At 42.4% G+C, this 144179-nt stretch overlaps 3 protein-coding genes across 12 annotated transcripts in view; 1 reads left to right on the plus strand and 2 right to left on the minus strand.

Moving 5' to 3' along the window:
• Window positions 1–11711: 11711 nt before the first annotated feature.
• Window positions 11712–81563, minus strand: LOC145361191 (putative aminopeptidase W07G4.4). Of its 3 annotated transcripts, XM_080216826.1 has the most exons (18): window positions 81470–81563; window positions 79364–79537; window positions 57664–57705; window positions 53385–53481; window positions 50248–50313; window positions 45781–45863; window positions 45219–45327; window positions 41851–41975; window positions 41374–41473; window positions 39817–39892; window positions 37767–37852; window positions 33316–33420; window positions 30592–30667; window positions 30043–30161; window positions 24873–24965; window positions 21289–21346; window positions 15463–15644; window positions 11712–12335 (listed from the first exon to the last, which is right to left on the minus strand). In XM_080216826.1, the coding sequence occupies exons 2-18, from the start codon at window positions 79483–79485 to the stop codon at window positions 12201–12203; spliced, it is 1674 nt and encodes a 557-aa protein (XP_080072952.1). In that variant the 5' UTR covers window positions 79486–79537; window positions 81470–81563; the 3' UTR covers window positions 11712–12200. The 3 variants fall into 3 exon arrangements, with proteins under 3 accessions (XP_080072952.1, XP_080072951.1, XP_080072953.1); XM_080216825.1 differs by lacking the exon at window positions 81470–81563 and having other exon boundaries at window positions 79364–79539; XM_080216827.1 differs by lacking the exons at window positions 79364–79537; window positions 81470–81563 and adding an exon at window positions 64568–64638.
• fahd2a (fumarylacetoacetate hydrolase domain containing 2A) lies at window positions 64720–104355 on the plus strand. Of its 6 annotated transcripts, none has more exons than XM_080216829.1 (9): window positions 64721–64821; window positions 77048–77344; window positions 81730–81946; window positions 82453–82512; window positions 87434–87533; window positions 90631–90739; window positions 101318–101405; window positions 102837–102917; window positions 103711–104355. In XM_080216829.1, the coding sequence occupies exons 2-8, from the start codon at window positions 77055–77057 to the stop codon at window positions 102897–102899; spliced, it is 927 nt and encodes a 308-aa protein (XP_080072955.1). In that variant the 5' UTR covers window positions 64721–64821; window positions 77048–77054; the 3' UTR covers window positions 102900–102917; window positions 103711–104355. The 6 variants fall into 6 exon arrangements, with proteins under 6 accessions (XP_080072958.1, XP_080072955.1, XP_080072954.1 ...); XM_080216828.1 differs by having other exon boundaries at window positions 87434–87596; window positions 103711–104352; XM_080216830.1 differs by having other exon boundaries at window positions 64757–64821; window positions 77061–77344; window positions 87434–87596; window positions 103711–104351.
• Window positions 104356–120821: 16466 nt separating this feature from the next.
• Window positions 120822–144179, minus strand: part of gpat2 (glycerol-3-phosphate acyltransferase 2, mitochondrial) — a 47504-nt gene continuing 24146 nt past the window's right edge. For 2 of the 3 annotated variants that reach the window (XM_080217131.1, XM_080217132.1), the window contains 10 exons: window positions 134433–134551; window positions 133493–133563; window positions 133028–133289; window positions 132327–132475; window positions 130285–130362; window positions 127801–127932; window positions 127090–127210; window positions 125836–125895; window positions 122945–123000; window positions 120822–121401 (listed from right to left, as the gene is read on the minus strand). In XM_080217131.1, the coding sequence (XP_080073257.1) occupies window positions 121288–121401; window positions 122945–123000; window positions 125836–125895; window positions 127090–127210; window positions 127801–127932; window positions 130285–130362; window positions 132327–132475; window positions 133028–133289; window positions 133493–133563; window positions 134433–134551 (1162 nt within the window). In that variant the 3' untranslated portion in view covers window positions 120822–121287. Of the gene's footprint in view, window positions 121402–122944; window positions 123001–125835; window positions 125896–127089; window positions 127211–127336; window positions 127395–127800; window positions 127933–130284; window positions 130363–132326; window positions 132476–133027; window positions 133290–133492; window positions 133564–134432; window positions 134552–144179 lie in introns of those variants that run through there. The other variant, XR_013889828.1, reaches the window with a different exon arrangement.

The following is a 144179-nucleotide window of genomic DNA, read 5'->3' on the forward strand; positions in this document are numbered from 1 at the left end:
GAGATAACAAAAACACCAATGTCAGACAGCTCAGCCTTCAACATCATTATTCCGATGGGACTCATTTCCAAAAACTTCACGGCCTGGGGCTCAGCTCCTCCCTCTGCAACTGGATCCGAGATTTCCTAACCTGCAGTCACTAAGGATACGCAACAATACCTTCTCCATGATTATCCTCAACACCAGTGCCTCACAAGGCTGTGTCCTCAGCCCCTGACCTTTGACTTGGTGGCCAAATTCTCCTCCAACTCAATTTTCAAGTTTGTTGGTGACACCAGTGCTGTGGGCTGGATGTCAAACAATGACGAGGCAGAGTACAGGAAAAAGGTACAGAATCTGGTGTGACAACAGTAATCTCTCTCTCAATGTCAACAATATGAAGGAGATAGTCATTAGGAAGTGGGGTGGACGGCATGCCTCTGTCCACTCAATGGGAACCAAGTTAAAATGGTTGACAGCTTCAAGTTTTTCGGTGTCCAGATCACCCAACAACTTGTCCTGGTCCCTTCATGCGGACACTATGATTAGGAAAGACCACCAACACCTCTCAGGAGGCTAAGCAAGTTTGGCATGTCCATGACAACTCTCAACAATTCTGCAGATGCACCACAGAAGCATTCTTTCTGGTTGCATCATCGCTTGGTATGGCCCCTGCTCTGCCCAAGACCACAAGAAATTACAAAAGGTTGTGGACGAAGCCCAGTCCATCACTCAAACCAGCCTCCCATCCACTGATACTGTCTACACTTCCCACTGCCTCAGAAAAGCAGCCAGCGTAATTAAAGAACCCACACACACCTGACATTCTCCCTTCCGCCATCTTCCATTGGGAAAAAGACACAAAAGTCTGAGGTCCCATATGAACTGACTCAAGAACAGCCATCGGATGTTGAATGGACTGACCTTGCATGAAGTTGATCTTTGTCTATACCCCAGCCATGACTGTTAACATTCCATTCTGCACTTGCTCCTTTACTTCTCCATTAACAGTATGCTTTGTCACTATTATAGAATATTGAGAGAGGCAAGGGAGGAAATTGCTGGAGCCTTGAAAGAAGTCCTTGTATCCTCACTGGCTACAGGGGAGGTCCCAGAGGATTGAAGAGGAGCCAGTGTTGTTCCTTTATTTATGAAGAGTAGCAAGGATAATCCAGGTAATTACCAGCCAGCGAACCTTACATCAGTGGTTGGGAAATTATTGGACAGGATTCTTCGAGACAGGATTTACTCCCACTTGGAAATATGGACTTACTAGCGAGAGACAACATGGTTTGTGAAGAGGAGGCCGTGTCTCACTAACTTGATCGAGTTTTTCAAGGAAGTGACAAAGATAACTGAGAAGGGTAGGGCAGTGGATGTTGTCTGCATTGACATCAGTAAGGTGTTTGACAAGGTTTCTCTCTGCAGACTGGTACAGAAGGCGAAGTTGCACGGGATCAGATGTGACCTGGCAAGATGGATACAGGGCTGGCTCGGTCATAGAAGACAGAGGGTTGCAGAGGAAGGGTACATGTCTGAACGGAGGGCTGTAACAAGTGACATTCCTCAGGGATCCGTGTTGGGACGTTTGCTGTTTGTAATTTTATAAATGGCTTGGAGGAAAATGTGACTGGCTTGATTACTAAGTTTGAAGATGACACAAAGATTCGTGGATCAGAGCATACAGCTAGAAGAAGACTTGAACGGAGGGATGGAATTTAATCCGGACAAATGTGAAGTAATGCATTTTGGAAGGTCTAATAAAGATAGGCAATATACAGTAAATGGCAGAACCCTTCACAATATTGACAGGCAGAGGGATATGGCTGTACAGGTACACCAGTCATAAAGTGGCAACGCAGGTGGAGAAGTTAGTTAAGAAGGCATATGGCATGCTTGCCTTCACCAGCCAGGGCACTGAGCTTAAAAACTGACAAGTCACGTTGCAGCTTTGTAGATCCTTAGTTAGGCTGCACTTGGAAAATGGTGGTCAATTTTGGTACCCACACTACCAGAAGGATGTGGAGGCTTTGGAGAAGGTACAAAAAAAAATTTACCAGGATATTGCCTGGTATGGAGGGCATTAGCTATGAGAGGTTACAGAAACTTGATTTGTTCTCACTGCAACGATGGAAGTTGAGGGGTGACCTAATAGAAGTGTACGAGGTTATGAGGGGCATGGATAGAATGGATAGTCAGAAGCTTTTACCCCGGAGTCAAATACTCGGGGGGCATCAGTGCGAGTGGCAAAATTTAAATAAAGTGTTCGAGGCTAAGTTTTTTTTTTACAGAGAGGGTGGTGGGTGCCTGGAACCTGCTGCCAGAGGAGGTAGTGAAATCTGATACGGTAGTGATTTTTAAGGGGTGTCGGGACAAACATCAATTGGATGGAAATTGAGGGATGTGGTCCTCAAAAGGGTGGGGATGTTTAGTTCAGTCCAGTCGGACAGTATGGTTGGTGCAGGCTTGGCGGGCCAAAGGGCCTGTTCCTGTGCTGTACTTTTCTTTCTTCTTTGTCTGTATAGTGCACAGGAAACAAGACTTTGCATTGTAATAATATGAGACAATAATAAATCAAATCAACGAGTTACTTAATATTGGATATGTGTCAGAGTTTCAGATAACAGTTTTACGTGAAATTAGGTGCGTCTCGTCGTCAGCATATCCAAGTGTCATACTGTATTCTTGTCCTTCCTGTCATGTGCTTTTCGTTCAAGTTAATAAATATTCTTTATTCATTGTTCACGAAGCAATGGACCTCCTCCTGCTGGATTGTACATCATTCCTCACCTTATGCCAAACAGAGCCATATATAAAAACAAGAACCAGTGTTGCAAGTTACCCTTCTCAATCTTGGGGCACTCACATACAACATTAGTGGGGTTCGTAACAACAGGCTATTTAAAACCATAGAACACTAACTGCAGCACAGAAACAGGCCTTTTGGCCCTTCATGGCTGTCCCGAACCATTTTTCTGCCTCGTCCCACTGACTTGCACCTGGACCATACCCCTCCACACCCCTCTCATCCATCTACCTGTCCAAGTTTTTCTTAATGTTAAAAGTGAGCCTGCATTTACCACTTCATCTGGCAACCCATGAACAAAAGGCCTTAAGTGTAGCCAGTGTGTTAGTATCTGATTAGTTCAGCGTTTTGGTGTTCCCTGTCTGATCCATCATGACAAAGGGTGCAATTTTGAGAATAAGATCCGTCAGCAGTGTGGAAGCTGTAGGACTCTGACAAGAACCACACCGCTCCCCAGCATCTAGTGCAGAATACATCATGCGAACAATTGAATCATAATCTGTATGGCCGCTTATGCATTTTACCTCGAGAGGTGGCTTGAGTATTTTCCGCTGCTAGTCTATACTTACAATAATACCCACATTCTTCTACAGGTTACTTTTCACACAAGGTCCTTGGAAGAGATTCTTCCCATGGATCATCTGAGTCTCACCACATATTCAAAGACGACCAAGTTGATGAGTGGATTGCTAAGTGTCACGAGAAGCTAAATTTGGTATTTAATATGGAATCCAAGATGACAAAGAAAGCAGCACTGTGAAGAAAAACAGTACACCATCACAAGGCTGACATAGTGGACCTTGCAAATCATAGCTGGAGTACTCCTCAGGCATTATACTATCAGGGGTTGGAGCAAAATCCCAGAATATCATCAAGCTGCTTGATACTCAGGTTACACTTCAGTTGTGGAATGTGGAGTTAGAGAGCTGTCTCAGGAAGTAGTTCAGAGGGGAGTGGCTAACATTAAACCTTAAGTGTTGGCAGGCAAAGCAGAGCAAGGGGAAACAGGAATAGCAATGGGGAATCCAAATGATCTGTGTGTTGCCTACAGAGGTGGTATATTCACTGAGAAGATGGACATGACTGGAAGATGTAGAGATGGCTGACAGTGAGGCTGTAGGTGAAGCAACAAATGCCACCGATCACAATTGCAGAAAACATGACCAACCTCGACCGAGAGAGCTGATCCCATTCCATGCCTGGATCCCACTGAAAGTGCCAGGATAAATGACAGTCTGAAGAAGTTGTTTCAACCGAATGCCAGGGATCATTCAACCTTTACTATTTGCTTTGATCAGTACTGCATCAAAAAAAAACTTGATTCAAACATGCAAACACACTTCAATATGAACTACGATCATTCAACTGTTGGCAAACGATCATCGTATGATACATATAGTTGTTGCATAGTACCTCAAGCAGTTGACATATGGCAGCGCTGTGGACAGTAGGTAGCTTTGGACAGGGCCAGATGCCCGAAGGCAAGAAAGCAGTCAGATCAAATCCAGGACTTGAGTAGGTTTTGGCATCACTTCGGAGTCTGAGAATGCAGATGGGCCAGGAACCGAGCAACAGAACACACCTGAATGTAACTGATGAGTACTGGACTGAGGAACAGAGGCACTGACTGAGGCAGAGATCTGGAGCATCAATGGTGAATATTCACTGTAAATAGTTTTTCTTGGAATAATGCTTTCCCTTGACATTACAATTTTGTTGCTGGTGTACAATGGCCATGTGCTTCAACCACACTTTACAGCTCTGCAGTATCCCATAGCCCAAGGCACAAATATGTACAAAAAAAAAGTGTTAGTGGCACTACACTGCATTCCTTACTCAAGGGCTGAGGCTGTTGGGTTTAAAGAAGTTGAAGAGATATGATGGGGTGAGGGCGAATTGGATGCAAATTTTAAATTGGGGTCACTGGAGGACTGTGCTAAACAATATCAATAATGGTTAGTTTTAAGGAAGTATTCATTGGTCCAAGTTACACATTAGCAGAATCTTTAAATGATTAATTTAACAGTGTCAAGAAGTGGGACATGGACTTGGAATTTTATTAAAATATGAATGACAGGAGCAGGTTGAAAAGTTGGCAGAGTCTGCAGCTTCATGTGAGTGAGGTCGACCAGGGCTACTGTCAAAGGCACAATGAAAGCAGAATAGCTCACAGGGATTACAACAAAGCAAGGATTTTTCAACCATTCGTGACATTTGGGAGCTGCTTGGCAAGCTCAGAATTTATTGCCCACTCAGTGGAGCGTACACACGAAGTGTTGATAGGGAATGAATTCCTGGATGTTGACGCAGTGACAATGAAGGAACAATTACATATTTTCCAAGTCAAGATGATATGCACGTTACAATGAGTTCACTGGAGAGGGCTCTGGGGCAGTTGCTGGGGTGGAGGTGTGAAAACCTCTTTAATATAATTAAAAGTCATAAATTTCAAGTTGTACTGAAATGACTCAGTTACCATCCTTCTCTGCTAATTCATTGAGGGGATGTGACTGTGACGAGCAACTTTCACATTTGTTGCTCATTCCTAATTTTCCTCAACTGAATGGCTTGAGACACATTTCGGAGGAGAATTAGCAGTCAACATTTTGGTTTCATGCACGCATACGCGCAATTTTTCTAGGGTGTGAGAGTACCACTACACCATTTCCTGGTGAGGGAAAGGGTTCAGAGACTAAACTGAACATGGCAAGTACAAATTAATTTAAACCATAAATTAAGTTGAAACACTTGCTATATTAGTGACAACACTGCACAAAGTACTTATTGACCATAAAGCATTTCATGACTAGCCCATTCTGAAAAGTGCAATCTAAAATTAAAATCCTTTCTCCAGCACCTTGTTTGAGATAAAATTAAACCAACCATTAAATGGCAGAGTCACACGTCCAACTGGATTTGTGTCAATTAGCATAACACTCAGGTTAAAATGCTACATAATCTGCAGAGGAATGGTGGCTAGCACTGCTGTTTCAAAGAGCCAGGGTCTTGGGTTCGATTCCTGGCTTGGGTCACTGCCTCTGCTGAGTCTGCAACTTCTCCGTGTCTGCGTGGGTTTCGTCCGGGTGCTCCGGTTTCGTCCCACAGTCCGAAAGATGTGCTGGTTAAGTGCATAAGCTACGCTAAATCGGTGCATCTGAACAGGTGCCAAAATGCAGCTATAGAGAATTTTCACAGCAAATTCATTGGTGTTAATATAAGCCTGTGACATGAATAATCAATATTTAAAGAAAATAATGTAATTTGAATCTACATCTTTGAAAACTGATTACATCTGTTTTGCAATGGTGAAGTTCCATGAGGAACATCTATGTGTTTCATAAACCTTTTCAGCATATCGAGACTCATACTATTTTTCAGTATTCACTGGGCGCCACAGTGGCATATTGTGTGGCCTCAGTGCCAGGGAGCCAGGTTCAATTCCAGTCTTGGATGACTGTTTGCATGGATTTCCACTGGTTCAGTGTGTGGAATTATGGGGATAGAGCAAGGGGAATAGGTGGATAATATTTTGGAGAGTTGGTATGGACTCTAATGGTCTCAATGTCCTGTTTCTGCACAATACAGATTCTATTCCACATTATGTCAGCCTGACTCAAGCTGTCCTGTTGGGTGCATGACCAAAAAAATGCCGTCAGGTTTCATGTATAAATTCTCAGAATTTAGGCCAATTTTCATCAAGTATAATTCGGCTTGCACTGGTTAAAAAATCACCCAAATCTCTTGCAAGTTTACTGGAAAATTGAGTACAAAGCTAGTTGCATTATTATCCACCGATGCTCCGAAAGGGTAACTGCAACACTCGGGGAAGAAAGTGGATATAAATCAATTTAAAAGCAACAACAGATGAAGAGTAATTTCATATGGCTGGGCAATATAAAGAGAAACATCAATTCAGAAGTCTTCTACAGATATTGAAAGGAACTGCAACGAAAGCTGGGAACAGCAATATGCCCTCAAGAATGTATGTCCACAAGAGATACAACACAAAATGTGCCTGTTGTACCATATTAACAATTTGCTGGGCTGGATAATTCTTTTCTAGAGACAGAAGTGAGATTCGTTCAGCTGACCAATTGACTTGTGCACTTTGCTTCCTCCAAACAGCCAATTGGCCAAATTTGGTCATGTTGGTGTTAATGCTCCACACGAGTCTATTCTCACCTTTCTTCAACACCAACTTCATCAGTAACATCTTGTTAAAGGAGCGACTTTGAGAAAGCTGCAATTCTTATACAATCACCATTTTTATGGGATGTGATTAAAATACAAAATCAGACAATAATATTAAGCATGCAGCAAGCTGAACCCATAGTCATCAAAAAGGAAAATCATTGCCACTAATTCAAAAATTCCTTCCATTGGTTCCATTAGATTGTAATGGAACCAGAGATAAAGATAGCACCGAACCCATTCCACATTGGCAATGAAGACAGCCATGACCTCTTTCTGTATCTCACAGCACTGTTCAATATCATTTTCAACTTTTTTTTCTGAGCTTGATTATCTTGTACGGGAACCAGAGAGGCATTGTGAGATGATCAACAAAACGTATCAGCATTGAAGGGGTGAGAGATTTCGTAACAAGTCAGGGTGAAGGGAATGTGTCCTTTTAGCCTAAGCCAAATCTGCAATTAAACAGGAGACTGTGGCTCCAGCCCCCTCTTTGAATGCCTTTAACGACAATAAGGCTGCAAGAGATGTTGGTTTGTAAGGCTGACTCAGCTGGTCCATATTGCCATCCTAAAACACCACACTGGAATTTGCTGGAAAGGGGCACATCCAGGCAGCAGATCCAAAATAACCTGTTACAATCCCTTGACATGTGGGAGATGCAGCTGTCTTTGCAAGAGGTGGCACCATTTGGCAACCACCTGTCTCTTAGCCCAAATCCTGAGAAACAGATTCTCATGTAGATCTACCATTATTTTCAGAATCTGATAGCTGCCATTAGGCCAATCATACTGCCAAAATAGCACACAAACAAATTCAGGACCTAGAGTACCACCAATGGCGAGACATACCTCTTCCCATTTCTCAGCATAGCAGCACTTGCCAGGCATCAATTATTTCTTCTTGTGAACACTGCAGCACGTTGGACATAAAGAAAGCTGCTGATCTACATTCAGACTGGACCTCCAAGCTGTAGAGTCACTACCAGCAACATCGTGCTGTGAGAAGGCAACTGCAATTCAGAACTATTTGGTACCACAAGAAGGTACTTCTTGTGTCACTGAGAAGCAAGCTGACATGCAATACTCTTAAGGAGCAGAGTAGCTTCGCCTGAAGTGCTTGTAAGTAAAGTGAAAATGCATGAAGTAACGAATGTGAAACCAGAAGACAGAGTAAAGGAGACAGATGGGACATCACTGCTGCAACATTGGTTGCCCATTTCCAATTGCTCTCCAGGTATGGGTGATAAGCTGCCTTCGTGAGCCACTGTAGTCCAGGTACTGTACATACCAATACTTCTCGGACTGGAGTGCCAGGATCTTGACCCACGACAATGAAGGAATAGTCATATTTCAAACCAGGATGGTACGTTACTTGGAGATACTGCAGATGATGTCGTTCCAATATATCTGTTATCCTTGTAGCTGCTAGAGGCTGTGGATTTACAAGGTGGCCTCCAAGGAGCCTAAGTTAGTGCAGTGCATCTTGGCTCATGGTACGTCCTGTTGGCACAGTGTATCAGTCAAATGAGTTCATATTTAGGTTGGTGCAAAGTGTCATTAAGTAGGTTGCTTGGTCCTGGATGATGTTCAACTTCTTCAACGTTGCTGAAGCTGTGCTCATCCAGACATGCGAAGAGTGTTCCATCACACTGCTGCCTTCAAGATAGTGGACAGGTTTTGGGGAGTCAGGAGGCACGTTAATCTCTGCAGGTCTCTGAATTCTTCTTAGAAGGCACAATATTCCAATGGCTGTTCCAGTTTACTTTCTGGTCAATGATAACCCAAGGATATCAGCAATAGCCATGTCAATGAAATGTCAAGAAGAGTTAGTTGCATTCTCTTATTGAAGATCATCATTACCGCACAAATGTTAGTTGCCCACTTGTCAGCCAAGCCTGAACATTGTCCAGGTCACAGAGCATGGACTGTTTCAGTACATGTTGACTGGTGAACAGTGCTAAACAGTGGACATCTGAGTGACTATCCCCACTTTAGACCATATGATTAAAGGAGCACCATTGACGAAGCACCTAAAAGGTGATTTGGTAGTGATCTCCTTGGGCTAAGTTGATCGGCCTTCAGCAATCACAACCATCTTCCTTTCTGTCAGGTCAACTGCCCCAATTATCATTTGATGTCAATTCTGACAGCAAGCCCTCTTGCCTCATTGTCACATGAAGTCTTGAAGTCAAGAGATGTCATTCCCAGCTTACCTTTTGATTTCAGCTCTTTCGTCCATGCTTGATTACGAGGCTGAAATGACATCAAGAGTCCAGGGGCCCTAGTGCAACATGCAAGAATACTTGCCCAAGTCGAATTTCAGTCTCAAGTGCAGCCATTTACAAGAGATCCTCTGTACAATAGTACTCCTACTGCTTCACCTAATGCATTTCTGGCTGGTATGGTGCAATATTTCCATAACTGTGCAGAAAAGCCTTGTTATAACAGTCAAGTTATGCTGGAGCTGAATTGTCCACGTTGGAACCAACAGTGTTCAGGAAATCCTAATAAAATGCAGAAATTACCAGCTTATTAAAAAGCCAATTTCTTATGGTGTTCTGCTCAAAAGGGAGTTCCTCTTTGATCCTTTGTCCTTAAATATTCCTGAAGTTTCTTGTCCATTGCCTGGTTTGGAGAACTAACTTTCTTTTAGGTCTCCGTGAACTTGTTTTCATGTGCCCTTCTCCATTGTGAAAATCAGAAGAAAAGGAGTCAATCAGCTCTGATGGACAGAAGGCAAGCTATCCAAGTTGGTGGCCCGAGCTACAGCTCTTTGTAGAAAGACACTACAGTTCACTGGCTTGGTGAAACATATGCCCTTTATGTACTACTCCACACTTGTGACCTGCACAGGGTATATTTAGGTTTGTGGGAGAGGGGTGCAATCAATAGTGGGCGTAAGATTAAACTTGTAACTTATTACAGGTTTTATCCTCATCTCTTCTGATGGTTTGGGTTTGCACTTAACTATGCAAGAATTTCCAACCCCTCAGGCTCGAAACCAGATTGCACGCACGTCGTTAAATCAGACAGATATCTTGGTTTTACATTTTAAAGGCATGATGTTGATCATTAAAAAAAATCCTATCCAAAACCGAGAGAGCTAGGACTTGCTATGATCTACATAATTTTGTTATCCAAAAGGGAAATTGAGTTGATCACCAAGTGAAGGACTGTTCAAACAGCATGTCTTTGTGCTCGACAGTATTAAGCAAATACAGTGATTAATGCTAAGCTTCTGGCTGAGACAATCAAAATCAGCACTGCTTTAGAAAGCAGTGCGCACTCAATGGATAACATTACGACACATCAGCTCAGAAGGTTGCAGCAGAAGTTCTGACATACTTTACCTGTTCCCCCCACCAGAATGTTTTTGGAAAAGCTTCAAAGTGCAAGATATACATTACAATTGTGATCTGGCTTGGGACATTTTGCGACATTAAAAGCAGTACATCAATGCAAGGACCTGGCAGATGGAGTATAATGTTAGCAAGTGAGAGGTTATCCACTTTGGCAGAAATATTAGTAGGAGGGATTATTATTTAAAAGGTGAAAAGCTGCAGCATGCTACGGTGCAGAGGGACCTGGGGTCCTTGTGCACGAGTTGCAAAAACCCAGTCTGCAGGTGATCAAGAAGGCAAATGGAATGTTCGCCTTTATAGTGAGGGGGATAGAATATACAAGTAGGGAGATCTTGCTGCAACTGTACAGGGTACTGGTGAGGCCCCACAGCTGGAGTACTGTGTGCAGTTTTGGTCGCCGCACTTGTGGAAGGATATATTGGCCTTGGAGGGAGTGTAGAGGAGGTTTACTAGGCTGATACTGGAGATGAGGGGGTTGGACTCTGAAGAGAGACTAAATAGGCTGGGTCTGTACTCGTTGGAGTTTAGAAGGATGAGGGGGGATCTTATTGAGATGTATAAGATAATGAAGGGGATGGATAGGGTAGAGGTAGAGAGATTCTTCCCACTGACAAAGGATAGCAGGACTAGAGGGCACAGCCTCAAAATAAGGGGGGGGGGGGTGCAGTTTAGAAGGAACTTCTTCACTCAAAGGCTGGTGAATCTCTGGAATTGTCTGCCTGTTGAAGTGGTGGAAGCTACCTCGCTAAATATATCTCAGTCATGGGGAGATAGGTTTTTGATAGACAAGGGAATTAAGGGTTATGGGGAGAAAGCGGGAAAGTGGAACTGATCCACTTCAGATTAGCCATGATCTTACTGAATGGCAGGGCAGGCTCAAGGGGCTAGATGGCCTACTCCTGCTCCTATTTCTTATGTTGTTGTGATTGAAAACCTAAAATTTGACCAGAGCCCAGAAAGATTAGGTTCGGTAGGTGCTGTTGCAGTCACCATTTCAATAGCTGCCTTAATTAATAATAGTTCAAATAAGTAATACTCAATAACTCAAGTGCTGCACTGTGAAATTCTGTACGAGATTTCAGGCAAATGACAGAAAATCACTACACCGAGGCCTCATATATATGTTTCAGTCATGGGTTGTACATGCCTCAGTCAGAAATCTCTGACTTGAGCAATATCTGCTGTGAACTGTCCAGTACTTAAGCATATTGTTCTGTCACACCCAAATAACAGTTAGGAAAACATTGCTTGCTAAGTTTGTATCAAATACATATTAAAATGATAATAAGTAAATCATAATACAATCATATACGACTACAGCTACAACCAGCTTTTGCAAGTAAATGTCAACCTCAGTTGCCAAGTGAACAGTGGTTTCATCGATATTTATTGGCCTTAACTTTTAAACAAAATCTTCCCTAATAATGGCATATTTGTCTCATTTATTACAATTCAACTTGCTGAAAGCATTTTATCACCTATTTCCTGCACCTGATAGTTTGACTGCCCTTTTCAACAGTTTTTCACCAACAAAGCTCAACTTAATTTGGAAACTTAACAGTTGTTCATGTATTTACGTTTTACAAATTAAACACTCAAAAAATTTAATTTTAGAAGATAGTTAACACATTCATTAGCCTACCTGAGAAAGTTTGGAATGCTGATTAACCCTCCTGTAACCAGTTTTATCAATGCTGCACTGACTGACCTACGCCAAATTTATTAACTTCATATTTCCTTCAGAATCAAGGTGAAGATGAACAGTTCACTGCATTACATCTCCTATAACATTGCCTTGTCTGAGTGTTGATTACAGCCTTCCCAAGTGCTCATTCAGACGATTTTGTCTAATTCAGCTATTCAAATGCGATTTAGAATATACTTTGCTGCCAGGGCAACCACTGGTGATCCAGTTGGTATCCCAGGAAACGGGCCAGAAGATCCAGCTATGTCAATATGAGAATAACGAAGAGGTTTTTCAGAATCTATTCCGTGCTGAAAGAGAGAAGATTTGATTTAGTGAAAATGGTTTCTGTGCAGATGCAGAAAAAGTTTTAAGTTTGCTCTATTTGAATGAAATTACATATAAAACTTTCCATCCCACACTCAATCAACCCTTTGAAATGAAGCAATCCAGTATCCTTGATGCGCTTGTTTAGAAATCCACTACTGGGCTCTTTTTACTAGTTCATAGCTCAAGCCTACCTTCGTCAGTTGATAAATGCATTGGGATTTCTCAAGCTAGATGAAAAGAATTGTGCACAATAATCGCCACCACGATCAGATTCTTGCTCTGGCTATTGTGCACAAACAGGACTAAGGTCACCACTTGCAGACCACAAGTGCCCAGCTTGCCTCAAATTATCTAACATTACGCCATTCTGAAAATCTGAGCAACAGATTCTAGAATTGCAACAGTGCAGAAGGAAGCCATCCGGCCCATTCAGTCTGCACGGACCACAATCCCACCCAGCACCTACCCCCATAGCCCCCCATGTGCTAGTCCCGCTGACACAAAGTGGCAATTTAGCATGGTCAATCAACCTGACCCGCACATCTTTGGACTGTGGGAGAAAACTGGAGCACCCGGAGGAAACCCACACAGACAGTGACCCAAGCCGGGTATTGAATCCAGTTCCCTGGTGCTGTGAAGCAGCAGTGCTAACCATGGTGTCACCATGCCAAAATATCATTTCACACTGCCAGTATCCAGTCACAACACAAATGTTGTTTTCCATGAACACAAAGCTACCTTCAAGTTAAAATCTTCTGTGTACACGCAAATAATTAAAATGGCATACAAATTCACAAATTTCAGTGCCCATGCGATGACAGGCATACAGATAATCATAGAAAATAGAAAAACTACAGCACAAACAGGCTCTTTGGCCCTCAAGTTGCGCCGACCTTATCTTTACCTACTAGGCTTACCTATAACCCTCAATTCTATTAAGTCTCATGTACTCATCCACAAGTCTCTTAAAAGAACCTAACAAATTTGCCTCCACCACCACCGACGGCAGCTGATTCCACTCACCCACCACCCTCAGTGAAAAACTTACATAGAACATAACAGCGCAGTACAGGCCCTTCGGCCCTCGATGTTGCGCTGACCAGTGATGTAAGTAATAACATAAGTAATGACCCTCCAACTTAAACTATTCCAATATTATCCATATGTCTATATAATGACCATTTGAATGCCCTTAAAGTTGGCGAGTCCACTACTGCTGCAGGCAGGGCATTCCACGCCCTTACTACCTCTGAGTAAAGAACCTACCTCTGACATCCGTCCTATATCTCTCATGACTCAATTTAAAGCTACGTCCCCTCCTGTGAGCCATCACCATCCGAGGAAAGGGACTCTCACTGTCCATCCTATCTAATCCCCTGATCATATTTTATGCCTCAATTAAGTCACCTCTTAACCTTCTTCTCTCTAATGAAAATAACCTCAAGTCCCTCAGCCTTTCCTCATAAGACCTTCCCACCAAACCAGGCAACATCCTGGTAAACGTCCTCTGCATCCTTTCCAATGCTTCCACATCTTTCCTATAATGCGGCAATCAGAACAGGACGCAATACTCCAAGTGCGGCCGCACCAGAGTTTTGTACAGCTGCAACATGATCTTATGGCTCCGAAACTCAGACCCTCTACCAATAAAAGCCAACACACCTTCCGCCCTCTTAACAACCTTAACAACCAGGGTGCCAACTTTCAGGGAGCTATGCAAATGGACATCGAGGTCCCTCTGCTCATCCACACTATCAAGAGTCTTTCCATTAGCCCAATACTCTGTAATCCTGTTACTCCATTCCAAGTGGATCACCTCACACTTTTCCGCATTAGACTCCATTTGCCACCTCTCAGCCCAGCTCTGCAGCTTATCAATGTCCCTCTGCAAACTGCAACGTACATCCGCACTGTCCACAACTCCTCTGACTTTAGTGTCATCTGCAAATTTACTAACCCATCCTTCTACACTCTCATCTAGGTCATTTATAAAAATGACAAACAGCAGTGGCCCCAAAACAGATCCCTGCGGTACACCACTATTAACTGAGCTCCAGGTTGAACATTTCACATCAATCACCACCCTCTGTCTTCTTTCAGCTCGCCAATTCCTGATCCAAACCGCTAAATCACCCTCAATCCCATGCATCCGTATTTTCTGCAGTAGCTTACCATGGGGAGCCTTATCCAACGCTTCACTGAAATCCATATACACCACATCAACTGCTTTACCCTCATCCACCTTTTTGGTCACCTCCCCAAATTACTACCTCTGACATCTTCTCTGTACCTACTCCCCAGCACCTTAAACCTGTGTCCTCTTGTGGCAGCCATTTCAGCCCTGGCGAAAAGCCTCAGAGTCCACCTCTCATCATCTTATACACCTCGATCAGGTCCCCTCTCATCCTTCGTCTCTCTAAGGAGAAAAGATCAAGCTCTCTCAACCTATCCCCATAAGGCATGCCATCCAATCCAGGTAACATCCTTGTTAATAATGATTAATGACAGGTAGATTCTATAAAACAGAACATCTCTTTGGCTGTTTGTAACAGGAAAAGTACTGACTGCATTCAAAGCTTGCAAAACTCAAAATAAAAGTAACGTGAAATGGGATTCCACAATTAACCAATATTTGCTGAACCAATGAGTGAATGACAAAGCACACTAACAACAAACTTAAAATCGTTGTTGGCCTCTCAATGTGGCTCTCTTGCACCATCTGGAAGATTCAAACACAGGGCCCCCATCTCCACAGGCAAAAACAACATATCCAGCCATTGTGCCATCTTTGAAGGAACAAAGGCTTGTGGGTACAAGCTACCTGGTATATTAAGGAAAAAGCCACCGAATTGATGAATTTTTGCCAAGTTAGCTCAGTAATGAGATTACTAAATCTTTCATCCAACTAAACAGTGTCATACAAAAACAGAAAATGCTGGAAAATCTCAGCAGGTCTGACAGCATCTGTGGGGAGAGAATACAGCCCATGTTGAATCTCAATGACCCTTCACTTTGAATTTAAGAGCTCTTATCTGGTCACTTCTATTCAGCCTAAAATTTGAATGCTATTTAACATTATTAGAATCTTCATATAGCAAGGGATGTTACCTTATCTAGGCCGGAAGCCATGATGAGGAAAGCTGCAGGTGACTGATGTCCACGGGGTGTGGCACTGGATGGCTGGTTGTTGCACTGAAGAATCTCTTCATACTCTGACTTCCCTTTGTGAAAGTCATAGTCCTCACGCCGAATGGTGGAGATTTCAAAAGGATCAGCCACTTTGTGACCAGCTAACAGGAAAAATACAACATTAAATGGAGAAAAAAACTTTAGATAAACATGTTGAATCAATAATAAGTAAACCCTCCTCAGAATGAAATCATGCCCCAGCAACTCATCTGATCTAAAACCAGATGCAAACCAAGCCCTTCCTTCAGGGAATGAAAACACAACCAGGTGATAGGACACAAAGCCATGGCCTCACTTCAAATTTGTGGTCTCTCAATTCTAGCACATCCTTAACAATACCGTATTGAGGTACACATAAAAAGACGAACTAGAATTTGCCAACTATTTTTCCTTTATAGAACATAGAACACTACAGCACAAACAGGCCCTTCGGCCCACGAGTTGCGCCGATCACATCAACACCTACCAACCTACAGACCTATCTATAACCCTCAATCTCATTAAACCCCATATACTCATCCAGAAGTCTTTTAAAAGACCCCAGCGAGTTCGCCTCCACCACCACTGACGGCAGCCGATTCCATTCACTCACCACCCTCTGAGTGAAAAACTTACCCCTAACATCACTTCTGAACTTCCCTCCCTGCACCTTAAATCTGTGTCCTCTCGTAGCAACCATTTCAACCCGGGGAAATAGCCTCTGAGAGTCCACCCTATCTATTCCTCTCAACATTTTGTAAACTTCTATCAGGTCGCCTCTCAACCTTCGTCTCTCCAGGGAAAAGAGTCCCAGCTCCCTCAACCTAACTTCATAAGGCATGCCTCCCAGTCCAGGCAACATCCTTGTAAATCTCCTCTGTACCCTCTCAATAGCTTCTACATCTTTCCTATAGTGAGGCGACCAGAACTGCGCACAATACTCTAAATGAGGCCTGACAAGGGTCTTATAAAGTTGCAGCATTACCTCCCGACTCCTAAACTCAATCCCTCGATTTATGAAGGCCAGTACACCATACGCCTTCTTGACCACCTCCTCCACCTGCGAGGCCGATTTAAGAGTCCTGTGGACCCGGACCCCAAGATCCTTCTGCTCTTCAACACTACTCAGACTTCTGCCCTTGATAGTGTACTCGTTCATCCCGTTGGTTCTGCCAAAATGGACGACTACACATTTATCCGCGTTGAAGTCCATCTGCCACTTCTCCGCCCAGTCCTGCATCCTATCTATGTCCTGCTGCAACTTTTGCCATCCTTCCAGACCATCCACAACACCACCGACCTTAGTGTCATCAGCGAACTTACTTACCCATCCCTCCACTTCCTCATCCAGGTCATTTATGAAAATGACAAACAACAAGGGTCCCAGAACAGATCCTTGAGGCACTCCGCTGGTGACTGACCTCCATTCAGAAAAAGCCCCATCCACAACCACTCTCTGCCTTCTGCAGGCAAGCCAGTTCTGGATCCACAAGGCCAAAGGCCCTTGGATCCCATGCCCTCTCACCTTCTCAAGAAGTCTTGCATGGGGGACCTTACCAAACGCCTTGCTGAAGTCCATGTACACTACGTCCACGGCACTTCCTTCGTCAATGTGTTCAGTCACATTATCGAAGAACTCAATTAGGCTTGTAAGGCACGACCTGCCCTTGACAAATCCATGCTGACTATTCCTGATCACGTCAAACCTCTCCAAATGTTCATAAATCTTGTCCCTCAGAAGCCTCTCCATCAGCTTACCAACCACAGAGGTCAGACTCACCGGTCGGTAATTACCCGGGCTATCTCTGTTCCCTTTCTTGAAAATAGGAACTACATCCGCAATCCTCCAATCCTCTGGAACCTCTCCCGTCTCCATTGACGACGCAAAGATCATCGCCAGGGGCTCTGCAATCTCTTCCCTCGCCTCCCACAGTATCCTGGGGTACATCCCATCTGGTCCAGGCAACTTATCTACCTTGATAGAATTCAAAAGTTCCAACACATCCTCCTCCTTAATATTCACGTACTCAATCTTTTCCATCTGCTGCAAATCCATAACAAAATCTCCCAGATCGGCTTCCACTGTGAATACTGAGGCGAAGTACTCGTTAAGCACCTCTGCCATTTCTTCTGGTTCCACACAAACCTTTCCCCCCTCACCTTTTATAGGTCCTATCCCTTCTCTTCTTATCCTTTTACCTTTCACATATTTATAGAAGGCCTTGGGATTCTCCTTAATCTTACCCGCCAAGGTCTTCTCATGACCCCTTCTGGCTCTCCTAATTTCCCTTTTAAGTTCCTTCCTACAGTCCTTATACTCCTCAAGATCTTGAACCTCTCCTAATTCCCTGAACCTCTTGTACACCTTCCTTTTCCTCCTGACTAGGTTCAACACAGCCTTCGTGCACCACGGTTCCCGCGACCTACCAAAACCCCCTTGTCTCATCGGAACGTTGTCATTCAGAGCTCCAGCCACACATTCCTTGAATATGTGCCACCTTCCTTCCGTACTTTTCCCTAAGAACGCCTCCTTCCAGTTTATTTGTCCAAGTAACTTCCTGACTTCTTCGTATCTCCCCTTACCCCAGACAAACAGCTTCCTAGCCTGCCTGATCCTATCTCGTTCCAACGCAATTGTGAAGGAGATAGAATTATGGTCACCATTTCCAAGATGCTCTCCTACCGAAAGATCCATCACCTGCCCTGGTTCATTCGCCAGTACCAGGTCAATTACAGCCTCTCCCCTCGTAGGCTTATCCACATACTGTGTCAGGAAACCTTCCTGAACACACCTAACAAACTCCTCCCCATCCAAACCCCTTACCCTAGGGATATTTCAGTCGATGTTTGGGAAATTGAAGCCTCCCATCACGACAACTCTGTTATTAAAACATCTCTCCAGAATCTGTTTCCCTATTTGCACTTCAACTTCCCTGTCACTATTGGGCGGCCTATAGAATACACCCAGCAAAGTTTTCGACCCTTTGCTGTTTGTAACTTCCACCCACAGAGATATCAAGGTAGACAGTCCCTCCACAACATCCTCTTTCTCTGCAGCCATGACACTGTCCCTGATCAACAGTGCCACTCCACCACCCCTTCTGCCACCCTCCCTGTCCTTCCTGAAGCACCTGAAGCCTGGCACCTGAAGTACCCAGTCCTGTCCCTGAGACATCCAAGTCTCCGTAATGGCCACCACATCACAATCCCAAACAGCAATCCACGCCCTAAGCTCATCTACCTTATTCACTACACTCCTTGCATTAAAATATATACACTTCAGCCCCTCAGTCTGGGCATTTCCCATCTCCACCGCCTGTCTAACCTCCCTCCCATACTGCCTGCAGTCCTCCCCTACCTGGGAGCGAACCTCCTCCATCCCAGTTTCCCCATCACAGTTCCCTCCCCCCATCCTTTCTAGTTTAAAGTCCCCCCGGTAGCCTTAGCCAGTCTTCCCGCCAAGACATTAGTCCCCCTGGTATTTAAGTGCCACCCGTCCTTACTATACAGGTCCCACCTACCCCTAAAGAGGTCCCAGTGATCTCGGAACCGAAATCCCTGCCCTCTACACCAGTCCCTCAGCCACGCATTCACCCTCCACCTCATTTCATTTCTTCCCTCATTCTCCCGTGGCACAGGCAGCAATCCTGAGATTACTACCTTCGCTTTTCTCTTCCTCAGCTGCCTACCCAGTTCCCTATAGTCCCTTTTCACGAGTGCCACCCTCTTCTTACCTACGTCAGTAGTACCTATATGTACTACAACCTCTGGTTCCTCACCCTCCCCTTTCAGGATGTCTGGGACCCGCCCAGAGACATCCCGGATCCCAGCCCCAGGGAGACAAACCACCATCCGCGACTCCCTTCTACGTCCACAAAAACGCCTGTCCGCGCCCCTCACTGTGGAGTCCCCTATTAACACTACCTTTCTGCTTCCCTTTTTGATTTTTTGGTTCACTGGCTCAGCTCCAGAGACCTGGCCACCGCTTCCTCCCTCAGATGAGCTATCCCCCCCAGTAGTACTCAGGCCGGAGTACTTATTTTGAAGGGGGACATCCACCGGAGTGCTCTCCATCACCCGTGTTTTCCCCTTCCTAATAGTTACCCAAGTGCCCTCATCCCGTTGCCCTGGTGTGACTACCTGCTGGTAGCTCCTATCTATAACCTCCTCACTCTCCCGAACGAGCCGAAGGTCCTCGAGCTGCATTTGCAGCTCCTTAACCTGGTTTCGTAGGGCCTGCAGCTCCACACACCGAGCACAGGTGTGGATGTCTGGCAGGCCAGGACATATCAGGAGTATCCAAAGCTTTCTGCCCTCGCTTCACACAATGAACTCTCATCTGAGTACTTCCTGCTCTCCTTGCCAGGCATTATGAATCTACTTCGTACTATGTACATTTATATACGATATCTGGCTGGTTGGTTCAATCAGCATATGATTTCGGTTGGCTCAAGCCTCCTCCCATCTCTCATCCTAACTCTCTATTCCCATGGTTGACTTCTGCTATCTTGTTTTGAGATGTTGAGGGATTAACATCCCATGAATCTCTGGTCTTGGCCATTTGGAAAAAAGATGTGCAAGCTGAGCTCCTGCAAAAGTGTAAATGCAGCTGGTTGCTTCAAGGTAAAGCGAAGTAAATTCTTAGCTCGAAAACTGTGATTAACTGCATCTTGCTGTTTGGAACAATTTCTGCTGGTCTCAGCACATATTACCTATTGTGAACTGTCACCCTGGCCTTGCAAATAACAACTCTTCAAGTAAACCGGTTTAGATGGGACTCGGTTGATACTGTCCTTGTTTTAAGAGGATAACATTGGCTTTTTGGGCAAGGCAGCGTCCCAAGATATATGGGAACAGTTGCAATCTCACATTCGAGCAATGGTGGATGTGGAGTTTCAATGGCAACCAAAATGGGTTTCCGACATATTTGTGGTTTTACTCACATACTGTCTTTGTACTTACTCTTGCTGTTGCTAAGCATGTGATCTCGGTGAAGTTATACTGCGTGTATGTGACCAATAGCTGTAAAAAGAGTATAAAGGGAGGGACTGCCCCCTGTTCAGAGAGTATCACTGGGTGAAGCTCAGCACACTATGCTGAGTTCGTAAAGCGATCATCCAGCAGCTTATACTTGCTTGAAAATAAAGGACTGGGTTTTCTTGTACAGATCACCCTTTTGCTCTTGCATCAAGTATAAAAGAGTCTCTGAAAAATGAACCTGACAGCTTCCCCTGAAATGCATTAATGCAATTCTTTCAACCATGCACTGTGGGAGCCATTTGCACTCTCAATACTCTGTGGTTGAAAACATTTCTTCCAAATTCACACTGGACGCCTAAAGAAGGTTCCCAAACACCTAAACACCAAACCCAACACAGTGAAACAAATATCCTGGTTCACGTTTCCAAGGATCTTTCTGGTCTCACTGTTTTCTGGCTCTGCACTTTTGCAGTCCAAACTACCAGGATTGATCATTATGCCTCAACCCAAGTCCCTCTTGAACGACTGGGCTACTTTTGGGTCATCTTGGTCCACATGCTACTTGGTAAGCAAAGATCACAAGTTTGTCATATGTCTTTCATGCATCAGATTACCTCGAGCATTTATGAACCATGAGCAAAGCACACAAACCTGCTTAAAAACATCATGATCATGAAGGACCAAGCAGGAAGTTTTAGACATTCAATAGCGTACTTGCTCAAAACTTCAATCATAATGCCCAATGTGCCCACACCTCAGAGATATGGAGGACCAAATTACTCTTACCTGCTTGAAGTTCTTGAGCCGTTTTCGCCCACTGAGCAGGACCATTATCCATAATGATCTATACCAAAAGATAAACAATGCTCGTTCAAGCTATGTCAAAATGTGAAAGCCATGAATTTTCACACCAAAATCTGAGACAAGGCTATGAACCATACATCTTCCAGTTTAGCCAAACAGCAAAATTGACAGTTACCTCTCAACTTTCAGACTGCAGTGGAACATATAAACTTGAAGATCATTTTTATTTCGAAGAAGGTTGAGGTTTTGAAGTGGTTCACTTTAAGTCTGAGGCAAAGCCTATGTTTGGTTACGATGATACAGATGGAAATACTGGACTTTAAAAGGACCAGAGTTGTATATATTTGAGCAAATGGACACAATACACCAAAGGAGGCTGATCAATGTCCCATTAGCTGCTGACACGAATGGCTGCAGAGGGTCTCTATGGAACAATGGGACACCTTCCTATGCATCGAGACAATTCAAAATAATTGTAAAAACACCAAGTCTGATTACCTTCTCTGAAGAAGACAGACGTAACAACCACCTCATCTCAAAGTCCCCGGCTGTAATGACCTAAGCCAGATGAGTACATACCAGCCCCATCTTGGAATATGCAATTTGGAGGTTAAAAGCAAGGCCACCTTGCTCCAAGTAGCAAGTGTGAGGTTATCCACTTTGGCAGAAATAATAGTAGGAGGGATTATTTAAAAGGCAAAAAGCTGCAGTGCGCTATGGTGCAGAGGGACCTGGGGGTCCTTGTGTACAAGTCGCAAAAACCCAGTCTGCAGGTGCAGCAGTTGATCAAGAAGGTGAATGGAATGTTGGCCTTTATAGCGAGGGGCTTAGAATATAAAAGCAGGGAGGTCTTGCTGCAACTGTACAGGGTACTGCTGAGGCCGCAGCTGGAGTACTGTGTGCCGTTTTGGTCGCCACACTTGCGGAAGGATATATTGGCCTTGGAAGGAGTGCAGAGGAGGTTCACTAGGCTGATACCGGAGATGAGGGGGTTGGCCTATGAAGAGAGGCTGAATAGACTGGGTCTGTACTCATTACAGTTTAGAAGGCTAAGGGGGGATCTTTTTGAGACATATAAGATAGTGAAGGGGATGGACAGGGTTGAGGGAGAGAGATTCTTCCTGCTCAAAGGGCAGCAGGACTAGAGGGCACAGCCTCAAGATGGGGGAGGGGGGGGGACAGCAGGTTAGATTGGAGTTGAGGAGGAACTTCTTCACTCAAAAGGTGGTGAATCTCTGGAATTCTCTGCCCGTTGAAGTGGTGGAGGCTACCTCGCTAAATATATTTAAGTCACGGGTAGACAGGTTTCTGACAGACAGGGGAATTAAGGGTTATGGGAAGAAAGCGGGAAAGTGGAACTGATCCACTTCAGATCAGTCATGATCTTATTGAATGGCGGGGCAGGCTCGAAGGGCTAGATGACCTACTCCAGCTCCTATTTCTTATGTTCAAGTGCATTCTTCTGTGATTCTGCCTCTCTCTCTCTGTTTATTTGTGTGTGCACGCTGAGAAACCCAAGTGAAAGTCATACACACTGAAAGTACAGCGGTCAGGACAAGTCCTGCAAAGGACTGCAGCTAGAAAAAGAACTGAAGTCTCCCCAGTCGGACACCTGAAACAAAGAATCAGCCATTCGCCAACAAAACCAAAATCCATTCTTGACCGCACAACAGATTATCTGCCCCTTGCAACTCAAGTACTTGGTGTAACTTTTTATCTATTTATAATCTATATGAATGTAGATGCATGTGTTTTCCCATTTCTCCTTCCCCATTTTTAATCAAGTTCCTCTATCTTAACTGCAGGAAGCCTGATTGAATTGGCTCCTTCTTAAACTATTAAGTCAGGGAAAGATATCCAGTGGGAAGTTGCTTCCAGCAGAGGGAAGGTTGAATAAGGACATGGAGCCAGTCATCCCTCTTCACCAGATTTGTGACAATTAGCGATAGCCCACTCGGATGGTGACAAGCAAGGGGTCTTGACCAGATCAGTAGCTTTTGTGTAACCCCACCTAGGAGCTGGTCATAACAATTTTATACAGACCCTTCCATTACATCACAAAATGCTTCACAGTCCAAGAAGTGTAAATATTGCTGTATTGTGAAGACCCCATAAACAGAAATTGTATGAGTGACCGGCTCATCTTGTTCTGTGTCATTAGTCAAGGCAAAAAGTTGGTTTTTGAAATGGGTTTTTGAAATGGCGGGTACTGTCAGAAATTTCAGACAATACAAGACTTACAAAGCCAGTGCCTCAGTTTAACAACATAACCTTTATTTTGACCAGCGGTCGCTTGGAGAAATCATCTAAGGGTCACGGCAGCTCCCCAGATGAAGCAGCTAGACCTCTTCAATGAATTTTGACATATACAATTCAAAACTGATCGGTTATAGATTTTATCAATTACTCCCATGTTTCATTAGCTTTAAATCAATCTTGAATACACATAAAGCAACAATAATACCTGTCATATACTTTAGCCAATCACATCTTACCCTCTGGCACAATGACATTTCATTTGTCCTTCAAATCTAGGTGCTTCCTCTGCTTTTGGATAACTCAGCCTCCTCTGTTGCCTCATAACCTCAAAGCTAGTCACAAAGTTGAAAGTGAATGTTCCCCTCAGCTCCCCTACAGATCACTGCCCAACCAAATTAACACACAATTCTATGTCTGGGCACACATCCATCTTATCTAGATAGTGAATAAACCCTGTTCATGAAGTTTGATTAAGTGTTGTCAATGTTCACATCGTTGGAAACTCTGCTGGTAAAAACTTGCCTATTTCCAGGATTGCAGCATTCCCTTAGATTACAGCTTGGTACTAATGCCTTTTACCATGATGTTTTGCAGCAATCTGCTTTTGACTAAAGTGAACAATGATTCTTAAAAATACATGAATACATTCAAAATATCAGCATGGGTTTTTAAATCATAATCACTTGTTTAAATCTCTTAATGCATTTCATAATGAACGTAAATTGCTTTCTTGTCATAAGTTTCTTTTAAAGTCATTTGATTCAATGCTAGTAGCTCTGTCAGTGTCTATGTCTAATAGTTTAAAATTTTTTCCAACCCAAGAGGATTTCTTCCCCTTACACTGAGAATTGGCATGACTTTGCTGCCCCTTTCATGGAATCTTTAACTTGCATCACAGCCTTAGTTTTAGAGCTCATCAGAAAAGCAAGAGGTCAGACAGTACAACATTCCGCACTGAAGTAACAGATGAGATTATATGCTTCATTGTCAGGACAGGTATGTTTGCCAGGGTTCTTCCTACCATACCAACCAAGTCAAGGAAAAGAAAATTGTTAAACTCTACACAATCAAAAGGTAAATTAGTTGGCAGCAACAATATTTCTGATCATTGGGACCTCATTTGAGCTTTCACAACCAAACAATAGCTGCAGCACAGTTTACGGACATGCTGTATACCAAACAAAGAAAGAACACTATCCTGGCTTAACGTATCTCCTCCTGGAAAATGAAAAATACTGAAAGCTTTATTGGCTCATCTGTTCTAGTATCACGCCATTTGAGGCCATTGTACATTGCATTGAACTCACTGAGTAGTTGGAGCCAACAGCGCGAATTGCATGGCCAGTCAGTGTAGCAATAGTGAACAGTTCAAAGCGGTCAGCATCATACTCTTCAACAGCCTGCAAAAAGAATGAACATTATGTTCAAAATATTACTCGTCAATGCTTACACTTGTTATTCTCTTTTCATTTTTAGAAAAATGTTTTCATGAAAGGTCAGCATTGATGACAAGGGCAGCATTTGTTGTCAATTCCTAATTGCCCTTGAACAAATGGCATGCGAAAGCATTTCAGAGGGCAGTCAAGAGTCATTCACATTACTCTGGATCCAGGTTTTGCACGTAGGCCAGAATTGCACAGCGCAGAAGTGAACCACAAACAGTTTTATAACAAACAAACAACAACACTATTACAGAGGCTAACTTTTAAATCTAGATTTTATTAATTTAGTTTCAATTTCACCAGCTGCAATGGTGGGATCTGGTCATCCACAGCTCTCAATGACAAAAACTATTCATCCATTGCTGACAGACTATCACCTGCAGGTGGATGGATGGATGGATGTGCATCCAGAATTTAATAATTTCTGTACAATGCTAACTGTAAGCCAAGTTACCCAATAACCAATTTTGCTGTAGCTGCTGGTTCAGTAAAGTTTATGAAACAAATTTTAACTTCTGTTGAAACTTGGTCTGGGGATATGGGCAAGAATATACCCTGTTTTGGTCCCAAAGAGTTAAATCTGTGGAAAGACACAGTCATGTCTGATATGCAAACAGTACAATTTCACACAACTGAATATTTTTCATTTTCACCATCTTGCCAAGATCCTCTGCAAAGCTGTCGAATGAAGCAATTTCGATATTTATTATTCACAAGATTATAATGGGGTCCAAAGGATTAAATTATGACAAGATAGTATAAACTTGCACTTTACAGTCATACAGCACAGAACAAGCCTTTCAGCCCACTGAGTCTGCACCAATGATAACTACCACCAAAGTCGCATTCATCCCACATCATTGAATAATATTTCAAATGCTCATCTAGATATGTTTTAAACATTATCAAGTTTCTCCTTAAGTTTCCCAGGCAGCACATTCCAAACTGTCACTACCCTCAGTGAAAAAACTCTAATTCACTCTGATCTTCCTGTCCTTCACCCTAAAACTATGTCCCCTCATCCAAGGAGAACAAGTGATTTTTATTCTCCCTATCTGTACACTCAAACATGTCCCCCTCCAGCCTTCTCTGCTCTGAAGAAAACAGAATCCTATCCAGTCTCTCCTGATAGCTCCAATGCTCCATCCCAGGCAACATCCTGGTCAATCTCCTCTGTACCCTGAGTGCAATTACACCCTTCCTTCAGTGAAGTGACCATAAGCTCGCTCAATTCTTCTGGAGGAAAGAAAAATAAGGGATTAATTGATCAAGGAGTTCAAAGAATTCAGTAATGTAGATTCTTAGACCTAATTCCTTTGGTGAGAGACATCACATCTCAGAGAACATCTTCCAATTTGAGCAAAAAAAAAATCAAAAGGGAGCATTGACTACCACTGCCAATCTCCAGGGGGGTCATAGAAATTTGAAACTGGCTTCTTTCAGGCTGTGGATGCAGATATTTGGAGTTTTCCAAATTGAGAATGAATAGATTTTTGTCAGGCAAATGAACTGATGGATAGAGAAAAAAAGTTAAAACAATTTTCAAGCAGGTACAGTACACACCTTTGAATGCTACATTAAGATGGTTAGTAGGCATATGGAATCCTTGGCTTTATAAACCGGGACATGAACCGGAAAAGTGAAAAGTTATACTTTAACCTTGAACAGACACTGGTCAAGACTCAATTACGTATTTTGGTCAATTCTATACACAAGACTTTTTGCCTTCAAAAGAGTGCAGAGGTGATAAAGGGTGGCCAGTGCTCGAGATAAAATCAGTTATATTCTAATAAAACTGAGTTTGTTCTCCTTAACACAGAGGTGCTGAAATAAAGATTTGCTAGTTGTTCAAAATTATCTAAAATTTTGAAACAGCAAACTCTGTCTCCTGGCAGAGAGGTTAGTAACAGAAGACACGTCTAGTAGCACTTTCTGTACCAGGGACATGAACTGAGCAAATTGGAGCCGCATACTTTTTTCTTGTGATTCATGCACTTGGACCCTCAGATCCTTCTGCATCTCAGCTCTGCAATCACACTTCATATACTTCATATACTTCTTTTTATTCTTCCTGCCAAAATTGACAATTCCCAAATTATGTTCCATTTGCCATACCTTTGCCCTCTCACCTAAGCTGTTCAAGTTCCTTAGAAGTCTTGTGCCCTCTTTACAACTTAATTTCCTTTAAATTCAGCAGCCATGCCGCTGGTGCTTTCATCCATATCATTGGAAAAGATCGTTAGAAGTTGAGGCTCCAACACTGATTGCTGCGGCTTAGAACTCTCCAGTTTCCTGTCACCAAGGCTGTCTTCAATTCATGCCAATATGTTACCCACTACACCATGAGCTTTTAGTTTCTGCAATGAGCTTTCATTTTCTGCAATAATCTTTACAATTGCCACAGTGGTGACATTAATACCTTGTGAAAAATTAAGTACAGTACATCTACTGGACCCCTTTTTATCATTATCACCTCTTCAAATAACTCTGATAAATTAGTAAAACACCATTTCCCTTTCACAAAACCAGTGACTCTGCCTGATAACACAGAATTTATCCAAGTGGCCCAAGGTGTCTTCAAAACGCTTCTGACATTTTCCGTTTGACAGATGTTAAGTTGACTGACCTGTTGTTCCTCCATTTAAACAGTGGCAGCATGGTGGCACAGTGGTTCACACTGCTGCCTCACAGCACCAGGATCCCAGGTTTGATTCCCAGTTGGGTCACTGGAGTTTGCACATTCTCCCAGTGTCTGCATGGGTTTCCTCTGGGTGTTCCAGTTTCCTCCCACAGTTTGGAAGATGTGCAGGTTACAAGCATTGGCCATGCTACATTCTCCCAGACAGGCACCAGAATATGGCAGCTAGGGGGTTTTTCGCAGTAACTTCATTGCAATGTTAACGTAAACCTACTTAATAAAGAAAAAGCACTTTGTCCCCCTTGTCTCTCCCCTCACTTGGAATACAGGGTTGTATCCTTGAGTTTCCAATTGAATGGGGCCTTAACCAAATCTGGTTAATTTTGATAAATTAAGTCCAACACATCAATCAATTTATGAGCCACTTGTATTTTAAGACCTTAAGATGAAGCCCATCAGGACCCAAGGACTGAACTGTCCACAGCTCCAGCCATTTGTTCAATCCCATCTCCCTGGTGATTGAATTACTCCCTCCTATTTCTGATTTTCAGCCATTTCCGGGATGTTATTTTTATCTTCTTTAATGAACACGTGTTCAATTCATCTGCCATCTCCTTATTTTCTGTTATTAGTTCCCCAGTCTTCTTTTTAGGACCAACGCTCACTTAACTCATTTTTTTTTTTGAAGATCTATCTGGTTTTATACGTGCAAACTTTTACTCCTTATTAATCCATTTCTTTGTTTTGATCGAAATATTCTGACCTGTTACCTAGCCTTGCATAGTACGTTTCTGCTTTAAGTTTGATATCATCTGTAGTGTATTTTCTTGTTATCAAGATGGTGGGTGTTCCCCTTGGAAATTTTCTTTCCTTGGAATGTATCTATTGTTTGTATTCTGAAATATCTCTTTAAATATCTGCCACCACATCATAGATCATAGAATCCCTACAGTACAGAAAGAGGCCATTTGGCCCATCAAGTCTGCACTGACCACAATCCCACCCAGGCCCTAACCTGACAAATTTACCCACTAATCCCTCTAGCCTATGCATCTCAGGACACTAAGGGCAATTTTAGCATGGCCAACCAATCTAACCTGCACATCTTTGGATTGTGGGAGGAAACCCGAGCACCTGGAGGAAACCCATGCAGACTCAAAGAGAATGTGCAAACCCCACGTACAGTGACCCAAGCCGGGAATCGAACCCAGGTCCCTGATGCTGTGAAGCAGCAGTGCTAGCCACTGTGCTACCGTGTCGTCCAATCTCTGTTGGCCTATCCAACAGCTAAATTGCTAGTTACTTGAGTTCGCGCTGCTTGCATGCACTTGTTTCATAACTGTCCTCATGTAACTTTAATATAATTGCAGGATCCAATCTTCCCTCAAAATCAAGGTAAAATTCAATCATATGATCACTTGCATAATTTGATAAATTTCATAAATTGCCAGGAGACAGTTTCTACACTAAAGAACTGCAATGTTTTATACTGATCCATGTTGTCAATTGCAATCCTGAGCTTTGACTGCATTTTGACAACAGGACACTGATGTACTGCGCTGCCAAGTCAAGAAACTAAATGAGACGTTGAAAGAACCACAGTAACTTGTACATAATTAAACAAATACTTAGCTGTGATTTATGGCTGTAACTGTTTTTAAATTAAAACAAGTCTTGTATTTTTGGTCATGAAATAACTGATGGGAATATGTGGCATATATCCTTCAGGTGAACAAATGCTAATGCGGTCTTGATTGTGAAAATGGACAACACCTTAAAAAAACTGGTTCAGGTTTAACATCAACATGTTAGCAGTATGGTGGCACAGTGATGGTTACATCACCAGGGACCAGGTTCAGTTCGAGCTTTGAGTCACCATGTGTGGAGTTTGCATGTTCTAATCCATGTCTGCATGGGTTTCCTCTGGGTGCTCTGGTTTCTTCTCATAGTCCAAAGATGTGCAGGTTAGGTTGATTGGCCATGCTGAATTATTCCTTAGCGTAAGGGGGATTAGCAGAGCAAAGATGTGGCATTTCGAGGATAAGGCCTGAATGATACTGTTGTTGGTGCAGGCTCAATGGGCTGAATGCCCTCTTTCTGCACTATAAGGATTCTATGATTTATGAAGGTAACCAGCTTACAGAAAATGCTTCCACAATACTGATCTTGTCAGTAGATTTACATAAAATGTTTAGTACATTTGTCTGCATGGGTTTCCTCTGGGTGCTCCCGTTTCCTCCTCCAAAAGATGTGCTGGTTAGGTGCATTGATCCAAACACGCGGCGGAGTGTGGCGGCGAGGGGAATTTCGGTCACTTCATTGCAATGTTAATATAAGTCTTACTTGTGACTAATCAATAAATAAACTATAAATAAATACCAACAAGACAACACACACCTTTTCCTTCATGGAACACAGCAAATCCACCATTGCCATCCGCCCCTCTGCATCTGTATTTCCAACCCGAATTCTTTTCTGAGCACGAGATGTGATCAGCTCATCTGCGACATAACAATCTAGATAAAATGCAAATTCACAAGGTTCAGATATCAAAACAATACCACATCCAACTAACATTCAAGTGACAGAACAGTGACATATACCTCAAATCAGTTCAGTGGGATTTAGAGACAGATCGTAAGCAAAATGCAAATACCGCTGCCATCTACTACTTTGTTCTGATTCCAGTTTGCTTAATTGGAAATGTACAGCATAAAGAGAGCACCATCATCTTGCCAACTTGCAGAACTGCTTTCACCGCAAGAACTTGGCTCATCATGCTTTCATGGTGATCTAGTGGTGAAACAGCACAGCACGCGAGTGGCGAGGTGCTCCTGATACACACAAACCTAACATCCCTAGCAATTCAGAAAATTAGAACAAAAAGGCAGAGCCGCTCTAAAAATGGTATGCATGTGGAGACTGTATTTTTCAGATTCACATTACCTGAACCAACGCTGTTCCTAACCATTGTCATTGCACCAATTACTTTAATTCCTTTGGGTTGCAAAATGGACAAGACCTGTGTTAGAAGATAATTTCAAATCAATAAAACTGCATTTTCTGAATTCAGCATGCATTTATGCAACACCTTTCCATACTAAAAATCCCAGGTTATTTCAGGAAGAATTAACATTCACCAAAATTTAAATACTACCGAAAACAGTCAATTCAAATGAGGAAAAATTCCAGAGGGCAAGCTGACTTTCACAACATGATAATGGTTATCAAACTACAATAGTAGAAGGCATGAATTGGCCTTGATGGGCAGAAAAACATTACTAAGAAAAAAAAACAGTGGAAGTCAATGGTCGGCATTTGAAGAGCGATCAGAAGCTGTTTATTCCAGTTGGCCCAACAGTCTAGGATATTGCTAAGGCCACACCTGGAGTATTGTATGCAACTTTGGTGTCCTTGCCACAGAAAAAATACAGCAAAGGTTTACCAGACTAATTCCTAGATGGCAGTTCTGTCATATGAAGACAGGCTAAGTCGGTTAAGATTATATTCACTGGAGTTTCGAAGAGTGAGAGGAGATTGCATAGAAACTTATAAAATTCTCACAGGGTCGATTCAGAAATACAATGGGGTGGGGATGGGGGGTCCATAACTCGGGGTCATAGCTTAAGGATTAACGGGTCAACCAGTTAGAACAGAAATGAGGAGAAATGTCTTCATCCAGAGAGTGGTGAATGTGTGGAATTCACTGCCACAGGAAGTAGCTGAGGACAAACACTGTCTCATTTCATGAAGAAATTAGATATAGCCCTCATGGCTCAAGGGATCACGGGATATGGGGTGAAGGGAAAATCAGAATATTAAATTCAATAATCAGCCAAGATCAAAATGAATGGTGGAGCAGGTTCAAAGGGCCAAATGGCCTGTGCCGATTTCTATTTTCTACATCAAGTGCATACAGTTGCAAAAAGGGATCATCATCCTGCAACTGCAATATTGCACATCAAAGAGGCAACACAAATTATAAGAGCAAGATACAATTGTGAACAAGATGCAGCTACAATTATCAACTTAGTACAAGTTAGACTGGACAATTTGAGGTCGGAAATATTGAATAGCATATGTTAGGATCAAAAGACAAGAACACCCATACTACTCACATAAGCATCCTTGTAACAACAAACACACATTCAATTTAGGTGCTGTCGAATCTAGCTGAACAAAGCCGAACAACCAAGATCTCAAGTTAGCAGCTTCAGCTTATTGACTACAGTATCATTTTCATTGCGATGGCACACTTCAATGGGCCAAACAATTCCACAGCGCGCACATTTATTCAGATGATTTCTCATTTACGTCATACTTACTTACATTTGCTATGGTTACGGTCTTACTGGAAAGATTTCCAAGAGAATTGAAATTCAATGGATCAGAGTAAAACACAAAGTTGATGAAATATCAACTGACCAAGTTAGTGGAAAACCTAGGGCTGCTGGTTTGCACAGAGCCTTTTGACCCCCTTGAGATCTTGGTTGTTTGACTTTGTTCAGCTAGATTCTACAGCACCTAAACTGAACCCGTGTTTGTTGTTACAAATATGCTCACGTGAGTAGTATGGATGTTGCCTTTTGGAGGAATTGATGACACGTCTTTGAGATATGCAGGTTTAGCCCACCAGGGGAGGTTAATAACCCTGCTCATGTTCAAAAGTAGAATGTATCCTGAATGGTGGTAATGGTTGGGGATTGTTGGGGGAGCAAGAAAGAGTAGGCAGTAGAGAAAAAAAAGCAGCAACAGAAGATCAGCCCTGATTCCTGGATGCAGGTCTGACATATGACGAGAGACTAAAATTGGGTAGGGTTATATTCACTGGAGTTTAGCAGAGTGCACTGTAGGGTTTCTATGATTCTATGAAACGGACTCAGTAGATGAAAGGTCATATTAATAAAAAAGCAACAAAAATGGCCCGACTTAGCGTTCATAACTTGGTTGTCTGACTACTGGACATCAGAATCTGGTCAGGCATGTTTTTCAGCAGTTGTTCACTGGCACTTGAAAGGGCTTACCGATTGGCAGAAATAAAATTTCCGTGAAAGAATGCTCAAAAAATTTATCTTTTAAATTGAAACATTTGTGTCTGCATATACCAGTTGATTTCAAGTTCTGGGTTTGGTTTTGATGGATAATAGAGACAATAGTTTAAACATGCATTTATGCAACAGTTTATAGAAGTTAAGTTATAATAATTCTTCGTTTGGTTATTTCAGTGACCTAACTTCTGGGCATAAGACTATTCCACTCAAGATAGAAGTTAGGTGACAGTTATCAGAACATTTTCTTTTGGCAATGCTATTTTCACATGTCTTTGCAACCAACAGCTCCTTGACTCTGTACGTCCATGATTTCCTGTTTTCATTCCCACAGCATACACAATGACTGGGAACCAATGGACTACAGCATTCCACGATTCCCCTTTCAAAAGTTGGGCTTGTCGAGCAGTTAACACTCTGAATGTCTGTCAATGCCCTTCCTGCAGATAACTGAATTGATCGGCTGCTCTCTGGAAGGAAGATATCTAACCAGCAACCTGTTGCTGCACAGGGCTCACAACAACAGATGAGATCAGAAGTTAAGAAGCAAGGCTGAGCAAGTTACAGATAACTTAAATAAACAGATGTGCACTCAATGGAAAAAGACAATTGGAAAAATTACCTGAAAGAACCCTGCAACGGCAGCAGCTCCACATTTGTCTCTGTGCATTCCTGCCATTATACCACCAGCTTTAATGTCTGCACCACCAGTATCATAAGTTACCCCCTGAAGACAAAGAAAATACAGAACAATATCAGACTTCAACCTACCGAACACTTGCACTGATAAAAGTAAATGCTACAACTAAAAGTTAACACATCTGTAGGAGTTTCTTTTCAATAAAGTTGTCTGATTCTCAGAAGAATCACTCATGCTTGATTGATCCAGATCACCTCAAGTTCCTCATAGTTGATAAATGATTCCAACATTTTCTCCAACACTGTACAACTTGCAAGTTCAGGCAGTTAAGAACAAAATACACTGTCTAAAAGGTGTTGCTACTAATTTTAGGGTAATCAGCAATGTTAAGTGGCACCCTAAATCTCTGCAATCAAGTCGTGACCCGAATCCCCGAGAACGCAAAATGTTAGCATTGGTTTGTTGGCCTTCTGACTGCTGCCACCATAAACAGCATCACGCGACGCTTCAGGGAAGAACAAAACTCCCTGCTGGACAAAGGAGACCAGGGTGTGCTCATGCAACACAAGTAATTTGGCAGCCTACCTGTTGTAAAAACTTTGCTTCAGTCTGTAGATGCAAGCAATGGATCAAGTGCATTGAAGGCCTGAACTTCACACATTCTAGTTGCTACACCTGGGCCCTTTAAAGTAGTTTGGAGCCACTAATCCTAAGGAAAGCCAGGTCTCAAAGGTCCAGCACACACTCAGTGCTGACAAAAATAAATCCCAACAAGAACATGAAAAAGAGGTACTTTGTCAACTCTGCGAGACAATGATCCCTCCTCAAGAGCCCTTCACCATCAACATAGATAAGGTGAAGGAAGCACTGGCAGCAATCAAATTGAAGACAGTTACAGATTTTATCCTTCTACAAAATGATTCCAATCAGACCCAAAGGCATTCCAAAGGCTTGCAAGATTGTTCAGCAAAGCAATGGAAACAGAATGCACTGCCTAAAGCATGGCATCAGACAATGGTCAGTTGACCATTGTCGAAACTTGACAAACCAATTGATGATCCAACAAACTAATGGCTGACATTTACTTCAGTGCCTGACTTCCAAGCACAGAACATATGATTCTATCGAGAATTAAACATCTGCTCCCTTAAGAACAAGTGGGCTTCCAACCTAAAGATAGTTGCTGCAACCAAGCTCTTGCCCTCAACTCAAAGTCCGGTTTCCAGGTGAAGCTCAAAGTTCATATATCTGTCAACAGCCTGTGACATGGTCTGGATTCAAGACCCAATGCTGAAACTTGCAAGGATCATTCACTGTCCCAAAACTCATGCCTGCTTTGTACAATGCAGAGCAATAGGTGGATACATGCCCATCTTGACTTGGCATGATCCCTCGGCAATAGAATGCCACAATCATCAGAACAGACAATAATGCTTTTCAACATCCACATGGAGTGCAATGCTCCATGCACCAAAGTGGCACAAATTTCCACATCGGGATGATCTTGCCCAACAACACAAATAGCCAATGCCATATTCAACAACTCCATCTCTGAACAGGAGCCTCAACATCATGTTTAGTCCTTCCAGAAATGAACACTCAACCAACACAAAAGAGTTGTGGCATTTCGTTTACTATCAAGAATGTGAAACACACCCCTGTGTGGCCCTCTGCAGCAACTTTGTATGACATGACCACAGTCTGACTTAGAGGACTAAGGAACAAACTCATCATGAAAGACCCAATATAAAGGTTCCTCATTTCGACCTCCCACAAAGTTTACAGGTATCCCAAAACTGAATCCGTACAACTTGGGCAGATGTAGGCAACTGTGCACAACTGCAAAATTAAAAACTATGTGCACGATTGTGGTCACCCATAACAAACCATGGAACGCACGATGACTCAATGCCCAACTCAAATACGAAGGAGGTATTACAATCAAACACAACATCACTGTTGACAGAATGTCCTGACATGACCAAAAGGTCACATTGCAGTTGTTGCACTATACGCAGCTCTATGAAGAACAGTAACATTTTCAGATTATTTAATTCCCATCTTAATGCATTTCTTTCCCACGTACCGCACTGCCATCAGTATTTCAATGCCTCGCTGACTGGAACTGAATATACAAACCATACTATGGTACAACCACAAATTTTACTGCAGCTAATGTAGGTCAATATCCGATGGGCTTTGTTGATTGCTGCTCCATGTTATTTGGACATGCTAAGCGTGATTAGTGCTCTCTGTGATTTGTAAGCAATGCTTTTTTTGGGGTCATGGACTCGAGCTGTTTGAGCCGATGTCCTTTTATTCTTGCTGAAGTCACAATATAGCCTTGTATATTTTTTATTTTGGCCTACTGAAATGTCCTGCAGTTCTACGATCCTTTTGAATTGTTGGTGGAAGACTGTTTGAATAGGTCAAATGCTTTTGGACAGTTTTTTTTCCACAGGGAAATCCAGAGTTCTTTACTTTTAGTTAGAAGCTAGCTCGTAACTATTGGCTGGGAATGCCTCTGTCTCGAAGTGGTTTGCTGGCTAAAAGCTAGAGGACAGCAGTAGCTCTATATCTACCTTGAGGTGTGCTGGGAGTTCCAGAATGGGGAAGTCAGAGTTTCAATTCTCCATTCAATGGACTAATGCACAGTAGATGACACAAGACTGCAAGAACCAGCATCGTGTGAGCATACTTTTTTGTGCTAAACTCGTGATGCATGTACAGTTGCGAGAGTGTTTATTTGCTGTGGGAACAGCACAGTGACCTGTTAATGTTTATACAATATGATTTTTTTCATATTTGTAATTGGTAAAACCTCCTGTTAATTTTAATGTGTGTTAACTGTTTGAAATATTTTGTTCAATAAAAGCTCCCTCATGTAACGTTTGATTCATACCTGGAGTGAAACATCTTAGGGGCAATTCTTCCCAAAAAATTGTAAGCATCGAACTAGCATAAGAACTGGAGTAAATGATGCTGTATTTTTTCAGCAAGGGGTTAAAACAACAATCTCCCAAACTCTGTGCAGTGCAGAGAGTACCACTGTGAATCACGTTAAAATCAGTGGGTCAGGCCTATATCCCCGCTGGAGAGGCTGGCAGCACAGCACTGGGCAGGCCACTGCGCATGCACTAATCTGTCAGCACCAAGGTTGGGGTGCACCTCCAGTGGTCCTATTTGCCACACCTGGCCAGACCCACAAACCCCCACAACACCATCCATGTGAACACCCTTTTCTCGTATCCCGGACATGTCCAGGCCAGCTTCGATACCAACCCTGCTTGTCCCCTCGTACCCTACTCCTGATGGCCAGCCCTGATTACAGAGTGGCAGCTGGACCCCCCCCCCCAACCCACTGTGCATCCTCCCGGAGGTTCCACCCCTAATAGAACATAAGAACATAAGAACATAAGAAATAGGAGCAGGAGTAGGCCATCTAGCCCTTCGAGCCTGCCCCGCCATTCAATAAGATCATGGCTGATCTGTCGTGGCTCAGTTCCACTTTCCCGCCCTCTCCCCATAACCCTCAATCCCTTCTCTTATCAAAAACCCATCAACCCGCTTCTTAAAAATATTTAGCGAGGCAGCCTCCACCACTTCAACGGGCAGAGAATTCCAGAGATTCACCACCCTTTGAGTGAAGAAGTTCCTCCTCAACTCCGTTCTAAACCGCCTCCCCTTTATCTTGAGGCCCCATCGATGTGGAGTGCGCCAATGTGTTCCCTGGCATTGCCAATTAACCCCTTGGGCAGTGCCAGGGCTATAGGCTGGCACTGCCAAAATGCAAATGCCCAGGGAACAACCTTCTGAGGAGCCCTCAATTGCACCCGCTCCCCTTCATTCCACAAGGTTAGGGTTGTTGGCACCCCACAAGTGAGGAGCTATATTGGAGTGAAATACTCTTGGCAGGTGTTGGGGGTTAAAGGGATGTTAGTGAGCCTGGAGATTTCAGTCCTGAGCCTGCTAATTGCATTTAAAGTACACTGAAATTAGGGACTGCATAATTTATTCAGGTCCGCGCCGATTTCCGGCATAGAACTGACAGTGCCAGAAATCCAGCGTTGGGAGATGCGCTCAGGCCCAGGTGCCCAGCAGGGAGCCCACAGAACAGCCCCCACAAGAGTCCCAGGGCCCACTGCACTAAAAACGCAGCGCAGCGGGGTGGGAAAAATCCACCCTCCTCCCCCCAAAGTCAAAGAGCAAACAACTTATGTTTCACGATGATTTCATAGAACACATTGGAGTTTCTGATCTGGATGATATTGAACCTGTCTACGACACGCAATTAATTTCAAATCTAGGTTCAATTCTTCAAAAGGAGACAAATTTGTACGTTACCACTGCAAAATACAGAGATCTAATACAAAAATCAGGCTTCTCCACCACAAAGGGCAAGCTATTTCTTAGCCTTATTACTATATTCTTACCTTGCCAACAAGCATGAGTGTTTTGTCAATGGTACCCTGTCCTGTGTACTGCAATTCAATAACCCGTGCCTGGTGACGCTCGACAGCTGTAGGGGTTTGAGGGGGAAAATAATATTAGTATTTAGTCTGGCAAAACAGTCAAATACAGACCATACAAATCAGGAGCAGGAAGATGGCGACAGGACTAGCATCTAATTTGGATCATAGGCCTTTCTAAATTCAGATGAGAACTAGATTTCTGTTGTTTTAAACATTGTATCAGGTGCAAAGTGTTGCAGAAAGGCATGCAAATATACTCTACTTACCAGGAAGACCTCAGGCTTGGTTCCTGCCCAGTAATGAATTCCTGTACACTTGGGGGATACGTTGGTGGAGAATTAAGTAATGAATGCAAGAGTTTGCAAGCACAAAATGTTGGGCTAAGAACATGAACTGATAACATGCTGGACTGAGAACGTGACTTTTCAGTTGCAAGATTAACTGATGCCAGCTGCCTTATTTTGAGCATCATTCCATTTGGGCCAAAGCCAGACACTAAATATTATTTTGAGGGTGCAGGAAAAACAGTTGCCAATCATGCCTCTCATTGTAAAGCATCCCACCATGACTGGTTCAATAAGTTAGCCAAGTATCCAGAGAATTAAGCTAAATTGAAAAAATATTTCTGATGCCTACAATCTGAAAACAAATTTGAAACTAGAAAAAGTCTGAAGGTCAGGAAATATCTGCAGAAACTGTAGTCAAATAACTTTTCAAGTGCAAAACCATTCCTCAGATCAGAGCAATCCTTTGACCAGAAACTTGACAGACCAGATTCAAATTTTCGCAGATCTTGTCGTGCTGTGTATTTCGAGTTTTGTCAATTTCTGATATTTAAGGCGATAGATTAGTTTGAATTCTGGATAAATTCTTCAGCTCAAAGATGCACGAAGATGTGAAATATAGCACTACATGAATACAACATTCCATTTAACCAAAAGGACTCAATAACTCCTTGACTAAATCCCACATTTAAGAAATTATGTCAACACTTTTGCATGCACTGGTCAAAACTGTTGGTGCAAGTGAACCACAGCTCAGTACCATGAGTCAAATGGATCAAGTTGGTTCCCATTCTTTGCACAATGTAGGTCAAATAACATGACCTCCCATTCCTCAATGAGGACAACAGACAAACTAAATTAAATGACATGACATAAATGATAGATCAAAAACACTTGGAAAATCTATTTCGGCAAGAGTGAATTTAAAACCCATAACTACTTCAAATTAATTACTTAGACTTTTATGTTAAATATTTCACACAGCAACTGATTAAAAGCAGGGACCTGCTTGCTAAATGTGGTTATCTGCCAATGAACCTCATCCACTCAGATGAGTCCTGCACCAAGTTCACCAAGGGTGGCATGGTAACACATTGGTTAGCACTGCTGCTTCAGAGCTCCAGGGACCTGGGTTTGATTCCCGGCTTGGGTCACTGTGCAAACTCCACACTTTCTGCCCGTGTCTGCGTGGGTTTCCTCCCACAGTCCAAAGATGTGCGGGTTAGGTTGATTGGCCATGCTAAAAAAAATTGCCCTTAGTTCCTGAGGTGTGTAAATTGGTGGGTAAATACGTAGGGGTATGGGGGTTGGCCTGGGTGGATTGTGGTCGGTGCAGACTCAATGGGCCAAATGCCTCTCTGTACTGTAGGGTTTCTCTGATTACTATGATTTCACTTCAAACGGGGAAAAAAATGGCAAAGTGGCCTTGCATTCACTGCAATGATGGTCAGCAAAAGGACTGCATCTTGCTTATTTTATTTACGGTGACAATGGTGACATGTTACAGATTTAAAACAAAAACAAATTTTGACAAAGATTGCAGACATTTTTGTGGCCATGAAAATTCTGCAAACTACCAAGACTTGAACTAGATTAGCATTTACACACAGAACTCAAAAGGTAGCACTTCGGCTTCAAATAGGTTCCGGTGAGGTACAAGTCGACAGTAACATAACTTATCTTTCGGCAAGAGTGAAAGATTCAGTTCAGTCAATGCGCCAACTTACCTTTGGCACAGCGATTGACTGCTGCCAAGCATGGGTACTCTTCTTCTATTGTTGTTAAATCACTAATCACTGAAACCTAGCAACAGAAAAGATCAGCAATTTGAACTGGCTTTTTGCATTGATGGGATTCAAAAAATTTGAAGATATGAATTTAAACACAACATTCTTCAATGCTTTCTTCAAAATGGCTTGCAGCACTCATTTGTTAAAAATCAATTCATCAATCCTATTTTGTGTGAAAAACATTAAATGCACAAGCAGTGACGGCCTGTTTGGGTTTTGCCAGGGTCACTCAGCTCCTGACCTCATTAGTGCCTTAGTTCAAACACAGACAAAAGAGCCAAATTCCACAGAGCATTTGACATCAAGGGCGCATTCAACACTAGCATCGAGGAGCCCTAATAAAACGGGAATCAATCACCTCCTGACTCCCCAAAGCCTATCATCTATACAAGGCACAAATCAGGAGCGTGATGGAATATTCCCCGTTTGCCTGGTTGACAACACTCAAGCAGCCTGACACTATCCCAGGAAAAAGTAGCCTGCTTGATTGGCACCACATCTACATACATCCACTCCCTCCACACTAACTTCTTAGAAACTGAAGCATGTCCTTATGCAGCAAGAATGGCCAATCTTCAGCTTCGGCTCCTGTGTACTGCAGAAATGTCACGTGTCACAAAAATATCAGGTCATGATCATCTCCAGCAACAGAAAATCTAACCATCGCCCCTCGACATTCAATGGCATTACCATCACTCAATTCTGCACTAACAACATCCAGGGGTTGATGGCTGACTATAAACTTAACTGCATTGGCGATACAAATACTCAAAGCAGGTCAAGGGCGAGGAATCCTGCAGCTTCTAATTCACTTCATGGCTCCCAAAGCCTGCCTAGCATCTACCAGGCTCAAGTCATGAATATGATGGAATACTCTTGCACTTCGTGCAACTCCAACAACACTCAAGAAGCTTGACTTCAAAAACAAAACAGCCTGTTTGATCAGCGTCCGATCAATAAACATTCATTTCCTCTGTCACTGATGAACAGTGAAAAACAGTGCACGCTATCTGCAACATATATTGCAGAAGCTCACAAGGTTTCTCCGACAGCAGCTTATCAACCCAAGACGACTACGATCCAGAAGGATAAGGGAAGCAGCCACGAGAACACCATCACCTGGAAGTCGCATGTCAAGCCACCACCATCCTGATTTGAACATGCATCACCATTCCTTCACTGTCGCTGGGTCAAAATCCTGCTAATTCCTCCCCAAAAGCCCTGTGGGTGTACTGACATCACAGGGACTGCAGCAGTTCAAGGCAGCAGCTTACCACTACCTTCTCAAAGGAAATTAGGGATGGACAATAAATGCTGTCTTGCCAGCAATGCCCATATCCCATAAATAAATTTTTAAAATGCTATGAATGACTGGAGTTGTTTGCAGTGCTCTATCATCCTAAAAATTTATTTCATGCCAATTTCAGGAATGTATACTGTACATGGAAAACAGGAGTAGCATTTTCAAGTTGCATAAAACACAGAAGCACTTACAGAGACAACAGAATTACTGAAAATACTCTGAACATAGTCAGCCACTTTTGGAGCTGCCATTCGCTCTGGGTCAGATCCACCAATATCTCTGCATACAGTTCTGGAAATGGAAAGACAGATGATATTAGCTTAGATAGTGCACGTTAAATAGCAGTGAATGATTAAACAAAAACTTGACAGGAATTAAGCTCATCTCTGATCTGCCAGTCCTATAATTTTCCTACTCTCTCATTTTTGGACAGGGAAAACAACATGACAATTACAGAGGTAGCATTGCAGAGTGTGTTATTGCTCAGAACAGATGACAGCAAGGATAAAAAAAACTGACTTCTAAACAGGGTACGCAACCTTCAAAATAACGTAGATATGAAAGAAACTCACATTAAAGTTACTTGGGTCCACAACAATATCGGAGACTTAACTTTGCTCAGAGATTAGTGAGTTTTCAAACCTGCGAGACCCTCAACTGGTCCTTACCTGCCTCTTTCTAGTGCTGATGACAGTCGGACAAGTTTTGCCCCCTCCTCATGACCTGAGGCCCATACACCCAGATAATCCACTTTAGTGGGCTTTTCCGGGTATCTTTCACGAATCTCCAATGGCTGCAAGACATCAATAATGGAAATACTTAGCTGGCCAGTCAAGACTTGCCCAGGTCATTTTAATTGGGATGAGGATCAAAATCACTGCAGACATTTCTTTTCCTTGAGACCCCATGCCCTGAGACGACATTGGCAACCATGGGCCATGCTTGGCAAATTAGCGCAAAGGTTTGCCATTGCTTCTGCAGAATGGCTGACCAAGAAACTCTCCTACTTTTATCACCTGCTGTCAGGCATATTGGAAGGGTTTGCAAGCTGAAAGATCAATCTGTTGCCATCTATCATGGCCATAAAGTCCTGAAAAGCCAGGGCTTCTCGGAACTGCACAAGGAGGACAGGTTGCACCCGAACTGGAGAGATACCAATATCTTGGACAGGAAATCTGCTGGTGCTGTTCGGGAGACTTTTAACTTGGAGGTCTGGAGTGCATTTGCTTCAATGCAAGAAGCACAAGCTAAGACAGATGAACTGAGAGCTTGGATTACAGCAAGGAATTATGATATTATTCCCATGATGGAGACATGGTTAAAGGAGGGACAGGACTGGCAGATTAACATTCCAGGATATAATTTTAGACTGGACAGAAGGGGAAACAAAAAGGGGTGGGACAGTTACATTGCTGATTCGGGATCTTAGCTGCATTGAGAGAAGACACACTGGAGGGATCTTGTAGTGAGGCATTACAAGCAGAGCTTAGGAATAGCAAAGGTGAAATCATAATGTCCGGAGTGTACAATGGACTTCCCGACAGCCCGGAAGAGACAGAGGAACAGTTGTGTAGTCAGATGTTGGAAAAGTGTGAAAAAAAAACAGGGAAGTTGTGGTGGGAGACTTGAACTTCCCCCATATTGACTGGGACTTGCCAAGGGCTCAGATGAAGAGTAATTTGTTGGTGTCAAGGAGGGCTTTTTGATACAGTATGTTGACAATCCAACCAGGGAGGGGGCTATACCAGACTTGGTACTGGAGAATGAGCTGGGCCAGGTGATCGATGTTTCAGTGGGGTCGCATTTTGGGCTTAGCAACCATAATTCCCTAAGATTTTGGGGTAGTCATTGATATGGACAAGAATGGCCCTTGGGTGAGGTTGCTTAGTTGGGAAAGAGCCAATTGCACAAATTAGACAGGAACTGGGGAATGGAGATTGGGAGCAGCTTTTTAGGGGAAATCCACATCTGGTATATGGGAGACTTTTAAAAGCCAGTGTTAAGGCCCAGCTATTTCTTCCCTTGGCTCTCTAACCTGAGACCCAGGGACTTGTGCACCTTAATACAATTTAGGATACCCAACACTTCCTCCTTCAATTATATTGTCGTTCTCTAGTGCATTCGTACACCCATCCCCGACCTCAACATCTGTCATGTCCCTCTCCTTGGTGAATACCCATACAAAATACTCATTAAGGATCTCACCCACTTCCTGTGGCTCCACACATAATTTCCCTCCATTGTCCTCAAGTGGGTCTGCTCTTCCTCTTGCTCCTACATAAACAGCCTTCGGATTTTCCTTGACCCTGTTTGCTGAAGACATTTCAAGGCCTCTTTTGGCCCTCCCAATTCCATGTTCAAGTTCCTTCCTACTTTGTCTATCCTCCACAAGGGCTTGGTCTGTTTTGAGTTGCCTAGACCTGTCTATCGTATGCTTCCTTTTTACTTTTGACTCAGCTTAAAATGTCACTTGTCATCTCTGGTTGCCAAATCTTTTATTTTTGCAGGCACAAAAAAAAGGAAGCATATGATAGACAGTGAGAACAAACCAAGTTTCTTCAACCTCTCCTCACAGCTCATGCCCTCCATACCAGGCAACATCTTGGTAAATCTTTTCAGTACCCTCTCCAAAGCATCCACATCCTTCTCGTAGTGTGATGACCGGAATTGAACACGATATTCCAAGTGCAGCCTAACGAAGGTTCTATAAAGTGTCAACATGACTTGCCAATTTTGAAACTCCATACCTCAGCTGATGAAGGCAAGCATGCCACGTGCCTTCTTGACTACCTTCTCCATGTGCATTGCCACTTTCAGTGGCCTGTGTACCTGTACACCCAGATCCCTTTCCCAATCAATACTCGTAAGGGTTCTGCCATTTACTGTGTATTTCTATCTGTATTAGACCTTCCAAATGCGTGACCTCACACTCGTCTGGATTAAATTCCATCTGCCATCTCTCTGCCCACATCTCCGACTGATCTATATCCTCTGATGGCCCTCATCGCGATGCGCATATCCATCAACCTTTATGTCGTCCGCAAACTTATCAATCAATCTAGTTACAGTTTCCTCCGAATCATAGCAAAAGGTCCCAGCACTGATCCCTGAGGAACACCACTTGTCACAGCCCTCCATTTCAAAACGCACCCTTCCACTGCTATCCTGTCTTTTTTGACCGAGCCAGTTTTGTATCCACAAAAGGTTGTGTATCCACCAAAATAGGGAGGTTGAATAAACTCGGCTTGTTTTCACTGGAAAGATGGAGGCTGAGGGGAGACCTGATGGGGGTCATTAGAATTATGAGGGGCATAAATAGGGTGGATACTAAGAGCCTTTTCCCAGACAGTGTCAATTACAAGGGAGCATAGTATTAAGGAGCAATGGAGAAATTTTAGTGAGATGTGCATGGGAAGTTTTCATTCAGAGAGTGCTGTATGCCTGGAACATACTGAGGAAGTGATAGAAGCAGGCACATTAGCAACATTTCAAAGGTATCTGGATGGGTACATGAATAGGGAAGGAATAGAGGGACACACAGTTTATCGGCAAAAAATTTATTTTACTTTAATTCGGTCATCATGACCTACACAGGTTAGCACGGCTCAAGGGTCTGTTCATGTGCTGTACCTCTCTTTGTACTGGTCCAGAGGCAGATGCTCTCTCTGCACCAAAAAAGTTCCAGTCACTTACACAAGCTAAAATATTAGAAGTCCTTTATTCCTTACTTATTTCAGTACTCCTTTCTAACCATTCCTTCCGCATTTCTCTTTTCCACAAGCTATCAACTGCAACCTACCTACTGAACCTTCAACAAATATCACAAAATAAATGCACGAGGTGAGTGAGCCAAGTGTTCACTACATATATTAAGCCACTGTAGCTGCACTGTCCGTTGGAACCTACCCTTGCAGGTTCAAGTGATTTGATGATCAATCAGCAAAAGCAAATTTAGTCCTGCAAGAAAAACTCAAACTGATTCAATTCCAACTAAACCACACATGATTTGGATTATGGAATGCAATACCCTACTCACCACATACAAAGCATGCAGCGCTCCAAGCAAAGTTGCTAAGGGGGCTTCTTTGAAAAACTCTTGAGGAGGACAAACCAAGATGGGCTTCACCATGCCAGCCTTCAAAGCACTGAGATGAAGGGAGGGAAGCAAAAAGATCTGTGAGCATCAATACAACATTTCAGATTTTTCCTAAGCAGACATAGAAAAAAATGTTTATCATTACAGATCATCAACATGGACTTCTTCCTGGTTTGTTGTACGACTGTAGTATGGGCTTCATGCAAGGCAGAACTCACTCCATATCATGATTTTTCATTTTATTAAATCTGATTATAGTGTGGTCCAAAATTGAAATGGCAATTTTACCAATAATACTAACCATTGCATGATCCAGTTTCCAACATTAAAAAAAACACAAACCAATGCATGTTTCATCCAACTCACGACAATTATTTTGCTACTTCAGCAAACTATTTTAAAATACATCACTCGCATTCTAAGACTTCAGAACGATCAGGGCTTCTTACAGAAGAAGGGAAACATACAAAGATATACGTTGTTCATGATTTGGATCACATACCGCTTGATGCCAACGACAGCCGCATCACTGAATCTCCGCACATCATCATAATCCCTATTGAGAGGCCCAGTTGGCGCAAATATCTGTACAAAAATAAGTGTGACCAACTCAATTATCTTAGTTGAGAAAACTCATGCCGAACTTAATTCTGGTACTACTCCTTTACAGAATAATGATTGCAGAAGGTAGCCATTTGACCAAGCATGCCTGCAGTTTGTTAGAATTATGCAGTTCATCTCACCCCTTACCCTTTTCTCTATAAAACTTTCAGCTCCAGGTACTTATTAGATTATTTTTCTAAGTTACTCTCAAATCTGCTTCCATTATCCTTTCAGGGAGATTATATCAGCTCACTTTCACGCAGGTTATTTTTCCTCACATCACATCTGATTCTTTTGTCAATCACTCTACATTATATCCGATTCGTGGGCCTTCTACAAAACCAAAAAGAAATACCTGTTTATTCCACCAAAGCCCAATGGTTTTGAATATTGCCATCAAATCTCCTCTTCAGCCTATGTGCACTCAAGAACAGCCCCACTTTCTCTCATCTCTCCACATGATTGGTCTCCCATTTCTTGTGGGAAATTTACCACTTCGGAGTCGGACTTGGAGGTTCAACAAAGCTTTGGGAGAAAGCACTGATACTCCAAAGTACTTGGCAACTACCTTCTCAACTACACAATGGTAGTTGAGTATCTTTATACCTTTTTGACAATAGATAGTACGGACATTAGCTGTTTACACCTCGTTACAAGTTGAATTGGCAGACATGGCCATCAACAGTTAACACCGTTACAAGCAGACAGATAACGACATGGACAGTTGACACATCATTGCACATAGAATGGATACATTTATGCAGTTACGTCCTCTATCAATGACTGGTTTTGATGTATACATTTATGTATTTATGTCCCCATCAGTGGCTGATCTCATTGTCAAACTCATCATTCTGGGTCTGCTCTTATCTCAAGTCTTAATGTGCCCCAGGTCTGATCAGTTTTCTGCAGCAATTCAGATACTGCAGGTTTTAACTCTTTGTGTAACTGTCTGCGCCCAAAGCACTGCCTTTTCATGTCCCTTCCCAGAGTCCATTTTGTGTCCATCACTTTAATTTCACCTTAACACATTCTAGTCCCATACTTGGAAGTTTCTACTCCATCCTCTCCAAAGCCTCGAGAAACTTCCCCTAATGATCTCCACTTAATCAAATAACTTAAAAATAAAGATACTTGAAGTATGATTCGTCTTCAAGAAATTCATGCAGACTTTGTTTATCAGTTTGTACTTGTACAAATGCTGATTTTTTTTGACCAATTGTTTCCTCTGGATTTTTCTGACTTTAGACTAACTTGCCTGTTATGGTTGGGTTTATTCCAATCAGTTTTGATCAAGAATATAACATGTAAATTCTTCAGTCCTGTGCTACCATCCAGATATCTGAGGAAGATTGGAAGATTATGCCCTTTGCTTGCCCAATTCCCATTCTTGCTCCAGTCAGTCAGCAAAGATCTTATCCATGGGAACTTAGTGAATGCTAGTGAACAATGCAATTCTCTTACCCTTTTTATCTGACCCAATATCACAACTAGCTCCTCCTTTACTGCAACATTGGCATCAAGCCTTTGACAAATGCAATGGTCGTCTCATCTCATTGTCCTTAACTTTCACAAGGTAATGATCAACACAATCTGTTCTTTTAGATTTGAGACTTTTTGACTCCCTTTTCTGTTCGCTGTTCATATGTTATGACTCCTTTTTAAAATCTGCTGTATTCAAGTTGGCTCTCTACTTGTCTGAGCTTCTTTATTCTGCTGCATTTTTATCTATGTCTCAACCACCCAAGGAACTTGAGCTTTTGATACTCTGTTTCCTACTCATTCTTCTGCTTTGTACCCAAAAAATCCCACTGCTCAACTTTTCTGCTCATCAGTTTCTTCCAAACATATGGACCAGATCCCAATTTGTCTCACTAACATCGCCCTTCTCCAGTTAAATGTTCTTCCATTTAAATTTGCCATTCTCCATAATTTCTGTAAACCTGTGATTGTCTTCAAAATGCTCCAACACTAAAACATACGGTCCTGCATTCCTCAGTACTGAATCTAGCACCAGGTTCTCACCATTGCATTGCACAGATGATCATTGAGAAAGTTCTTGTGCATACTTCCAAAATTCCTCCTGCTCTGTGCTCTTTATAGTACTATCATCCCAGTCTATAATTAGGTAATTCAAGTTACTGTGTTGACCGGACTTCTAAAAATGTGCAACACTGCGAATAACTAAACACTCAACAACTCTTCTAATTTGTCTACTGCAGCCATACTATTAGGCAGTTTCACATCCACTGAAAAACCCCAGTTAACAAGACAACAAATAATGAAAGATGCTCAAATACAGCTTATGAAACATGCATTCTTTCACCCAATTAGTTTCCTTCATTTAGATACCACACTGCTAAAGCTAGTGATAAGCTGGAGGATGGGGAAGGTTCAGCAAAAGGCCATTGAAGATAAAAACAAAGATGAACTGCAAAAAGAAGCAAGCAGAAAACATAAACATGGATACCAAAAGCTTCTGTAAGTATATACAGAGGATGAGAATAGCTAAAGTAAATGTTGGTATTTAGAAGACGATACTGCTGAGGTAATAATGGGAAACGAAAGAACCAACATTTTGCTTTTGTCTTCATAGTAGAGAATAATGAAAATTTTCCAAAAAATGCAGTTAACGCAGAGGAACACGGCGTAATAACCATCACTAGGGAGAAGTTATTGAATAAACAAATGGGATTAAAGGCAGATAAGTCTCGAGGATCTGATGGCCTGCATCCTATGGTATTAAAGGAGGTGGCAGCAGAGATAGTGATGCATTGGTTGCAATATTCAAAATTCCTTGAATTCTGGAAATGTCCCATTGTATTGGAAACATGCGAATGTGACACCCCTATTCAAAAAGGGAAAGGCACAAAGTAGGAAACTATAGGCTGGTTAGTTTAATCTCTATGGTGGAGAAGTTGCTGGAATCAATCATTAAGGAGGATATGACTGAACATTCGGAAAAACAAAGCTCAATCCGCCAATGTCAGCATGGATTTATGAAGAGCAAGTCATGTTTGACAAACTTGCTCCAGTTCTTTGAGAACATAACCAGCAAAGTGGATGCGAAGCATCTTCACTGCCAGAAGGTGCCGCATAAAAGACTGATCCAGAAGGTGACATGACAGGGGATTGGGGCTAGAGCAGTAGATTGGATTGAGGATTGGCTGACTGACAGAATGCAGGCGGTCAGGATATAGAGAGGCTCGGACAATGTGCCAAAACTTGGCAGATGAGGTTTAATGTGGATAAGTGAGAAATTATTCATTTTGGCCAAAAAAAAGCCAATTTATCCAAACGGAAAGCAGATTCAAAGTGCATCTGTGAAGAGAGGTCAAAGTGTCTTTGTTAATCAATCGCAGAAAGTTGGTATGCAGGTAAAGCATGTACAAAGAAGGCAAATGGAATGCTGCCAGTCACATCGGGTGTTGGTGAGACCACATCTGGAGTATTGTGTCCAGTTTGGGTCTCCTTATTTGAGGAAAGATATGGTAGCATTGGAGACAGTTCAGATGAAGTTACCAGAATGATTTCCAGGGATTAATGGCTTGACATATGACAATAGATTAAACAGTTTGGGCTCATATTCACTCAATTTTAGAAGGGTGCGAGGAGATCTGATTGAGATAAAATACTAAAAGAGATTTGTAAAGTAACCGTAGGTCAAATGTTTCCCCTTGTGAATCCAATTAGAACAGCAGGTCACAGGTATGGGTTGAGAGGTACCTGATGTAAAACGGAGAGGAGGAAGAATTACTTCTTGAAGACGGTGGTGAATTTGTGGAACTCACTTCCCAATACCATTGTGAAGTCTGAATCATTAAATGGTTTCAAGAAGAAGGCAGATAGATTTTTGATTTAAAAAAGATTAAAGGGATATGGGGAACAGATAGGGAGGTAAGTGTGAGACCAGAAAGAGATCAGCCATGATCTGATTAAATGGTGGAGCAGGCTTGAAGGGCTGAATTGCCTGCTTATGCTCGTAATTCCTATACCCCCATTTATCATCATTTTATGAATTTAGTGTCCAGTTAGATGTTCCTTCAAGAAACAAGTTGTACAATCTGAATGCCAAATTGGAAAACAAAAATAAATAAGCTTCATCTGTACACTTCAAGAAGAATGGGCAAGATCTAACCACATGTTTGAGAGGTCATAACAACACAAACCAAAGTCTTCAGTTTGTTGATCTTGAATGGGAATCAGGTATTTCTGACCTTTTTCTCATCCAACCACATGCTATGGCCAGTCTGTTTCAAACAATAAACAAAATTCTGAGCCAGTTACACTGCTGACAGCTGGGACCCTTGAAAATGATGCACAATTTATGCAAAAAGAACTGTCACTACCTAATAAAGTCACTCACCACTCTCGCTCCTGGAAAATTCGGAGCATGAACCAATACCACTTCCTGCCCCAATGAAGCATCAATCTGGAAGACAATAATTTCAATTAATTAAGCATTGAAGGAAAGTTAAGTCAAAGCAGCCATGGCTAGTTGGATATCAGACAAGCAATTCTGAGCTTAAGCAGAATTTTACCCTTACTTCATGGGGGGAAATGCAATTAATTCTTGCTGCAATTATACAAGGGTTGGGTGAGATTGCATTTGGAAGTATGATGTTATTAACCAAGGAAAAATATACTTGGCTCAACAGGTCCGTAGATTGGATTCCTGGGGTGAGAGAAGTGACCCATGGGGAGATATCTAGTTGAGAGTGCCAATATTTTCTGGAGTTCAGAAGAATGTGAGGTAATACCATTGAAAAAGAAGATTTGGACAAGTTGCATGCCCGAAGGCTGTTTTCCCCTGCTAATGTAATCTTGAACAAGGGGTCAGTCATTTCGGAGTGTGACTAGAGGAGAAATTTCTTCATCCATAACTGTGATCTTTCACATGCCCTGTGCTAGCCATATGGTTTCATACGTAGACAAGATTAACTTTGATCACCTACAAGGACCACTCTCCATCTGCTTTCTCCCAACTCATTTTGATGTTCAGTCCTGTTTTAAAAAAAGCTCTTCCATGTAATCTGCAACTGCACTTTCAAACTTGCAACCAAAAATCATCTAGTCACCTATTCTCCATATTTTAGCAGCTACTGTCCTGCTCAGTCACACTCCTGACTTTATCTTTGATGTCCTGGTGCGCATAAAAAACATGACTCTCACTCATCCTGGTCACTTACCCTGGTGTGGTCATCATCTAAACATGTTAGGCAGCAATTGCGGAGTGAAAGAAAACATCGTGGTGGAAAGTCACAAACCTGAGATGTTAATATTTATGCCCCATGGATGCTGCATGAGCATCAACATCTATGGCTAACAACTGATTTAGCCATTTTTCATCTGGCTGGACAATACAAGTGCTTTGGGTACTGCTCTCCAAATCTGTTTCATGCTCTAAAATGATGCTGGAATGCAAAGATAAGTTCACCACCGACACTTGGATCGATTCCCCTCAGTCCCAACATCCTCAATGCAAAGTACACATGGAATTTATCAATACTAAGATGGAGGCCACTTAATAAGCAACTTATGTCACTCTTCTCCTTTCAAATAGCTCAAGCTATCTTAAGAGCTTATACTGACCTCTCATCTTAGTCTACTTATTTTACACATCCTCACGTGTTTCTCTCAGCTCACTTACCCACATGACACAATCCTTATCCTACTAGCCGAGACTGCCTCACATTGCCACGGACCCAGGTTCAATTCCCGGCTTGGGTCACTGTCTGTGCGGAGTCTGCATGTTCTCCCATGTCTGCAACTGGTTCTCCGGTGTCTTCCCACAGTTCTTAAGACATGCTGGTTCGGTTGATTGGCCATGCTAAAATTGTCCCTCAGCATACCCAAATAGGCACCAGAGTCTGGTGACAAGGGGATTTGTAGCGTTAATGTGAGCCGACTTGTGACACTAATAAAATAAACTTTATATTTTGTTCTTTGACAACTGCTGGCCATTCAACTTTCCTTTCTACCTGCTATGGTTAACTGCTCCTTCTTCTCAGGCACTGTGTACTCTCCTTAAAACCTCAATTATCATTCTTGTTAAAAAAAAAACCAGTTGGTCCTTCAAACTGAAATCCCATCTCTAAATTACTTTTCCTCTCCAACATCCTTTAATGTATTGCAATCTCTCAAATATATTCTCATACTTCCTCTAACACTGAAGGATGGCTCCCAGCACCCATTCATTCTTTTACATCTATATGCTGCCCATCAGTAGCAGCACCTGAACACACCAGTTTCCACATCTACCATGAACATGCTCAATTCTCTCACCCCAACTCCCTCGAATGCTCCTCTGTGTCTAATTTGTAACGTAGCGTGGCTGACATGCAGAATTGAATGAGAATTTACCCAAATAAATATTTAGACTGAAGCCATTGGGGTGAATTTTGCCATTCCACCCGCCATTGGAATCGTAGCGGGCAGGAGGCAGACCATGGGAAGGTCTGTTGACCTCAAGCAGGATTTTCCGGTTTTGGCCCAAGAACAAGCAGAAAATCCCACCCCTCATCTTTGCGCCTCACCAAAAACTCTATGCCCCAGCTACCATCTCCATCCCTTCCACCGGCAACTCCACAGTCAGACCAGAGCACTAAACCTTGGGTGTTGTAGCTGGTCCCAAAATGAGCTTCTGACCATGTATTATCCACAAGATGCACTCTACTTGTACCGCCATATTTCCCAACTTTACCACTGCCCCCTATCATCTGCTGCCAAATCCCTCATTCATGCCATTGTTTTCTCCAAACTATTTATGTACTCTCCTGCTAGCCTCCTATCTTCCACTCTCCATAACTGAAGTTGAAACAAAACTCTGATGCCAGGGTCCTAAACTGCACTAAGTCCCATTCACTGATCACTATTTGTGCCTACTAACCTACACCAACACTCCATCCTGAATTGCCTGATTTTTCACTGATGTATCGAGTCCATGGATTCACATGTTGCTTCCTAAAATTTCCTCAGATTTCTGAACTCCTCCAATTCTGCACTATGGGTAGTCCTTGTATTAAATTGCTTCACTATTGACAACAAAACCCTCAACTGTCTAAGCCCTAAAAGCCCACTGTAGATCAGATGCTTCTTATAACCTCCCTCTTTGACCAAGGTTTTGGTTATTTATTATAAAATTTCGCACTGCTTGCTGTTAAGCTGTGTTCAATAGCACTTCTGTGAAGTGCAACTCAATGTTTTACCATGATAAAAAGTGCCATTGCATTTTGCTCCCCTCTCCATTTTCTTGAAATAGCTTCACAAGCATTTTTAATCAGAACAATTTTCACAGCATGCAAGATTGCTGTTCTGTTCCTCTCATAAATGCCAGTACAATGCAAAAGAATGTGATATTTGACGTTTCAACAGCAACATTCAAGGATATGAGATAAGTTAATCAGTTTGATCTGTCAGTCTCACTCTCAGCTCAGTCCAACATGACAACTATGAATGCCAAGTGCAATCAACAGTTGTGAACAGAACATAATATGTACTTACTGATTTGTACTGGCTAAGTGGCACGTTCAAATGTTGCAGATCTCCAGAAAGCTTGCCAATAGTGTTTGTTACCAAGACAACACCATCAAAGGTTGGCCTGAACAACCAAAAAAAGCCTAATTTAGTACTACGGTTAATTGTACTTGTCAGAATTAACAAATGCTAAATTCATAATTTTCTCAACATTGACCGAGTTATATACTTGAGCAGCAAATATTAGCTCAGGATCACCAAATGTAGAATATTAAAAGAGGAAACCAATATTTCCAGGAACCAAAAAAAATGTTTCTGCAGAGAAAATGAGCACCTTCCTCTCCTTCTCCCCTCCCCATGCTCCCCAATTCACCCCATTAGCCCCCACACATGGAAATGTAAAGTGTGATCTTTCGCAGAAATTATGGGTCGACTTGGAGACCAACTTACAGACTGATAGGAACTCAGCAGGAGTGGGTTATCTGACTCCTCAAGCCTGTTCCACCATTCAAGTACATGGCTGATTTTTTCGTGGACTCAGCTCCACTGACGCACCCACTCACCCTTTATTGCTTTAGTGTTCAAAAATCTATCAATCATTGCCTTAAAAGCAATCAATGAGGTAGCCTCAACTGCTTTACTGGGACAGGGAATTCACAGATTCACAACCCTTTGGGTGAAGACGTTCCTTCTCAATTCAGTTCTCTATCTGCACCCCCTTATTTTGAGGCTGTGTCCCCTCGTTCTAGTTTCACCTGCCATGGAATCAAGATCCTTGCTTCTATCTTATTCTATTCCCATCATAATTTTATGTTTCTCTCAGATCCTACCTCATTCTTTTCGAGTCCAACGAGTATAGTCTCAGTCTACTCATTCCCTCCTCATAAGCCAACCCTCTCAACTCCAGAATCAATCTGGTGAATCTACTCTGCATCCCCTCCAGTGTCAGTATATCCTTTCTCAAGAAAGGAGACCAAAACTGTACATAGTAATTCAGATGTGGCTTCACCAGCACTTTATACAGCTGCAACATAACTTCCCTGTTTTTAAACGCCATCCCTCCAGCAACAAAGGACAAAATTCCATTTGCCTTCTTAATTACCTGCACTTGCAAACCAGCTGCTTGTGATTCATGCACAAGGACACCCAGGTCCCTCTGCACAGCAGCATGTTGCAATTTTTCACCATTTAAGGAATAGTCTATTTTGCTGTTATGCCGACCTCATAATTACCAGCATTTTACTCCATCTGCCAGACCCTTGCCCACTCAAACTATCTGTATCCCTTTGCAGGTCTTCATTGTCTTCTGCACACTTTGCTCTACCACTCATCTTAGTGCCATCTGTGAACTGTGTCAAAGCTTGGTCCCCAACCCCAAATCATCTATGCAAGTTGAAAACAATTGCAGTCCCATCACTGATCCCTGAGGCACTCCACTTGTCACTGATAGCCAACAAGAAAATCACCCATTTGCTCCCCAATTCACTTTCTGTTACTTAACCAACACTCTATCCACGCTAATACATTACCCATAACGTCGTGCACCTTACGCAGCAGCCTTTTGTATGACACCTTGTCAAATGCCTTCTGGAAATCAAGATACGCCACATTCATCGGATCCCCATTCTCCGCCACGCTCAAAATGTCGTCACATAATTCTAGTGAATAGGTTAAACATGAAATGCCTTTCATGAACCCATGTTGCGGCTTCCCAGTAGGACAAGTTCTATCCAGATGCTTTGCTATTTCTGCTTTGACAATAGGTTAAAGCATTCCTCCCACTACAAAAGTTAAGCTCACCAGCCTCTAGTTATCCACTTTTTGTCCACTTCCTTTTTCAAACAATAGCATCACATTTGCTGTTTTCCAATTTGGTGGAGCCACCCAAAGTCCAGCAAATTTTACTAAATTACCACTAGTGCATTTGCTATTTCCACCACCATAGTACCTTGGGATGCATTCCATCAGGGCTAGGAGACTTGACTACCTTCAGCTCCATTAGCTTGCCCAACACAACTTCGAGTGATAATAATCACTTCTAGGTCCTCACCTGCCATAGCTTTCTTGTCATCGACATTTGGCATGTTGTTATTTGTGTCTTCCACAGCGCAGACCAACACAAAATGCCTGTTCAATGCCTCAATCAGTTTCTCATTTCCCATTATTAAATTTTCCTTCTTAGTGTCTCAAGGACCAATGTTTACCTTTGCCACTCTTTATCATTTTATATTTGTAGAACGTTTTGATATGTTTTTATATTCTGAGCTAGTTTACTCTCACAATCCATCTTACTTTTCTTTATAGCTTTTTCATGGCTTTCTGTTGACCTTGAAAGATTTCCCAATCCTCTTGTTTCCTACAAATCTTTGCCACTTTGTATGCATTTTCTTTCAATTTGACACCCTCCTTTATTTTCTTAGATATCCATGGTTGATAATTTATTTTTCTACAGTTCTTATCACTGATATGTACTTTTGCTGTGTAAAATCAAAGTTTGGAAAGTCCTCCCCTGTTCCTCAATTGTCCCACCATAAAGTTTTTGCTCCGAGTTTACCTTAGCTGACTACTCCCTCATCCTATTGTCACCTACTTTGTTTAAGCACAAGACACTGAGATTGGATTTACCCGCTCAAGCCTCATCTGTATTTTAAATTCAACTATTCTGTGATCGCTCCTTCTGAGAGGATCCCCAACTATGTGATAATTAATTATTCCTATCTCATTACACAGGGCCAGATCTATGATAGCTTGCTCCCTCCTAGGTTCCATTACATTTTAAACATATTGTTCAAGGAAACTATCACAGAAACATTCAATGAAGTCCTCTTCAAGGCTGCCTTGACCAAACAACATGTAAATTAAAATCTCCCATGATAATTACCATGCCATTTTTACATGCGTAAGTTATTTCTTGCCCCACCGTGATGTGATTATTTGGCGGTCTATGGACTACGCATGAGTGACTTTTTCCGCACAAATGGTTTCAACCTTTTTCTCCACAGAACCTTGATCTCTCACTACAATCCTGATGTCATCCTGAAATATCAGAGCTACACCACCTCCCTGTCTGTCCTTCCAAACAGTGTGATACCACTGGATATTTAACGTCCAGTCATGACCACCCTGCCTGCATGTCTCTGTAACGGCCACTAAATCATACTCATTTGCTATGATTTGTGCCATCAACTCACCGTGTTATCTAAATGCTTGTACTATTTGAAAAGTGTGCTTGTGCTGGTTTTTACACTTTCTTTTTGAATACTGACACCTTCATTCATAACATCTCCTGAATTCTCCTTCCTTTTGAAACCAAATCTGCTTTGCTTCCCATTAACCATTATATTTCCCGTACTTTTAACCTTCCCTTCCTCCCCCTACTTGCTATTTAAAGTCCTTGTCACCACCCGATTTATCCTTTCTGCTAATGCTCCCAGATCGGTTCAGGTGAAGACCATCCCAATGGTACAGATCACCCCTTTTTCCCATACCACTCCTTTAACCATGTGTTAACTTCCTAATTTTCTCATCCCTGTGCCAATTTGCACGTGGCTCAGGTAGTAATCTAGAGATTTTTACCCTTGAGAACCTGTTCTTGAGTTTAGCACCTGGTGTGTGATAATCCCCAATCTTGCCTACTTCGTTTGTCCCAAAGTAGACCACTCCAGTAGCCTGTCAAGCCAGTCAGAGATGTCCCTCACCCTGGCACAGGGCAAGCAATATACCATGCGAGACTCTCAATCCTGCTGGCCAAGGATGCCGTGAATCCCCTTAATTATAGAATATCTACAACTTACCACTTGTCCTTTTGCTCTACCCGCTTGAATGGCCACCTGTTCCATGGTGCAGTGATTGCCTTGCTCATCCTCCCTACAACCCTTGTCCACATTCACACGGACAGCAAGTACCTCATACTTGTTGGATAAGGTCAAGAGCTGGGGCTCCTCCGTTTCTGAATTCAGGAACACTGCTGCCTTATTTGCAGTCACTGTTGTCCCTCACCACTGGTGTGACTGCCGCCTAAAACTAAGCGTCCAGCTAACTCTCCCCCTCCTGGGTTTGCCACAGTATCTGAAGCTCAGTCTCCAGCTCATCAATTCTGAGCCTAGATTCTTCAAGAAACCAATACTTGCTGCAGGTGTGGTCACTGCAACTCACTGCCAGCTCCCACATCAAACAGCTACAGCATGTCAGAGTGCTATGAACTTGAATTTGCTGCTTTCTTCCATAATTAATGACATAATAAATTCCAAAAAGAAATGTAAAGTACAATTCAGACAAGAGACAACATGAATCATACAATACTCACTCTTTGGCTTGTAACTGAGTTGTGAGGAGTAGTTTAGGGACTCTGCAAAATAAAAGTTATTTTTCATTAGAGTAGCTTCTGGAATTACTCAAAATCATTTGACCAACAAAAACAAACTTGAAGTGTCAACCTTTCTGCATTCTGGAAGTGATTACTTGCAACTTCATTTTACAAACCCAACATGGAGGGGGTGATTCTGGAGACAGTATTTTCATTTAAATTCAAAAGTACTCAGGATAAAAATTATAGATTCACTTCCTCTTCCAACTTGGCTGTGTCTGCAGCGAGTATTGGGAGCAAGTCACAACTGGAGTGAAATGCACACGGTTGCATGTTTGTCATACGTTTTCATAAGACTATGATTTTGAATTAAGACAATTTAAGTTCAAGTGTGTGGACATTTATATGGTCCGCTCCCCATTCTTGCCCACATTTGCTCACAATCCACAGTGCACTGCCACAATTACATGCAAACCAACTTTTAAAAAATGGGCCCAGAGATTTCCTGTGTTGCCAAATGGGCCACCTAAGATGGTTTGCAAAATAATGCTGGGATAATTGGACAAGCACTGAAATAGACAGGCTGCAGCCTTAAAAGAAATTGGACAGAAATAAAATACAGTGCAGCTCAGATGACTAAATACACAGGAAACAAACCATCTCAAGGACAAAGGCCATTTTCTGGTCAAACTGGATTGTTCATTAGGCGCCTTTATCCATTATTTGGGAAAGAGGTATGTGACCTACATGCCTCCAGCCCTGAGAGGCATGGCCATTGGGTACACACCCAGAGATCAGTATAGCAGCACCTGACTGGACTCCTATCAACCAAGGTGATCAAGACCTGATCGACTGATGTGCAATGACCAAGAAAGGGCAGAAACCAAAAAGGTATACAAGGTGCTGCACAATCTCTCTCTCTCCCCATCAATGAACAAACCACAACAATGGTGACCATCACCAGCAACGACCAGCATGAGGAGAGCCACCACACCCAAGGAGGAAGACTAGAGGCAGAGCATCAGCCCAGGCTATGCAGTGGACTACAGAGACCAAAACACGATAAATGCCAATATCTGTCGAGGTACTTGCCAATCACAACAAAGTCAAGGTCCAGTATTGGACTTGGACTTAGGTACTCTGAAAGGTAATTTAGTATTGATTGGGTGGGTGACTAATGATTGTGTGTGAATCAATATTATTGTACAAGAAGTCTACTCGCTGTTCTTTATCCACCATCTAAGGGTTAAAACAGACTGTGCAGTAGGCACAACACCTACAGCTGCTTCCAAAATTCAGGCAGTTTTGTGGGTCTTATTATTTTTGTGAAAAGCTCGCCAGAAAGCTAATTCTGCCCATGGTCAACTGCAGTGCAACAAACATCAAGACAGTTATCTTACTTACCCCTGCAATTTTACAGCCAATTGGATGCTGTGTTTGTGTGGATGTATGTGTATAGGGAAGAGTTTCAATGTGGGTGGCAGGTCTCTTGAGGTAGTTAGCTCCAGAATTGGATTGCTTACAAATATGGTAATTTTTTTAGCCATTTTCATAACATAATTTGATTACTCTTTCAATTATTCGAGAATGAGCACCTTCAGCTTCCCTATTACAGTCCCTTTGCCCAACTAATACAAATATAAACAAAGACATATAGCATGTTTCAATGTCCGAAATCACTTTGCAGCCAATTAAATCAAATTACAGTCTCTGGAACAGCAATGTCGGAGCAGGAATAAGTCAGTTTGCCTGTCGGGCTAGCTCAGTGATTCAATACGATCATGGCTCAACCACTCAATGTCTGTCCCCCAACACTAACCCTGCATTTCATTGTCGTTGTATTTATAATTCTGTCATTGTCTACTTTAAACATACTCAACGACTAAGCTTCCACAGATCCACAATTTGAGTGAAAAATGGTCTCTTCACTTAAGTCCGAAGTGGCTTCCCTCTTATTTTGAAATTGTACCCCCTGTTCTAGAATCCTCAAGCAGGGAAACAATTTACCCTGTCTGTCCCTTGACATATTTGTCATATTGCTTCACAACCCTCAAATAAAGGCCTAATTTTCCAAACGGACAATGCATGCGATGTTACCAAAACACAGTAAGTCATCTCACAACACCAGGTTCAAGTCCAACAAGTTTACTTGGTAGCACAAGCTTTCAGAGCGTTCCTCCTTCTTCTGGTGAGTGAAGAGTTGCATTCACAAACCTTGGTGTTGTGAGACTTCTGAGGTGCTGAGCCCAGTCCAACGCTGACATCTCCACATCATGTTACCAAATGGCAAAGCAAGCTTGAGGAGCTGAATAGCATTATTCTTGCTGATAATACGCATGTTTGTATACCATTCTGCAGTGGACGAGGGGATGCAGACTCAATGGCCTTTGTCATCCATTATTATCTTGCAAACAGAGGGTGGAATCATGGCTGGAGTTCTGTTATTGTTGCTAATAAATGTTTACTGTGAGCAATATTTTTGAGTAAGAATGCCAAGACAGAAGTGTGTCATGGGTTTACAGTGAATCAGTAACCTATTCTGTACTGCACATGATTCTCAATGGTCTTTTCCATTGACTTCAATCTTGTTTATAACCCATTATCCAACTACCTTAGTGCTATGTTTTTTGAGGTATGCAAGTGTCAAAATATGATGGTGCTGCATTGTAGGTATTGAAAATATCTGATGAGAAGCAGCAGTCTTTAGACATGCGAATCAAGAAAACAGACTTGGAAACCATTCAAATTGTGTCGCACAGAGGTACCTGAAGTCTCCAACTCTTCTCATCAAAACAGTGAAAATTCTTATGTTTACTCATTCCACTTGGTTGCTCAGAGCCATTGATCTTCTTAATTGATGAAAATCCAAGTGCACCCCTTATTTCAAATGTCTTCAACATAATGGGAAAAATCTTATAGAGCTGACGTGTATTCTAAGCGTCGAATATTGCCCCCAGGTTTGAGTTCACTGTTACCTGTCTACACAATGCATGTGCGGAACATCTTAACGAGGGTCACGACAGTCAACAAAATGTGTTAGCATCTGCCCAGTGTTTTCAAACAAAGTATTTTCCTGTGAAATTAACAACATTGCGTGATGCTGTTCAAGTTAAGTTTAGACTTCCTTAGACAAAGTGAAATCACCAAAAAGGTGCACACAAACTAACTGCATTATATCACTGCCATTCTTAATATTAAAGGCCCATGTTGCACATGAAATCAAATGTCATTTGCAACTAAATGCCAAGGGGTATCATTTTACTCGGACCTGTGATAGGTGAACCTTGAAAGGGGAAAAATATCACGCATGACTGAGCAGGAGGAGAAATGTGGGGCCCAGAAACAGGAAAAGCATGATGATTTCTTCCCTTAGCCTGAACCTCAATCGTCAACATCCTTCACAAATGATTTATTTTGAAATGTAGCCACTGAAAATGGATAAATTCAGCCAATTTGAGCAAAAAACAACATTTGGACACCCGTCCACTGTCGTGACAATTTAAATGTTATCGCAGGAGTAACAGAGAGTGCAGAATAGAAGCAGTGAGCCAACCAAAAGCAATAATCGATGGGCCAAATTAAATAGCATTCACGCCCTCTAATCTACAACTTCTAGAGATAGCATTAGTTTACTTTGTCCATAAACAAGCACTGTCTTTGAACGAGATAGCATGATCATATGTGCAGTGCAATTTGTGTGGCGGGCAATCTAACCTAAAATGAAGTCAATTGCTACGAAGGTAGGTAAACAGTTACACATCAAGGCTACAATCCTGAAATTATTCAAGATTTTAAACTAACCTTGCAAAGTCGTTTGTGAAGAGACGAGCATCTAAACTGATTGCCAAGAAAGATGACATTTTATTTTAATCTACAAAAAACTTGCAGAAAGGAAGGTAACCATGAAAATCATATAATCCAAGTTCACTCATGTCCTTGGGTAAGAAAATCTGGCTGGTCTTTTGGTCAATCTGTCATCTGACAGTCTTTCTTGCAAGAATCTTAGCTCAGTTGCATCAGGTTCCTTCTCAGAGTAGCTATGTCACATCCGCCACTTGGTTAACTGTTGTGCAGAATAATGAGGCTATTACAGTATCAACATTATATAATTAATCCTTGAAAAACTGTATTCCTTAAAGCCAAACTTGCTTCAAAATCTTCTATAGTCTCAGTAACTAATAGGGAAGAAAAAAGGCAGTCACCGCTGCGAAAAATACAACACAAATGGCATCCCAGAAAGCCAACAGACAAACATGAGGCAAACTGGAAAATCAGAGGACGATCCCATAAAATACAGATGGTGGTGGTCATCCTGCACTTTACTGAGCAGCTTGCAAACTTTCTAACACCTTCGTGTAATATGTTGCATTCTCCCACAGCAAAATTTTGACAGAATTACTTGTTTCCAAATCCAAGCCATTAATAAAAATCACCTGGGAGAGGCAAACCGACATTTCAACATGTGCCGTCCTCCAAATTAAAGTAGAGAGATTGTGTTACAGTTTATTGCAGGATAAGTCCAAAAGAACAAGGCCACAAAAAGTAAATCTCAAGCTCTTGCTTCCAAAGGTTGCTTTCAAATCTGAAAGCTTGTGGTCAGAGTTCTGTTGCACTGAGCTTGCAAAATGAAACCAGATTTCAAAGAATCACTTCTGCAATCTCCTCTCCTTCCATGCCCCCACCCTCAAAGACACCTACTGCAAAAGACACCATGATACAACCAAAACCTCCAAATTATTTGATGTGGGGAGGCCATGGCCTAGTTGTATTATCACTGGACTATTAATCCAGAAACTCAGCTAATGTTCTGGAGGCTAAGATTTGAATCCCACCACGGCAGATGGTGGAACTGTAATTGAATTAAGAATCTACAGATGAAACCATTGTCGGGAAAAGCCACCTGGTTCACTAACGTTCCTTAGGAAAGGTCATCTGCTATACAGGACTCCAGAGTAACAGCAATTAAGTTGAATCTCAAATACCCTTGGACAACTAGGGATGGGCAATAAATGTTGGCCAGTCAGTGACGGACATGTCCCACGAATTAATATATTAACAAGGCACTTTTGATTCAAAAATCCAAGTGAAATGCAAAAGTTGGAAACATAGCACCTGTAAAGAAACAGACAAATTAACTTAAGTTTGCATTTTCTTTTCAATTCCACACAAGGGAAAACATTCCTGCTCTTCCCTCAAGATAGTACAAAAAAATCCCGCAGTCACAGGCATTTTTGTCAGCATATTGGGTTGCGTGGAGATGCGTTCATATGAGAGTGGGGCTCCCTCAGCTATCACAAAGCTTACTTTAACACAAAAGTGGGCAGATCCCCTGGCATTTGCCCCATCATGATTTCACGATAAATTGACAGATCGGGTCGCAGCCCACCATCTGTTCATGCTGGCTGTCAAGCAAATCTGCCATCACCCATTCTCAAGTAATGCATTCTAAATCCTAATGATTTGCTGTGCAGATCACCATTGCTTCTTTCAGCACTGTTGTGAACAATTTCTTCCTAAATGCCCTGAACAGACCCCCTCACATTTTGAACCTTTCAAAACCTCAAACTTTACAATTAATGATACACTTTTGAAACAGAGTCACTATTGTGTAATGTTGACAAACAGCAATGCATCAAGAACCAACCAATCTGCCTTTTCTGTGCTGTTAATGTTCAGAGTAAAAAAAAGTTGAGAAAGAGAATTCCAACAACCCAACAGAAACAAGTATCAGGTGTGCACTTCAGTACCAGCAGAACCCAAATTCAGGATTTCCACTGCATCCACTTCCAGAATCTTCGCACCCACTTCCAACATTGCCTTTTAGACATAAATTTTAAAACTTGATTAATTTGTTTTGAAACTTGTTATTTAAATTGGGTTTTCTATTCACTATCAATGAAAGAATAATAAACAGGGCAAGTAAGAAGTCTCACAACACGAGCTATGAGGAGAGGCTGAATAAACTAGGCTTGTACTCGTTAGAGTTTAGAAGAATGAGGGGAGATCTCACTGAGACGTATAAGATGATGAATGGGATGGATAGGATAGAGGTGGAGAGACTCTTCCCGCTCAAAAAAGACAGTAGGACTAGGGGGCACAGCCTCAAGATAAAGGGGAGGGGTTTAGAACGGAGTTGAGGAGGAACTTCTTCACTCAAAGGGTGGTGAATCTCTGGAATTCTCTGCCCGTTGAAGTGGTGGAGGCTGCCTCGCTAAATATTTTTAAGAAGCGGGTTGATGGGTTCTTGATAAGAGAGGGGATTAAGGGTTATGGGGAGAGGGCGGGAAAGTGGAACTGAGCCACGACAGATCAGCCATGATCTTATTGAATGGCGGGGCAGGCTCGAAGGGCTAGATGGCCTACTCCTGCTCCTATTTCTTATGTTCTTATGAAAACTTCACATGGAAGTACAGGTGAGTGGAAGGGGCAGCACTCCCAAAAGCTGGTGATTCCAAACAAACCTGTTGGGGCTTCAACCTGCTGTTGTGAGACTTCTCACTGTACTTACCCCAGTCCAACACCAGCATCTCCACATCGTAATAAGAAGTCTCACAACACCAGGTTCAAGTCCAACAGGTTTACTTGGTAGCAAAAGCCACTAGCTTTCAGGCCTCTGACCCTTCGCCAGGTGAGTTGAGAGTTCTGATCACAAACAGGGGATGTGAAGAGGCCCGAAAGCTCGTGGGTTTTACTACCAAATAAACCTGTTGGACTTCAACCTGGTGTTGTGAGACTTCTCACTGTACTTACCCCAGTCCAACACCGGCATCTCCACATTATAAACAGGGTAACACATTCACAAACAGAAAAACGCATAACATAAAAATAAATGAAACTTTTGCGAAAGCAGAAAGAGCAACACTCTAATCTAAGGCCAGGCTGCACAGTCGGTACTCGCTCTCACCCCAACGAAAAGCCCGCCATCCTCGCGCCGCTCCCAACACTTCGAACTCAACCGTCACCGAGCTCAGTCCGCTCGCGCTCTGACCTCGCGAGCCCAGGCAGCCCTTCCCATTGCCCCGCCCCCTGCTTTGCGTGTGCTTGGATGGCCGCCCCCAGCCCCTCCTGAGTGACTGGCCCGGTGTCCTTCCCCCTGCTGTCAATCAGAGGCTTGGCCACACGCACGCAGCCTGGTGAATTCGCGAGATCAGCACCCAGGTAAACTGTGGGCCCAGTACCTGAGAGTTGAAACGAGGGTGGTAAAAGGTTATGGGACAGCTGCGCGACATTAGAGTTATCGGTTTTAGTCACTTCCTGGGGTTTGTGCGGAATACGGTTTGAAGTTGGTTTATTTTCTGACTTTTTTTGCCCTCCGAGGCTTTGGACAGCAATACTCATGGAAAGAGATAGCTGCATTTTGCATAAAGCAGCAACGACTTCATATAATCTACTTTAAATTATTGCAAGAGTGGTGTTAAACTGCATTTGGCTAAGATCAAGTGTAGTTTCGGCATCCTGCACTTGGCTGCTTAAGTTGAAGCAATTTTTTTAAAGTGCCATCTCGGCCTTTTGGCTAAGATGCAAATGAGATCAAGCTTTGGAGAATGGAGCAGGCATTGCAGTATCAGCTTGGATCATGTAGATCAGGAAGTGGGAAGCATGTCTTGTCAGCTTGACATTGGAACCTTTCCCTTGCTGAGAATTTGACCTGGACTTTGATTAGAGTGAATTGGATGAAAACAAAAAAAATCCTGGAGAATCAGAACTACCTCCATTCGTTTATTGTGGACAAATGTAAAGACATTAATGCTTGGTTACCATTACTATCTCACTTAAACGCCAAGGAACTTAGCTGACAAACATTTGAAGCATGACACAGCATGGGCCAGATCCATACTCAATTGTTTGTCTTCACTGCCCAATAAGAATGAATAAAGTAATTCAAAATTGATGTTTCTGAAGCTTTCCTGAGGCCGTGTCTTGGGCCATGTGGCCTTGCACATGAAACACAGCATCCTGGTACATTTGGAGCTTTCCTGTGACTCATGGGTATCCATGATATGGAGATGCCAGCAATGGACTGGGGTAAACACAGTAACAAGTCTCACACCACCAAGGCAAAGTCCAACAGGTTTATGTGAGAGCTCAAGCCACTCGCTTTTGGAGCGCTGCTCCTTCATCAGCTAAGTTCACAAACAGGGTATATAAAGACACAAACTTAATTTACAAAATAATAGTTGAAATGCGAGAACACTCCTCCTGTTGGGGAACACTTCAGCGGTCACGGGAATTTGGCCTCTGATCTTCGGGTAAGCGTTCTCCAAGGCAGCCTTCATGACAACCCAGAGTTGCTCAGCAGAGACTGATAGCCAAGTTCTGCACACATGAGGATGGCTTCAACTAGGACCTTGGGTTCATGTCACACTATCTGTCACCCCATGACTTACCTGGACTTGCAAATTCTCACCAACTATCCTGGCTGGAGACAATACACATCTCTCTAACCTATGCTTAACCCTCTCTCCACTCACTGTCTGTAAACCTTTAAGACTTGATGACTGTAAAGACTGACATTCCAACCATTATTTTGCAAATTGAGTTTGTGTCTTTATATGCCCTCTTTGTAACAAAATTCTCACTTACCCGATGAAGGAGTGAAAGAACATAAGAAATATGAGCAGGAGTAGGCCATCCAGCCCTTCGAGCCTGCCCCGCCATTCAGTAAGATCATGGCCGATCTGAAGTGGCTCAGTTCCACTTTCCCGCTTTCTCCCCAAAACCCTTAATTCCCTTGTCTATCAAAAACCTATCGACCTGTGACTCAAATATATTTAGCGAGGTAGCCTCCACCACTTCAACGGGCAGACAATTCCAGAGATTCACCACCCTTTGAGTGAAGAAGTTCCTCCTCAACTCTGATCTAAACTGTCCCTCCCCCTTATCCTGAGGCTGTGCCCTCTAGTCCTGCTATCCTTTCTAAGCGGGAAGAACCTCTCCACCTCTACCCTATCCATCCCCTTCATTATCTTATACGTCTCTATAAGATCCCCCCTCATCCTTCTGAACTCCGAGTACAGACCCAGTCTATTTAGTCTCTCTTCATAGGCCAACCCCCTCATCTCCGGTATCAGCCTCGTGAACCTCCTCTGCACTCTCTCCAAGGCCGATATATCCTTGCGCAAGTGCAGTGACCAAAAATTATTAGCGATGAGCTTGCGATCTATAACCAAGGAAAAGAAGGATACATTGAACGGAAAGCTTTCTTGGACAGAGTCGATCATCGACAGTTTGAGCTGGAACATGACATCCGACTCAGAAACATGAAACTGTGACATTGAGATTCAACAACTGACTTCTGAGAGATCAATGTGTATTTGAGCTAATTCAGTGCAGGTGACCAGTGACCCAGGATTTTGACTGTCCCACACTTCCTGTAAGCAATGTCCAGCCTTTCCTTTCCTGAGTTCCATTGCGTTTTTAATTGTTATCCTTGTGTTGATTTTTTATATGATCAATAGATAGCTGGGTCGTGACTAATAGTGGGTCTTGGGACTTTGTTTCTTTTTTAATGACTGCAGCAAGTTCAATGAGGTGACAAAGGTCATTGCATGTTTTAGAAAGCTAGTGGCTTGTGCTACCAAATAAACCTGTTAGACTTTAACCTGGTGTTGTGAAACTTCTTTCTAGTGGGTATTGCAGGGCACATTGCCTTTGAGACAGAAATTTTAATTGATTAATTTATTATTTTGAAACTTGTTATTTAAATTGGGCTTTCTATTCATCATCAATTACATCCAAGAATATAAGAACATAAGAACATAAGAAATAGGAGCAGGAGTAGGCCATCTAGCCCTTCGAGCCTGCCCCGCCATTCAATAAGATCATGGCTGATCTGTCGTGGCTCAGTTCCACATTCCTGCCCTCTCCCCATAACCCTTAATCCCCTCGCTTATCAAAAACCCATCAACCCGCATCTTAAAAATATTTAGCGAGGCAGCCTCCACCACTTCAACGGGCAAATTCCAGAGATTCACCACCCTTTGAGTGAAGAAGTTCCTCCTCAACTCCGTTCTAAACCGCCCCCCCTTTATCTTGAGGCTGTGCCCCCTAGTCCTACTGTCCTTTCTGAGCGGGAAGAGTCTCTCCACCTCTATCCTATCCATCCCATTCATCATCTTATACGTCTCAATGAGATCTCCCCTCATTCTTCTAAACTCTAACGAGTACAAGCCTAGTTTATTCAGCCTCTCCTCATAGCTCAACCCCGTCAACTCCGGCATCAGCCTAGTAAACCTCCTCTGCACTCCCTCCAAGGCCAAAATATCCTTGCGTAAGTATGGCGCCCAAAATTGCACACAGTACTCCAGCTGTGGCCTCACCAATGCCCTATACAGCTGCAGCAAGACCTCCCTACTTTAATATTCATTCCCCCTCACTATGAAGGCCAGCATCCCATTAGCCTTCCTGACCACCTGCTGCACCTGCAGGCTGGGTTTTTGCGACTCATGCACAAGGACCCCGAGGTCCCTCTGCACCGTCGCCTGCTGCAGTTTTTCGCCACGTAAGTAATAGTCCTTCCTACCATTCTTCCTACCAAAGTGGACCACCTCACACTTGCCAACATTAAATTCCATTTGCCATTTCCTGGCCCATTCGCCCAGCCTATCTAGATCCGTCTGCAGACTCTCCACACCCTCCGTGCAATTTGCTGTTCCCCCAATCTTGGTGTCATCAGCAAATTTCAACACCATACACTCGGTTCCCTCCCGTCATTTTCATTCATCCCGTCATTTTACCCCACCTTGGATCTAGAATGGCGCAAAGATGTGAATGCCACCTGGCCAATTGGCCAAGCAAAATAGCACATTGGCCATGTATAAATCAGGTCAACTATGCTTAAGGGGCTGAACTGTCCTTTCAGTTGTCAACGGACAAGCTTCTGACTCTTGCTCGTGCCTGCCAGCCAAAGTATTAAGTGAAGGTGCCATATTGCACACTCAATGTCTTCTAGCACAAGTTCAGGAGTTTGCGTCAGGCGTGTACCCATTCAAAGAGTGACAGACAGAAATATAATAGATCCATGTGCAGCTTCAAAGTGCAGATGACTTGAGTCCCGTTTAGGAAACTTCCCCCAAAGGAAAAAGGCAAGCATTCAAAGGCACAGGGCTCCCTGAAGACAAAGCATTTAGAAAACAGCATGCCACAGCAAAAGGGAACACGTCACACATCAGCTTCATAAAAATCAGGGTGAATCTGAAGTACAGAGAAGTGAAAAAAGGGAAATAAATCAATAGGATTAACGGGCTAGTAGCACTATGGTTACAAAATTGGCTAAGGGATAAGGAAGTGAATTACATACCTTTTTTGTACAGAAGGAAAATACAGAATGCAGCTCTCCCATGTTGAGTACTCAGAACAGTGGTGTATTGCATGTCTACAAATGACTAAGACTTGAAAGCACAGGGCACTGTTTCAGAACTTTCAGATGATGTAAAATTTGGAAATAAAATTAAACAGTGAAAATAGCAATGAACTTCCAAAAGGACATCTGTCCTCTCATTTCACCATCCAGAGGCTTCAGCTTTAAAGCATAAATACATGAGGAATAAAGTGGTCAGATGGTACAACTTTAAAAGGACTGCAAGAATAGAGACACTTGTTGAGTATTTGTGCAGAAATCTTTCAAAGTGCCAGGATAAGTTGATAAAGCAATCAATAAAGCATACGGGAACTTGGGCTTTATTACTCAACCCATTGACTATAAGTCAGGAAGTTAGGCCAAGCATATATAGAATATGTTTCTGGCCCCAACAGATGTAACGTGCCAAATTCTAGGCATCGCACTTTATGCTCGGTGTCAAGGCTTTACATTGGGTACGGAAGAGGTTTGCTAGAATTATTCCAAAGATGAGGGCATCAGAGTTACATAGATAGACTTGGGATTGTTCTCTGTGGATCAGAGAAGACCAAGAATAGATACGGGTGTTTGGAAAACATTAAGATTTAACATTACAAAGTAAAGACGGCACTTTATTTTTTGAAATTTATATAGCTAATTTCTATAATTTTAACAATTGGACAAAGACCATACAATGACTGAAGCCATGTCTGGTTGTGACTTTCAAACAGTAGGAGCTGTTGGGCAGTATCACAGCCCAATAGCTCTTAGTGTTTGAAAGTCACAACCAGACATGTCTCTGAACATGCATTATCAACCCCTGTGGCTGCAGAAATCAAACTTCAGGGAATTCTATGAAAGCAATCTGCATTTCGTAAGCCACCTGAGTCTACCAGTCTGCTTCAACAAAGGACCTTATAACCTCCTTGGCAATTCTTAATGGTTTGAACATTAATAATCTCAAGAATCCAGACAAAGGAATACACATCCCTTTTCAAAGCCAAGTTGGAGAGTTGGGAGTCATGTGATATGGAGAAATCTGTAATTTTGCCATGTGAAAATGTAAAATAGTCTGCCATCTTCCATTTGCTAACTAGCAGCTCAGACCAAGAGCTTGATCCAAGTGAATGCCCCATCCCTATTTCCCGTTTTACTTGCACTTCTGATCTTTGATACCTTCGCCTACAAGACTAATTCACCTCTAAGTGCCAATCCCATTGTGGATGTCACCTCCGCTGGAAAAGTGAATTATTCAGCATCAATCTTCGACCTCTGAAAGATTACATAATTGAACTCTGACTCACATGAAACAATAAATTCTTTATTCTGTGGGTTTTGCCCTGTAAATCTTAGTTTCCCTCTCCCCTCTCATTTCTTGTATGAATGAAAAGGGACGCTATATCCTCTAATTGCATGCACGTGAATAATCAAAAGTTGCCCTATCTTGAGTTAGCTGTGGCATTATTGAAAGAAAATGGATCACATCAAAATTGAGGGCTTGGGAAATATTCCACTGCTTACAAAGTGGGAAATCAAAATCAAAACATATTTAAGTTTGTAGATGAGTGTTGAAAGCAGAAATCAGGGCTGTTCAAATTAAACTTCTTGTCCGTAACATTGGATGAAGTAAATAAAAATAAATGTTGCCAGTGGTTTGAGGATCAGTAAACACGGCAACAGATTTAGGGAGATTGGAAGTAGCTTGTATGAAGTTATATGAGAAAAACTTTTTTTTTAACCCAGTGATTAGCATTTGGAATGCATTGCCTGAGAGGATGGTGGAAACAGACTGAATCATGTCCTTTAAAAGTTGGATAAAGTTGGACAAATACTTGAAGGAAAAAAAAACAAGGATATGGGGAAAGAACAAGGGAAAGGAACGAACTAGATTCCTCTCTGAGAAAGCTGGAACAGGCCAATGGATCCAAAAGTCTCCTTTTGTGGTATACTCAGTTTCAGTTATAACAACCTTTTCCTATTAGCAACATGTATTTACGTAGCAGAAAAATTCAAGGTATCCCAAGAGATGCAAGACAAAAAATGAACACAAAGCCACGAAAGGGGCTTGGAGGATATTGAGCTCAGTTGAAGTAGTTTGTTTTAAGGATGGTCTTAAAGGATGAAAGAAATGTCAAAAGCTCAGGGTCGAAAAAAGAAACTGGCTGAGGCAGCTGTTAATTGGGGGTTAGCGGGAGGGGAGAATGTCAGGTGGAAATGGGTAGATGATACACAATGTGATAGTCCATGTGCTTTGAAAAACACAAACTTTATATTGGAGTGATGGTTCTTTATAAGAACGAGGTTTCTCTGGAAGAAGCTTTTTTGCAAAAAGCCAACAGTGTGATCAAGCCGCCCGAGAGATAACGAAAGGGTAAACAAGAAGCTGATAAGAGGGAAGCAACTTCCTGCGTGTGGTTCAGTTTCCAAACAGCTCAGCTATTGGAACAAGCTGGCTGCAGAGAAAATCTGAACAAATCAGTTGAAACCTGACTGCTGATGGTAAAATTTTAAAATACTTGGTAACTGAAGGACTCCACCAAGAGTGGATCTTCAGAAGAGTGGCAATAAACACCAAACATTCCTTTGACAATGCTCCACATTTCTTCCGGATGTTCAAAACCTGTTTTCTGGAAATGTGAGCACAAGCATCCCTCAGAGCTCCATCACAACGGATTATATTGGGTGGGGGAGGAGGCAGACAGCACACACATATACTTATTACTGCACTATTTGCCAAATATTAAGTTTAAGGACAAGTTTGAATGCGACTTAGTGGGTGAGTAGTTGAATGAGTGACTGGGAAGGGTTATAGGGTGTGTAATTGGCTGAGATAGGTAGATGAGAGGTGGCACATGGGAAATGTGACCGGTTGGTGAGAGGAGTAGGGTAGGTGAGAAGAGTAAGTTGGGCGGACAGTGTTTGGGACGAGTTCAGAAACGCCAAGGTACATTATGAAGTTAGTATAGACCACCCCACCCCGCTCCCAGCTGTTTTTGATTTAGGCATTAGTGAGAAGAAGGTGTTTCACTCCAACTGTGATTCTGTTGATCCACAAGGAAGCTTTTATTAAAATATATTATAAATAAACTTTGTTTTAACTATAACAAAAGGAATTAGCATAACTTCTGTACCGAAATACTAAAACACACAAAAATATAATTCTGAACTGCTAGCCTATCCCAATTAGTTCCAATTTAAGCTATTTTCTCCATCGACATAAACTCCTCTCCAAAATCAGTTCGCAAAAACACACAGGCTCACGTGGATTTCCAGTCCTCAAGCCTTTTAACGCCATTGGAGAGAGATATTTATTTTCTTGCCAGTACCAGACTTCAATCTCCAGTAAAAGAGCTAAGGGCTGCTACTTCTAACAAATCCAAACAGAAGACTGCCTGCCTCTCTGCCAGCCTAGCTCCTCCCTTAGCATATGACACAATCTTGTCAATCAACCTAATTAAACCCAACTCTGAAACCCCAGGGGACAACCCAAAAAAAAATCCAAACTCAGAATAAAGCAAACACCCCAATAGCTAGGAGCAATTATTCTTCTTTATTCTCAGCTCATGGACTGCCTGGAGCAGACAAATCAGCATTATAATCAGAGCTGAAGTTTAAAACATACCTTCACAAGAAAGGTGATCCGTGAGGTTACTGCAGGTGGTCCATTGAAAAGAAAAGTACAATTACTTGTACCTCTGACGTGTCACAATCGATGTTACATTATTCGCACTGGGATTGGTTGGTCAAAATGTGTAGCAGTAAGCACAGATGGGGTTCGTGCGACATTAAGCCAACATATTGGGATCATTAGCAACATCCATTCGCTGTAGCATCCATTGGGAAGCATCAGCTGCAAAGAAAATGCTTGCTCATCTCATGATCTTTTTGATCTCATGATCTTTTTAAAACAGTAAATTTCATCAAGACCTATCCACTGAATTCACTAATATTTGCAACTCAATATGATGCAATGGGCAGTTCATCATCACCAACTACTTCTGCACACTGAGGTCTGCTGGCTGTCCCGAGGAAAGATACTCACATTCTTTCGAATTGCATGATGAAGTGAGTTTTTTTAAAACTTGACTCGAAGTTTGAACTCTCATATTGTGCAAGTCATTTTCAGTGGCTTGCCAAATTGGGAGATATGGCAGATATTTTTGATCACTTACATGGTCTCAGGCTGAGACTTTAGGAAAAATTAATAACAGATTTTCATGTGCAGGACAAAATAGATGCTATAATCAAGAACATGTGGGCCAAACGACTTGAGCAGTCAAATTGTGACTCTTTCGCAAATCTGTCAGATGTTTTGGCCGTGGCAAAAATGCAGCTTCCAAACAATGTGAAACTTGGTGAGCTAAGTTCAAGTCCTAATGGAGAAGGCATCGAACTTCAAGACTTGTAGTGATGATATTAGAAGATTGCAAGTTTGAGCCCTGTCGCAGTCGCTTTATACAGAAATCTGATGGAATTTCTTGGGAACTGAGTTCTCCTGAATCAGCTGAAATCAACATTGGGCAGCACACTGGTTAACACTGCTGCCTCACAGCGCCAGGGACCCAGATTCAATTCCGGCCTCAGGTCACTGTCTGTGTACAGTTTGCACGTTCTGCCCGTATCTGTGTTTTCTCCAGGTGCTCCAGTTTCCTCCCACTGTCCCAAGATGTGCGGGTTAGGTTGATTGGCTTTGCTAAATCGACCCTAATGTCAGGGGGATTAGGAGGGTAAATATGTGGGGTTATGGGCATCGGGCCTGGATGGGATTTTGGTTGGTGCATACTTGATGGACCGAATGGCCTCTTGAACCTTAGGGATTCTGTGACATCTGAGAGCATCTGCAACTTTTGAAAACACAAATGCGCAAATGATAATTCCCTGTTCCCGACAATTCAGCAGGATCTGAAATCGCTTGGTGATGACATTCCTGCAAGCCTGACCTCAAGAGAGCAAGACATCTTGTGGAACTGTCCTGTGACATTGCTTTAAAGCTGGATTTTTCTCAGAGCTATGTGTCTTTTGGCTTAAAGTTGCTTCAGAATACCCACAATTGTCTGACAAGGCAGTAGAGTTCCTGATGCCTTTTCCTCTAACCTGTTGGCAAGTGTGAGGTGGTCCACTTTGGTAGGAAGAATGGTAGGAAGGACTATTACTTACGTGGCGAAAAACTGCAGCAGGCGACGGTGCAGAGGGACCTCGGGGTCCTTGTGCATGAGTCGCAAAAACCCAGCCTGCAGGTGCAGCAGGTGGTCAGGAAGGCGAATGGGATGCTGGCCTTCATCGCGAGGGGGATTGAATATAAAAGTAGGGAGGTCTTGCTGCAGCTGTATAGGGCATTGGTGAGGCCGCAGCTGGAGTACTGTGTGCAGTTTTGGGCGCCGCACCTGCGCAAGGATATTTTGGCCTTGGAGGGAGTGCAGAGGAGGTTTACTAGGCTGATACCGGAGTTGAGGGGGTTGAGCTATGAGGAGAGGCTGAATAAACTAGGCTTGTACTCGTTAGAGTTTAGAAGAATGAGGGGAGATCTCATTGAGACGTATAAGATGATGAATGGGATGGATAGGATAGAGGTGGAAAGACTCTTCCCGCTCAAAAAAGACAGTAGGACTAGGGGGCACAGCCTCAAGATAAAGGGGGGGCAGTTCAGAACGGAGTTGAGGAGGAACTTCTTCACTCAAAGGGTGGTGAATCTCTGGAATTCTCTGCCCGTTGAAGTGGTGGAGGCTGCCTCGCTAAATATTTTTAAGAAGCGGGTTGATGGGTTTTTGATAAGAGAGGGGATTAAGGGTTATGGGGAGAGGGCGGGAAAGTCGAACTGAGCCACGACAGATCAGCCATGATCTTATTGAATGGCGGGGCAGGCTCGAAGGGCCAGATGGCCTACTCCTGCTCCTATTTCTTATGTTCTTATGTTCTTACTTTTACAAAGTTGGATTTCCAGTGTTCGTCACATTGAAGACCAAATATCAGAATGAATTTAGCGTTGAACCAGAGCTGCAATTTTTTTTTCTGTGATGTGGACGTGACTAAATGGGCCAGCATTTGTTGCCCATAATTGCCCTTGAACTGACTGGCTGGCTGGAGGGTATTGTCCTGAGTCTGGAGTCACATGTAGGCCACACTGGGTAAGGATGGCAGATTTCCTTCCCTAAAGGCCATTAGTGAACCAGATGGTTTTTTTCTGACAATCAACTTTGGTTTCATGGTCATCATATGGTTTTTAATTCCACATTTTTTTAATTCAATTCATATTTCACCACTTGCCATCATAGGATTCAAACCTGGGTCCCCAGAGGATTACCCTGGGTCACTGGATTACTAATCCAGTGACAATACCACTGCGCCACTGTCTCCCACTGAGATTGTCATCTCTGGAACCTGACATCCAGTTTTTGATGTCTACGAAACAACATCAGCCTTCTCAGTAGCGAAGCTTCACGTTTCCACTGGGAGGCCTACTGCAGGTCAAGTGCTATGACAAGTGCAATGTATTTGTGAATGTGCATTATAAATCATAAGAAATAGCTGCATTTTTTTATACTCATTGACAAAAATAAGTTTGACTCACATCAGCCATACACCATATTAAAAAAAATGTTTAAAATGGCTGCATACATTGTGGTTTGAAAAAGCTTTTGATGACAATCTGGTGGTCTACATAAAGGAAAAGGTTGGGAACCAATACTCTGCACAGTCGAGGCCTATCTCCATAATCTCTCCTCATCAGACAATCATATGATCCCAGGAATCAATCTGAATTGCATTCCCTCTAAAGTAAGTATATCTGACATGGTATCCTCGAGCAATAAAGCCTGACAGCTTATTTGCCTTCCGAATTGCTTACTGCAACTGCATGTTAGCTTTCAGTGACTGAAGAACAAAATCACACAGGTCCCTATTGGCATTAACACTTATCAATCTTTCACCACTTAAATGCCCTGTGTTTCTGTTTTTCCTACCAAGATGGATGGCTTTACATTTTTTCCGTGATCTTCTATCTGCCACGTTCTTGCCCTAACACTAAGCCTCCCTAAATTAGCTTGAAGCCTCTTTGCATCTTCCTTACAAGATACATTCTCACTTAGTTTTGTGTCAGCAATTTGGAAATATTACATCCTCACATCCAAATCATTGATATGGATTTTGAAGAAGCTGGTGTCACAGGAGTGAAAAGTTTGGGTGCAATTGTAATGCTAAGGAAAGTCAGAGGTGAAGAGGAGCAGCAAGGTGAGAGGAGGAACTTAAAAATGAGGGTGTTTTGAACTTGACGTGTTGGGAATGAGGAACTAATTTCAGTCAGTGAAACAATTGATGGGTCATATTTCATTGGAGATAAGTAGCAGAACTTTGGTTGAGTTGACAGATGGGCTGCTGGCTTTCTTCTGTACCATAAATGTTGTACATTTCAAAGTTTACTGTGTGTGTATGTGTGTGTGTGTGTCTCTCTGTAACAGTATTTATTATTCTGGTAATGTACAAACGACGCTGGAATATTGGTTGCACTGTATAATTCCACAAGTAACAATGTGACATTGTCTGAATCTCCCCTCAGTCCAGGCAGAAAGTGTTCACTCACACTGTCAGTCTCATCTTTCTATTTTAAGACTTGAAAGACACTAATACTTGAGTCTGGAAGTCACAAAGATATAAATGAGGGTTTAAGTGCTGGTCAGCTGAGTAGAGGTGAAAGCAGGTGATGTCAGAGGTGAAACTTGGTGGTCTTTGTGATGGACAGCACATGGGGCTGGAATTTGAGCTTTGGGTGAAATGGGAAGTCAAAATTGTAACCAGTTTTACTCAGTGTGAAAACTCCAAAGAGATGTCTCTGTTGATCTTCTCTGTTCCATTGAAAATGAATGGAAAACCAATGGACCACATCTAATTTGAAACATTTCCTTATATCTTATCCACAGCGGTGACATTGTTCCTATAATGGGACATATGTAATTTCTCCAACTTAATCAGTGTCTTGAAAAATATGAATTTTGAATAAAAAGCTATTTTGCTTTCATGAAGTTTTGACAAAGTGATTATATGAACATTCAGTTTCATAATGCAGATTCTTGCTCAAGCAGCCAAAATTCTACAATTTGGCCGAGCCAGACCTGGGAACATTTGCTTAAAGCATCGTTACTGTTTTCAACTGAGGTACCTGTCTGGATCCAAAGCTTGGAGGATGAGGCTCGTCCAATTCCTGACAATTGGTGAACAGAATGGAATGAGAGTGGGAGTAGAAAAGGATGGAGGGAATGTTATTGATCTTAATTCATTTGACAGTTCCCTACCAAGAAATATGAAGGAGTTTCTGGAAAAGGGAGATACCGCCATGGAAGCTGCAAGAAGGTATTTTGTCTTTGTTCATTATTTTTTCATTATTAAAATTGTTTCACTGTCTATCACATTCAGTAACTGGCTGAAAAGTGTGAGATCCTCTTTAGACTGTAGTGTTTCTGTTAAATATTTTAAGAACGTTGGCTAAATTTCCATCCCAAGCTATCTATTTGGCTGACTAAGAACAGAAAATGCTGAAAATACTCGCCAGTTGAGGCAGCATGTGTGTGAAGAGAAACAGCAGTTGGATTTTCCAGCCCCTCCCACAGGTGGAATTTTTTTTCCCTGATGAAGTCAGTCAGTGGGGATTCAAATGGCTCGCCTCATCCATTGGGTGGGGCATTGCACATTGGGGCTGGAAAATCCCAATCACAATTTCTGATGCAGAGTTGTTCATTTGAAACATGAACTCTATTTCTTTCCACAGACGCTGCCTGACCTGCTGAGTATTTCCAGCATTTTCTTTTCATTTCAGTTTCTTAGCATCTGCATTATTTTGTTTTTTGCTGCTTGGAAACGTCAGATGGTAGTTTGTGAAGTGCTGTCAATCGGAATCATCTTATGTTTGTTGATGTTAAAATGGTGAGAAATCCTGATTTCGAATATAATTTTTAAGTTGAAGAGGAGAATAAAAATAAATGTTGTGTTTTCAGTTTTCAAGAAACATTTTGGTTGCACAAACTGATCTGAGTCTGTATGTCACATGGCAAAAAGAATATAGAGGCACTGGAGATGTTGGAAAAGAGATTTACAGTCTGATATCAGAAATACAATGTTGTGCCTATCAGGAAAGAATGGACAGGCTGTATTTCTTTTCTGTTGAAAGATTAAGAGGTTGACATAACTTAGATCTAACATAACTTATCGAAGGTTTTGATGGAATATACATGGACAATATTTCCACTTCTTGCGAACAGCAAAACTATAGGCCCTCGATGTAAGACAGGCATTAACAAGTCAAAGATTGGGGGAACAGCAAATTGTGCGGAGGGTGTGGAGAGTCTGCAGAAGGATCTAGATGGGCTGGGTGAATGGGCCAGGAAATGGCAAATGGAATTTAATGTTGGCAAGTGTGAGGTGGTCCACTTTGGTAGGAAGAATGGTAGGAAGGACTATTACTTACGTGGCGAAAAACTGCAGCAGGCGACGGTGCAGAGGGACCTCGGGCTCCTTGTGCATGAGTCGCAAAAACCCAGCTTGCAGGTGCAGCAGGTGGTCAGGAAGGCGAATGGGATGCTGGCCTTCATAGCGAGGGGGATTGAATATAAAAGTAGGGAGGTCTTGCTGCAGCTGTATAGGGCATTGGTGAGGCCGCAGCTGGAGTACTGTGTGCAGTTTTGGGCGCCGCACCTGCGCAAAGATATTTTGGCCTTGGAGGGAGTGCAGAGGAGGTTTACTAGGCTGATACCGGAGTTGAGGGGGTTGAGCTATGAGGAGAGGCTGAATAAACTGGGCTTGTACTCGTTAGAGTTTAGAAGAATGAGGGGAGATCTCATTGAGACGTATAAGATGATGAATGGGATGGATAGGATAGAGGTGGAGAGACTCTTCCCGCTCAAAAAAGACAGTAGGACTAGGGGGCACAGCCTCAAGATAAAAGGGGGGCGGTTTAGAACGGAGTTGAGAAGGAACTTCTTCACTCAAAGGGTGGTGAATCTCTGGAATTCTCTGCCCGTTGAAGCGGTGGAGGCTGCCTCGCTAAATATTTTTAAGACGCGGGTTGATGGGTTTTTGATAGGAGAGGGGATTAAGGGTTATGGGGAGAGGGCGGGAAAGTGGAACTGAGCAGCGACAGATCAGCCATGATCTTATTGAATGGCGGGGCAGGCTCGAAGGGCTAGATGGCCTACTCCTGCTCCTATTTCTTATGTTCTTATGTTAAATGGAGAACTAAGAAACATCATCTTTTTTCATAGAGTGGTAACAGTGTGGAACTTGCTCCCACAGGAAGCAGTTGAAGTGAATAGTACAATGCATTTAATAGGATTGTTGGGCTGAATGGCCTGTCTCTATACTGTATATTCCACATACCTTTGCATCTCAGTTAATGACCGGGAGAATTTAGAGCCAGGAGCTGTAGTTTGTACCGAATCCACGCTGTAACCGACCCGGATATAATTGCTGGAGGATTGTAGAGGAGGATGGTCAAACATTATAACTGTTTCAACCTGAGACAACTGAAGAGAAGTCAGGACTCTTTTTAATCTGGAAAACAGCAACAGATTGAGCCAGTGAGAAACAGAATGCTGAGAACAGAAAGCAATGATGCATAATTGATAAAGCCATCCAATTACTCTATTCGTGATGAACTGTTGTCCAAAGCTCGTAGATATAATCATACATTTTCAAATAGGTAGACCTTAAATTTAGCATTTTAGTCTTAAACAAAGAAACAGCAATTGCAAAATTGCAACACTAATTACTTCAATTCAGTCAAAGAACAAAGACAAGTACAGCACAAGAACAGGCCCTTCAGCCTTCCAAGTCTGTGCTGATCATAATACTCTAACTAAGTGAAAGAAAAAAATCTGCCCTTCGTCTGTATACCTCTATTTGCTATTCAAGTACCCATCCAGATGGCTCTTAAATGTTGCTAATGTGCCTCCTTCCACCACATTCTCTGGCAGCACGCTGCAGGCACCCAGCACTTTGTGTTAAAAATTTCCCCCGCACATCTCCCTTAAACTTTTCCTCTCTCACCTTTAACATGCTCCCTTGTAATTGACACTTCAACCCTTGTAAAAAGCCACTGACTATCCGTCCTGGCTATGCCTTTCGTGATTTTATAGACTTCTATCAGGTTTCCCCTCAGCCTCCATCTTTCCAGTGAAAACAATCTTAGTTTATTCAGCCTCTCTTCATTGCCAACATCCTTGAGACCAGGCAATATCCTAGTGAACCTTCTTTGCACTCTCTCCAAAGTTTCCACGTCCTTCTCGTAATGTGGTGATCAGAACTGCATGCAACACTCAATTTGAAGAACAGAAATACATTGCAAGTGTTTAAAAATAAGATGAAGAACAACAAACCCAATGCACTGCCTTTAGATATTTTATCATTGCCATTTTCTGGGACCTTACCTGGGAAAACAACGTTCCTGTAAGACTTGTCAGTTCACAAAACACTTTCTTGAATGAATAACACAGTTCTGTTGGTTCTAGGTAGAAGACATGGGATAAGGATCTGGCTTGTACTCAGGCAATGAAATGGGTGAGCTGTGTAGTTAGGTGGGTCCTCATAATTGACAGTCTCCCAGTTTTAAACAGTGGAAGGGATGGAGTGAAAGGGGAACTTAGATTTATTCAGAGATCATTCTCTGTGGCTGCAGTATACATGCTCGTTCATCCTCCCCCTGGCCCCCAACCAAATTCTTGGTAGCCCCACTGGCTCATGAGTAGATTTTCTACGAAAGTCATTTGAAAAGCCAAAAGCTCCTGGGCCAAAACAGGGTAGCCGCTGTTACTTGACCAAGTGACAGAGACTAGAACTGGGTTGGATTGATGTTATAGGAGTTGAGTAGACTATGTTCTATGGTCCCGGATATCAGTGTGTTGGGCTACGTGTCTGAATTTGGTTGGGAAAGTATAGTCAGCTTACAGTAATATTTTGGTCAATTCCAAAGTACGTTTGAAAGATGTCAGGAAACAATTATCATCACAATTGTGGAATTACAGATGTCCAAACAAGAGGGGGAGTGAAATTAATACGGAATAGAAAATAAAATGCAAATGGACAATGGAGATATTTCAAATTGATAATTTATTGTACAAAGCCAACAGAGGTCGGGCAACAGTTATGAAAAATATATGGATCAAATTCAAAAGAGTTGCTGCAAACTCAAATACTTGAAAAAAGTAGAAATTAGTTTTTGTATAGTTTTTCATCTATTTCTATTTTAATAATATGCATTGAATATAACTTGTCAAATACCAGGATGGCTGATCAGGCCCAGCATCTCTAACAAGTTTAAAATCCTGGAGGACATAAAGTTTTAATTGTGTCTCGCTTGAGCTGTAACTGACCTTAAAGTGTTTGAATTCACGCCCCAAGTGTTCAGTTCCCAGGTGCTAACATTTCGAATTTAATGAGAACAAAGTTCATGAGAAAATCAGTGCAAGTGGTTTGAGTAAAACTTACCTCTCTCATTTGTCAGTGCTTTTCGTTCTCATTATATCTTTGCTTGGTAGTACCTGAACAAAGCAATGTCACTCCTTCCATGAAAGAAACAAGTTGAGAATGTGAGGAGTATACCATCAGCAGGGTATGTTTGTAAATAGTGGTACCATGTAAACAAATGATACATTAAAACAGGTTATTGTAAATCTGTTGGTCAACGTGACCAGTAGCGTTAGTCCTTTTAATTTAAGTCACCATCCCAGGAATTTTTTTGTTGACAGAGCCCTGCATTGTGGAAAGCATGCCCTTCATCACTCAGATATTACACTTCTGTCACCTGTAACTAACCCAGACAAAGTGGTATGTGTTGGGATGAACTATATGGATCACTGCCTGGAGCAAAACGTGCCAATCCCCAAGGAACCAATTATATTCAGCAAATTTGGTAGTTCTATCGTGGGACCATGCAGTGACATCATTTACCCAGCAGAGAGCAATGTGAGTGTGTTTTTATTCTATAGTTGGTTGGTTGGGGGAGGTGCGGGTGTGTCGTGTGCGACAGTTGATCGAACATGATGAGAGGGAGGTTCACAGGAGGAAGAGGAGAGGACAAGGTCTTCTTCGATTGCTGTTGGAAAGGGTTAAAATATCACCTGTCAACACTTTAAAGCGAGTGGTAAAGTTTAAACTTGGTCCACTGAGATTACACTGTGTACGGGTCAATGATTACTTGTGGTCTGAGGTACATACACTTGAAGACAGCATTTCATTTACTCCAGATCCTTTGCTGAATTCTGGTGATCACCTAAAATGTACTTTCCCTTTCAGTTGCTGAGTAAGCTGAATTTGTGGCGGTTCAGCATTTATTTTACATGTATGCAGAAAAAAGTTTTGGGTTTTCAATTCCTCCTCATTTAGGCAGACATCACTGCAGATATGAGTTATTTGCCTATTACAATGTTCATCAACAATTGTTCTCATTTGTGTTTTAATCTCTTGTGCAGGAAGTGGACTGGGAAGTGGAGCTAGCGTTTGTCATTGGGAAGAAAGGGAAGCATATCAAGGTCTGTCCATGTTGACATCTATTCATTATTTTCCCAGGTTATAAGCTGGCAAGCAAACCAGAACTTAATACTGCCTGTAACAACCACTATCACAGACTCTCACCTTATCCAATTCTTCATTTAGCGTAACCAGAGGTACTGGAATCTGCCAAAACTCATTCTTAAGAACATAAGAAATAGGAGCAGGAGGAGGCCATCTAGCCCTTCGAGCCTGCCCTGCCATTCAACAAGATCATGGCTGATCTGAAGTCGGTCAGTTCCACTTTCCTGCTTTCTCCCCATAACCCTTAATTCCCTTGTCTATCAGAAAGCTATCTACCTGTGACTTAAATATATGCAGCGAGGTCGCCTCCACCACTTCAATGGGCAGAGAATTCCAGAGATTCACCACCCTTTGAGCCTAGTGAACCTTCTCTGCACTCCCTCCAAGGCCAATATATCCTTTCGCAAATGTGGCGACCAAAACTGCACACAGTACTCCAGTTGCGGCCTCACCAGTGCCCTGTACAGTTGCAGCAAGACCTCCCTGCTTTTATATTCTATCCCCCTCGCTCTGAAGGCCAACATTCCATTCGCCTTGTTGATCACCTGCTGCACCTGCAGACTGGGTTTTTACAATTCGTGCACAAGGACCCCCAGGTCCCTCTGCACCGTAGCATGCTGCAGCTTTTCGCCCTTTAAATAATAATCCCTCTGACTATTATTTGTACCAAAGTGGATAACCTCACACTTGCTAATGTTATACTCCATCTGCCAGGTCCTCGTCCACTCGCTCAGCCTATCCAGATCTCTCTGCAGACTTTCCGCGCCTTCCACACAATTTGCTTTTCCACTCATCTTTGTGTCATTAACAAATTTCGTTACCCTACACTCAGCTCCCTCCTCCAGATCGTCTAAGTAAATGGTGAACAGTTGAAGCCCCAGCACTGATCCCTGCGGCACTCCACTGGTCACCAACTGCCAACCAGAATAGCACCCATTGATTCCAACTCTGCTTCCTATTAGACAACCAATCCTCTATCCACGCTAACACCTTACCCCCAACTCCATGCACCCTAACCTTTTGCAGCAACCTTGTGTGAGGCACCTTATCAAACGCCTTCTGGAAATCTAAAAACACCACATCCACCGGTTCCCCTCTGTCTACCGCAATAGTCACATCCTCGTAGAAATCCAATATATTTGTCAAACTTCACAAATCCAAATAACTGAATCGAATTGAATAATTGAATCTAATGTTATATTTCTGAGAACTTACATGTATGGCTGATGAAGGTAAAGATCCAATGCATTACTGAAACGAATACAGCCCACAGAAGGAGGAGTTTAGAATTAAAATGCAGCACCTTGGTAATTACTTTGTACGCCTGTGGGACATCGATGTTTCAGATTTTCCCAAAGGCGAATTATTTGTAAAAATTACACTTTTTGTAAAGTAAATGCATGACCAACTAGTGTGTTTTTGGGTGAGAAAGGAATATGTCTCACCTGAGAAGTGGGAACTTCCTGCTCCTTTTGCCATGAAATCTTTCATGTCCTGAACCAGGAGATGCGGTTGCCAGTACAACATCTCATTTGAAGTCAATCAGCTGTTCTTCAATTCTACATTGGCAAGCATGTCACGTTATGCTCAATGTGGCTTGGATTTCTGAGCTTTCGACCACAAAGAAAGATTGGCATGAGGACTGCTTGCAGAAATTCCTACTGAGTAATACATTAAGTCAGGGCTGAGGTGTTTCCTAACTTAGGAAATGGTAGGTGCTGCACAGGACCTAAAAGACTGGGGAACAGTGGAGGCTCTCAAATAGCTGATTATGTTGGTGCAATTCCTGACGTGTCATTGATACATGTTTATGTTGAGTAACTAAGATCAACAGAAAAAGCTTCAGTGCAGAACAGGAGTAAAACAGACTTAAGTCATTGAGCCATTATGAGGTGCACCAAATCTGGATTCTAAAAAACTGAAGATTGTAGGAAGCAGTTCAGAGTTTTGAAACCTCCAGTCCTGGCCTGCTGGTCTTCCATTTTTCTTAGTCCAGTTCCTGGTCAGCATTGTACTCGCGTCCAATAGAATTAATTTGTTCAGGGATCACATGATGTTAGCGCAGAAGCAGCTCTGTTTTTGCAAGCTCTGGCACTACTCATCTTTTAATCCGAATTTTAACGTTTCCTCCTCCCCCCCAACCACTTGCCGGGGCTGAGGTTCAGGGCAATGATAAAGTGGAGTTGCAGAGGCTTCAGTGAAACTCTGGATGAATCCTGAATGTTGCTCAATGATCCTGTCATTGATTTAACTTTTTCAAACGCCATGGATCATTAAATTATCCTGCAGTTCAACAGTAATCCTCAACTTTGATCCCTTGAGATTACAATGCTGATTTTATGAATGTCAAGCACAGAGGTGTTTGTCACCTGTCATCGTGACACATTATGAAAATCAAGGCCATCTATTTTGTTTTTTTGACAAGAGAGGCCGTAGTTTAATTGCTTGTGGGTCTCCTTCTTCCAGTGGGGTGTATACTGAGTCAGTTGACATCAAAGTTGTGCAATATTTATCTGGTTTGTTTTTTCATCTCGGTGCTGTAATCCTTGCATTTACAGAGTGTATAACTTTAGTACCCTTTTTCCTATGTGAATAGCACCACAGCAGGGTGGCAGGTGGGTGGTTTGGTGTAGAGATGGTTAGTAAGGCCTGAACTCCTCTTTTGGGTGAGGTAAATTCTCCCATTAGGTGCATTTTTCTTTTTTATTTTTGTTGTCTTGAGATTAGGTAATCTTTGTTTCCTGAGAAAGGCAGATCGTGTATCTTGGAGAAGACGGAGCTTTTTTTTTGTTGTTGGGTATCTCAGGTGTTGTCAGAGTGGGGGAATTATGTTGTAATGCACGCCAAGGCATAGCTAACTTACCCTTGGATGTCTAGCTTTGCGCGGTTGATCCTCTATTTTAGTTTCTGCAGCTACTGGCAGTGATTGTTTGATTGCTCGAGTCTTGGAAGAGATGGTGAACATATCCGGTTATTGGAGTTTCTCTGATGGCGGGGGGAACTGGGTTGAATCTTACTGATGCCCAAATGACACTTTTGGGGTAGCTAGAGAAAAGGTTAGTTTGCTTTTTCCAATATATAGGAGTGATGAGAGTATTCTTTGCTTGTTGGCCCTTATTTTAGAATGTTGTTGATCAGGTTAGGACAGCAGTGGAGGATATGTTGGATGGGAGAGTAGATTGTCTTCCCCAAAGTTGATCCCTTCTGGGGGCTTCTGGACTGTCATCTCTCAAGACTTGATTACCCTGGAGGAATCAGGTTGATTGCGGGGCCGTAGTGCGCATCTGGAAGTCTCAGTTCGGCAGTTTTAGAGTCTGTCTTTGGTTGGGGATTGGGCTGGTTGGATCATAGGTTGCATCCTTGGAGTGGTCTTGTATGAATACTTCCAGTTTGTTGTCGTCTAGATTTGGGCTCCCCTTGGGGGCAGTATCCTGTTGCTTCTGAGGTTGTGCTGTTCTCTTCTTGGTATCCTTCCTGCAAAAGTGTATGTGGAAAACTACATCTGGCATCACTGGATAATCCTGATCCTCCTCACTCTCTGGGGCTTTCCTTGTTTATCTGGGTGGGTGGTATTAATATAGACTCTGATTTATTATTGTTGATTCTGGAGAATTTGCCTTGTTTTGTTGGGAGGAGGAGAGTCTCATCTCCCCAAGATACTTTGTTGATGGATGTCTTGTCAACTCCTCCGTAGTGTTTCCTTGGTGGAAAATGATTTCAGTTCCCCAGGAATAGGGAGCCTGATCAGTACACCAGCTATGGCGGGAGAGGAGAGAGGATTATAATATTGCGAGATGAGGCACACAAATCCTTGGCTTACTGGTTCCTGTGTATGAGAACGTGTACTGACATGCCACATACCATACTGAAGGTGTATCCTGAGGATCCTCTTTTTCTGTGTTATCCTTTGATTCCTTAGAGGTCCAGGGATGTTCAGTCACGTCTCAATTTTTTGTATGTTATCCCACAAGGGATCTCATTATGTAGTTTTGTCTCTGTTATTCTGTGGAGGACGGTGTGCACAATCACATGCTCATGATTGCATCCTGAGATCCCCCACTCGTCTTTCTTTATCCAGATGAGGGGAGATGAAAATTACGATAATTGATAATTGGAATCATTTGAATGAATATTTACTGGTATTTTCTGGACACTGATGTGGAATAATGGTCATTGTACTGTACTCAATTGTATAGATGTTGGGGATTTGTTGAATTTTGACAATTCTAGAATGGAAAACATCTATTAAAAATATTCTGAAAAATGATTTAATCTCTTCACATTTCCAAGTCCAGCAGCATACCGTTCTCTGCTCTGCATTCCTCATTGGCAGATTGGGCAGATGTTCTAAACATTGATTGGGTGTCAAGAGAAATAACACCAGAGCAAAAGCAAACCAGCTCGAAATCGTACTTTCGAGATACAGCCCCCTTTTTCTTATCCATTCATGGGATCTCAGTGTCACTAGCATCGAGTCAGCATTTGTTGCACAATCCTAATTCACGTTGAAATGGTAGCATGAGCCACCTTGTCGAACAGCTGCAGTCTATCTGTAGCTCTACTGCTTTTAGGAATGGAAAATTCACAGTGAATCAGACTAACTTGGGTCAGATTTCAGAACTCACCAAAATTTAACATCATAAATGGTAGGAAACTTTGATGAATAGATGTGTGCATTGACAACTACATGAAAGTAAGGTCAAGATGGGAATAAAAATCTCAATATCTTGACATTTATCATCATCGCCTCGGTTTTCAATATTTCAAAATTCTATTGTGAGGTCCTACGTGACCAGTTGGCACCTGAGGATGTTCAGACACTGAATACTGCGAATTGAATATTGGGCTGCCAATAAATATGTCATACCCTTCTCATAGAAAGAAGAAGCAATGGACTATGTGGCTGGATTCACCATCGCAAATGATGTCAGTGCGCGTGACTGGCAGATGAAGCGAAATGGCAAGCAGTGGCTCTTGGGTAAAACGTTTGATACATTCTGTCCTTTGGGACCAGCTCTCGTCACCAGAGATGCTCTCTCAGGTACTCAAAGAGTATTGCATCTGTAACGATACAGAGTGACCATGGAATAAAAATTGAATTGTTTGGCTTTTCATCCCGATGTTCACTTACCCACGTGGACACTCAGTCCCAAAATATCTTGATTTTAAAATTCTCATTCTTGTTTTCAAACTCCTATGTAGTTCATTTTACATATCTCATAATTTCCTCCTCCTCCCCAACAACTCTTCAACTTCTGTGCATTCCTCCTTCTCTGCTTTTAATTTTTGTCGTCAGAATTATCAGTTAGCCACCAATTCTCTATTATTTTATTTTGAATTGATTTTTAAAATATGTATTAGGGCCTCGGATATATTCTCCCCAGTTTCTTTGGATCTGGTTGGATGCAATCCATCCAGACCCATCATTATCCAATTTATCGACTCTCTCTCTTTTGATTTTTGATGTCCTCATGAATTTTCAGATCTTTTCAAATGTCATGTCAACTCTCAGGAAACAGAGGCAGCTTTAAATATTTATACTTGTGGGCATTACAAATAAGGCATAGCTTGAATTGAGTTCAATATTTGAAAAGCTTACTAACTTTAGTTTGGTTTCAGATGCCTGTCTGGTAATGCAATTTTATGACCTGAAAGCCAACAGGTTTTAAAGGAAAATGAGATTTTTGCTCAACAACCAGGGGCCACCCAAGGTCAGAAAACCTTTTGGGTTTATTTCTTAAACTGGACTCAGGAGAAGCTGGACAGAACCAGGAAGCTGGTGGGGGAGTGGGGGAGGGGGGGGGGGCTACTTTCCAAAAGAACAAAGAAAAGTCGAGAAACCAGGGAGTTGGGGACAAAACAATGTTGGGAAGACAGTTCAATTAAAGGAACAAAGAACAACAAGTTGAACAAGGACCTGTTGGATGATCCTCATCCAACAGGTCCTGCTGCTCTGAGTTAAAGCATCAAATTTGAAGTGAGAAGCCAGACATGAGAAGTATGTCAAAAGTTTGGTGACATTTTAATACTGCTTGTGAAACAGCAATATTTTGTCAGAATGGCTGAGTACCTGCGAAATTGTGTGAAACTTTCACACAATTGTGGCAATCCAAGGGAGTGAGGCACTGAAAAGAGAAATTGAAACTGGACCCTTGGTGAAGGCATCCGAGAAAAATTATTGTTTGGGAGAAGATTCAAGGCGTGATTTTTTGAGACTCGTGTCTGGAAACTCTCATGTGGAAGTTAAAAGTTTCAGTCAGACCAGTTGGTTCACAGTGTGACAAGTATCTCAGGGGTGGCGGTGGGGTTATGAGAAATCCACAAACCTTGTTTGGGTAGCACCTGCCACTTGATTTCAGAATGTGCTGCATTTGACTTACTGAGAACAGTAAAAGATATATTTTCTTGCTTGTGTTATCCTTCAAAGTCTGTGTACATGAGTGTAATGGAGTGAAGGAGGAGTGCATTATAGTTAATCTTTTCTTGTTGAATAAATTTTTTTTTGTTAAAAGTTAATTGGCAGTCTTGCAACTCTCTACATCTGCACCTTTTTAGAAAGGAAAAGTTACGGTCTGTTGAGCTAATGTTCCACATGGGGACCTGTCTGTCTAGTGGTGACATGAGCTGGGGTTGAAACACCACATTGTGTTCAAATTGTTGCATAGTCTCATCCTCCCAACCTTTGTCATCTCTTCCAATTCTACAATCTTCTGAGATCTGTGTATTTCGACAATTCTAGTGCCTTAGTGCATCCTCAATTTCCTTCACCCCATCCTGGGATCTTGTCTACAAATGTCTGGAGCCGAAGCTCTGGTTTACTTGCCCAAATCTCTGCTTTTCCACCTTTCTCTTCCTTTTAGACTTAAAATATATTTTTTCAAACAAATCATGTGTCACTTGAATTTAATTTTCCCCATGTGCCTCCATGTCAAATTTTGTCCAGTTATGCTCCAATGAAATATTTATCTATTTTTATGATTTTTAAGGTGTTAATAAATGCATGTTGATGTTAGCCTCCCTGGCATAACTTAAGGTAAAGTAACTGTCCAACATTTTTGAAGTTTTACTACAATTACATATGAATTTATCTTGTGCATCCCTTGGTGGGTTTAGTCCATCTTAATTTTCCCTTGATTTATGCATATAATATATTTTACAAGTCTTTTGATATATTCTGATAATTCCATGTTGCGATTTCTCTTTGCCTCACATATTCTTTTATTAACTCCTTTCTGAAGCTCTTAACATTCCCTTTTGGATGTCATCTCCTTTACTCCTTAACTGCATTCTCATCTTTTCATAATTAGCTTTCTTTGTATTACTTTGGCCTTTCCAAAACATCTGAAGCCTAATTGCAATTGTCAAGACGCTCCCCTCTGCTCACTTCTCTGGTCCAGCTCATTTCCATCACCAGATTGTAGTGACTGCATTCTTGTTGCTCAGTAAAAGATGTGTTCTGTAAATATTGTAAAATCTTTGTATCCTCCACATTTCCTCCTTGACTTCCATTCCATTATAAGTTGGTCAGTAGTTTACCACCATCAATCCATTCTTGGTACTAATGTCATTGGATTCCATTTAATCATTTTTTTTGTGTTTTCATTCCAATTCAATCAAATCAAGTTCAATTCAGAGTCTCAATAAGTTGAGACATTCCCGATCCAAGCTGACAAGACAGGGCTCTCACCTCCTGTCTTCGGCTTGATCCACATGATCTAAGCTGATTGGAGTGAGCATAGCTCCTCCTCCAAGACTTGATCTCATGTGCATCTTAGCCAAAAGGACAAGATACCACTTTTAAAAATTTCTTCAAATAAGCTAAAATGTCACCTAATGACTTCAACCAAGCACAGCATGTTGATACTACACTCAATCTTAGCCAAAAGGCTGAGAAGAAGATACTACACTTGATCTTAGCCAAAAGGTTTATGCATGGTTAAAGACAGACCACAACAACTTGGACTGCACCTGATCTGTGCATTGTTTTCTCCAACATTTACTCATTCTCAGCTGAAAAAAAGTGATCTTTCATCTTTCATTGATTGTGTAGCTCAGCCAAACACTTTATGTTACAGACCCTCACAACCTGGGGATTCGTTGCCGGGTTAATACAGAAGTGATGCAGGACAGCAATACCAATCAGCTAATATTTAAAACAGACGCACTTGTCGCTTGGGTATCACAGTAAGTGTGATTATATAATGTCCCTATTTGCTACTGCGAATTGCATTGGAATTAATTTGAAATATTTGGCCCTCAGAAATGTCATTGGATTAAAACAACTGCATTGCTTCTGCAAACATTTTACAGCACTTTACAAGGTGAAACAAAGTAGCCATCCAACAGGAAAAAATAATTTAGGGAAGAAACTAATGTTGCACTTGGGGAGAAGCTTTGAGGTGACTTTTCAAAGGTGACAGTGAGGGGTCATGCTGAGGTGATTTTGGGAGACAGAGAAACCAAAGGAATAGAACACAGGCCCTATAACTGTGTCTTACAGCTCCAGTTATTCTCAACTGTGAAACAGAATTGTATAGGATGAGTAATATACCAGGATTATGACTAACATACCATGAAAATCAACATCCAAATAAAACATAAATATAACAAAGAACAAAGAAAAATACAGCACAGGAACCGGCCCTTCAGCCCTCCACGTCTGCACCGACCACGCTGCCCGACTTAACTAAAACCCCCTACCCTTCCGGGGACCATATCTCTCGACTCCCATCTTATTCATGTACTTGTACTCGTACTTGTCAAGACACCCCTAAAAAGTCACTCCCTTACTCCTCTACTACCTCCCCCGGCAACGAGTTCTAGGCACCAGCTGCTCTCTGTGTAAAAAATCTCCCTCATACATCTTCCTTAAATCTTGCCCCTTGCACCTTAAACCTATGCCCCCTCGTAATAGATTTTTCTACCCTGGGAAAAAGCTTCTGACTATCCACTCTGTCCATGCCTCTCATAATCTTGTAGACTTCTATCAGATCTCCCCTCAAACTCCTTCGTTCCAGTGAGAACAAGCCGAGTTTCTACAACGTTATTACGAGTTATTACGAGAGAGGAAGTGCTAGGGCTTTTAGGTAGCGTAAGGACGGATAAAGCTCCGGGGCCTGATGGTATTTATCCCAGGCTGCTTAGGGAGGCGAAAGATGAAATTGCTGGGCCTCTGGCGCACATCTTTGTCTCTTCTTTGGACACAGGTGAGGTCCCAGAAGACTGGAGGGTAGCAAATGTGGTCCCGTTGTTCAAAAAAGGTAGTAGGGATAACCCTGGGAATTATAGGCCAGTGAGTTTGACGTCGGTGGTAGGGAAGTTAATGGAAAAAATACTTAGGGGTAGGATGTATGAGCATTTGGAGCGTTGCGATCTGATTAGGGATACGCAACATGGCTTTGTTAGAGGGAGGTCTTGCCTTACGAATCTGGTGGAATTCTTTGAGGAGGTGACAAAAACGGTTGACGATGGGAGAGCCGTTGATGTCATCTATATGGATTTCAGTAAGGCGTTTGACAAAGTCCCTCACGGTAGGCTGGTAGAAAAGGTTAAGGCGCATGGGATACGAGGCCAGGTAGTTAAGTGGATTGAGAACTGGTTGGGAAATAGGAGACAGAGGGTAGTTGTGAAGGGTACCTTGTCGGGCTGGAGGCCAGTGACCAGTGGTGTGCCGCAGGGCTCGGTACTGGGACCTCTCCTCTTTGTAGTCTACATAAATGACTTAGAAGAGGGAGTAGGTGGTGTGATCAGCAAGTTTGCTGATGACACCAAGATGGCAGGGTTGGCGGGTACAGAACTGGATTGTCAGGTGATACAACAGGATATAGATAGGTTGGTGCAGTGGGCAGATAGGTGGCAGATGGCATTTAATCCTGACAAATGCGAGGTGATGCATTTTGGAAGGAATAATGCAGAGAGGAGTTATGTGATAAAAGGTAGGCCGATTAGGAGTATAGATGTACAGAGAGACCTGGGAGTGCAGGTCCACAAATCCATGAAGGTTGTGTCACAAGTGGAGAACGTTGTTAGGAAGGCTTATGGGATGTTAGCCTTTATAGGAAGGGGCTTAGAGTATAAAAGCTGCCGTCTAATGCTTCAGTTATACAGAACGTTGGTTAGACCGCATTTGGAGTACTGCGTCCAGTTCTGGTCACCTTATTACCGGAAGGACGTGGAGTCTCTGGAAAGGGTGCAGAGGAGGTTTACCAGGATGTTGCCTGGCATGGGGGGACTGGGTTACGAGGAGAGACTGAAGAGACTGGGGCTATTCTCCTTGGAAAGAAGGAGATTGAGAGGGGACATGATAGAGGTATATAAGATACTGAAGGGAATAGATAGAGTTAATAGTGAGAGACTGCTCCCTAGACTGGGTACGAACACAAGAGGTCATCAATTAAGGGTGAGGGGGGGGAGGTATAATTTGGAGGTAAGAGGAAGGTTCTTTACACAGAGAGTTGTGGGGGTCTGGAATGCGCTACCGAGTAGGGTGGTGGAGGCAGGCACGTTGGACTCGTTTAAGATGCAGTTAGATAGGCATATGAGTGAAACGGGAATGGAGGGATATGGTAGGGGCTATTAAATAGGGTAAACCTCGGGAGACACCGGAAGGGCAGGCTGTATAACTAATATGTTTTGTCTTTATTCCACAGGTGGAGGTCCACCTCGTGTCAAGCGAGGGGCATGCACACGGCGGGTTGTGCGTGGGCTGCTCTTGGAAGTCCAGGAGTGGCCTAGTACTTCATGTCAGTGTGTGTGCTTGATCCTGGACCGATAGACGGGCTCCACAACAGCTCAGTGACTAGCACTGCTAGCTGTGCAGATACATGGATTTGGGCCTGTGTCTGTGGGAGTTTGCGCATTCTCCCTGTGGTTGCGTGGGTTTCCTCCGGGCGCTCCGGTTTCCTCCCACACCCCAAAGATGTGCTCTTAGGCTAATTGGTTTCCACCAAATTGACACTATTTCCTCCCTGAATCTGACTGAGTAGGGTCCCATTCGTAGACATGCAGGGTAGAATAGGTGTAGGGCGATGCGGCGGCGCGGGCTCGTTGGGCCGAAGGGCCTGTTTCCCGTGCTGGGTTGTTCTTTGTTCTTTGTTCTTTTAACCTCTCCTCCTCCCCCTAATGCCCTCCATACCAGGCAACATCCTGGTAAATCTTTTCTGTACCCTCTCCAAACCCTCTACATCCTTCTGGTAGTGTGGCAACCAGAATTGAACACGAGATTCCACGTGCAGCCTAACTGATGTGCTATAAAGCTGCAACATGACTTGCCAATTTTTAAACTCAATATCCCAGCCGATGAAGACAAGCATGCCATATGCCTTCTTGACTACCTTCTCCACCTGCATTGCCACTTTGTGACCTGTGTACTGGTATGAGCTGTGTGCTGGTATACACCCAGATCCATTTGCCTATCAATACTCTTAAGGGTTCTGCCATTTACTGTCTATTTCCTATCTGCATTAGACCTTCCAAAATGCATTACCTCACATTTGTCCGGATTAAACTCCATCTGCCATCTCTCTGTCCAAGTCTCCAACTGATCTCTATCTTGCTGTATCCTCTGATGGTCCTCATAGCTATCTGCAAATCCACCAACCTTTGTGTCATCTGCAAACTTACGAATCAATCCAGTTACATTTTCCTCCAAGTCATTTACACAGATTACAAACAGCAAAGGTCCCAGCACTGATCCCTGAGGAACAGCACTTGTCACAGCCCTACATTCCACTGCTACCCTCTGTCTTTGACCAAGCCAGTTTTGTCTCTACCTTGCCAGATCACCTCTGATCCCATATGGCATCAACATTTAAACAGCTGCTTACCTGGATAGGTATTTGATGCAATACTTTCTTCCTCAGTCTTATGCCTGACAAGATCATGGTTCTCCTATACTGCTTTTCATAGCAAGAGCAATGGGGGCAAGTTATCCAGCTCTGCCCTTCTTGTGTATGATGTGGGTATGCCGGCGTTGGACTGGCGTAAACACAGTAAAAAGTCTGACAACACCAGGTTTTAGTCCAACCTATTTATTTGATAATATACTCACAAGCTTTCGGGTTAGCCCCTTCGTCAGGTGAATGGAGAGTTCTGGCCTCAGACAGAGCATATAAAGCACAGACAGTTTAGAGATTACTGATTAGAATGCGAATCCTTACACCTAACCTGCTGTTCAAGACCTGAAGTGGCTGATAATGTGAGTGGAAGGAGCACTGATCACAGTTTAAAGAGATGTGTATTGTCTCCAGACAGTACAGTAAGTGAGGTTTTGCAAACCCGCGGCCTTCACGACACACGACAGCGCAGAGTCGCTGAACAGAGACTGATAGCCAAGTTCCGCACACATGAGGACGGTCTCAACAGGGTTCATGTCACACTATCTGTAACCCCCGTGACTTGCCTGGGTTTGCAAAACCTCACTTACTGTACTGTCTGGAGACAATACACATCTCTTTAAACTGTGATCAGGTCTTGAACAGCAGGTTAGGTGTAAGGATTCGCATTCTAATCAGTAATCTCTAAACTGTCTGTGCTTTATATGCTCTGTCTGAGGCCAGAACTCTCCATTCACCTGACGAAGGGGCTAACCCGAAAGCTTGTGAGTATATTATCAAATAAATAGGTTGGACTAAAACCTGGTGTTGTCAGACTTCTTGTGTATGGGCATGTTTCAGAAAGCAGCAGGCCTGTCTTGTGGCAAAGAAAAAGAAAAACATAAATGTTCGAGAAGGTCGATGAGGAGGAACATTGAGTTAGCAGTGATGATCATGGAATCAAGATCAGTCAGAAATTTTGTGAAAAGATTGGGAGAGAGCGAGAAAGTCAGAGGCAACGAGACAGAGCAAAAGGAAAATATTGCCTATTCCATAAAGCAATAGTTTGAAGTTTATTAAAAACATCTGTGCAAAAGACTAACCAGTGAGACCAGATAAAGACACATTAAATCTGTGACTCGCACATGATAATTGCCTGGAACTACCTGCAACATTATTTGTAAAGGTAGCATAAAATACATTGTGACTGGTGGTCTTTGCTCACCATGCACAGCGTGCAGTAAAGTAGCTTTTGTATATTTCAAATTATGCAGAGTTACCACCCTCTACCTCATCCAACCATAAACAGCCTGCTGCAGTGCATGACTGCCAATTCATCAGCCAAGAGCCTGCTCATGTTCCAGCTATCTGCCAACTGCCAATTCAGTTGGCATTTGCAGGCAAAAGGGACATGATTATGATATCTGGGAGCTCCAAGTGCTCTTAACCAAGACAAGCAGAATAAATACGAGCAGCATAGACCATATGGTCTCTTCCACCACACAACATGATCATAACTGATCTGATCATGGCCTCAACTCCACTTTGATGCCTGTCTTCCATAACCCTCAACTCTTTTGCAGATCAAAAATCGATCTCACTCAGCCTTGAATACATTTTGTGACAAAAGTTCCCTGGAGTAAAGAATTCAAAAGATTGAGAGAAGAAATTACTCCTCATCTGAGTAATTTCTTCTCTCAATCTTTTGAATGCTTTCTGAAACATACCCAGATACAACGACGGCAGAGCTGGGTCACTTGCCCCATTGCTTTTGCTGTGAAAAGCAGTAAAGGGAAACCACGATCTTGTTAGGCATAAGACTGAGAAAGAAAGTACAGCATCAGATACAGTCTTAAATGGGAGATACTTTATTTTGAAACTATGCCCTTCATTTCTAGATTTTCTCATGAGGGAAAATATTAAATATCTAAATAAAATCACCTCTCATGCTTCTAAATTCCAGTGAATTATCAGCTGCACCTACTCAACCATTCCGCAAAAGACTACCCTCATCCCTCGTGAACTGTCTCTGCACTGCTTTTCGTACATGATGTTGCGTTCCTGCTACCAGGGTAGAGGATGTTGAGGAACAGGTGAATCCTTGGTCGCTGCACTTGCGCAAGGATATTTTGGCCTTGGAAGGAGTGCACAGGAGGTTCACTAGGCTGATACCAGAGATGAGGGGGTTGAACTATGAAGAGAGGCTGAATAGACTGGGTTTGTACTCGTCGGAGTTTAGAAGGATGAGGGGGAATCTTATAGAGACGTATAAGATAATGAAGGGGATGGATAGGGTAGAGGTAGAGATTCTTCCTGCTCAGAAAGGACAGCAGGACTAGAGGGCACAGCCTCAAGATAAGGGGGGTGCAGTTGAGGAGTTGAGGAGGAACTTCTTCACTCAAAGGGTGGTGAATCTCTGGAATTCTCTGACCATTGAAGTGGTGGCTACCTCGCTAAATATATTTAAGACACGGGTAGTTAGGTTTTTGGTAGGCAAGGGAATTAAGGGTTATGGGGAGAAAGCGGGAAAGTGGAACTGAGCCACTTCAGATCAGCCACGATCTTATTGAATGGCAGGGCAGGATTGAAGGGCCAGATGGCCTACTCCTGCTCCTATTTCTTATGTTCTTATATGAAGAACATTCTGCTGGAGGAAGGAAAACAGCCAGAAGACATAAGAACATAAGAAATAGGAGGAGTCGGCCATCTAGCCCTTCGAGCCTGCCCCGCCATTCAATAAGATCATGGCTGATCTATCGTGGCTCAGTTCCACATTCCCGCCCTCTCCCCATAACCCTTAATCCCCTCGCTTATCAAAAACCCATCAACCCGCGTCTTAAAAATATTTAGCGAGGCAGCCTCCACCACTTCAACGGGCAGAGAATTCCAGAGATTCACCACCCTTTGAGTGAAGAAGTTCCTCCTCAACTCCGTTCTAAACCACCCCCCCTTTATCTTGAGGCTGTGCCCCCTAGTCCTTTCTGAGCCGGAAGAGTCTCTCCACCTCTATCCTATCCATCCCATTCATCATCTTATACGTCTCAATGAGATCTCCCCTCATTCTTCTAAACTCTAACAAGTACAAGCCTAGTTTATTCAGCCTCTCCTCATAGCTCAACCCCCTCAACTCCAGTATCAGCCTAGTAACCCTCCTCTGCACTCCCTCCAAGGCCAAAATATCCTTGCGTAAGTGTGACGACCAAAACTGCACACAGTACTCCAGCTGCGGCCTCACCAATGCCCTATACAGCTGCAGCAAGACCTCCCTACTTTTATATTCAATCCCCCTCGCTATGAAGGCCAGCATCCCATTTGCCTTCCTGACCACCTGCAGGCTGGGTTTTTGCAACTCATGCACAAGGACCCCGAGGTCCCTCTGCACCGTCGCCTGCTGCAGTTTTTCACCACGTAAGTAATAGTCCTTCCTACCATTATTCCTACCAAAGTGGACCACCTCGCACTTGCCAACATTAAATTCCATTTGCCAGTTCCTGGCCCATTCGCCCAGCCTATCTAGATCCTTCTGCAGACTCTCCACACCCTCCGCGCAATTTGCCGTTCCACCAATCTTGCTGTCATCAGCAAATTTCGACACCATACACTCGGTTCCCTCCTCCAGATCATCTATATAAATGGTAAATAGCTGAGGCCCCAGCACCGACCCCTGGGGCACTCCACTAGTCACCAACCGCCAATCCGAATAGCGCCCATTCACCCCCACTCTCTGCCTCCTATTTGACAACCAATCCTCTATCCACGCTAACACCCTACCCCAACTCCATGCCCCCTTACCTTCTGCAATAACCTCTTGTGAGGCACCTTGTCAAACGCCTTCTGAAAATCAAGAAAGACCACATCCACCGGCTCTCCTCTATCCACCGCCCTAGACACATCCATGTTGATGTCCATGTCCATCCTAGACATGATCCATGTTGGAAGTAATTTGGAATGGTTAAGAGCTTATATATGGCCTTTGGGTAAAGGCAGCAACAGTTTGAGGAGAGCTATCTGTAAACATAAAATTAAACTGAAAAATGATTCCCTAACTTCATCCCCAACTGACAATAAAAAGGAACAATGCAGCAAAGAGTTAACGGAAGCAAATTTTAGTATTGCTAGGAATAGTCTATCAAATAAACTATGTAGCTGGCATGAAAAATTATTTGGTATAAACGACTTTGATTTTGCATCAGCATAACAAAAAAAGTGGAAAAACATGAAGAAACAATTTGTAGAATTTAACAAGTAATTATTTTATGATGCCCATAAGTGATGACAGTAACTTGGGAAGATGTCAGCACGAAAAAGCCCTTTAGCTCTTCAATTTTCTTCTGGCAATTAATGAGAAAAGAAAATTTAAACACATAGGATTACATGTACACAATTCGAAGTAGTTATAAAAATATTTCCCAAAAGATTTCTGCTTTGTTAAGTTTACAGCTAAACACCCCCTTTCAGGCAACAGTCCCTTTTTATTTTTAATGGATAAAAATCCCAGTGAGACTACCACAAGATATCCATTGCTGTTACTGGGGAATTATCTCACACAGCTTCTCTCTCTCTCATGCAATAATCAAAATCCAAGATTTGTATCAAAATCTTGCAGAAAAACACTTGTCTCTCTGGGATGCTGGCCGGGATTCACTCTGCTTCTTTCAAGTTTTCTCTGAGCACAACACATTGTTCTGAATATCATGGCCACTGCTCACAGAGCTGCTAATCTCTCCTTACATATGTTTTTTCTCTCTCATGTTTAAATCCACTGTTCTTAAATTTCATTACAAGTCCCTCAGGTCGGTGTTCTTCTAGAATGATACAGATCTTTTAAAATTTCTGAACCGTTGTATTTTACAATGCGTCAAAGATAGATGACAACAAAGAGTCCAGTCGCATTTTATACGACTGAATATACATTAAAAATCTGAATATGAAGCAAGTTGTGCAATTGTGCAAGACTCGTGCACAAGGACCCCCAGGTCCCTCTGCACCGTGGCATGCTTTTCGCCTTTTAAATAATAATCCCTCCGACTATTATTTCTACCAAAGTGGATAACCTCACACTTCCTAACATTATACTCCATCTGCCAGGTCCTCACCCACTCAGCCTATCCAGATCTATCTGCAGACTTTCCACACCCTCTATGCAATTTGCTTTTCCACTCATTTTCGTGTCATCAGCAAATTTCGTCACCCTACACTCAGCCCCCTCCTCCAGATCATCTGTATAAATGGTAAAAAGTTGAGGCCCCAGCACCGATCCCTGCGGCACTCCACTAGTCACCAACCGCCAACCAGAATAGCACCCATTGATACCAACTTTCTGCTTCCTATGAGACAGCCAATCCTCTATCCATGCTATCACCTTACCCACAACTCGGTGCACCCTCACCTTCTGTAGCAACCTTATGTGAGGCACCTTATCAAATGCCTTTTGGAAATCTAAAAACACCACAGCCACCGGTTCCCCTCTGTCTACCGCACTAGTCACATCCTCATAGAAATCCAATAAATTCGTCAAACACACTTCCCCTTAATGAATCCGTGCTGCGTCTGCTCGATCAAACCATTCTTTTCTAGGTGCCTCGCTATTTCTTCTTTGCTGACAGATTCTAGCATTTTTCCAACTACAGATGTTAAACTAACTGGCCTATAATTCCCTGCCTTTTGTCTGCTACCTTTTTTAAACAGCGGTGTAACATTAGCCGTTTTCCAATCTTCCGGCACTTCCCCGGAGTCCAGCGAATTTTGATAAATAATTACTAAGGCATCCGCTATCACCTCTGCCATTTCTTTCAGAACCCTGAGATGCATTCCATCCGGTCCCGGGGACTTGTCTATGTTCAGTCCCATTCGTCTATCAAGTACGACCTCTCTAGTGACAGTAATCGCATTAAGGCCCTCATTTCCTACCATCGTTCTATCTTTAAGATCCGGCAAACGATTCATGTCCTCCTCTGTGAAGACTGAGGCAAAAAACTTATTTAAAGCCTCAGCCATTTCCTCATCGCTCACTGCTTAATCCCCCCTCTCATCCTCCAAGGGTCCAACATTCACTCTAGCCAGTCTCTTCTTCTTGATATATTTGTAAAAACCTTTACTGTCTTTTTTATATTTAGAGCGAGTTTAGCTTCATACTCTATCTTTCCTTTCTTTATCACCTTAGTCGTTCTTTGTTGATTTTTAAATCTTTGCCAATCTTCCAATCGCCCACTATTTTTAGCCACTCTGAACGCATCAGCTTTTAATTTTATACTCTCCTCTATTTCCTTAGATAACCGCAGTCTGATGAAACAACACAAATTTGCATGACAGAAGTAATCAATTGATTTTGAAATGCCTTGGCACAACATAGAAATATGGAAGCTATTTTGTTATAATGGAATTGAATAGCTATGAGAGTGAGTTCTATTTTTGTACGCCTGGAATGTAGTTGTTTGATTCTGAGGTTAACAGTCCATCCAGGGCTTCAGGTTTAAATGATTTTTGTGCTACCAGAAATTAATCTCTCAGAGCAGCAGTTCAGTATGTGGGTGACAGCCTAACTGGGATGGCTGCAGTCACAATTTTAAGTAATTGATTGCAAGCATCACCAACCACAACTTGATAAATCACCCATCTGGCCAAGTCCCTTGTTTCAATCTTCCACAGAAAACTAGAATAACCCCAAGGCCAAGGAAGAACATGAACAGTTCAACATCAGAGGAAGTAATCACAAATATCTGAATTTCATCTTGAAAAATTCTTTCTCCCCAACACAAAGTGAGCAGTAAAATAGATAAGAGAAAGTAATGCTCCAGATGAGTGGGTTTTTGCTGGTGGTATTTGGTTTTATGGCCACCTGATCACTATTAGCAGTGAGTGGGAAAAAAGTCATTTGAACTGGATTGTTTCCTTTGTTACCAGAACACCACTTCCACTGTTTCTACTTGCTGCCAATTAATTTCTTTAGGTTTGTGACCCTATATCCAGGAGATGTTTTCTTAACTGGAACACCATCTGGAGTTGGAGTCTTCAGAAAACCACCTGTGTTCCTCAAAGTAAGTCGTGTTAATACCTGTCTCTTCTAAATAATGACAGTGATTTCAACTTAGTTTTTGTGCATTGAAAGATATCTGGGAGGTGCAGAGAAGCACAGTAAAAATGCTTCAAGCATCTCTCCACTTCAACACCAATAAAACAGTTCTATTCTATATTCAATGATAAGTACACAATGTTCCACATTCTGCAGTCTGATCCAAATGACCATTAATCATTGATGAGCTTTGAATGTCACTAGTCTATTTAACAAACGGGACCAACACGGCAGAGCATAATGCTATCAATATCTTATGTCCATGTGGGCACTTTCCAGCAAGTGTCTCTGGATCACATGAGATCCAACATCCTCACTGAGATTTTTCTCTCTTGCCAAGGACAGCTAATTATGCCAATTGTTACCTAACCTTTAGCTTACCTGATCATTTAAAAAAAAGGTTGTTGGAATGTGGCAAGTCAGTATAATGTCCAACTTGAAGATATGATCCTGGAAGCTCTGTTATGGAGGACGGATTATTCGCAAAGCAGCTCAAGTTGATTGGGTCAAAATATCTCCTACAGGAACTCCTGCAAAGACTGTTCAAAGATAGCAGTCCCAAAACCCCTTGCATACCATTCATCACACCCCTACTTTCCCTACGACTTGATATACAACATCAGAAGGTGAGTCTTGAAGACAGAGCTGGCTGGTTGTCCATAAGGAGGGCAAGAAAGTCTGAACACATGAAACATTCAGCTAATATTTAGCTCCTGAAGACAGATGGAAGAATGAAAACTAACATCTGAAGCAAAATAAATTCTGCGAACAAAGAACACAAGCAAGGTCTAAGGTCAGTATACAGTTTGTAGCCAAAAGGTATATGAAGAGCACCTGCCACCTATCATTCACAAGAACACAGAAGGTTTGAGAAGGTGAGTGTAGCAACAATATGCTGGGCAGTTTCCATCATTAATCTAGAGAGGTAGATGATATTGATGACAGTCCCTTTGCAAAAAACCTACAAATAGACTCAGTAATTGATAAACGCATGGTGATGGAGCATGATTTACGTTAACTTTGGAGTTTATTCATTGAAGGTTTTCCATAAGTCAGATATTGGGGCAGGGAAAGTGACTGAAACTGCAGTGACCAATCTGAAATGCCTCCCAAAAAGTATGTTCAGAATAAATCCTATAATTGAATGAAATTGATGATGGTGTCATTGGTTTCGTGAACACAAAGCCTGGAAATACTGACTGAAAGATCAGTGGGGTGACTGACCCAAAAGGTTCAAAATTATTTGGACTCTACAGCATAATGACAGTGATTAAACCTGTCATTTTACAATCCATTTGTAATCTGTCAGTTTATTTAATTTGGTAATATTCACAAACTCTCAAGTGTCACCAGCTGAAATAAATAAAACATGCTCATTTTGTTGAATTTCTTGCAGAGTGGAGACACAGTGGAATGTGAAATAGATGAAATTGGAACCCTAAAGAACACAATCATTTAGAATTTCAGATTGCAGAAGGTATCAAATAATTTTTAATGGCAAATATTTGAATATTACCCAAAGTACTGGAAGAGATGGGGAATGTCTGGATGACAGTAAAGCCGGGTTAAATATTGGAGATAAATGGATGTATGTAAACTGCTACTAGAGTATTGGCTTTGAGAACTGATGAAGAACCTTCCCTCAGATTAATGAATAGAGCAGAGTTCACAAGGGGCAGAATGTACATGGACTGAGAGAGAAATGGTCTTTGCTCATTCTATGTTTACTTAGATTCTAACTCAGACTTATTGCACATTCGACCTGGTTTTTGGCAGAAATTGCCCCAACAATCACAGGCTAATTGTTACTTATTTAAAGAAAATGTTGTGGACTAAGTCATTCAGTGTTCGGAAACTGGGCCTAAATACTGCAAAGTGTAGCAGAACTTAATCAATGTCTGAGTCTATGGAGATGGCTCAAAATGTTAAGCTGGGAGGCTCTGCAGCATGAGATGGAAATTTCAATTCACTTTCAGAAGAAGCTAACAAATGGACTTAGATTTAGCTGTTCAATGGTACATTCTTCCCCATGACATAGAGTAAAGCTAAAAATAATGCTAATTGTGGTTTAAATAATTCATAGTTTAGTTAGTTTATGAACATTTTAGCATTTTAAATGGCATCAGCAGGGTGCCAGACAAATATCCACAGTAAAACTGGAAGCGGAGATCAATAGTCAAGCTACAAACTGTTCAAAGAAAATGATCAGAAACCATTTGTATTATAAATTTAAACACAAATTTAAATTTCAAAACACATTTGTTTTGCAGGCTGATTTGTCTGGCAACATGGAACATCTTTCTGTGGATACTGGCCAGAACATAAGAGAGAATGGATTACTTGAAATGGACAGCTTGTTTGAGAAGGAAGTAGTCTGATTGTGCAATGGGATGAAAGCATCGACTCTGATGAGAAATGAAACATTCAGAATCACGTGATTCAAAGACTAATAATGCATGGTGAATTAAATGCTATCTTAAAATCTTTTTGCTAAATTGCTGTGCACATAGAGCTTTTGTAAATATAAGTTCCTAATTCTCTCTCCTGTCGTTCCCCCTGCATTCGAATAAAGGAATTCCATTCGTGATCTCAGAGAAAAACACATTGGAACAGGTGCAGTAAACTTGCACATCATTTGATGAGATAGAAATTAATGTAGTGGAAATCTTGTATGGACTACTTGAGATAGCAGATGGGATCTCAGTTTATCAACTTTTGAATGAGAGGCAAACGTGGCTTCATTGTCCTCTTCTGTAAATGTGAAAGCACGATTCAGAGTGTCCTGAATTTTTCCTGGTGTTCTGGCTAACCTTTATCACTTAACCAACAGTACAATCACATTATTTGGTCACTGACCATTTGTGCAACCTTACTTTGCATCATCAAACAAAATATAGGATTAAAAAAAAATTCTATCACCGAGTATGACGTATATAAACTGTCTCCAACGTTCCCATTATTCTGTTGAAGCTAAACATTCTTGAAAATTCACAATTAAAACTGTCCTATTGTTGAAACCAAGATCATCCGTAGACAAGAAATATACCTCAACACATGTTGCAAGTATTAAGGTTTAGATATTTCTACTATCCATTTAACTGAGCTTAAGATAGCTTTCCATCAATCTTTGCATATTAGCAAACTTAGGGACATTACTCTCGGTCACTTATCAAAATCATTTGTGGAGTTTGTTCAGAGTTGAGGCAACAATCCTTGTCGTATTCAATCTTTGTACTATTCACTACCAGCCAATTTGTAAATGTCCCATGCATCCCAAGTCGCTGCTTCCTTCAACCAAGCTCCTGTCTATGCTAACATATTACCTTTATTTCCATGCGCATTTATCTTGACGACTGACCTTTTGGGTGATATTTCATCAAAACCCTTTTGAAAGCCCATATATTACTCCCTCTTGTTCCTCTTTATCTACCTGAGTCGTCACACCCTCAAAAATCTCCAGTAAGTTCATAGAACAGGATTTCACTGCGGGAAAATTTATTGACTTGTTCTGAGCAATCCTGAAACCAGTGAATCACAGCCAATGCATCCACTATCTCTGCAGCTATCTCTTTTAGAATCCTCATGTGCAGGTCATTTGGGCCTGGGAATTGAAGTCTAAATGCCTCTGCCATTTCCTCATTCCCCATGATCATTTCTGTGTCTCATTTTCACGCAACGTACCAAATCACTGTATCAAGAAGCCAGGCAGCATGCCTGAATGACTATCGTCCGGTGACTCTGACATTCATCATTATGAAATGCTTCTAAAGATTAGTCATGGCACAAACCAATTTCAGCCTCCCAGATTGTCTGGATCCACTACATTCGCCTTTTGCTGTAACAGGTTCACAGCATATTCCATTTTCCTTGCCCGACATTTAACCCTGGAACCGATGTCAGACTCCTATGCCAGCATAATTAAGGACCTCCTGTAGTCCAGAACTGGTGACTTTGTAGTGAAGAACTTGTGCCTGTACTGATTCTTTCAAAGAGTTTACCAATTTGGTACCACACCTCAACGTTTTTCCTGTTGCAAACACACAAATTAAGAGTTGGCTGTTCATACACTCCACATCAATCGAGCTTCATGGTGGCCCAGTGGTTCGCACTGCTGTCTCACAGCGCGAGGGACCCAGGTTTGATTCCTGGCTTAGTCACTGTGCGGAGTCTGCACGTTCTCCCCGTGTCTACATGGGTTTCCTCCTGGTGCTTTGGTTTCCTCCCACCGTCCAAAAGATGTGCTGCTTAGATGCACTGGTCATGCTAAATATTCCCTGTGTACCCTAACAGGTGCCAGAGTGTGGTGACTAGGAGATTTTCACAGTAACTTCATTGCAGTGTTAGTATCAGCCTACGTGTGACGAACAAGTAAACTGTACTCTTTTCCATCTTCTTTCATTGGGAAAAAGATACAAAAGAGTGATGACACGTACCAACCAACACAGGAACAGCTTCTTCCCTGCTGCCATCAGACTTCTGAATAGCCCTACCTTGCATTAAGTTGTTTTTTTTCTGCACCCTAGTTATGACTGTAAAACTACATTCTGCACCCTCTCCATTCCTTCTCTCTGTATGGTATGCTTTGTCTTTATAGCACAAGAAACAATACTTTTCACTGTATACTAACAAATAATAAATCAAATCAATCTTAACTTTAGCCACTCTCTTTCTACATACTGAAAAGGCCTACAATCTGTTTTTATATTTACATATGGTTTGTTTACTCTCTTATTCTATTTTATTCCTTTTTATCAATCTTCAGTTTCTAAAACACTCCCAATCCTCAAACTAGTTAGTTATTTTTTGCAATATTGCAAGCCCCCTTAACTTCCCAAATTAGCCATAGATGGGTCCTTCTTCCATCCTGAGTGTTTGTTTTCCTTGGAATGAAATTTTGTTGGACATCTTGAATTCTTTATTTTATGTTGAAATTTTTCCCACTGTTCATTGAAAACCCCATCTTTTGGTCTATTTCTCCAGTTTGACTTCACCACATCTCCCCTCAAACCTATATAATTGGCTTTACATTTAAGTTTCTTGTTTTTGCTGGCAGTATGTCACCTCCAAATTTAACTTGAAATTCAGTGATATAACAATCATAATTTCCCAGCTGATCCCCAGTTGACCAAAACTTATTGGTCAAAGAAACTCACAAAAACATCCCACAACCTCATACTGTATACTACTCTTGCCAATTTGTAAGTCCCACACAATAATTATGTTGCTTTTGTTACAAGGTCCAATTCCTTTTTCTAACATGTTCTGTCCAATGGGACAACTACCGTTGGGGCTATAAAGTACTAGCACCGGTGTTTTCTAACTCATACTGTTTCCAATTTCTACCTATATCTATTATAACAAATGATCTTCGAAGTTCCTTCTCCCTAAAATCCTGATGCAATCTTTTATTATCAAGGCTACCCTTCTTTCTTTGCCATTTCATTTGCTTTCTAAAATACTGTGTACCCTGGAATATTTATTTCCTCAGCTTGACTACCTTGGAACCAATTCTCGAGAATGTAGATGAGAGCTAATCATTGTCTTTGTTCATGCTACCAGTTCAGTTATCTTTATTGCACATGTATTCAGATAATGAAATGATCTTATTCTTGCATATTCATTTTTTTGTTCATCTCTCTGATCCTTTTGCTTGCGTTCTGCTTGTTTTTAACCAACATTGTTCTTTTCCTCTTTTGTCTCAATATTTCTCTTCAGATTTCTAAATCTTCCTTGACCCAAACCTTCCCCCACCTCTTGGTTTAACATTACCATTCAAGTCAAGCAGGATCAAAGAATGTGATTTTAAAGCTGCTCTTTCCAGCTACCAAAGAAAATATTAAATCAAATATCAGACTGTTGAACTTTGGTGGGAACTGTGTGCTGAAAAGGCTATATGCAGGGTAAGATTTTAAAATGTAAAGCAGGGTGACACAGTGGTTAGCACTACAGCCTCACAGCGCCAGGGACCCGGGTTCAATTCCCAGCTTGGTTCACTGTCTATGGAATATGCACATTCTCCCCATGTCTGCATGGGTTTCCTCCAGGTGCTCTTGTTTCCTTCCACAGTCCAAATGATGTGCTGGTTAGGTGCATTTGCCATGCTAAATTCTCCCTCAGTGTATCTGAACAGGTGCCAGAGTGTGGCAAGTAGGGGATTTCACAGTAACTTCACTGCAATGTTAATATAATCTGACTTGTGACACTAATAAATGAATAAAAATAAGTCTCATGATGCTGGGAACCCAAAGATAAGTTAATTGGTTCACGGATCATTATAAACATGTGGTCCACATCATGCAGATTCACTCTGAAAGGCAACTCAGAGGTTGCAATAGAAATTATAGAGCTAGGAACAACTGAGGTATGACATGAGAACCAGAACATCACAAACCAATGAGTTTCAGTCGTAGTTCATGATGGAACAAACTACATTGCCACCTGACAGTTTAAAAAGAAAAGCATGCCCGTACTATGTATGGCGCTGCTGGGAAAATGTACACGTTCTGAAGTAAAACATGCACCATATTCCCTGCTTTTTTCAACTCAGCAATTTTCAACAATGTTTTGTGAAGAAACAAAATACTTGTTGTTAATTGATTGGAGCAATCACACATTCCCATTTCTTCTGCCAGGGTTTAAAACTTAGAATCATAGAGACCCTACAGTGCAGGAGACCATTCGGCCCATGAAGTCTGCACCGACAACAATCCCATTGAGGCCCTATCTCTGTAACCTCACATATTTACCTTGCTAATCCCTCTAACCTACGCATCCCTTCATATTTTACCCACTAACCCCTCTAACCTTAGCATCCCAGGACACTAAGGGCCAACTGAGCATGGCCAATGCACCTAACCCGCATATCTTGGACTGTGGAGGATACCGGGGCACCTGGAGGAAATCCATACAGACAAGGAGAGAAGGTGCAAACTCCGCATAGATAGTGACCCAAGCTGGGAATCGAACCCAGGTCTCTGGAGCTGTGAGGCAACAGTGCTAACCACTGTGCTGCCCAAATTGTACAATGTTTGAGGCATATATGCCCCAGGTCGTTGCTGAACCTCAACTGGTGCATAATAAAATTTCACCTGGTCAGTTAACATGAAGATTCAGCCCCTTTATTCCTCAATTGCTTATGCTCCTGTGCCAGCTACATTATGAACAAACCCGACTTGCCTGTGGAATTTGCTTTCCTTAATGCTGTGAAGTGACATCCCAAGTGGGCACTTGGATACCTTAGAATATGTCACATCAAACTTGCAGAAGGCATTTATCAAACATTTCACACAAAGGGTCTTCAGATAATCACAAACCACAAGAAACGTCATGTAAATCTTCAGTGTGAATATGCTTAGCTTAAAGATACAGAACACTGGCACTTATTTTTGGAGTTACAGTGGGCCCCAGGACATTCCACGGGACAGCTGAGCAGCTGGATCGAGTTCTCGAAGCTTCTGCATCACCTATCCTGGAGGGCCAATGGCATCTGCACCATGGTACGCGAGCCCTCAACAATGACCTTCTGGACCAAGTCTGGAGTAAGCCTGAAGCCCCTCTGTGCTCTCTGTGACCGGGCCAAGCTCTCAAGGCCCCCAGCGACTCAGTCATGCTTTGGACCCTGCAACCCAGAGAAACTGTCTCCCTCCCCATGGCATTCCACTATGGCTATCACCTTTGCACAGACCTTGTTGTATCCAAGTAATGCTGGCACCATCTCCATCACCTGAAGGCTGTTGCACTCCTCAGAATAGCCTTGCAGCTACTGGTATTTCTCCAACATCTCCTCCTGCGATCTCTGGCTCTGCTTCTGCATTCCCAACAGCACAACCTTTTTTAGTGACTTGTCATCTGGCTGGAGGCCAGCTATGTCCTTCGATCCAGCAGGCCTCCACTTGCCCAATCCCATGGAAGCTCTTGCCTCCGCCCAACGTGCGTCAGCAGTCAAGGGGGCGGGGGAATTCAGCGGGACGCGTTGACTACACAACTCTTGTCCTCATCTGGTGTTGTCCTGCAAGAGAACACACGTGGATAAGTACGAGGGAGGGACAAGTATCTGGGCAATTCAACGCTTACTTGTGTCGCACCTCGACATCAGGGTTGCTCACAGCCCTCTCAGGCAAGCTCCACTGCGCATTTCTCAAAGGGGGTCAGAAGATGCAGTCCAGGGGTTATACCACCAATCTTCTCCAGCTCTCTGCTGTTACAGGCCATCTTCTCATGTGGAGACATAGGCAATGATTGAGGGCTTGTTTGGGAGGGAGAGGTAGTAAGGTGGGAATGGGTGGCGTAGATCAGTACCGTGCCTCACCAACTAACGGTTGTGACAGGGAAGTCAGAGGACATTTGGGGGCTGCATGGTCGCAGAGTGGTGAGCACTGTGGGTCCTGGGTTCGATTCCCGGTTCGGGTCACTGTCTGTGTGGAGTTTGCACATTCTCCTCGGGTCTGCGTGGGTTTCCTCTGGGTGCTCCGGTGTCCTCCCACAGTCCAAAGATGTGCGGGTTAGGTTGATTGGCCATGATAAAATTGCCCCTTCATGTCCTGAGATGTGTAGGTTAGAGGGGTTAGTGGGTAAAATATGTAGGGATAAAGGGGTAGGGGCCTGGGTGGGATTGTGGTCGGTGCAGTCTTGATGGGCCAAAGGGCCCCTATCTCTGCACTGCAGCGTTCTATGATTCTAGGAATTCCAGGTGGATGCTGGGGAGTTCAGGTGCTGGACAGCTGAGTGTGTCTGGGAGTTAGTCGAGTTGGATATTCTTGATGTGATGGACAGGCTGATGCCAGTATGAGATGGGTAAATACTCGCCTTTGCAGCCTGACTGAGGTCATTTATCTTCTTCCTTTATTTAGCCCTGGTCCTGCATGTTAAGAACATAAGAAATAGGAGCAGGAGTAGGCCATCTAGCCCTTTGAGCCTGCCCTGCCATTCAGTAAGATCATGGCTGAGTGGATCAGTTCCACTTTCCCGCTTTCCCGCACCCCCCTCCTTCCTTCCTCTCACCCTTCCTCCCTGCGCCCCCCCCCACCACCCCCCCCCGCAGCAACACCCTCTTGTTCCTGACCCTCAGAGTTAGCCAGTCTCGGGGGTGTGACTCGCTCTTGTAACCCATTATCCAGGTTACACTCCCTCTCCCTGATGAGCCTCAGTGTCTGAAGCTAAGAGGTCAGCTCGTCTACTTTGAGCTGGAGTTCTTCAAGCAACCAGCACTTCCTGCAGACATTGTCACTGGGAAGTACCTTGGGGTCCATCAGCTCCCACATCATACAGAAACAGCACATCACATGTCCCTCCATCCCAGTCTACTAGTGAATTCTAAACAAAGTTTAAACTTACCTTGCCCTTTTCTCTCAAGCCCTGTGATCCGAAGCCCTTATAGCTCACTCTGCTTCCCTCTCATTCCGCTGCCCGCCGTCTACTGCAACCCTCCTTTTCTCCTTTGTGCGGTAAAAAAATCCCTTCTCACAAAGCCCCGAGGCCCACTTCCTGTCTCACTTTTAAAGCAGAAATACCGTTAAAAAGCCCGCGAAAATCTTTACAAAGGCAATCGCTTACCTTTACTCTGTGCAACCTTCTCTCCCCTCGCTCCAGTAAACAATGACAGTGTTACACTGTGGACACTGACTGTTGTGGCTCCCATGTCTCTGCTCCTCCCAAAAGTGCAGGATAGCCCACCTCTCCTCCACAGCGTTCAGCAGCTATCCAAATTCTCTCTCCAAAAACTGTGGGACTGGTTTGCACAGTGCCATGTTCTTGGCATGACTAGCATTTGAAAACAGTTCAGGGCACACAGCTGCGTCCACTCGGGCAAGTCACGCACATAGAGACTCCCTAACAGCATTATTCACATTGCGATTCTTTCAGTGCACTTAGCGTGAATGAAACGCGGTGCACAGTGCACCGATCAGACTACTCCCCACCCATTGTTTCTTTTATACTTGTCAACATCATTGATAGTAAATGCAATGTACAATTCTAACCATTTTAATCTTCTGCATCTGTATGCTGTGAGAAAAATAAAAATAAAAATCACTGATTTAAAAAAGCATCACAGGTACATTGTGAATAATAGTGTCTATCACACAGTTTTGCTTGACCACTGTCTGGATTTTCAAAGTGCCTGTTTCAGACCTCCCACTCAAGTCAGTTGCAGTCATTTCACTGTTGTGATGACGTTTCTTCAACATATGCATTTTGGGAGTACAATCCATAGAGCCTTGTTATTTAAAATAATTGGATCAGGTCAGCGAATGCAATGGTGAATTTGTTTTTTTCCAACATTTTCCCGGCTTTGCCTGGCAACACAAATTTGGAGTGGAGTTTTCCTTTTCCTCTGCAGTCTGTGCATTGTGGCGATGGAAAGCTATTCGCTTGTAGCAGATATTATGGTCCTGCCTTTGTCAATGAATTTTCCTGTTGACTGCACCCCTCACTGCCAGGGTACATCAACAATGGGATCATACAATCCCGTGGCACGTCAAAGGTTTCTCTGGAAAGTGTGAAGTGACATTACATTTAGGAGGATTTCTTCAGCTACAGGTATTCGGCAATTCAGGTGAATGTATGTCTGGATTTTCCATAAGGACAAAGGATAAGGAAATACTTAACTCGTTGTCGCAGCATGAGGCGTCTCCCTTCATAAAGATCGTTACAATTGTCTTTTTCCTCCAAAGGTTTCCTTTCCTTTGCCTTACTTTATAAGGCAACCACTCGTAGACCACATGCATGAAGTCTTGATGTGAGCAAAACTCCATCAGCTTGAAGACTGCAGGCTTTGTTGCTTTTCCAAATTTTCATTGCTTTTCTTTCAATGGTGATTCATCCATCAATTCTACCACAGGGTACATGAGGATAATCTGCAGTGCATCAGCAGCCACTGTGGATTTACAGTTGTGGAGTTATTTAATATGTTCTTTCTAGTGCTGCTGTCAGCTTAAAATTGATACCATCCTGAGAGCAATGGGATTTAGTCAATTTGACTTTAGTCCTTGAGTTTTCAAAACAATTTTGCCCGTCATGATGGTCAGCATATTGCTGAATCTCAGCCTCTCTTCCACCACTTGTCCTTTATCTTCTGGATTTGTTTTTGGGTGTCATGACAACGATGCTCAAATGCAATAGTCTGGATACAGAAGTTGCATGCAGCCAACTTCATTTGATTCCATTGTTCTGAATTTGTGAAGATTTGCCAGATCAATTGCAAGCTGCATTTGGAATTCTCTTTGGTTGGGCTGATTTTGAGCTGAGACATTGATCATCTTCCTGCAAGAATTCTGGTTCATCGCTGATTGAAGAAGTTAATGATCTGTTCATCAGGTATCATTCCCAGCATGTGTCAAGTGAAACAGATATCCCATAAATCTTTGGTAATCCAGTCATGCCAGTTGTGTGATCTATAATGCCTCCATTTTTTTTGAATTGTCCTTCTCATCGAAGAGGATGTTTGTTATCATGAGACAATGCTGAGCATGTCATCAGGATGCTATACGCGCTGTCTTTTGCACATTATTTTCCCAGTGGTTTCTCTCAAAATGTTGGGAGTCACAGACAACTCCATATTCAAATTCCCCAGAAGGATAGTGTTTCTTTGTTTTGGGATGGCAGTGAGGATTTAATCAAAGTCATAACATTTCCTGGACAGCTTCACTGGAGTTAAAAGTCAGTGCATAAGCGCTGATTATAGTGGCATATTGTTTATGGTGGCTTGTTAATTATAGTTGAGCAGGAAGTAATATGTCCTGAAACTTTCAGTTTTACAATGGGGGAATTCTGGTAATGCATCCAAGATTTTATTCTGGATAGCAAAACCAATTCCATGAACAAAGTCACTATCAACCTTCCCTTTCCACTCGAAGCTATATTCACACTAACCTCGCCCCCTGCCCCCTCACCACCAGCACCACAAACTTATTATTTCAGCTATCACTCCCCAGGAAGGCAGGTCTCACGAAGAGTGGTGGTATCAATTTTGGGTCTCAACAGCTCACACGATACCAATTGCAATTCTTTTCAGGTGGTCACTTTTGAGATTACCCACAATTCTAACATGCAGGTAATCTCAAATTCAAAAGTGAGTTTTCTTTTAAGACAATGGTGATCCAACAACTTAGGAGAAAGAGGAACAGCCCATTTTTTAGACACTTTCTCTTGCTCCTTCTTCATTTGCAGCATAGTGGTTAGCACTACTGCCTCACAGCACCAGGGACTAGGGTTTAGTTCCAGCCTTGGGTGGCAGTCTGTGTGAACCTTTCCTTCAGCTTGTTTCTATCCATAATACTTCCACAGTATTTTGGCAAGTTATTTATTCCTCCCCACCTCAATCAAGGTTCCGCCCCTGACTCATTGAGTGTCCATGGGTTACCTCCAAATCTGTCCAGCTTCATCCTGTTGGCAAGTAGAATATATTCAAGCAGAGATATTATGTTCTTCGTTTGCAGAGTCAAATGCAACAGGGTAGCTTCTGCCTGGTTTTGGCCTGCAGGCTTCATTGCCTCTGCTGTCACCTAAATTCCTAATCCCTGATAATACTGCAACAGTTTCATGCTTCCTTGTGGACGGTGCCACACTAAAATCTTCTGCTTCAGATGTCTGTACTCGTCAGGGCCTGTGCTCCTCAACGCAGCACTCACACAGCAGGTTCAGGCTTGTCCTGCTGCCCAGATTCTGGCTGCAGTTCTGTTCCCTTTTTTCTCTGTGACATCTCAGCATCTAGGGTACTACCAATCAATCTGACAAGGTCCCAATTCCCCTTCATGTCTCTGTCCAATGTGGGATCTGCCCTGGGCCTCTGCCATTTAAAAGTACCAGCTGCTTTCTCTCACCTCACAGCCTATGGCCCCATTTCTCAGTTTGTTAAAGACCCTCCCTGCAAGGAAGATCTCACAGGGCTAGCAAGTTCCCCATTGGTATTCTCCCTCATCATCAGCACTAGCTGCTGAAGACCTTGCTGCATTTGGATGTGCACTAAGTGCTGAGGAATTTACTCAGAGTTCAAGAGGATAGGGATAGGCGAGTAGAATGTTCAGATACATGGCAAATAAAATTCAATGCAAAGGAAATGTAAGGTGATTCATTTTGGTTATCACATGAGAAACAATACATGCAAGATGGAACTCTTTTCAAGAAGGCATGGTGCTGCCTCACAGAGCCAGGGACCTAGGTTTAATTCTAGCCTCAGGTCACTGACTGTATATACTTTGCACACTCTCCCCATGTCTGCATGGGTTTCCACCGGGTGCTTTGGTTTCCTCTCAGACTCCAAAAATGTGCATCTTAGGTTGAATGGCTCTGCTAAATTGCCCCTTAGGGTCATGGGGGACTAGCAGGTTATACCCGTGGGGTTATGGGGATAGAGTTAAGATAGGACCTGGGTAAGAGTCAGTGTGAACTGGATGGACCAAATGGCCTACTTCTGCACCACAGGGATTTTATGATCTGGAGTGGGTAGAGGTTATCTGGTATCCTTCCGAGGACTGATCAGTCACAGAAGCCAGCGCCTAAAGACAGCTCTGCCCCAAAATGGGTCCTCAAAGAGCTTCATGCTCTTTGTAGATTCTTGACTAGGAATTTAAAGGAGCACAGCCCTGTGTCAGTCAAGTTTACCTTGCAACAACAGCTGGAGAAATAGACCATGGAAGAAGCCAACAAATTATTTATTTAAAGGGAGGGGGTGTACAGAGTGCTGTCATCGTCCACACGAGATACAGGTTGGTGGTCATGTTTTTGTCACATGTCGAACCACAATGACTGGAAGCACCTTGCTTCTGCTACACCCTTCCACTTTCTCTACCAATGAGACGCACTTTCTTTCTGTGCCACCACGGTCGCCTCTACCAAGAGCCAGGAGTTCACAGCAGCATCACTCAGGGGATTGTCAGAGCCCACAAACCTCTTCACCACATCAAGCTGACATTCCACAGAGTGAAAGAAAAAAAAAACACACACGACTCATGTTGAAATGATAAGGATGAAACTAAAAGACCTACAAGTGCTCAGACACAATATATCCATTTAATGTGAAGCAGCAACAAACAAAATCAAGAGGAGACTGAACTGCATTGCGTGGTCAAAATAGGAGGATAATAACCAATCTGTCAAGTGCTGTGTCCAAACTGAACCTCAGATCGTGTGTATTTTCAATTACCAAAATAGCTTCAAAAATTGGAATAAAATGCGAAGAGCCACAATTGATCCTGAGTATGAAAGATCGGACTTATGAAAAAGGAGGAACAATTTTAGCTTTGCAACCTTAAGATTTCTTGAGAAATGATCTTGATTTAATTTGTCACGTATTGGGATACAGTGAAAAGTACGGAGAGGATACAGAATTTAATGTGGCAGTTACAGATAGGGTGAAGAGTAAGATCAGGTTAACATATAGTAGGTCTGTTCAGAAATCTGATGACAGCAGGGAAGAGGGTGGTACATGTTCTCAGGCTTCTGTATCTTTTTCCTGACTGAAGCAGCTGAAAGAGAGTATGTCCAGGGTTTGCTGAGTCCTTGATTTTGCCAGCTACTTTTCTGAGGCAACGGGAAGTGTAGACAGAGTCAATAGATGGGAAGTTGGTTTGCATGATGGATTCGATGACATTCTTAACACTTTGCAGTTTCTTTGGATTAGGAAGTGTGCTATCTAATTGCAGAGGTTGAGCCAAGCCCTATGCTATGGAGTTTGGAGAAGAATTTTGCTGGGATAATGGTGTTGAGTGCTGAGTTGTTGTCAATAAATAGGAGTCTGACGTAAGTGTCTTATTATCCAGATGTTCCAAGGTTGAGCGGAGGGCCAGGGAGATGATGTCTGCTGCGGACCTGCTGCAGCAATTGGATCCAGGCAATCTGGGAGACCAGAGTTAACCTTCTGAAGCGTTTCATAATGATGAATGTCAGAGCCACCAGGCGCTCGTCATTAAGGCACACTGCCTGGCTTTTCTTTGGTACAGAAATGATGGTCGTCTTCTTGAAGTGGGTAGGAGCCTCACATCAGACTAAGGAGAGGTTAAAGATGTGTGCGAATACCCCCGCAAGCTGGTCGTGCCTGTCTGGGCACCCCATCCAGGCCAGTCGCTTTCTGAGGGTTAACTTTCAAGAAGGCTGATTCAGTCTACAATGGTTACATCAGATACCAGTTCAACCGAGGTTTCCCGAGCTGATGACGTCCTCTCGCTGACCTCTTGCTCAGAATGGACCTAGGAGCTCATTGGGTAGGGGCACATTATTGCCCCCGATTCGTCATTTCTTTACCTTGTAGGCTGTAATTTCATGTAGATATTGCCATAATGCACATTTGTGTGGCTAGCCTAGGACTCTAGCTTAGTCCGGTACCCTCTCTTGATATACTCGATGGTTGGTCTTTTGAGATTCATTCGATTTTCTGATTGAATATCAAAGAATTGAATCTAAAAAGTTAATCCCCTGGAGCACTAAGAGTTGAAACTCCAAACATAAACTTGTACTGTTTTCAGGATGGTCTTCACATAACATATGAAACAACATCTAGCTATATTAGATTAAATCCTGTAATTGTTAAGCAATGATTGGATCCAGCAATGCAAGGATTTTAGGGGTCACTATACTGAGATTGGTTGAAATGCCTTCCACTTTTGAACTTCAAAAAGTACATGGCATCCACTGACGAATTACTGAATCTGTTACAATAATATACCAGAGCAACATCATCAATTCATCAAGAAACTTTGGATAAACAGGTAGTTTTCTTCATGGAAGATGAAAGGCGGACCCAATACCAGAGGTAAGAAAGAATTCTCTCAGTAATTCATATCATCTTGAAGATTCCGACTCACTTGCAGTATGCAACTAAATATCCAACACATGATGCATTTACGAACTGAAGCCACTCTCACTGATGCTTGCCAAGCTCAGCTACCTCATGAGAGTAACGTGTCTACAAGGCAACAGTAAACACAGATTCAACCAGGGGCAAAGAAAAGCTCAAAAAATCTTTATGCTGTCCCTTACTGTCCATAATAAGCATATTTTCAGGAAAAGGCAGGCATTGGCCTGTTTCTAAGCCCCTTTGCGTGTACAGTCAATTTGAATAACAGCAGCAAAATTGCATTGGTTAAAATTAAGAGGATTGTTTTTTCATGTGTTCTTCCCAAAAATCTAAATGCTCCATTACTTAAGGTCCAGTCAAAGAGAAAAGTGCATTTTTACAGCTGTGAAGAAAAGAGTAGCCTATCATCTTGTTGGAGGAAAAGAGTCATTGCAGGCCCACTTAAGAAGCTCTTCACACTCAAGAGTGATTTTAGTTGTATAAGTCTTGTCTTAGGATTCTTGCAGGATTCTTTCAGGGAGATGGATGTTCAGGTCACACAGTTAGTGTCTTGTTTTTTTTTCAAGTCAGGTTTCTTTACAGATAGACTTGGAATAGGAGTTAGGCTGGGAGGCTGAAGATGTAGCAGCCTCGAAGTTGAAAAAGCTTTGGTCTGCAGTTGTGTTCTTTGCAGACAGTTTCTTTCTCATTCTTCAGATAATATAGAACTTTTGTATCAGAAGACAGTTTTGGTCAAATGATCAACTATTTTCCAATCAGAATGGTTTAAAGCTAAAAGCCATCGCTTTCCAGTGTTAATAAATGATGGTCATTCACACCTGCTTCTGGTTAGCTGGTTTTTGAAAATTTTGGAGACATGAAGTTTGAAAGTCCAATGATTTTTGAGTTTGGATTAAACTACAAACATTGACAGGTGTGAATCTCATAGTTGGCTTCCTTCTGTATTTGGGGAGGCCCCAATTGTGAACTTCCCAGAATCTTCAGATCGCCTATCTGCTGAATTTGCAGAAGTCACATGACTTTGGCACTCACTTGAGCCATCATATTAGTGGCTGTTATAATAAGAGAGAGCTCCAAAAGCTTCCATACAGACTAAGTCCATGTTTGAAGTTATGAAAGGGGCATGCCATCACTGAGCATAACTAAGACGACTTGAATTCTACTGTGTTTTGGAGAATTTTAAAGAAAATTGAAGTTTTAAAAATGATTTGCTAGTTAAATTTAATCAACTGTTTTGGTACCAAACACTTAAACTGGATCGTCCCAACTTCATTGCAGCAATTCAGCATCAGTGATAGCATGTAATCATCATTCACGTGTGGAATGTATGTGAGTATGTGTCTAAGATGGTGCATAGTCGTAATGTCGCTGGATGAGTAATCCAAAGGCCCAAGCTAGTGCTCTGGGGGACTCCACCACTACATGCTGGTGGAATTTAAATTCAATTCATACAATAAGGAATTGAAAGCTAGTGCCAGTAATGATGACCATGAAACAATCATTATCATAAAAACTCATCTTTACTTGGTCTGGCGCTCGCAAGTCCACAGAAACATGGCTGACTCTTATCTGCTCTTTGAAACGTCGCTGGGTTCCGGGGTAGTGCTGGAAGATTGGAAAACAGCTAATGTTACGCCGTTGTTTAAGAAGGGTGCCAGGCAAAAGGCGGGGAATTATAGGCTGGTTAGTTTAACGTCTGTTGTAGGAAAAATGTTAGAATCTGTGATCAAGGGGAAAATAGCGAGGCATCTTGAGGAGAATTGTTTGGTAGAGCAGACGCAGCACGGTTTCGTTAAGGGGAAGTCGTGTCTGACAAACTTATTGGAGTTCTATGAGGATGTGTCTAGGGCGGTGGATAGAGGAGAGCCGGTGGATGTGGTCTTTCTTGATTTTCAGAAGGCGTTTGACAAGGTGACTCACAAGAGGTTATTGCAGAAGGTCAGGGGGCATGGAGTTGGGGGTAGGGTGTTAGCGTGGATAGAGGATTGGCTGTCAAATAGGAGGCAGAGAGTGGGGGTCAATGGGTGCTATTCGGATTGGCGGTTGGTGACTAGTGGAGTGCCCCAGGGGTCGGTGCTGGGGCCTCAGCTATTCACCATTTATATAGATGATCTGGAGGAGGGAACCGAGTGTATGGTGTCGAAATTTGCTGATGACACCAAGATTGGCGGAACGGCAAATTACGCGGAGGGTGTGGAGAGTCTGCAGAAGGATCTAGATAGGCTGGGCGAATGGGCCAGGAAATGGCAAATGGAATTTAATGTTGGCAAATGTGAGGTTGTCCACTTTGGTAGGAATAATGGTAGGAAGGACTATTACTTACGGGGCGAAAAACTGCAGCAGGCGACGGTGCAGAGGGACCTCGGGGTCCTTGTGCATGAGTCGCAAAAACCCAGCCTGCAGGTGCAGCAGGTGGTCAGGAAGGCAAACGGGATGCTGGCCTTCATAGCGAGGGGGATTGAATATAAAAGTAGGGAGGTCTTACTGCAGCTGTATAGGGCACTGGTGAGGCCGCAGCTGGAGTACTGTGTGCAGTTTTGGTCGCCACACTTACGCAAGGATATTTTGGCCTTGGAGGGAGTGCAGAGGAGGTTTAATAGGCTGATTCCGGAGTTGAGGGGATTGAGCTATGAGGAGAGGCTGAATAAACTAGGCTTGTACTCATTAGAGTTTAGAAGAATGAGGGGAGATCTCATTGAGACGTATAAGATGTTGAATGGGATGGATAGGATAGAGGTGGAGAGGCTCTTCCCGCTCAGAAAGGACAGTAGGACTAGAAGGCACAGCCTCAAGATAAAGGGGGGGCGGTTTAGAACAGACTTGAGGAGGAACTTCTTCACTCAAAGGGTGGTGAATCTCTGGAACTCTCTGCCCGTTGAAGTGGTGGAGGCTGCCTCGCTAAATATTTTTAAGACGCGGGTTGATAGGTTTTTGATAGACAAGGGGATTAAGGGTTATGGGGAGAGGGTGGGAATGCGGAACTGAGCCACGACAGATCAGCCATGATCTTATTGAATGGCGGGGCAGGCTCGAGGGGCTAGATGGCCTACTCCTGCTCCTATTTCTTATGTTCTTGTGAAATAGCCTCGCAGGCCGCTCAGTTCAAAGGCAATTAAGGAAGGGCAACAAACGCCAGCTTTGCCCACCATGTCCAATCCCAAGCATGAATTTAAAAAAATCAGTCAGGGTTTTTGTTCCACTGAAACATGCTGCAATGTGCTGGTATATCAGCTTTGGGCCAAATTACAGTAACCTTGGCTTGAAGGTTTCCCCAACCCTGATGCCCTCCTTCGACATTCACTATTTCAGCTCGTATATCAAGGAAGTGAGAAACCAGAATTTTGAAACTTGGAAATTATACTGCAATGCAAGTCGCTACCTTCAAGGGAAGGAGTGCGGTAAAATATAAAATCAACTTTAAGTTTGCACAAACACAAGAATCACTTACTTATATCAATCCTCTAATAGGCTGTGCACTGGTTACCCTGATTCAAAGGTCACAATTTTCAAGAACTTAAAAACTCAACATAAGCCCTAGAGCAACACAGCAGAGTTTTCAACTTCAAAATTTCCATTATAGGCAGTCACGGAAGTCGGTCCAATGCATTGCTCAACTAATTTTATTTAAGCACTGAACAGGACAAGGCAACAAAATCCTCCTAACCAATACAAAATTTAAAAAAATGAATTCAGAACAAAACAAGTCCTGATTTTTCCATTTAAACTGAAACAGAATTTCTTTCTTTTGCTGAACTTGTACATAAACTTAAGAATTTCCTCATGAAAATAAAGGTAAGGTTTCCCCCTCAACCATGATTCCAGTCTGTAACTCCTGGTAATGCTCAGCCATTCGGGTTGCAAGGTAAAAACACATTGTTGTGAATGAGATGTTCAAACAATGAGTTAACCCTTGAAGGAGAACAGCCCAGATCAGAAGGGCTGGAGAAATTCAAGTTGATGTCAGCTGGAGCTCGGCATCTCAGATTCCATGCAATGAATCCAGATATAAAATGGATGAACCAAATGAAAAAGAACAACTGTTTACCCCTTCATACTTTCAACACAAGAATTGTTGAACATACTGCTGGAGTTTAAGTAAATTATCAGATTGTTGAAAACTTTCACTGAGTTTCAGCAAGGGCCCGTCCACTCCAGTCTCCTCTTCGAAAACCTACAAGTGAAAGGAGATGGTTTGGGTTACTACTGTGTCAATAATTACTCATTTTCATTACCATTACATAACATGTTAAGGATTGATACACAGGTACTCTGAGGAAAGTTAAGAAAATCAATTGAAGAGAGAGAAATTACAACATTAAACTTTACATTTACCATCAAACACCAAATTATTTGACTAATGGTACATCAAAAAAGCTCAAATTGTAAAACTTCCATCTTTCCAAGTTACCTGGCACTAATCTCTGGGTACTGCAATGCTTTTTTTCTCTCAGCCTTATCTGCATCAATTACTGCTGGACATGGTTTACATGAAAGGTGACCTTCAGTACCTCAGCTGTGTGGCTATTAATTCTGCATGAATATACAGACACATAAAAACACAGAAAATATAAGCAGGAGCAGGCTGTCTGGTCCTTCAAGCCGGCTCTGCCATTCATTATGATCATAGCTGGTCATCAAATTCAATATTCTGATCCTCCTTCCCCCCCATATCCCTTTAACCCAAGGGCTATATATCGTTTCTTCTTTTAATAACACAACGTTTTGGCCTCAGCTACTTTCTGTGGTAGTGAATTTCACACATACACCACTCTCGGGTGAAGCAATTTCTCCTCATCTCAGTTCTGAAAGGTTTATCCCTTATTCCCAAACAATGACGTCCTAGCTCTGGACTCCCCCACCATTGGGAACATCTTTCTGAACCTAGGCTGACGAACCCTGTTCGAATTTTACAAGTTTCTATGAGATTCCCTCTCTTCTAAACTCCAACAAATACAAACCATTCAACAAATAATCCATCTTCCTATTATTGCTACCAAAGTGGATACCCTCACATTTATCCACATTATATTGCATCTGCCATGCATACGCCCACACATTCAGCCTTTCCAAATCTCTGCTTCCTCCTCACAGCTCACCCTTTCACCCAACTTTGTACCATCTGCAAATTTGGAGATAATAATTTAGTTCCCTCTTCCAAATCATTACTATATAATGTGAACACTTGGGGTCCTAGCACAGATCCTGCAGTACCCACTAGTCACTAACTGCCAATCAGAAAAAGACTGTTTATGCCAACTCTCTGCTTCCGACCTAACCAGCTTTCTATCCATCTCAAGACATTGCCCGCAATCCCACGTGCTTTAACTTTACATAGTGATCGAAATGCAAGACATTGTCGAAATCCTTCTGGAAGTCCAAATAAACCACATCCACTGGTTCTCCTCAGTCAACTTGTTACATCCTCAAACTATTCCAATAGATTCATCAAGAATGTTTCTTGAAATTGAGTACGAGCTTGTTGTTCAGCCCCACACAGCACTGCAACTTAGCCAACCCATTCTAAATTTATGACTGTCCACATACACTACCATGATGAATCACTGTGTTGAGATTCGAAGTAGGAGTCTCCAGCAGAAATATAAAATATCACAACAAAAACAGGGGGTGAAATCCACAGGGTTCAACTGTTTGTTGAATAAACTTGGCCTTAAAAAAATGGTAACAAAATCCCAAATAATAAGGACTTTACTTACCCCTAACTCCCTGAAGGTCTTTACAGCACTGTTGGCAAGACAGAGCGTGGCACTTTCTATAAAATGTTAAAATATAGATTAGTAGTTCAAGTCTCATTGATCCATGCATTCAAAAGCAACTTGTATTCTCAAAAATATGTCACATTGGGAATTTAAAAAATGTATTCTGAGGATGTGGCAGTTACTGGTAAGGCCTATATATATTGTCCAGACCTAATTACCCTTGTGCAAGTGGTAATTAGTCTTGTTCTTGACTTCTGCAGTCTATGTTGTATACGTACATCCACAGAGCAACTGCGAGGCCTGGGAATGGAGGGGTTTGATGGTGGAAATCCAGGTTTATGGTCCAGTGACAGTATAGGAACATCAAGATAGTTCCAAATCAGAATGGTATAGAACAAAGAACAACCCAGCACGGGAAACAGGCCCTTCGGCCCAACGAGCCCGCGCCGCCACATCACCCTACACCTATTCTACCCTGCATGTCTACGAATGGGACCCTACTCAGTCAGATTCAGGGAAGAAATAGTGTCAATTTGGTAAAAACCGATTAGCCTAAGAGCACATCTTTGGGGTGTGGGAGGAAACCGGAGCGCCCGGAGGAAACCCACGCAACCACAGGGAGAATGCGCAAACTCCCACAGACACAGGCCCAAATCCATGTGTCTGCACAGCCAGCAGTGCTAGTCACTGAGCTGTTGCGGCGCCCGTCTACCGGTCCAGGATCAAGCACACACACCGACATGAAGTACTAGGCCACTCCCGGATTTCCAAGAGCAGCCCACGCACGACCCGCCGTGTGCATGCCCCTCGCTTGACACGAGGTGGACCTCCACCTGTGGAATCAAGACAAAAAATATTAATCATACAGCCTGCCCTTCCGGTGTCTCCCGAGGTTTAACCCTATTTAATAGCCCCTACCATATCCCTCCATTCTCGTTTCACTCATGTGCCTATCTAACTGCATCTTAAACGAGTCCAACGTTCCTGCCTCCACCACCCTACTCGGTAGCGCGTTCCAGACCCCCACAACTCTCTGCGTAAAGAACCTTCTTCTCACCTCCAAATTATACCTCCCCCCCCTCACCCTTAAATGATGACCTCTCGTGTTCGTACCCAGTCTAGGGAGCAGTCTCTCACTATTTACTCTATCTATTCCCTTCAGTATCTTATATACTTCTATCATGTCCCCTCTCAATCTCCATCTTTCCAAGGAGAATAGCCCCAGTTTCTTCAATCTCTCCTCGTAACCCAGTCCCCCCATGCCAGGCAACATCCTGGTAAACCTCCTCTGCACCCTTTCCACAGACTCCACGTCCTTCCGGTAGTATGGTGACCAGAACTGGACGCAGTACTCCAAATGCGGTCTAACCAACGTTCTGTACAACTGAAGCGTTAGACGGCAGCTTTTATACTCTATGCCCCTTCCTATAAAGGCTAACATCCCATAAGCCTTCCTAACAACGTTCTCCACTTGTGACGCAACCTTCATGGATTTGTGAACCTGCACTCCCAGGTCCCTCTGTATGTCTATACTCCTAATCGGCCTACCTTTTATCACATGGCTCCTCTCTGCATTATTCCGTCCAAAATGCATCACCTCGCATTTGTCAGGATTAAATGCCATCTGCCACCTATCTGCCCACTGCACCAACCTATCTATATCCTGTTGTATCACCTGACAATCCAGTTCCGTACCCGCCAACCCTGCCATCTTGGTGTCATCAGCAAACTTGCTGATCACACCACCTATGCCCTATGATCAGTAGACAAAATATGCTGAAGTCTTACTGTTTCTAGACTTTATTCTTCGAGGTGATAGAGTTAACAGGTTTGAAAGGTGCTTTTAAAGGAGCAATAGCAAGTTGCTGCAGTTCAATTTGGAGATAGTAAAACACCAGTGCTACTGTATGGTGTTGGGAGAGTGAATCTCCAAGTTGAAACTCATCGATGTGGTGCCAATTAAACTAGCTGCTTTTGTTTTGGATGGTGTTAGACTTCTTAAGTGTTGATAGTGCTTCACTCATTCAGGTCACTTTTTACATCTGGTGGACAGGTTTTGGAGAATCAAGATCTGAGTTACTGATCAAATAATTGGCAGCTTCTGACCTGATCTTGGAACCACAATATTTAATTGACTATTCCAATTCAGTTACTGGTAAATTGTGACCCGCAGAATGTTAATGGTAGGGGATTCAGCAATGGAAATGTCACTGAATGTCACGGGGAGGTCACTTTGCTGGTGGTTTAACTGTGGGAACAGTAATTGACCACATTAGATTTGTCCTGCTTTCTTAAGTTAGAACATGCTTGGGTGATTTTCCACGTTGTCAGATGCCAGTGTTGCAGCTGCACTGGAGCATCTTGCCTCAGGATGCAGCGACTTCTGACATACAGGCTTTCAGTTCTGCAACCAGTATGTTGTCAGGACGCACAGCCTTTGCTGAATCCAGTGCCTTCAGCTATTTCTTGATAACAAGTGGAGTGCATCAAGTTGACAGAAGACTGCTGACATCTCTGATAATGGGATAATTTAAGAGGAGGCTCAGATGGATCACCTGCTCAGCACTTCTGGCTCAAGACAGTTACCAATGCTTCAGGCTTTCTTTTCTCCAAATAGAAAGTGATATTAAAACACAGGGATAATAAAATTCCGAAACACTTCTGAACCCTGGGTCTCAGTCATGGTGGTGCTCTTGAGTGGATAATATCCACACCCAAAATTATAACAACAAAAGCTCCCACTGCCACTAGATGTTCAATCATTTCATTTTTTTCTCATCCACAGCACATGACAACATGACATGAACGAATATTCATTTTTTTCCTGTGTCCTTGCTGTAGTTTTTGAGCGATTCATTGACTGAAATCTGTTGCATTCATTGACTCACCATATTGTTCCTCTAGCTGTGCTTGCAAAAGGTTAAACATCTTCAGCACGCACTGTGGCTCTGAAAAAAAACACGTCAGATGCATGAGTGTTGTGCCTTTCGTCTGTAAATCTTGTCAGAAGGACTCTTTTACTTTCTGTATATGTCACATTCATTCGTGAGAGCTTCAAGTTTTTAGGTGTCCAGATCACCAACAATCTGTCCAGGTCCCCCCATGCCGAAACTATCGTTAAGAAAGCCCACCAACAGCCTTTACTTTCTCAGAAGACGAAGGAAATTTGGCATGTCAGCTACGACGCACCATAGAAAGCATTCTTTCTGGTTGTATCACAGTTTGGTATGGCTCCTACTCTGCCCAAGACCACAAGGAACTCCAAAAGATCGTGAACGTAGCCCAATCCATCATGCAAACTAGCCTCCCATCCACTGATTCTGTCTACGCTTCCCGCTGCCTCGGCAAAGCAGCCAGCATCATTAAGGACTCCACATACCCTGAACATTCTCTCTTCCAACTTCTTCTGTCGGGAAAAAGACACAGAAGTCTGAGGTCATGTAACAACCAACTCAAGAACAGCTTCTTCCCTGCTGCTGTTGCACTTTTGAATGAACTTACCTTGCGTTAAGTTGATCTGTCTCTATGCTCTAGCTATGACTGTAACACTACATTCTGCACTCTTTCCTTTCCCTCTCTACGAATGGTACGTTTTGTCAGTGTAGCATGCAAGAAAAAATACTTTTCACTGAATGTTAATAAATGTGACAGTAATAAATCAAAATCAAATCAAATCCAAGTGGAGAATGAAAAGCTTCACAGAATGCTTCTCAAAAAAAATAGCTGCACCAAACAGTTAAGTCCAAAAAAGAGATACTGGAGACTGGGGTTCACTTAGTCAGCCACCTGGGCTTCACTGTCAGATTTACCCAATGGGCACAGCACTGAGCTGACTGTTGATATGAAGAAAGAAAACAAAAGATCCAAGTCTAAGTCCCAAAGCAGGCATTTCTACAGCTTTCCTGGCAAAGCCCACAATGCATAAAGCCATCAGTGACATTCCAAAATCATAAAAATAAAATACATAAACAGAAAGAGGACAAGAGAAGTGAGGTCTGCTTGCCACACTACCCATTTTGATGGATTTACACAATCTCAGAGTCCAACATTCTATGAAACATACAGAATTCTACTTCTAGTTCTGAACATCTTTGTTTTTTCATAATCTGATCATTATGGTTTAATGTTCACACTAACAGTACCTTCTATTGGCAAGTCAAATCTGTGGAGCAAACTCGCTGCTGTCTCGTATGCCTTCAACACAGGCTGTAGCAGACTACAAAGAAAAAGGAAAAACGTATGGCTTTCCCTGGTTCGGCCAAGCTGGAAATAAGATGACGACACATCAGGCACCTTCCGCCAAACATGAGTTAAACAACAGAAACAAATGCCCAAAAATGCAATGCTCTATTCTAGTCATCGATTTATTGCTATACCAGCAATATGTACCTAGGTGAAGATTTATATGACAGGAAGTGCAGGAGAAACTCAGCAAGTCTGGCAGGATCTGCGCAAAGAGAAACTAAGTTAACGTTTCGAGTCCAATAACCTTTTCATCAAAACTGCTGAATTTTTCAAGTACTTTGTTTTTAATTTCAAATGTGCAGCATCTGCAGTATTTTGCTTTTATTGAATGTTTAAATGTTTTTCCTGTTGCACTTTGATTCAGTAGTAACATTGTACACCAAGTACAACTGTACTAATGCTATAAATCGACATCTTGGAGTCTTCACATCATTCTGCAACTTTGGTGAGCTGAAGCTGACCACAACTTTATTCAACACAGTCATTCAACGAATAGAACTATGAGTTTCAGTTACATCATTAACTACTCTGTACCGTATTTAAACCTTTCGGAGCTAGTATCAGAACTTAATTGTGGAAAAGCAAAACTTCTAAATGAGTCAGTATACCTTGAAATAACACTTCCAGATTGCTTCATCAGAGTCACTTTCGGAGTCATCAAAATCATCCATCACCTTCCACGTCAGCTCCTTGGCAAACCGCTTCTGCCAAGTGTCACATGCTGGTTGTTTGTTCTCATTCTACCAACAGCGGAGAAGAAGCAGGAATTTCAAACCACTTATGCAGAAACAAATGTTACAGCAAACTGCTAAATAAAACATGCACCAGCCAAAATTTAAATTGCTAGTTAGTTTGAACAGAGTTCCATAGTACAGAGAGCAGCACCTTGCCTCAGGAGTCAGACAAGTGTGAAACCAGGGAGTACATCTCTGCAGGAACTGATCACCAAGGCCCCTTTGACAGCAACCTCTACGAACAAAAAGGACAAGTGCAGAAGATACATGGGAACATCACCACCTGCAAGTTCCCCTTCAGGCCAAACACTATTCTGACTTGGAACTACATTGACATTCCTTCACTGTCGCTGGGTCACAATCCTGGAACACCCGAACAGCACTTTGAGTGCATCTACGCCACATGAACTGCAGATGTTTAACGCGGCAGTTCACCACCACTTCAAAGGCAATTCGGGATGGGCAATAAATCTAGCTTAGCCAGCAAGTCCCACCTCCAAAGAAATATGTTTTCTTTTAAATCCTCATCCATTTCTCTCTGATAACATATTTGACTCCAGCAGCAGTAATCTTGTATGATGTTTGTCCTCTCAACTCAAGGGTGCTTGGATCAGTGTTACAATGATTTCAGGCACTGAGCTCACAACAGGACAAAAATGTGCAGCCACCTAACTCAATCCACACAGCACTGTGCTTCATCATCAAAGCATCGGATGAGCCGATTTGATGTTGCATACACAAAAGTGTTAAATAGCATTTACAACACAGCCGCAAGCCAAATTCATCCCACTGTTATGCTCCACAAGTGCCTCTTCCAACTCTACATCATCTCAGTTCATCAGCTTGACATTCTATTTCTTTCCCTTCAAGGTTTCTATGTATTTGCCCTCGCTGCTTCTTGTGATAAATTCCACAATCCAACCACTGAGTAATCAGGTTCCCTCTGAATTCCCGACTGGATTAATTGGTGATTGTCATTAGTATGGCCCAAGAAGTTTGACTATCGTGACAAACTGTCACTAATTTATTTAGAGTAAACTTTATTTGTTAGTCACAAGTAAGGCTTACATTAACACTGCAATGAAGTTACTGTGAAATTTCCCAAGTCGCCACGTTCTGGCACCTATTCGGATCAATGCACCTAACCAGTACATCTTTCAGAATGTGAGATGAAAAGAGAAAGCCCATGCAGACATGAGGAGAACATGCAAACTCCACACAGATGATGACCCAAGTCAGGAATTGAACCCAGGTCCCTGTCACTGTGAGGCAGCAATGCTCACCACTGTGCCACCAGATTTATTTAAAACAGCCTGTGGAATCTGCAATAATACTGCTGTTTCAATTGTCTGATTCTCTTTGCAAACAAAATAGCAATGAGATATTATTTGACATCTGGTTTTAAATACTTTAACAATGATTAACATCCTCAAATACAAATTCACTCAATCGAAAAGACCTCACAGTCAAAATTCCCTCAGTTTCAAGCTTGTCTCTCAGGTGGCTACAATTAATAAATGCCAAAAGATAAAAAGACACATTATAATTTCTTCCAAACATTCCAAAGCACTTCACATATTGCATCCTTCAGTGTAGCAATTTTTTTATGGAGACAAATTATGGAACCATAGGTGGTTACAAAGGAGGTGACTTTTTGGCTCATCATATCTGTGCAAGCTTCTGGAGCAACCTACTGAATCCTACTTCTCCACCGTCCTGCATTTTTTTTTCCAGATTATTAACCAGTTCTATTTAAATGGCTTCAACTGAATACATCACATTCCCTCCCAAACTTTCAGGCAGTGCATTCCACATCTCAACAACTTGAGATATAAAAATCTATTTTCATGTATTACTATTGCTTTTTCTGCCAGTCACCTCAATCAGTGCCCTCAGCTTCTTGATCTCATCTCTTAACCTTCTCTTCTTGAAAGAACAACCCCATATTCTCCAATCTCCAAGCATGAGTTTAATAGTTGACGTTCCTCCTGTCGGAAGCATTCACATGATCTTGCAGCACCCTCTCTCATGCGATCATCTCCTTCTTGAAGTGTGGCGCATAGAACTGGACACAATATTCCAATTGTGGCTGAACCAGCATTTTATACAGGTTAATCATAACTTACTTGCTTTTGTAGCTATGCCCTACTTTATAAAGACGAAGTTCCATGTGCTTTATTAACCTTTTCCTCTGTCCTGCCAGAGATAAATATCAGATGATTGCTCGAGGTAATAGGTGGTTATCTACTCCACCTCAGGAAGAGGTTCATATCGCTGAAGACCATAATAGAATTCAAAAATTCTTATTATCACCCCCAAACAAAATTACTGCCACTAGCACCAGAAAAACGCTCTCACCTCCTCCATGATGAGAATCTCACAATACATCAATTTGTCCACCGCTTCCTGTGAAAATTGGTACACTGACTGGCAGGGCTGCAAGGAATTCAAACAAAACAGAGACTATTATGGTATAAAATGGGGAATCAATTGAAAGTAAATATATTCATGGAGAATTGTTACAAATCAGAAAAGACCATTATGCCTCATAAGCCCATTCTATTTTGGTACAACATTCCACATCCACAAACTGGATTTATCTTGTGTATTACCATTGAAAAAAGTCTCAAGATGCTTCATGCAAGTATTGAACACAAAGCGTATCCCTAGTCAAAGAAAGAGGGATTAGAAAAGGTGTCTAAAAGCTCAGTCCAAGTGCAGAAGATTAAGGGAGCTATTAAGGGGAAAGATTTGCAGATTTGTTCAGGGAGGGAATTTAAACATTTTTGAAACTACAGAAGTGTCTCAATAGGAATTGGTGTGTGCAAGAGCTGAAAAAACACAATTTGCAAGGAATTGTGTTGAAGATGTTTAAAGACAGGAAACAATCAAGCCATGAAGTCATCTAAACATGCAGCTGTGAACTTTAAAATTCTGGAATTGGGGCAACATAGGTTTTCAAAGGCAAGAATGATACAGGCATGCAGAGGAAGTTTAAGTTTGGATACACGAACAAAAGATTAGTATAACTCAAAATTATGAAGGCGAGAGAGACCATCCAGAGAGCAGTGGAACAGTCAAATCTGATAATGACGAAGGCTTAGTCAATAATTTCAGCAGCAGATGGCAGTGCAAGAAAGAGCAATGTTATGAAGGGGGAAACAGGAAGCCTTTGAAATGGAGAGGGCATGGGATCAGAATCTTAGTTCAGAATCAAGTAGGACACCAAAACTCTGGGAAAATGGAATTGCTGGCCAGTGCAAGGAGTTTGTGCCAGTGCTGAAGGCGACAGCTTTGAACTTCTCAGTGCTTAACTGGAGGAATTCTTGGTACGTCTGCTGTCTCACCATAATGGCCAATCACTTCTCTCATCCTCTAACAGTCCTTGACTCTATTATTACTATTGGCTGCAATATTTTCTTCTTGTAACTTGTCAACCTGACCTTCTGACCCTGCTTTGAACTACACAGCAGTAAGGAACATATGTGAAATATATGGAAGTTACAACACATAAACAGCCCATTTAACCACGTCAGTACATGTCAGTGGCTGTCCATCACACAATAAGTCTAATCACATTTATTCACCTCGTTCCCATATTCCTCTTCTTTCACTGTTCATCGGATACAGTTCCTACTAGCATGGAAATGAATTCCACAATCTCATTATAATCTGGAAATAAATTTCTCCTACCATGTTTTGCAATCCCTTAGATTTAACGGACCCTCCTTCTTCACCCCTCAGATTCTAGAAACATTCAACGCTTTCTCCCTTTCACAAATTTTAAACAATTTCATTTTAATATGAATTATTCCAACAAGAAAATAACTAACATTGCACTTCTGAGGATTTTAGTTCCTTATAGCAAACAGCATCCTATTCAGTCTGTATTATTTACCTTTAAAGTTCTTCCTATAACCTAGAGGCCAAGACTACTCTGGGATCGAAAGAACTTACTTTGCTAGTTTTGGGACCAACTGCACAGCTTTAAAACCACAAGGCTATCAACCAATTGTTAACATAAAAAGTGAACAGAAATGGCCCCATAGCTGAACCCTGAAGGATGCTATGAACCACTTCTAACCATTCAAATCACTACCATGATCTATGTATGTTTTCTTCTTTCTGAATAATTTTTAATCGAGTTTTCTATCTTCTAATTCCTGAACCCTTAATTCAGTAATCTTTCTTGAGAGATTTGATCAATCCTCCCTAAAATGTCAATATTCTGCAGTGACTGCATCGGCTTCATGTTGAGGTCTGTCGGGCACAAATGTCCCTTTCAAAACTCATGTCAGCTACTTTCAACTATTTTCTTGTTACTGACATGGGTCAGTGTTTTCATTTCCTTCATTTAAAATCTGTTTCCATCTTTGAGTATCAACAGATACTGCTCTTACCGGTAAAAGTAAGACCTCATTGGACAGTAAGTGACAAAGCTGAACAATTTTACAGATGAGTTCCTCTTGGCTGATTGCAATCTCTGCATTGGAGTCCCAATCCGTCACGTATTTAGCCACTTCCTTTAAAAGAGAATTTAAAGCACAGGCTGAAAGAAAGACAGACAAAAATGTTAACATTACATGTTGAATTTAACAGCAATGCAACACACAGACACAGATATATACACATACATTAATTACTACAAACACAGGCCACCTTTGATTATGGAGAATTAACGGCAGTCAAACAGGAGGATGTTAAAATGAGACATGGGTAGTACCAAGATTTGCTCGTTCCCAAGGTGGAAACTACTCACACCTCGACAGTATCCCCAACGAACAACAATGTGTAGCAGTGTAAAAACACAAACAAAGCGGATGAAGTTGTGACCGAATTTTAAAATGAAAAACCTGGGTACTTTTTTGGTCAACTGAAGTGTGGTTCAGCATCACAGAGAACTAATTTCAAAAACAAACTACAAATGCTGCAAATCAACAGCAAATACTAGAAATGCACAGCATGTTGGTTCGCACCAGAGTGACAAGAGAGAAACACCAATGTTGGTGGAGAATGAACTTTCACATCCACAATGTTCTTTCAGAAGCTGCATAACATGCTGTGCATTTTCACAATGTTCTATTTAAAACACGTCACTTACCAGCTATAGCCTCACACATAAAAACAGGAAGAATAGTATTGCTGCAAAAATTAAGCTCATCCACAGCTTTCCGGGTTGTCTTTGGTACCACAATGAGATTGTTCAGTGGACAGCTCCTCAACATCACACAGTCTCTCAGCATAAAAAGGGCATGCAGCACAATATCCTGTAGGTTCCCTGAAAATCCCACATCAAAATGCCTTGCAAGAACCTCATTCATTAACCAGCAGAAATCCTTTGCCAACGTGGTAAGGAAGGTGCCCTGAAGAAAGACAGTTTAAAAAAAAGTCAACAGCTTTATATAATACAAAGAAGATACTTAAAAGAAGGAAAACATTTACTTTGTTAACCGCTCGCCCACTAAGTAGGAGTATCAGACCTGCTCATCTCCCAGTAACTTCTGAATGTTCAGGCAATGTACTTTGGGTAATATAAACAAGTTAACTGATCAGAAAGACAATCTACCTGTCGGTACTTGTGAAACAGGAGGCAGGCCATGATGGTGGTTGACATGATTGCTGAGCAACAAGTCGCATCTGTCAAAAAGGAAGGTTGAGAATTAGTTTGAGCAAATAAAAGTCCTCAGAAACTAGTGCTCTCCATATGGAACCGTAACTAGACTAGAACCTACCCACAGAATACTGTAATATCAAAGGTCATTTGACTGTCAAAGAGCTGCTCAATTTAGTCCTACATCCCGTCACTTTCTCAACAGCCCTGCAGATTCGTGCTCTTCAAGTCCAAGTCTGATTTTATTTTCAAAATTCCACTGGAATTGATTCCCCTTTAAAAGTAGTGAAGTTCAGATCTTCTCAACTCTGTGCCAATTCTCATTTTGCCTCAAGTTCCTTTGTCAATTATTTTGAATTCATCACTTCTGGCTGCCTATCATCTTGCCACACACAATAGTTTTAAAACCCCTCAATTTTGACAACTCTATTAAGTCTCCCTTTTTGTGTTGCTGCAATCTCAACGTGGGATTTTCAGGGAAGCTACAGGATATGGTGCTGCATGCCCTTTCCATCTTTTTTTTTGGTAATAATTATGCTATTGTTTTTACATTGGCTTTCCTAAATGGCTCAAGCTCATCCTCTTACAATATACATCTCAACAAGATGTGAAGAGGAAAGATGCTGTAGGAGTCATTTCAAGGTCCAGCCTCAAGATAAAAGCCTGACACACTCATCCCAGTGGGATCACAGAACACGATAACATCTCCTTAGTTTTTTTCATAGCCAGGATGACTTATTTTCTTCTGCGCCAGTGAGCTCAAGCAATAAAATTCCCAAACCTGAAAGAAGACTGGAAACAGTTCGAATAAAATGGCTGCATTGATGAAGACACATGTGGAAAAAGTGTGTCTTTAATACAGGACTATGTATTCACCAATGTCAATCAATCTTACTGTAAAGCATGTGCCTCCCCAGATCGACCACTAGTGCTTGGTGATGTTTGCTCAGTTGAATCAAATCTTCGTTGTTCAGAAGCCAGTCCTGTGACTTCTCGTAGTACACAGCTTCAGAACTGAAACACAATGTCTTTTGTCAAAATACTGAGGACAAGTTAACGACAAATAACTTCGATTTGCCCTAAACAGCTACATTTAAACATTTCATCTTCCACCCTCAAATTAACAGAGAATATATTGTGAAACAGCAAAACAACCTGACAGGGATTTCCTTACAGTTTAACCTCATGACATGTTGCAAGCCACAAGTGGACTACAGTAGTAACCATATTTGATTTTTGATCCACACTGGCCATAACGCCCAAGTTCCCACCTGCGCTGTCATTCACCACATGCAGTGCTGGAGTGTTCTTGGAAAATGTAGTGAGAAGCAGCTGAGTGCATTTGTCTGAAGAAAGGTATCAGTACATATGAACTTGGAGCACAAAGAAAGTTACTTGGCCCTTCAGGCCTGTTTCACCATTCAATATCATAACCTCAACACCACACTCCCACCTACTCCCAATAACCTCTTCACGTCCTCACTGAACAAGAATCCATCTAGCTCCATCACCTTTTCAAGAGCAGTTCAAAAGGCTCACTGCTCTCAAGGGAAAATAAATTCCCCGTAAAAGACAAAAAACGGAAAATAAATTCCTAATCTCTGCTTAAACAGTGACCCCTCGTTCTAGATTCACCTATTCCAGATTTTTGTCCAGTAAATATTTACTGAACTGCTTCCAACAAATTTACATTGTTCCTTAAATAAGGAGACCAGTACTGCATATGGTACCCCTGATGTTGTCTCACCAATACTGAGTATAACCAAAACGTAACCTCTCAATTTTTACATTCAATTATTCAACAGTAACGAGAGCGAGTAGGACCTCTTAAGAATCAACAAGGTCACCTATGTGAGGATCCACAACAGATGGATGAGAACCTAAACGAAAATTCTTCATCAGTATTTACTGTTGAGGAAGGCATGAACGTTCGGGAGCTTGGGGAAACAAAGAGTGATGCCTTGAGGAGTGTACATTTTACAGAGATGGTGTTATTGGAAGTCTTAAAATACATCAAGGTAGATGAATCCCAGGGACCTGATGAAGTATATGCCAGGACAGTGTGAGAGTCTAAGGAGGAAATTGGAGATCTCCAGCAGAGATATTTGAATCACCGACAGCCACAGGTAAGATGCCTGAAGATTGGAGGCTGGAAAATGTTGTGCCTTTGTTTCGGAAGCGCTGCAGGAAAAAGCCTGGGAACTACAGGCAGGTGAGCCTAATGTCTGTCGTGGGCAAGTTGTTAGAAGGTATTCTGAGAGATGGATTCTACACGCACTTAGAGAGGCAAGGACTGATTAGGGACAGTGAGCATGGCTTTGAGTATGGAAAATCATGTCCACCAAATTGACTGAGCTTTTTAAAGGGGTAGCCAAGAAGGTGGATGAGGACAGTGTAGTCGACATTTTCTATATGGGCTACAGCAAGACCTCAGACAACATATCGCATGGGAGGTTGTTGCATTAAATCTCATGGGATCCAGAGTGAGGTAGCCAATCGGATACAAAATTGGCTTGATGACAGAAGGTAGGGTGTTTGTAGAGGGTTGATTTTCAAACTGGAAGGCTGTGACCAGAGGTGTGTCTCAGAGATCGATGCTGGGTCCACTTCATTTGTTATTTATATTAATGATTTGGATGAGAATTTAGGAGGCATGGCTAATTAGTTTGCAGATGACACTGCAGATGACACCGTAGTGGCATAGTGCACAGTGAAGAAGGTTAGTTAGGATTACAGCAGGATCGTGATCAAATAGGCTACTGCACTGATGAATGGCAGATGGGGTTTAATTTCAATAAATGTTAGGTGACGCATGTTAATAGATCGAACCAGGGCAGGATTTAACTCAGTTAATGGTATGGCATTAGGGAGAGTTACAGAACAAATAGATCTTGGGGTACTGGTTCATAGTTCCTTGAAAGTGGAGTCACAGGTGGACAGGGTGGTGAAGAAGGCATTCAACATGCTTGGTTTCATTGGTCAGAATATTCAATGCAGGAGTTGGGACGTCCTGCTGAAGTTATACTAACATTGGTACGGCCACACTTTGAATACTGCATACACACTATTATAGAAAGGATGTTATTAAACTAAAAAGAGCACAGAAAAATATTTACATGGCTGCTCCCAGGACTTGATGGTTTGACTTATAAAGAGAGGCTGGATAGACTGGGACTTTTTTCCCTGCAGTGTAGGAGGGTCAGGAGTGAACTTATAGAGGTCTCTAAAATAATGAACGTAAAAGATCAGCTCGATAGTTAACACCTTTTCCCAAAGGTCGGGGACTCTGAAACTCGAGGGCATAGGTTTAAGGTGAGAGGGGAGGGACACAAAAGTGTCCAGAGGGGCAATTTTTTCCAAAAAGAAGGTGGTGAGTGTCTGGAACAAGTTGCCAGAGATAGTAGTAGAACCAGGTACAATTTCATCTTTGAAAAAGCATTGACAGTTACATATGTAGAAGGACAGGTAGTATTAAGGAAACAGGGGGCTGCAGAAGGACTTGAACAGGTTCGGAGAGTGGGCAAAGTGGCAAATGGAATATAATGTGGCAAAATGTAAGATTATGCACTTTGGGAGGAGGGATGGAGGTATAAACTTTTTTCTAAATGGGAAAATGCTTAGGAAATCAAAAACAGAAAGGGACTTAGGAGTCATTGTTCAAGATTCTCAAGATTAACATGCAGGTTCAGTCAGCAGTCAGGAAGGCAAATACAATGTTAGCATTAATGTTGAGAGGGCTAGAATACAAGAGCACATATGTATTTCTGAGGCTGAAAATGGCTCTGGTCAGACCCAATTTGGAGTATTGTGAATGGAAGGATGCGCTGGCCTTGGAAAGGATCCAGAGGAGGTTCACAAGAACAATCCCTGAAATGAAGAGCTTGTGGTACGAGGAACAGTTGAGGACCCTGGGTGTGTACTCATTCGAGTTTAGAAGGATGAGGGAGGATCTTATTGAAATTTACAGGATACTGCAAGGCACAACAAGATAGTAGCAGAGGGCACAACCTCAGGCTAAAGGGACGATTCTTTAAAAAAGAGATGAAGAGGAATTTCTTCAGCCAGAGTGGTGAATCTGTGGAACTCTTTGCCACAGAAGGCTGTAGAGTCCAGGTCATTGAATGTCTTTAAGACAGAGATAGATAGGTTCTTGATTAATAAGGGAGTCAGGGGTTATGGGGAAAAGACAGGAAAGTGGGGATGCGGAAAATATCAACCATAATTGAATGGCAGAGCAGACTCAATAGGCTGAGTGACCTAATTCTGCTCCTATGTCTTATGGGTAAGATGAGTATAGAGGGATACCAGCCAAACACAGGCAATTGGGACTAGCTTAGTTGTTGATGCAGGTACAATTTTATCTTTTAAAAAGCATTTAGATAATTACGTGGGTAAGATGGATATAGAGAGATACAAACCAAACACAGACAACTCAGACTGGCTTAGAGGTAAAAAGAAAGGCGGCATGGACATGTTGGGCTGAAGGGCCTGTTTACCTGCTGTAAACCTCTATGGCTCCAATTCTCCTCACAATAAACATTGTATTAGCTTTCCAAATTATTTACTGCATCTACCTACAAATGTTTTTGCAATTCATGCACCAGGACTTCCAGATTCTTCCATATTTCCGAGTTCTTCAAATCTCAGCATTTAAATAATAGGCTTCTTTTTCATTCTTCCTGATGAAATGCACAATTTCAAATTTCCTTCATTACGCTTCATTTGCTGGATCTTTGCTCACTGACAACCTTTGTCTCTTTGTATCCTCAATGTGGCTCTTCATAATTAATGTTCTTAGGTACTTGTGTATCAACAATAATTTCAAACGGGCCATTCATTTAATTGCAATAAGTTGAGGCCACAGCACTTATCCCCCTGGCAGACAACCCCCAAGACAAATTTCCAAAGGGAAGATGACCCATTTTATGCCTACTCTTTGTTACCTGTTAGCTAACCAATCCTTCGCCCATGCCAATGTTAGCTCCAACTGTGAGCCTTAACTTTCACAGTATCCTTCAACGAGACACCTTATCAAGTACCTTTTTGGAATCACAGGTACATCACATCCAGTGGCTCCCCATGACCCCACAGCTAGTTAGTTCTTCAAAGGACTCCAATGATATGGTGAAACACATAACATCATGATGATTCTGCCTGGTTACCTTCAGTTTTTTCCCCCGCAAGTGCCCTGCGACACTATCTTTACGAAGAGTTTTGTATATTTCCGTGACGAAAGTTTAGCTAAATATCTGTAGTTTCCTGCTTTGTCTTCTTCCCTTTTTGAATGAACTGTTGCCATTTTCTCATCTAATGGAAACTTGCACAGATCTAGGAACTTAAATTGAAACCAGTGCATCAACGATGTCACTCTCCACTTCTCTCAAGACCCGCGGACTCATCAGCCTGCATGTTCAACAACTACTTCATATCACCTCCATGGAGAATGCAATTTTCTTGAGTTCCCCCCTCCCTTAAAATTTTGGAGTTCCAACTATTTCTGGAATGTTATTTTGTACTCTTGAGAGGCTGTGCAAAGTGTCAGTTCAATTCATCTATCATCTCTCTTTGTTCCATTATTAATTCCCCAGTTCTAATTTCAAAAGAAACAATGCTCATTTGGTGAATGCTTTTCATTTTAAAATATCTATGGAAACGCTTATTCTTTTTAGGGTCCTGGATCAGAACCCCAAGTTACATTTGGTAGCCAGATGAGACATAATTTTTTTTACATTAATGTGAGAATATTTCTTTCCAGAAATGATTTCACAAAGTAGGATTTTAATTAGTGAAACAGACTTTATTTAATAATACAGTTGAACTAGAACTCCAACAAATGAAGAACAATATTTAAATGGAAAAGACTCTGCTTTTAGACTAGACAGGATTGAGGTACATCAGGAGGAGCTGTTCGCAATTCTTGAAAGTATGAAAATAGATAAGTGCCCTGGGCCAGATAGGATTTATCCTAGGATTCTCTGGGATGCTAGGGAGGAGATTGCAGAGCCTTTGGGTTTGATCTTTATGTCATCATTGGCTACAGTATAGTGCCGGAAGAGTGGAGAATAGCAAATGTTGTCCCCTTGTTCAAGGGGAGTAGAGACCGTCCTGGGAATTATAGACCGGTGAGCCTTACTTCTGTTGTGGACAAAGTTTTGGGAAGAGTTATAAGAAATAGGATTTATAATCATCTCGAGAGAAATAATTTGATTCGGAATAGTCAACACGGTTTTGCGAAGGGTAGGTCATGCCTCGCAAACCTTCTTGAGTTCTTTGAGGTGACCAAAGATAAAGCAGTTGACGTGTGTAAACGGATTTTAGCAAAGCGTTTGATAAGGTTCCCCATGGTAGGCTACTGCAGAAAATACAGATGCATGGGATTGAGGGTGATTTAGCAGTTTGGATGAGGAACTGGCTAGCTGATAGAAGACAGAGGGTGGTGGTTGATGGGAAATATTCAGCCTGGAGTTCAGTTACAAATGGTGTACTGCAGGGATCTGTTTTGGGGCCACTGCTGTTTGTCATTTTTATAAATGACTGAGATGAGGGTGAAGGATGGGTTAGTAAATTTATGGACAACACTAAAGTCAGAGGAGTTGTAGTCAGTGAGGATGGATGTTACAGTTTGCAGAGTGACAAGAAAAGCTGCAGAGTTGGGCCGAGAGGTGGCAAATGGAGTTTAATATAGAAAAGTTTGAGGTGATTCACTTTGGAAAGAGTAACAGGATTACAGAACATAGAGCTAATGGAAGGACTCTTGGTAGTGTCGACGAGCAGAGAGATCTCGGTGTACATGTGCATAGATCCTTGAAAGTTGGCACCCAGGTTGATAAGGTTGTTAAGAAGGCGTACGGTGTGTTAGCTTTTATTGGTAGAGGGATTGAATTTCGGAGCCGTGAGATCATGTTACAACTGTACAAAACTCTGGTGCGGCCGCACTTGGAGTATTGCGTACAGTTCTGGTCACCGCATTATAAGAAAGATGTGGAAGCACTGGAAATGGCGCAGAGGAGGTTTACCAGGATGTTGCCTGGTATGGTGGGAAGGTTTTATGAGGAAAGGCTGAGGAGGTTGTTTTCGTTAGACAGAAGAAGGTTAAGAAGTGACCGAATTGAGGCATACAAGATGATCAGAGGATTAGATAGGGTGGACAGTGGGAGCCTTTTTCCTCGGATGGTGATGGCTAACACGAAGGGACATAGCTTTAAATTGAGGGGTGGTAATTTATAGGATGGATGTCAGAGGTAGGTTCTTTACTCAGAGGGTAGTAAAGGCGTGGAATGCCCTGCCTGCAGCAGTTGTGGACTCGCCAACGTTAAGGGCATTCAGATGGTCAGTGGATAGGCATATGGATAACATTGGAATAGTTTAGGTTGCAGGGTCATTAGATTCGTTCCACTGGTCGGCGCAACATCGAGGGCCGAAGGGCCTGTGCTGCACTGTAACATTTTATGTTCTCGCTTATGAATGTTTCAGTTTCAAGTAAGCCCCATTCACACATAGATCAAAAGAACGTTCAAACCTGCTATAAATTGTGCTCATAGCCTTGAAGCTTTCAGAGACAGATTTTGTGGAAAGACAGTGCCTTCTCAGAAGATCCTGCACGTGCCTCTGATTTCAGCAGACTGCAACTGCAACTCCTTAGATTTTTCTCTGCTACAAATCTAGCTCCTCCCATCACCACACCATCACCTGATGGATAATTCATGACACTTTCAGTCAACCTAGTCAAAAACCTCTGGGGAATCTCATCTGTAAACAAATGTCCATTATCTCTATCCTAAGTAAACACTACATGACCAAGCTTGCTCTCCCAACATCTGCATTCCGACCAAACATAACTTCTTCTAGAATAAAGCAGAATTTTTAAACATTTCCCTGAAAATAAAAAATATACATTCATATCAATTGCAGTACTATGATGTAACTTTTTATATTTCTTGCTTTTTTTTCTCAGATTCTAATGTTTTCCTCCCCATCTTTGCTGTTTTAAATATTATGTCCAATCTTCTGACCTGCCACCCATCTTTGCGCAATTTTATGCTTTTACTTTTAAGTTTGACACTATCTTTAACTGATTTAGTTAACCACAGATGATGAGTCCTCCCCTTAGAATTTTTTTTTCCACATTAGCATATATCTATTGTGCATCTTGATTGATCTATCCTTCATTAGAATTTGCCAGGTCACTCAATTGCTCTTCAGTTTAAAATACTAGTCTCAAACTGAGTATAACATTCAATCAGATTATGGCCACTTCTACCTTGGGGTGTCTTCATTTTGAGGTTATTAACTGATCTTAACTCACTGTACAAATAGATACCAGGTTGTTATTGCCTACTTTCTGGGTGGAACCATAATGTACTGTTTTGAGAAACTATCCCAAAAATATTCTTTGAACTCCTTCAGGCAACTTTAGTCCATCAAATTTTTCCAAACCATATGGAGATTAAAATCCCCAAGGTTGTCATCGTAGCTTTCTGACAAGCTCCCATTATTTTATCCTTTATACTTTGTCCTGCCGTCTTAGTATTGTTAGGGGCCCTGTACATCAGTTTCATAAGTGATCTATTGCCTTTTTTATTTCTCTTCTCCACCGAAACTGCTTCAACAATCTGACTTTCTGAATTTCAGTCGACCCTCTCGATTATGTAAAGTCAGCTTAAAAATGAACTTGCATTGGATGTCCTCACTTTCTCAAGTTACGTAATGTCCAGCTCTTCACTGCTCTTACATAATGTACTCTGGTTCAATTTTGGTCTTGAATCATGAGGCTGTAGCTTCTGTGGAGTGACAATCAGCCAAACTACCACTCTGTTCCAAGGTACTTAACCAGAAATGAAAACTCGTTTTTTTCTCATTGAATATTTCAACTCAAACCAGGTGAGAAAGGTGCTGTTCAGTGGGATCCATAGGTCCTGTGCCAAGAGCAACGAAGTCAGAGGTAAGGAAGACATGTCCCCTTTCTTTCAATACCACTTGCAGCCATGAAACAGGTAAATTTCAAGGTCGAACCACTTTGAAAAGCTGGTTTATAAGATAACTGGTCGGATTGGAGGTGAGGTGCTCAGGTGGTCAGCTGGGAAGGAGGGAAATCAGTGGGGTTACGTTCTCAGTGCAGGGGTAAGGTGGTCAGTGGGAGAAGTGGGCCATTTATTCTTAGAGTCAGAGTCATTGAGCTTTACAGCATGGAAACAGGCCCTTCGGCCCCACTTGTCCATGCCACCCTTTTTTTGAACACCGAAGCTAGTCCCAATTGCCCGCATTTGGCCCATACCCCTCTCTACCCATCTTCCCCATTTGACTGTCTAAATGCTTTTTAAAAGACAAAATTGTACCCACTTCTAATACGACCTCTGGCAGCTTGTTCCAGACACTCAGCACCCTGTGTGAGAAATAAATTTCTCTCCCCTCTCACTTAAACTGATGCCTTCTAGTTTTAGACTCCCCTACCTTTGGGAAAAGATATTGACTATCCAGCTGGTCTACGCTCCTCATTATTTTATAGATTTCTATACGGTCACCCCCTCAGCCTTCTATGCTGCAGAGAAAAAATTCCCAGTATATTCCACCTCTCATAACCCAAATCATCAAGTCCCTGTAGTATCCTAGTAAATGGTTTCTGCACGCTTTCTAGTTTAATAATATCGTTTAATAGGATGACCAGAACTGGACACAGTATTCCAAATGTATACCAACATCTTGTACAACTTCAACAAGATGTTCCAACTCCTGTATTTAATGTTCTGACCAATGAAACCAAGCATGCCAAATGCCTTCTTCATCACTCTGACCACCTGTGACTCCACTTTCAGGGAGCTATGAACATGTATCCCTCGATCTGTTTGTGCTGTAACTCTCGCTAATGCTCTACCATTAACTGAGTAAGTCCTGCCTTGGTTCAATCTACCAAAATTCATCACCTCGCATTTATCTAAATTAAACTCCAGCTGCCATTCGTCAGCCACTGGCCCATTTGATCAATTTCCAGTTGCAATCTGAGATAACCTTCACTGTCCACTATGCCACCAATCTTGGTGTCATCTGCAAACTTACTAACCATGCCCCCGATAATCTCATCCAAATCATTAATATAAACGACAAGTAACAGTGGGCCCAGCAGTGATCTCTGAGGCACACTGCTGATCACAGGCCTCCAGTTTGAAAAATAACCCTCTACTACTACCTTTTGGCATCTGTCATCAAGCCAATTTTGTATCTATTTTGCTATCTCACCATGGACCTCATGAGATTTAACCTTATGCAATAACCTACCATATGGTACCTTGTCAAAGGTCCACGTAGACAACATCAACTGCACTGCCCTCATCGACCTTGCTTGTTATCCACTTCCAAAAACTCAGTCAAATTTGTGAGACATGACTGATTGTCATGCTGACTGTCCCTAATCAATCCTTGCGTCTCCAAATGCCTGTAAATCCTGTCTCTCAAAATATCTTCCAACAACTTATCAACCACAGATGTGAGGCTCACTGGCCTGTAGTTCCCAGGCTTTTCCCTGCAGCCCTTTTTAAATATAGGCACAACATTTGTCACCCTCCAATCTTCAGGCATCTCACCTGTGATTCTCTCTTATTAATTTTAATGATCCTTCCAAGTTTCCTTTCATAATCCCTTTTCATAG

The sequence above is a fragment of the Carcharhinus amblyrhynchos genome, chromosome 34 (genome assembly GCF_965287045.1).
Source record: "Carcharhinus amblyrhynchos chromosome 34, sCarAmb.v2.hapA, whole genome shotgun sequence".
In the NCBI taxonomy this organism is placed as follows: Eukaryota; Metazoa; Chordata; class Chondrichthyes; order Carcharhiniformes; family Carcharhinidae; genus Carcharhinus; species Carcharhinus amblyrhynchos.

Coding starts and splice junctions, on each gene's coding strand:
- fahd2a (XM_080216828.1), top strand. CDS start 77,055: ATGCAGATTCTTGCTCAAGCAGCCAAAATTCTACAATTTGGCCGAGCC. Junction 82,513..87,433: donor AGAAAGGGAAGCATATCAAG/GTCTGTCCATGT, acceptor CCCTTCTCATAG/AAAGAAGAAGCAATGGACTA. Junction 87,597..90,630: donor CACCAGAGATGCTCTCTCAG/GTACTCAAAGAG, acceptor TTTATGTTACAG/ACCCTCACAACCTGGGGATT.
- LOC145361191 (XM_080216826.1), bottom strand. CDS start 79,485: ATGTTTGACCATCCTCCTCTACAATCCTCCAGCAATTATATCCGGGTC. Junction 50,314..53,384: donor CACTTAGCCAGTACAAATCA/GTAAGTACATAT, acceptor ATTGTCTTCCAG/ATTGATGCTTCATTGGGGCA. Junction 39,893..41,373: donor TCAGTAATTCTGTTGTCTCT/GTAAGTGCTTCT, acceptor TTCTGTTGCTAG/GTTTCAGTGATTAGTGATTT.